General features: G+C 40.4%; 2 protein-coding genes and 1 pseudogene across 2 annotated transcripts; all 3 read right to left on the bottom strand.

Annotated features, from left to right (window-relative positions):
* Positions 1 to 28,752: 28,752 nt before the first annotated feature.
* MARCHF11 (membrane associated ring-CH-type finger 11) lies at positions 28,753 to 133,885 on the bottom strand. The gene is made up of 4 exons (XM_057710207.1): positions 133,361 to 133,885; positions 132,046 to 132,201; positions 51,103 to 51,295; positions 28,753 to 29,102 (listed from the first exon to the last, which is right to left on the bottom strand). The coding sequence occupies exons 1-4, from the start codon at positions 133,883 to 133,885 to the stop codon at positions 28,780 to 28,782; spliced, it is 1,197 nt and encodes a 398-aa protein (XP_057566190.1). The 3' UTR covers positions 28,753 to 28,779.
* On the bottom strand, positions 86,875 to 88,688 carry LOC130837349 (heterogeneous nuclear ribonucleoprotein F-like). Its single transcript, XM_057710209.1, has one exon. It carries the CDS (start codon positions 88,472 to 88,474, stop codon positions 87,506 to 87,508), a length of 969 nt encoding a protein of 322 aa, XP_057566192.1. The 5' UTR covers positions 88,475 to 88,688; the 3' UTR covers positions 86,875 to 87,505.
* Positions 98,509 to 99,302, bottom strand: LOC130837350 (40S ribosomal protein S6-like; annotated as a pseudogene).
* Positions 133,886 to 144,179: the final 10,294 nt, after the last annotated feature.

The raw sequence follows: 144,179 nt of genomic DNA, 5'->3' as shown, positions 1-144,179 counted from the left end.
AGTCACAAAATACCTTTGAAAATTATATTTCCAGAGAATGTGGCCACGGTTTGGGTAAATGCAAAGTCCCCAAGGCACAAGCCATCTGTTCATTAACCCAACCTGTTATGCATCCTGCAGCTAGAGAATGACATTTGGTCACATAGGAAGGAGTCCTTTTCACATACGGAGAATATTCAAAAAGTTGGGGGCAGGGGAGTTTGATATTGATAGGATGTTTTATTTTTTTAGGATCTTTTAAATGAAGCTCTGTAGTTAGTAGGAAAGTACTACTAAGGTCCACTTTCTTCCAATCACTTTGTGGGTGAAAATAATCAATGGTCAATCTAAGAAAGAAATAGAAGATTTTATTCAAGCCAAAGTGAAGATTATAACCGAGGACACAGTCCTTGTGAGGGCTCTGAGAACCACTCCAAAGAGGTAGGGGCAAGGGGGGGGGGTGGTCAGTATATATACGATTTGGCAAAGAGGGTACATGTCGTCAAGCACACATCTTGATAGAAGGTTGCTGCTAGTCACGAAGAACAGACAGTTAATGGTTTTAGTGCTTTTCTAAGTCCGGGCAGATGCGAGAATTCGGATTCATAAAAAACTTCTCCTGAAAGTATCTAACTAACTGAAGAGTCTGTTCTGCCAGTTTTCTCAGAGCACAGAGTATCTCATCCTGATCTTTGCCCTCAGTTCTTTTCAGGGTGTCTTGTAGGTCAACAACTGCAGTGGCTAATGACTTGATTCTTGTGAACTTGATGGTGGGCAACATTCTTCACTTTCAATCCCTTCCCTTTTGGTCTTAATTTCAACCAAGGTTTGGGAAGTATTTCATGACCAACTTGTCCCATGACGCTAGGAATGCCCATAGCCACTCAATGTGCTATTACTGGACTAGGTTCTGTTAACAGTAGCCCAAAGCTTCTGGACTGGTTGTCCTTCTAGCCTGTTATGGCCCAGGAAATGGTTTGCTCTTATTGCTTCTTCCATATCTAGAGTTACTCTATTACTTATTGATCTTATAGAACTATTAATATATATTTCATCAATCATTTCAAGTTGCATAATCATTAACTTTATCTGAGGCTCAGTCATACATTTGGTAATGCAAGAAACAATAACCTTGTAAAATAGGCAGAATATAAGTCATATAGCTAGTAATATCAATAAGATCATAAGTAAGTATTTTAGCTAAGAACTCCCAGTAGGTGCAGCCCAGTATATCCCCAGGTTGTCTGACCCAGTCTGTTTCATGCCAATCTCTATCATTAAGGGAAATGAACTACCATATGATCCAGTAATCCCACTCCTGGGCATATACCCAGAGAAAACCATAATCCCAAAAGAAACATGTACCGTAATATTTATTGCAGCACTATTTACAATAGCCAGGACATGGAAGCAACCTAAATGCCTATCAACAAATGAATGCATAAAGAAGTTGTGGCATATATATATAATGGAATATTATTCAGCTATAAAAAGGAATGAGATGGAGCTATATGTAATGAGGTGGATAGACCTAGAGTCTGTCATACAGAGTGAAGTAAGCCAGAAAGAGAAAAACAAATGCTGTATGCTAACTCATATATACGGAACCTAAAAAAAAAAAAAAGGTACTGATGAACCCAGTGACAAGACAAGAATAAGGATGCAGATGCAGAAAATGGACTGGAGAATACGAGGTTGGGGGGGCGGGGGGCAAAGGGGAAGCTGGGACGAAGTGAAAGAGTAGCATAGACATATATATACTACCAACTGTAAAATAGATAGCCAATGGGAAGTTGCTGTATAACAAAGGGAGATCAACTCGATGATGGATGATGCCTTAGAGGGCCAGGACGGGGAGGGTGGGGGGGAGTTGCGAGAGGTAAGGAATATGGGGATATGTGTATAAATACAGCTGATTGACTTTGGTGTACCTCAAAAACTGGTACAAGAGTGTAAAGCAATTACATTCCAAGAAAGAGCTTTAAAAAAATTAAAAAAAAAAAAAGGGAAATGATATATTCCATTGTCCATAAAGTTCATCGAAGATGTCTGCAAGTACAAGGTGAATGGTGGGTCATTGTAACCTCTTATAGGATGGAGAAAGGGATGTTATCTTCTAAGCAGTCACATAAATGGTGCCAGGAGGAAAAGAATTGATCTTTACGGTTGAGCAGATACTTCTGCCTGTGGGGAGGTCTGGTTAGTGTGTGATGCAGATGCACAATGCATGCTAGAGGGGAGGGAGGAGGCCCAAATGGGAAGAGAAAAAAATTTATGTTTAGATTTTTCTTGTTTCGCTTTAAAATATGAATTTTTACTTCATCAGCATTAACCTCCAGAAACAATAACTGAGGCAGTATTTACTCTTGGCGGAAAGTTGGCATGAGGAACCATGAGTTCTAATGAGCACCTGTCATCCAGCACTATGATTGGTGATATAAACTGATTACCATATTAATTGTCACAGCCCTCCAAAGGGGTAGATTAAGTGGATTGAGGTAGTTCAGTGCCCTGGAAGAATGGATAGAACTGCCCCTTGACTCCTTTCCATTAGGCCAAACTGAAGGCTGTTCTGTACCTTATTTGGTAACCAAGCCATATCCCTCAGCATCCTAATTCCTTTGAAAATTTCTTTCAAAGGAGCCAAACCTCTACTATGGCAGCCATCTGGTCTACCTCCCCCATCACATGCCCAGCCCCTAGATGGAAATATCTAACTCTCCCATACATAGGAAGGGCTAGTCCTACATACTTTCTTGGAGTGGTGTTTTAAGCTCCTAAAAAAATTCACAGAGAGTAAGACATGACTGGGGAGGGATTATTGTACCTCATTTACTATATTTATTTAGTTCACCTTGGCCTTCACTAGACTTTGTTACTTATGTGACTAAGGGCAAGAGCTGTATCATGCAGCCTGAATCCCCCATGACACCGAGCCCCATGCCTTGCACATAGTAGGTGCTCAATAGTTGTGAGTGGAGTGACCAACTGACTAAATGAATTCATGGGCAGATAATAGCTCACTGATGGGGTGTCCTCAGCTGCCAAACCTTTCCTCCCTTTTCACTCGTCTTCTAGCACCTGACCCACTTCCCTTCCCTCTCCTACTGCTCACCTGACGTGCCCTCCACTGTGTCACCCTCCATTGATTGACTTGCCACGTGTAATGAGGGCCCACGGAGGATGACTCAGCTCAGTATTACATCTGCATCTCCCTTGACCTTGCTCCATTACTTGCTCATTGCCAGACTGAGTGACTCAGCACCTGGCTTAATGGAAGTGGTGTTTATAGTGTATATAATACTATGTATGTGTTTGTATATATGTATAGATATATATACAGATATATAAAATACATTTTTAAAAACTCTCCTATAGCCACTATCTCATTTTATTGGCACAGCACCTCCTGGAGCCAGCAAGATGCACCTCATGAGTCTTATAGGAAATAAAGGTGACTTAATAAAGGTCATATAGCTAGTTAAGCTGGTTAGTGGCAGGTGCATGTAGCAGTATTCCTTTTAATGGACCACCAATTTCTTCTTCAATTGCTAACTAACCTTGTTTCTGTCCTTAGGGCAAAGGCTCACCACCAATGATGCAGTTCTAATATAGTACAATGGATGCTGATAAACTTGACCATAGCTTCTAAAGGTGCACTCTGGTAGTTTTTTTAGCTTACTGACTTTGAAGTACTTGTGGAAGCATATTTCTCTTACAAACAAAAAATTACCTGAAATATTTAATATTTTTAAAAATCCCACCTCACTGAAATTTCATCAAAAATTAACACTCCCCATTCATTCATTCGTGAGCATTTGGGGGGACAGAGGTAGCATAAAAAACGAGTATTGTGAACTACAAATAGAACTACCATACGATCCAGTAATCCCACTACTGGGTATATACCCAAAGAAAACCATAATCCCAAAAGAAACTTGTACCATCATGTTTATTGCAGCACTATTTACAATAGCCAGGACATGGAAGCAACCGAAATGCCCATCAACAAATGAATGGATACAGAAGATGTGGCATATATATACAATGGAATATTACTCAGCTATAAAAAGGGATGAGATGGAGCTATATGTAATGAGGTGGATAGAACTACAATCTGCTATACAGAGTGAAGTAAGTCAGAAAGAGAAGGACAAATATTGTATGCTAACTCACATATACGGAATCTAAAAATGGTACTGATGAACTCAGTGACAAGAACAAGGATGCAGATACAGAGAATGGACTGGAGAACTCGAGGTATGGGAGGGGGCGGGGGGTGAAGGGGAAACTGAGAAGAAGCGAGAGAGTAGCACAGACATATATATACTACCAACTGTAAAATAGTCAGTGGGAAGTTGTTGTATAATAAAGGGAGTCCAACTCGAGGATGGAAGATGCCTTAGAGGACTGGGGTGGGGAGGGTGGGGGGGACACGAGGGGGCGGAGTCAAGGAAGGGAGGGAATACGGGGATATGTGTATAAAAACAGATGATTGAACCTGGTGTACCCCCTCAAAAAAAAATTAAAAAAAAAATGAGTATTGTAGGATCTTGGAGGGGTCTTTCTGCCCCAGGGAAGGGGCCATTGCTAAAAACAGCCTGAGAACAATTGCACAGTCAGCATGGCTGGGACCCCCAAGACCAGGTAAGTGGCTGATGGCCAAGGTGATTTGTTTTGAGAGATGAGAAACTTTGTCCAGGAAGAAGTGGTGGGTAAAAGGATGTTTAGCAGGAGAAAGAGGACAGGTAAAGTAGAGACATTGGCTAAGGGATGTCAAATTGTTGGGTCCAGTAGGGTACCAATATGCTGTGTGTATCTGTAAGAACCACTTGGATCCCCAAAGCATGCATTTAGGCATTGTTTTTTATTTAATTTATTTTTATTGTTTTAAAATTATTTTTTTCTGAATCCATTTTCCTGTGTGTCAGGAGGTTAGACTGACAAATTTACTAGTTGTTAGCTATGTGACATAGGAAAAAGTTTTTAATTTCTCTGAGCCTCTTATTTCTACTTTTGTGAAATAGACTTGGACATGCCACAGAGCATTGCTGTGAGGATGAAATGAGATGATCTGTATAAGGCATTGGGACAGTGCTTGGCACAGAGTAGTTGCTTAGTAACATTGTCTGGGTGGGTTTTCAGGTGTTTCCATCACATACCAAACATACACATGTCCAACAACTGTCTTGATCCCCAAAGTTCAGGTCTCTTGGAAACACTCTTATAATCATTTCTTCAGTCTGTGGACACTATTAGAGAGATGATAGATAGATTTAGAAATGATAGCTAAATGGATAGATGAGTAGAGAGACATGGAGAGAGAAATATACATACACACGTACATACATACATACATACACTGATGGAGAGATGGAGAGAGAGAGAGATGGGAAGATAAAGAGATAGAGAATTGAAGTATTTACTGTTCTTGACTCACCCACATCCCCATGAAATGTCCCTATTTAATGGCTCTGAATCCAAAGCCTGAGCAATTGCAAATGATGTTTGGACTTAGGAGGTTTCACTGCAGGTCCTGTATTTATACCTCTTTCTTGTTACTGAGTAATGAGACATCACAGGAAAATGGAGGTCATGGATACAGAAACAACACATTTAAACCTACTCAGATACTAAAAATGGGCTCAAATAAAAATTGGAGAGCAAAGAGAATATATTTTCCCCACTCGATTTATACATTTTCAACCTCCCTAACTCCATCATGACTTCAGCAAATGCCTCCCCCCTCAGCCCCATACCTCCTCTCCCCTGTGAAATGCACCCATGACCCCAGCTTTTACTTTGTAGCTGGGAGGGAACTAAAATGATTGTTTATGTGGAACCCAGGAAAGCTAAGGGGTACTTCGCACCTAGCGAGTAGGGTTAGAGTCTGTAAGGGGTAGGTTCTTGGAAGACAGAGCATGGGAGGGCAGAATCCATGGAGATGAGATGTCCCCAACAATCCCACACTTCTCATACACCTTGACAGGGAAGAGACTCGGGCAAAGGCGCCATCACCGGCCGTTACCAATGTACAGAGAACACGTATTGTAATTCACGCGCCCATCAAGTCTTGCCCGTAAAAGATGCTCAATAAATATTTTTGGACTGAATGAATGTGTAGTTCTGCATCTAGCTCTTCCCTGAGAGTATTAGCAAGTACAGAGAGTTTGGAAACGACTAGCTTAGACTGTGTAATCGATGGTAGCCCCCGTGATTTGAGAGGGGAAATTTGAGAGGGGAAATTTCAGAGAAGAAGGACTGTGAAAGTGCTCCCCCTAGAGGCACCAGTATAAAAAGCATGGCACAAGGTGTGTTCCCGGAACCCTTCTCCAGGACCTCTGATAAAGCAGCTTTGGGGGATGGTAACAGCCATCACAGTCAGTGATGGACGAGCAGTCAGTGTTAGCTGACACCGTCAGAGGAGATGGCAGGGTCTTTGGCCAGCCCTGGTCGGAGGCTGCTGCAGGCCACGACTTTTATGTGGGACCACGGCCATGAGGACCACGCTGGCTGCCAGAAGGATGAACCAGATGGACCTGGGGTGTGGTCAAGTTGCCTGGGCTGCGGACTTTCTGTGCAGCAGAGGTTTGTACCTTCGGGTCGAATTCTAGCCAAGCAACAGGGAAACTTTCCCTCTCAGGCTCCTTTGGAGGGTAAGACCCTAGGTGGGATCCGCTCATTGCTAATTAGAATAAATAAAAAGAGACCCTGGAAAATCTGAAGTTTGGCATTATGGGTATACTACTGGCTAACGGGAGCCTGGGGGTGGCACTCTGAGACGCTGGCACTCCGGAGCTTTCTGTGCACAGCTCTTTCTTCTATCCCATGGGGGATGTTGGGGCTTTTTAAGCAGTCCCTTCTCACTCTAGAAACCAGCTAAGAAATAGCAGAGAGCCCAATCTGAGCCCAGAATGGGACAAATAAGAGTTCCCCAAAGGGAACAAGATCTGTATTATATCATTAAAAATGATCCATGAGAATTGGATGGCATATCACTGACGGTGAGAGGGTTTTTTGGTCTTGACTAGGATGATACTTGCAGAGATCATTATTTCCTCTTCATAAAAGCATTGGTGTCCTAAATGCAAAGTACCAATCACTAAGATGAGTTGGAGGTGGGGACAAAAGGGACGCAGAGGACATTCCCAAGTAACGCCCCATTAAGGTGGGCTCATATCAAAGAGGACTGCGCTCAAATTCGTGCTCGGAAAGCGCATTCTGAGTCAATAACCTCCATGTCCTTCTCTGTTACCTGACATTCCACTTGCCTTTGTACAATTACTTGAGACCTTGGATGGCTTTTCCTTACAGAGTGAATCCTGATGCCCATCTGGTACATCCAGCAAAGCAGCATGGTCAAAATTTAAACTTCTCAACAATGAAGAATATATAAAAAGAGCATGGAAGAGCAGAGGGTCGGGTAGGCACACAGAATCAACCTTTTGACTGCTGGGTAGAAATAAATCAAAAGCAGACAATTCCCTTGACCTTAGATGAGGCAGTGCCTGGAGTGGATAACGGTAGGTCGCTGAGTCTGAAGTGCACGTAAAATCCAATTGTAAGTTGGCTGGCCACAGCCCACGACTGGATTCACTTACAGCTAATTATGAAGAATAGGAAGAGACACTGGGAGATGTGAAGCTTGGAATTCTGGGCAGTGAAAACCACTTGATGGGGAGGAAACCAATTTTTCCTAGTGTTTCGGAAAACCGTTTCATATAACGTCTGGTCCATTATTTATGCCCTGATATTTGCACGTAGTAAGAACCACGGATATTTCTGATAAAAGTACACTCCAGGAAACCCAATTTGAAGGGGCTTTAAGGGCCCAAGCTGGGAAGAGTGAGTGGGTTTGGCTCCATGTTAAAGCAGGGACCTTCTGTTCCTGACTTGTTTGGAATGATATTTTTCCTTCTGCCTCAAGTGATAAAATGCACACCATTGAGCAAAGCTCTGGATACGGTACTGTCAGCTGAGGTTGGTGTGATGGCCAGATAGGCCTCTTGATTATTGATCAATTTATTTGTACCTCCTGGTGCTAACTTCTCTTTCTTAGGGTGAGCTCACTCTTTCTCAGCTCTATTTAGAAAAGAAATGAACTGCTAGGCTCATGCAAACTAGGGGTAACTGTAGGGAGGTGTAGGGCCCAAAGAAACCAGCTATACATAGTGCTGGTTAAAAATACAAAGGGAAAAAAAAATACAAAGGGATCTTTTGTGGGAATTCTTACTCAGTAATGTTGGAACATCCCTTTCCCCTCACTTTCTGGCCAGAAGTGAGACGGGAGACTTATTTTAATCTTAATTCTATTTCGGGGCTTGGAATGTTCCACAAAGAAAGAGAGTTTCGCTGAGTATTTTAAACAATTGATACCAGATGGATTTTTGTATCATTTTTCAAATGGGTTTCTCTAAATGAGTTCTAAAGATAGAATGTACATAATCACTAAAGATTGAAGGATGCTGAAATATTAAGCAACTAGGATGGCAAACCTTGCTGTATTCAGGTGTCACTGGGTAAAAGGCTGCAATTCTTTATTTCTTGGCACTTCTATGATGTATCTGAGACAGCAGCCCTGGCAAAGTAGAGACCACAGGATGAATTTGCAGGATGAATTTGCCCCCATCTCTGCTCAGGTACATACTTTGAGAATATTTTGCAAGAATAATGTGACTTTTATTTCAAATTAGTTTTATGGGTAATTGTAAAGACAGGTGTTTTTGTGTGTATGTGTGTTTGAGAGAGAGAGAAAGAGAGGAAACAAAGACAGAGAGACACACATAGAAAAAGACAGGGAGAGAGAGCGAGGGGGAAATTCCAGTGCAGAAGCCAAGATTAAAAACTGGGGTTGGATTCCCACCCATGATCTACTGCACAATCCTCCTTTCTCAAATAATCACCACGCAAATGTGAGAGTCAAGACAACTAGCACAGCCCCAGCTCCACTCAAATAGAATTAACATCAGTTGTAAACTTCCTGTATGGCTCTAACTATGCATTGAGTGAATACTGCCATGAACTGATATTCCAAGCACTCCCCATCCTTGCTACACCTACGGCCAGCGTGAAAGTACATGGGTTTTCGTGCTCTGTGTCGCTAGACACAGATATCTTGGCCATGATGTCTTGAGCCAGAGATTGGCTGCCCAGTTAAAAGCCACATAACATATGTGGTATCCCAGCAGCTCATAAGGTGGCCAAGTGCTGGATATGTGTGCTTGTTTTCGGATAAAGACCAACTCACCCAGGGAGAGCCTTTCTCTGGAGGAGTTGAAAGAGTGATGCAAGCAGTGGAAGGAAGAAATGCAGGCAGAGCAGCAATAGAGAGAAACCAACAGTAAAGAGAGAAGCAGCTAGAAAAGTTGCTCAGCATTGAGAAGGGCAAAGTCACTAGAATAGGTGCCATTGACACAGAGGACAAGAGGGGACCAGAGCCCCTGAGCATCCAGAATGATGCTTCAACTCCTGTGACACCTACTGTGGGAGAGTGGGTGTGCCTTCCTGCTCCCCCCACCTTCCCCAAGTGTTCCTTGCTAGACCCCCATCCTCTGAGGTTATCTCAAGCCTCTCTCTCCCCCTTGTGACCCAAAGTAATTATATTAATAACTCTAATAATCAAATGCTTACTATATGGTAAATGTTTAAGAAGATTGTTTTAGTTAATTATTTCAAAAACACTCTGAAATAGGTATCATAGTTACAATATCCATATTACAGATGAGTGAATTGAGGCAAAAGGGGGTCAAGTACTGTGGAAGTCTTCATATTTATTGCAATAAGTATCAGTAATTGGTCAGTTAATTGAAAATGCCAACTGGATTCAAGCATACCTTCGACATTCTTTAAAACATGAGTGTACATCAGTTGGACAAGGCCTTCTCCTTAGGTAGAAACCAATAATTGGAATTCAGCCCTGTTTTTCTGGCAGAAACCACATATAAGGCATATGCTCAACATTTTCTAGTTTCAGTTCCTTTGATGTAAAATAAACCTGGAGGCATGTGTGAGGCGATCTGATGAATCCTTCTAGACAATTTTTAAATTTTTTCTAACCTTTTATAGTTATTTTCTCAAGACCCAACTTGTATGGTTTTCTTATCCAGTCCTTCCAAAGCATTTGCTTAGTTTTCACAGGGTAGGGGGCAGCGGGGGGTGTTTTTCACACTCAGATTGTATTACTAGTTATCACGTTTAATTAAATTATATAATGACAACTGGTATTAAAACATTTAGGAACTAACTTTTAGACAACTCACCTGGTAAGAGCAGAAATGTATGGGACTCTGAGAGAATTCCATATTCTAAAATGATTGTAACTATGTATACCATCTCATAAGTTCAGCTAGAATCTCTGTCCTCTTCCCTTCAAGCTGGAGGGGCCTGGGTGGACCACCTTGACAGAGTACAGTGAAAATGATGTTCTGTGACTTCCAAGCTTAAGTCATAAAAAGCCTCACATTTTCACCTTATTCTTTTGCAGCACTGCCTTTCAGAACCCTGTCATGTGCTGCAAGAAAGGCCAGGCAAACCATAGAGATGCCACATGGAGAGCAACCAAGAGCCTTATCCTCCGGCTCTGATCGAACTCTCAGCTGACACCAGCACCAGTTGCCAGCCATATGAATGAACAATCTGGAAGCAGATCCTCTAGGCCCAGCCAGGCCTTTCTGCCTTCTCCCGTGTGGAGTAGAGATGAGCCATCCCTGCTGAGCACTTCCCAATTACAGATCAGTCAGCAAACTAAAATATAGTCACTTTAAGCCAGAGTTTGGATGGTTTGTTATGCAGCAGGGGATAACTGGAATGAGTGCTTTGGGTTTCCCTTGTATGTTTCACAAAGGGGATGGAGAACGTAAATCAACCCACGGGACTCTTAAGTAAACATCCCGTATAACCTCTCCAAGATTACACTAGGATTAAAAGATAAAGCCTAGTTTTGAACCCAGAAGTCTGACATCAGAATTATATTACTATATCCCTGAAAACATTTTTAGAAACCCCTGCTAAACCATACGTGATAGTTGATGATTCACAGTAGTTCGGTTTGATTTCTTAACTCCATGCTTACAGACAAGCTCTTAGTATTCACAGTGTCCAAGGCAGGAGTACAAATTAACCCCAGATGTCTAATATTTAAAAGTTTAAAATGAAGTTTAAGACAGGTAAGTATGTTTTATTCTCTTAACCTTAGAAATACCTTCATGAAGTCTAAATGACCAGGTTTGAATTCTTGGACTCCACAGCTATGCCCCTTCTTTCCACCCCTGGATCCCTTCCTCACTGCAATGGTTTTGGTCACATGTGTGTAATCTCCAGCCTATACATCCAAGCTTCACTTATGCACCCTCTTGCCCCCAAAGCTGCCTCATCGTCAGTCCTAAACCTAGGGATGGTCATGGTGGTCGATGGTCAGTTCCAGGAGAATAACCCAGGAAAGTGGCCCATGAAGGCTTAGGAAGTAGACTTGAGCCATTTGGGTAAAAATTTCTGGACTCCTAATGCCTAGAGCGTGGTCCAAATAAAGAAGTAGAAGTGGGCTCTGGATGGACTCCGGCGGGGAGGTACCCTTGGCCTACCTTCTCCTTGTGCCGTGTGGAGGAGTGCCGCTAGAGGAGACTAGAGCAGCACGTGTACATTTAAGGACACATGACAGGGACCCCTATTCTCAGGTCCCAGGACAGTAATGACCCACCTCCTACTTGGTGTTTGTCTCCAAACCCTCTCCCCCACCCTCGTTCCCAGTGTCTGGAGCTTGATGAGGTTGGATAAATATTTACCCACTAGAGTAACCTTATTCCCAAAGGCAGGTTTTACATGTCCAGTCTTGGGTGCTGCTGGGGTTTAAGACTGTCAGCCCTGGGTGAGGTCATAAGGCTGGAATAGGAGCCAGACGTCCCCCCACCTCTGAGCACAGCTAGAATTGATGCTAAGTGAATCTGAAGATCTAGCATGGTAAGAGGGAATTAGATTTGGCTCAATGAGTGGGAGCACGAAGCAGGCACCAGACGTTTGAGAATGAAACCTTGAGCACTGGCTGTCCCAATGTTTTGTCCCGACAATGACGTTATCCACTGACACTGACAAACTGCTAGAATCTCTCCCCTACACCTGTGCCCAGCTGAGAACACCACCTCCCCACCCAAGTACACATATTCTTCTAGTAATGATAACCAGGTAAAGTGCAATTGTTTGGAGCTAATGGTTGTTTTATTGCTCTGTAGAATATTGCAACTGCACCTTTAGGAGATTTATTTAAAAAGAACTACTCATTCTGATTGTATTTTCAAAGCAGCCTTTGCGGAACCACAGAATCTTCCAAGTCCAACACCAGGAATGATCACAGCATACTATTATTCACCAGACCTATAAGTCACAGACCTTCCAAACTTGTGTACATCCTGGACAAAAACCCACTTCCTTAGTTTTAGTGTTGTGTTTCAAAGCACATTTTCTGCTACGTTGAGAAAAATCATTACCCATGGAAGTAGCTGTTTTGGTTAATCGGAGCTAGGTATCCCAATACAATTTTAGTACAAACATAAAAGGACTTGAGTCATAAAATCCTATAAAAAATTTCCCTGTCATTTTGATTAAACTTAGTCCTACTAGACTCAGAAAAAGACAAATGTAAGTTAGACCTCTGTGTATATTTTAAGTAAAAGTGAAAAGTAAAGGAATATTTTCATCCTGCAATTCTGTCACTAAATTTAGTTTACTTTTATTTCAAAGCGGGTTAATGCAAATTCTTCATAAACATGGAGAACAGACTGTTGAAGCATAATTCTCCTAGGGCCTAATACGCAAGTGTGCTCGAAATTTTGTTTCCTGTAAAGCTATCAGATCCAAAACAAGCAACAAGGACTCAAACCATGAGAAATGAATGCTGCCCTCGCTCCTTGAATGTTCTCTGACATTTAAAACACCTTTCAGCTTCAAGAAATCCATCTCTACCTAAACTCATGATTGGTGCTGTGGGCATAGATATGGAGAGGTAATTTGTTAATTATTACCTATTAATTTTTTTCTCCCCTCCATGTCCATGGGAAACTAAAATATAAGAGAATAATACTCCTCCCCCCCATCTCCAAGGCTGTGTTGTCACCTTTTTCTTGTTGTGGACAGTTTTTTGTTTTTGTTTTTGTGTATTATTATTATTAATAATATTATTATCATCACTTTTCCTAAGGAGAATTTCACTGGTTCCTGGAAGGGATGGGAGGTGAAAGATGCAGGGATGATGTGTCCTAGATGAAAGGACGGCCTCCCAAATATTCCCAAATTCTAATCCCAGAAATTGATGACTATGTTATTTTACATGGCAAAGGGGAGTTAAAAGGCAAAAATTTTGAGTGAATAAAAAAGCGGGACCCAACTATAGCCTGTTTATAACAGGTGAACTTTGTATAGGAACACAAAAAATTTAAAAGTAAAAGGATGAAAAAATGTGTACCATTGCAAATAATAACTATAAGAAAGCAGATAAGGCACAAGTAAAATTTTAAAACTTGACCAAGTAAAATTTCCATATCAGAGATGAAGAAGATTTCATAATGAAAAAAATGTCAATTTATCAAGGTGATAAATGATATCTATGAAAGCAAAGCTTTAAAATACGTGAAATAAAAAGTTACAAGAGAGATAAAAATCTACAATCATAGTGGAGTCATTTATAACAACATGTAAGTTTTAAAAATCTGTAAGGATATAGATTTGATAATATTGACCAATTGGTCACAACAGAAATATATAGAACATCACACCCCAAAATTGTAAGACCATACTTTTTTCAAGAATCCATGAAAACTTCATGATGTGTAGTAAATTAAACATGGCCACCTATTAATTGTCCCTCCTCCTGTCAAGTGTTAGAATCTATTTTCTCACGTCCTTAATCTGAGCTGGTCCCGTGACCTGTTTTGACCAATAGCGTGTGGCAGAATGAATGTTAGATGATTTATGAGTCAAGGCCTCAGAGGCCTTGCCACTTTCTCCCCACCCTTTTGCAATGTTGCTTCCATGATGCAAGGAAGCAGAGGCTAATCTCCGAGAGACTGAAATAACACAGCCAAACCAGTGTCCCAGCTGGGCCCAGCCCCCAGCCAACCATCCAGCTGAATGCAGTCTCCTGAGTGAGATCGAGGGAAATTAGCATAAGAATCATGTAGACAACCAACAGATTCATGAAAGATAATAAATTATTGTTTTTAAGCAACTAAGTGTTAGGGGTAGCTCTTTATGAAGCAAGAGATCGCTGATACACTAAGAAAGACTGTATAGTTGGCCATAAACTCATCCCAACAAATTTCAGTGCATTTAAATCATATGAAGCATCTTTTTGACCACAGGGAGTTAAATTATAAATATTATAAACTGATAAAAATGAGATATCTGTAAGCCCACAAATGTTTCAAAATTAAGCACGTAGTTCTAAATACTTTATGGATCAAGAAAGCTAAACAAAGAAGAGAAAAATTAAACCCAAATTTAGTATGATGAAAGAAATCATACAATCATTATTTATAGATACAGACCTGACTGTGTATGTGTAGAAAACATCAGGTCAATAACAACAACAAAAACCTTGAGATGATGAGGGAATTTAGCTACACCTCAGGATTCAAGGGCTACATAGAAAAATAAATGTCTGCATACTAGCAATAAATAACTAAAAAGATAAAATATAACACCATCTACAAAAAACATAAAAATACAAAATACTTAGAATTACTTCAACAAACTATGTAAAGGAACTCTATACTTAAAACTATAAAATGTGGTTGAGAAAAATTAATAAAATCCTAAATAAATGTTTATGTGTTGAAAGACTCAATATTCTTACAATGTCTCTTTGCTCCGAGGTTGATCTATAACTTCGATGCAATGCCAAACAAAAGCCCAGCAAGCCTTTTTTTTTTTTTTTTGTAAAATTGGCAAACTGATTCTAAAGTGTATATGGAAATGTAATGATTCTAGAATAACCAAATCGATTTTGAAAACACTGAGATGTAGTTGAAGGGTTTACTTACGCTAAAAGTTCTCATAACAAAACTACAACCAGAAATCTACTCTTAGGTATGTTTATCCAAGAGAAATACTTTAAAATATATATTCGTACAAGTCTTGTGAAAGAAAAGTCTTAGCGATTTTCTTTGTAATAACCCCAAGCTGAAAATAACCTAAATGTCCATCAAAGGAGAATGGATAAACAATTTATCTATTCATGTAGTAGAATACTATTCAAAAATACAAAAAAAAAAAAAAGAACAAATAACTGATACACACATATTGCGATAAATCTCAAAAACATTTTGAAGAGCAAAAGTTGTCAGGCACAAAGTACACATACTGTAGTATAGAGTATATATGTATTTCATTTACATAAAGTTCAAAAACAGCCAATGCCACTCTATCTCAGTAGAAAACTACAACAGCAGTTGCTTCTGGGGGGCACCGAAACTGACTGAAAAGGGACATAAAGGAACTCTCTGGGGTGATGAATGTGTTCTACATTTTGATTGGGATTTCTATTGCACAGGTGTATACACTTGTCAGTATTACCAACTGTATGCTTAATATGTGTGCATTTTTCTGGATGTACATTAAAACAATAGAATTAATTTATAGGAAAAATTAATTAGCATGTGTGCAAGGAGTTTTCAACTCCTGGGACAAGCAAATCCCATAGAACAGACAGCCCAAGGCTAGGAACTGACCAAAGGATGTGGGTGAGACCCAGGTTGTCAGCAGCCTGGTGAAAGCCCAGGTTGGGGTGACTCTCAGCCAGGAGTGTTAACCAAACTTCCTCGGAGCAATCACCACGTAAGCCCAAGTGACAGAGGAGGCATGCGGGCTACTGGGGCAGCAGAGGCAGTGGGTACCAAAACCTGGGGCAACCAGCTCCACTGCAGACTGAGGTCAGAGGAGCCTGAAAAATAAGATACACGCAGACCAGAGAACCTCCTCCCACCACTGGTATATAATACAAATCTTTCCCCTTTTCCCTTCTGCCTCCTGAATAAAAGAGAAGAAAAAGAAAAGCATTAAAAATTATATTTTAAAGAAGACATTTGTTCACAAGATACAGCTTTAATGTATTGGGTTGGCCAAAAAGTTTGTTCAGTTTTTTCCATGTGATCTTAAGGAAACTTGTGTTCTAAAGCAGAAGAGACTGGGTTATCTTAACCAGCAAATTCAAATACCTAACCCCCACTCCAGCTACACCCTTAATGAGAGTAGGGACTCCAAAACTCCAGATCCACAGCTATAAAAACTAAAATTCCTTCTTTTGCTTTGTTTTTGAACATTCAAGCTACAGTATATACATTTCAATCTTGATTCATTTCGGTTTTCAGTCTTCATTCTGGCTGGAGCAGGTGGGATCAGGGCAGGTAAAGAGGCTGGCGAGAGAGAAAGGAGTCAAGCCCGAGGGTACCATTTCAGGAGTTTGGATCTTATCCTGAAGGCAGAAAGGAGGAGGTTTTGAGATTTTTTGAATTCGAGAGTGACACAATTAGATTTGTGACTTGGAAAAATCACTCTGACAGAAGTATGGGGTTTGATGTGAGCAAAATTAGAAACTGGGAGAATAGATAAGAGGCTATTACAGAGAGCTAAGCAAGAAATCGTGAGGGTAATTTTTAAGATCATGGCAGTGGGTGTGGATAAAATGGGGCCGAATGAGATCAAGGAAGTAAATCCAGAGGAAGGCAGAATATAAGAATGACGCCTATGTCTTGGCTTGGGCAACTGGATGGGTTGTGTTGCTGTTTAATGAGGAAGGAATATGGAGCAGGGTGTGAATTTGAGGGACAGACGGAGGAAGACGACAAACTTAGCTTTCAACATGTTACCATGGGATGCCTGTGGAGGATTCAGGAGGACACCTCCAAGGTCCTGTTGCATTTTAGGTCTTAAAACTCAGCAAAGAGTTTTGGCCTGAAGTTAAAGAAAATAAAGAGATTAAGAAGGACTAAAGTAAATTGTTGGCTGAAAATTCTACTGTGGTGTGGTAAGGAGAATTGGAAGATTGGGTGTTCAGTTTGCAAAAGGATTGCTTTTTTTTCGTAAAAAAACCAAATCAGAAAATCCAACTACTTGACAGAGTTTTATTCATTGCACATAACAAAAAGCTGAGGTAAGTGGTTGCTGGCATTGGTCCAAATGCTCAATGATGTTATAACACCAACATATCTGAAGTTCTGTTATCCTCACAATTTCAAGATGGCTGTTTCAGCTCTGGCCACCATATCCATTCAAAGCAGGGAGGAGAGAGTATCACTGGTCTGACTCTTTGTATCAGGAAATCAGAAACTTCTCCAGAGCTACCCTACCTGGCTTATGCTTGTGTCTCTTTTCCCAGAGTGGTGGCACACAGCCAATCCTGGCCAAAAAGCTGGAAAAGTGAGTAGGCTCATGAAGTTACATATATAGTTGCAAGAGACAAGGTATAAGGTGGTAGGAAATGGGTGTTGGGTTGATACAGCAGCAGTGTTTGCACAGTCCAAAGCAACACATAGGTATTAGTGTTGAGGAAAGTTGGGGAAGTCTATAAATGGAAACATGTAGGGTCTTAATACCTTAATTTCATAGACTTTTAAAAACCCCTTACTTGGATATTTAGGGAAATCTTTAAAACCTGATTTGGAGAGCTTTATCTTTATACAATACTAAAACAACCAAGTAGCAAGTGGGATATCTTTAAGTTGAAGAGAAAGAAACTTAAGTCAGTCTGCTTAAGTCTGCACCCAGCTCTGCCTCTCACCAACTCATAGCCTTCCGCATTTCATTTACCTCCCATGCCAGAGCTTCTTCACCCATAAAATAGAAATAATAAACATTCCAAACACTGCCTAGCATGGAGCAAAGACTCTTTAATGTCAGCTACTTTTATTAAATCATGCACCCTGAAGGTCTTCAAACAAGTTAGTGTATTTAATCATTATAATGGAGAATTGCATTTAAAGAAGTGGGACTTCCCTGGAGGCACAGTGGTTAAGAATCCACCTGCTAATGCAGGGGACACAGGTTTGATCTCTGGTCTGGGAAGAGCCCACATGCGTCAGAGCAACTAAGCCTGTGTGCCACAACTACTGAGCCTGCGTGCTGCAATTACTGAAGCCCTCGTGCAGCAATGAAGACCCAATGCAACAACAACAAAAAAAGGTAATCAATTGATTTTTATTCTAAGGCTCTGCTTTCTAAAAACCATCCTCATCCATATTTTGCCAAATAAAATTGTATGTTTAAGAAAATTCTGAAATTAAATAACAGTAACAAGTAAATAAAAACAAAAGCAAGGGAAATTTAGAGAGTGACATGATTCTGCTTGCAGGTCTACCTGACTTCATTTTATTGCCAGTGAATTCCACTGGGCTTCTTGATTCAAGAGGCAGTCCCTGGCTAAAGGGGATCTAGGCCATAAAGGGATTTTAAAGAAACTAAAGCAGATTGCTCTGTAATGGGGTCTTCATGGAGCCTGGGCACATAGGCAATTTGCAACTTCAGCAGGACGGCTGAAACCAGGGCTCTCAAGACGTTGCCTCCTTAATAGAGCAGCAGCTCTGGGTCCTGGAGATAAGAATAGAACAGTGTTTTCCCTCTTCCCATCCCTCCCTTGTTGGGCTAGCTGGTGACCTAGACTCTACTTGCTTTTAAGATATAACTGCAAATAATTTGATGACTTGAGTATGATGAAGGCATCTCTGGAAACATATCTGGTTCCTGCAGAGAACTAGGTTCAGCAGTACCTATGCCAAACTGGGACCCAAACTTGGAAGAGGCAGCCTTACTTAGCAAAAGTTTAGACACTGAGAATGATGGGCTTGCACATGAGCACAAACTGAAGATCACATCTGCAGTAGGCAGAATAATGGCCTGGCAAAGATGTCCTAAAAGGACTTGGCAGATGTGATTAAATTAAGGATCTTGAGATGGGAAGATTATTCTGGATTATCTGCGAAGACCAAGTGTAATTACAAGGGTCCTTTTAAGAAGGAGACAGGACAGTTAAAGTAAGAGAGGGGATGTCACAGGGAAGTGGATATTGAGTGATGCACTTTGAAGATGGAGGAAGGGACCACAGGTCAAGGAACGTGGGCAGCCCCTGGAAGCTAGAAAAAATGAAGAAAGAAATTCTTCCCTACAGCCTCCAGAAGGAACCAGACCTGTTGATTTTAGCTCCTTAAGATCCATTTTGGACTTGTGACCTCCAGAAATGTATGATAAAAAAGATGTGTTGCTTTAAGCCATGTGTGGTATGTGGTAATTTGTTATAGCAGCAACAGGAAACTAATACAAGAGCTTATCATTTATTTGTTTCATGGTCATTTGTCTCAACACACTTCTTCTCATGAATTATTCAATCTCTTAGAGAGGAGCCCAGGCTGAAAGGTGCCTGAAAAGTAACACTGAGACAGGAACTGCCATAGCTTCTGGTCCTTCCTCCAGGCCACATCCCTCAGCTCACCCCCCCCCCCCCCCCACACACACACACATGCATGCATGCACACACACACGAGTCTCTTCTCTAGGCACTGGGTCTAGATGGTTGAGCATCTCCAGATGCCTCTGGGACACCGGAAGTAGGGTTATAGAGTCTTTTTCTCCCCCTCACGGTTCTATTAAACCCCAGGAAGTGGGGGCTGTTCAAACTCGGTCCAGAGCTGCCTGAAGGTGAGACTGTGGCAATCCAACTTGAGTTAATGAGATTTAGTTGAAGCTTGGTCTCAGTAAGCCACAACAGCCAATTCCAAACTTGTGATTCGTGTGCATTATGAGTTTGAAGGAATATTTAGGGAAAAAGTGTTTAAACACTGTCTCCTACATGCATACAGTGTCCATTCAGCTGACAATATGAGAAGTTCCTTCCCGTTGAAGATCTTTCTGACAAACTCCTTCTGTATCAAGTGCTTCTTCCTAAGCTGACATTGGACCACTCAACTTGGCTCTTTCCAGAGCCTCGCTCTTTCTGCAGGTGAGAAGAGCTCTATGTAACTAAAGAACTAATTTTATTCAACTCTACTTGTCACCAACCTGCTACAGAGGGCATTTAGATATTAATTGCATAGGCAATTTTTGCAGCCCATAGAGGAGTATCTAGGTAGCTGATATAATGAAAAATTGATCATTCAATAGCTGTTAGACCAGTTCTAGGCGTGCAGTGATAAGATTAATCGTAGCCCAATACATCAGATCAGAAGCCTGTAAACAACCTGACTTATGGTGTTTGTAAAACACTAATGCCTTCTTCCTTTCAGAAGATTTAACTCCAAGAACAAATGCCCTTAAGATATTTGTGGGACTTTTCCAAAGATCCCAGCTGGCATAATAACTGTTGGAAAGATGATCTATTCAGGAAAGAGAAAATATTTTTTTTCTAGGCTTAACATAAATTATACTCCCTTTTTTTTTCTGAAATGATGACAGTCAGGAAGAGGTCTGTTGTTTCAAAAAAAGAAGTAAATTCTGGATTTTGATCATGGTGGTGTTGGTGAAGAATAAGAGGAAGAAGGAAGAGGAGGAGAAGGTAGAATAGGAGGAAAAGGAAAGAAAGGAGGAGGAGGAGGAAAAGAAGGGAAATTGGCAAGTCTTAGAGTTAACAAGATCTTACAGCTTATCTGTAAGATATCTGTAATCTGACCAGGAGATTCACTGCAGTTCCCTAGAAGGTCAATGATAGTGCTTTATTTTGTTTTAAAAATTGTCACATGATTTTTTAATTCAAAGGCTGTCCAGGCAGTGATATACACAGTGCCTCTTCTGCACAATTTAACCCATTTTGTGCTAAAACCCAGCTGTGGCCCTCACCCAGATGACCCTGTAAATTCAGAGTGTCTGATGTCAACTGTCCCCTCAATATTCTAGGCAGTCCTTCTCTTTCTCAGTCCTCTCTCTTTCCCATTCTTCGCCATTTTTTTATACTTGCAACAATCTCCCAACATCTCCCTTCTTATTAGCAGATTCATTAATTGATGTAAAAAAAAAATTTGTTGAGTACCGACACTGTTAACAGCCAGGCATCAGGGAAGCAGCAGTGAACAGACATGGCCCGAGGTCTTATGGAGCTTACACTGCGTGGAGGGAAAGAGTACTGAACAAATAAGCATATACTGTGTCGAGTGAGTGAAGGTTTTACCAGGAAAATAAAGCAGAGTAAGGGAACAGGGAATGGGAGGAGGATGCCCTTCTAGCCTGGTCTAGAAGGACCTCATGACAAGAAGAAACTGAGGTGGTTCCACAAGGACATGAGGGCAGGAAGAAAGAAAAGCAAGTGTTCAAGCTCTGAAGCAGGAATGTGCTTTATACGCTTGAAAACCAGCACGAGCCAGACTGAACCGTGAGAAGAGTAAGAGGAGCTGATGTCAGAGGAGCAGCTAGAGGCAGATCATGTGGGACCTGTGAAAAGAGGACGCTGACAGCCAACCTCCGAAGGCTCAAGGGATGCATCCTTCCTCGCCCTCTTCCTGGCTTCTGGTAGCTGTCGAAAACCTCTAGTTTGCCACTACACCATTCCATCTCCACCTCCATCATCACGTGACATTCTTCCTTGTGTGTCTGTGTCTCTGTATATCTTCACGTGGCCTTTGTACAGGGACGCAATTGTTAGATTTAGAAATCCGGTATCACCTCATTTTAACTAGTTATATATGTAACAACCCTATTTCCAAATAAGGTCACATTCTTGGGTTCCATGTGGTCATGAATTTGGTGGGGAAAAGAATTCAACCCAATACAACTGGCTAAGGGAGCTACTACAAGTCCCCATGGGCGACGTTGGTGCTTTAGGCCGACAAGGAAGTAATGACCAGTAATTAGGCTCGGGGAAAATGTTAAAGGGTGAACCGACAGAATTCACTACTGGATTTAATGCGGGAGTCAAGGGAAGAAGAGGATTTAGGGATGACATCAAGATTTTTGTCCTGAACTGCAAGACTACAATTTCCATTTGCGGTGATGTCAGGGAAACAGGTTTTTGAGGCAAGATCAACAGTTCTGGTTTGAGATGCCTTAACGCCTATTGCAAAGAGAAAACAGGCTCTTCAAGGCAGAGGCACCTTAATTTCCTTCCCCCAAAGCCAGAGGCTCACCTGCACCTCTCGCCTCTCTTTCCCCCTTCCCCTCTGGTTGAAGTTGAAGTTTGAACACTGTTCATGAGCTCAAGATCCTATCCCCCCTGCCCTCCTCAGGGAGCTTGTAAGGATCATCTTCCCTCATTTATTTGCAATCTCAGCTTCTCAGTTGTACCCCATTCCCATCCCAGCTTCTTTCCAACACCATGTACACTTGTTCATTGGAATGAAGGAAAGGAAGAAAAACAAATTTTTTTAGAGGGAGGAAGAAGAGAAAACTCTGCTCCGAGAACACAGCTGTCTTGTACTTTTCACTGTCATTCATAATTAGGTCACAATTTCTTCCCCACCAACTTCACTGAAACCGCTTCTGTCAAGAGCAGCAAGGGCCCCTTGCTAAATGTCGTTGATGCTTCATAGCCGACATTTTAGTTACAATTGATACTCCTGACCTCTTCTTCCCTTTTGAAGCAATCTTTCCCCTTGGCTTCTAAATATTTAACTCCTTTGGTTTTTCTTCCCACTCTGGCTGCTCCTCTCACCTGTCCCCCAGGCTGGTCCATCTATACGCTAATCATTCCCACAATATATTCATCCAGCAGAGACCTTGCTCTTGAGCTCTGGATTCACACATCCAAATGCCTTTTGGACATCTCCGCGCTGCTGTCTTACAGCCATGCAAACTCAGTGAGTCCACAACAGAACTTAGAATCATTCAGCTTCCTCCTCCTGCCCTGTACTCACTGTTGGCTTCTCTGCTCTCCAGTCCCTGGACAGCTCTCAGCTTCTCTCTCCCTCCATCACTTTTTCATAAATCTCCAAGTCCTTCTCCTCCTCTTTGGATGTGCTGGCTTCCCGTGAACTCTCTCTGTGTTCTCCTTCTTCAGGTTCTCAGTTTGGAGTTTACCTGCTTTAGGAAACTTTCCCTGAATCTTCCTTCTGAGTCTTTTTGTCCTTCTTATGCATTCCTTTCTTAAATTTCTGGCATCCCAGCATTTAAACCACCTAATTGAATCGCCACTTTACTTGACTTCATCTTCCCCAAGACCATGAACTTGAAATCAGCCTGTCTTCTTATCCCCATTCCCAGGTGGCCTTCCCTTGGGCTTGTTGCCGTGCTGTGCCCCACTTTTTCCTGTCCCTTACTGTTGCCTCTCCTGACCTCTTCCTGACCTCTTTAAGGGAGGCAGTCTGTCCAGCCCATCTGGGAAGCTGGTCCTTAGGACCAGCCTGCTGTGTGCCTGGGTCAGAATACTTTTAACAATGGCCCAATGGGGATGAAGCCGCCTTGTTTGTCTAAGGCAGGATTATTGAATAAGGAAGGGAAGGTACAGAAGGAAGAAGCATCCTGAGAGCTGCAGCTAACAAAGCCGCTCACACTGTGAAGAGCATAGTTAAATGTCACTGCTTTTTCTTCTCCTGCTCTCTGAATCAATGTTTTGGCTCTTTCTTCTTCTTAAGTCTTGACATTCCCAAGACTATTATTGGAAGAGTGTCCCACAGAGCATCTCCAGCCTCCATCCACATGGTCCTTGTTGCCATAGCAGCCTCTGGGTAGATCCCCTGTGTTCCCAAAGTCCCTGTACCGCTGCAACGAGGAGCTAAAGGTGGCACTGTGAGAGGACCTTTCTCCCTTGGTTACTCTCATCCTCAGGTGATGTCCTCCTGTGGTCCAGTAGCCAGGATGAATGTTCCTGCTTGATGGCTCCATGAGGCAGGATTTAAAATTTCTGGGTCACTGTTGCCTGTCTACATACATTAGGCTTCATTGCCTGTGCACCTGAGAGCAAACCTCTTTTTTTTCTCCTTGTAGCACTAGAAAAAGACAATTTCCCCTTAAAGTCCTGGAAAACTTCTCAAACTATTCTCAAAAATATGAAAAAAGTTTCAGGAAAATTAAGGGACTGCTAACTTGTCTTGGAAAATCGATGTGAAATGCTTTGGAGTAAGGTATTTTTTAAAAAATAAACCTTCAAAATTTTACAGGAAACCATGCATTGTTTTCATTCTCCCACCCAGGCTCCCAGGGAAAATCCCTTAAAATAACCTTATTTATTAGTCTTTGACTAATTTGCTAGATAAATTCACTGTTTATAAAGTTGCATCTTTATGAAGATGGTGAATTATTCTGTAGATTCCACTGAGGCCTGGAACTTTGAGCTTTGCTATAAATTATGGTACCCGCTGCAATTCTGTATCACACACATACATGACGGGAACATTTTTTTCTGAACTGGTAAACTGGAACTAAACTGGTTGCATAAAGTATCTTTTTGAGATCTATAACCAATTTTTTCTAAATATAATGAACATGAATTTATTTTATATGAGTTATGTCATTTACATGAATGTATATGTAGAAAGTAAAAAACAAATTTCACCACTGAAGTCTGATAAAGAATAATCTTGGGAAGAAAATTTTAGAATATCTGATATTTATAATCTACTGTCATTAAAATTTGTAAGTCAAAAAAAATAAGTTTTAAAGGAAAATATGGACAAAGCATGACCTTTGCTTAAAATGAACATCAATTACTAGATAACAGGCAGTCAGATTCTGGATTAGCAAATTCAAATTAATTGTGCAATTTAATTCAGTATGGATAAAGAAGGACCGAGAATCAAAACTAATAGGTTGTGTTAATATTGCTAATCTATGGGAAAAAAAGAAAAATGAAAACAATAGCAGTCTCAGCCTGAAACAGAACCAACAGCCAGAGTTTGCTTTATTTTGGCACATTTTTAGTTAAACATATAGAATTAAAACATTTTTAAATGTTGTTTAAGTCGGATGATAAAATTTATTTACTCTGGGAAATGTTTGGAGGCACTTTCAATAATGGAGAAACTATTTTCTACTTCACAAGAGCTGTGATATACTTTCCTCTTCTGAATGAAGGGCTTTGCTGTCATCTGGGAGAGGGAGGAAAGCCCATTTGATGCTCCAATATGTCTACCGTTTTAGCTAATTTATAGCAATAGCACCTGCATGTAACTGCTGCTTACTCTTTCATTTCGTAGGATGTCTCCAAACTCTTTTGAGGATAGGGTCACAATTCATTACATTTTACCCCTGACCTTGAGAACTGCCCCTAGTTATAGGGTCAAGGGAGGACATTCATCCCCCCAAGATGACCTTGCCAACTCTTACCACCTGCTGCTTGAGCACCATCTTCTCATGGGTCCCTGTGGGATTCAGTCCCAGCTACTGAGCCAACCCCATAGGGCTGTATCATGTCTTCAGATGTACACTGAAATCTGCCACCATTAAAGGGACATGGCTCTCTTTTACCCACAAGCTGTTCCCAGAATGTTCTTCTCCACTTGCCTGATTGGCAAACTTCTACTCATGCTTCAATGCCCAGGTCCTGCCAGCTCCTCAGTGATGCCTTCTCCAGTTGCAGTCAGGGAAACCTGACTGCACCTGTGGACTGTCACTGCCCTCCACTCACCCGTGACCTGACACCACGCAGTGCGGTACTTCCCCCACTCTGAGTCTCCCTGCGAACCTGGGTCATTCTTTGGCCACAGCTCATGCTGTCTGGCACACACAAGGTGCCCCATCAATGTGTGTACTGCAGATTAGTGGTTGAAAAGAGATGAGACTGGATGTAGGTCTAAGTTTTCACGTATTGGAAACTATCTCTTAAATAAAGTATTTCCAACTTATTTTTTTTCTTACCATGAATGGTTTTGAAATTTAAGGCTGCCTGACTTTGAATTATAGCATTCACAATTGAAAGTTAATTCTTTATATCATAACTCATACAGCATATTAGAATTTATATGTATATATATATATATATATATATATATATATATATAGGCCACCCCACACGGCATGTGGAATCTTAGTTCCCCAACCAGGGATCCAACCCACCCCCCTCGCAGTGGAAGTGCAGAGTTTTAATCACTGGACCACCAAGGAAGTCCCTAGAATTTGTATGTTTAAGCAGTGAATTCAGTTCTCTAGATGCGCCCACTGCACCCTCCACACAGAGTGTTTGAGTTTCTGTGTCATCAGATCATGGACTGTACATTTTGTTGAGTGGAAATTCTGCGAGATCCTTATTCCAATATTGATTCGGGTCATGTGTGGGTGTGTGAGGGTGTGTGTGGGTGTGTTAGGAGTTGGGGGTGTGAAGATGGTGGTGGGAGAGAATTCGTGTAGACAAAAGAAGCACCCAAAGGGCAAGGCCCTGGGAAGGAGGAGAGGCTCGGGGCACATCTTTGAGTGAGTTGATGAGTACAAAGGTGTACACTAGTTAGAATACAAACGTGTACACTAATTAGAAGGGCAAGCTTGCTAAATACCGGGGCAGTGATAGTCTAATCTGTGTCTAAAGTCTCTTTATCTGGTATTTTTAACACAGTGCTCTCAACAACAGCACCCACAATTATCCTCCCTTAAATGTGGTGCCACTGATGACTTCCCTTCGTGATTGACGGGTCCAGGACAAGTATCACACCTGTAGGGCACAAATATGGATTGTTGCTTACACAGCAGATTTGCATTCCTGGTTTCTCTGTGACATAGGCTGCATTCCTGTCCCAGGTGGCAAGACTGACTTCAGAGACCAGGTTGATGGGACTGGGCTCTACCTCTGGGTGCCTCACCCAGGACTGTGCTCACGTGACATCAAATTCAAACACTCAACAACACTTTCTCTTCCTAGATCTGCCCTGAAAGAGTGGTTGAATTTTCCTTCTCTCTTTATTTCCTGATTCTTCACATGTCTGCAGACGGCCATATTTTTAACTCATTTGTGACACAGCTTTTTTTTTTTTTAACATACAATAAACTGCCTACATCTAGATTGTACAATCTGGTATCCCAATCTCCCAATTCATTCCCCCCCAACCCTCCTTGCTTTCCCCACTTGGTGTCCGTATGTTTTGTGACACAGCTTTTTAACTGGGAAAATATTATTTCAAGTTTTGGTAGAATTTGCTAAGTAGGAATTGCAACACTAACTGTAAATGTTCACTATTCTATTATGAATCTTTCCAAGGTTATTTTTTAGAAAATATTAATAGAATGTAAAGCATTTTCTTTCATATGCTTTAAAATCTAATCATCAATTACTTCAAATGACGTACATGTTCAACTCCTGTTTCTAAGGAAAGCAAGACCGCCTGCCTCCTCATCTGTTCTGTCGTTACCCACTAAAATGTGCCATTTACCTCCATTAGGAGGAGAAAAAGGTGGAAAATCCCCAGGTATCACTACTTAGCAACCTGTTCCTGGGGAGTCAATAGCCTCATTTTTCTTTTCCTCTTTTCATTTGAAAAATACTTATCTAGTAAAAGAGAAACACTTCTCACTGCTGGAGAATATATTTCCCAGGACTTCATTAAACCAAGTAATAGAATCAGTGTTTAAATGATTAAGTAGGTATATAAGCTTTCACACACAAAAAAGAAAATCTAATTAAGATGGTACTCATAGAAATCAAGACACTAATAATTAACAAAAATAATTGCAGCTGGTCTACTGGAGGGCTATGCAAATGTGAGGCAGTGTTATTATTACACATGCAGTAGTGCAATATTTTGGTGAGCTTTTAGGATTATAAGTACGCAGGGTGCCCTGCCTGTGTAATATGTACTGCAGGACAGGCATACCTCGTTTCATTGTGCTTCATTTTTTTTAAATTGTGCTTTGCAGATATTGAGTCTTTTACAAATTGACATTGGTTTACAAACCCTGTGTCAAGCAAGTCTATTGGCACATTTTTCCAACAACATTTGCTATCTTCATGTGTCAGTGTCACATTTTGGTAATTCTTGCAATATTTCAAATTTTCCCATTATTATACTTGTTATGGTGATCTGGGATCAGTGATCTTTGAGGTTATTATTACAACTTGAGGGCTCAGATGATGGCTAGCCTTTTTTAGATTTTTTAATTAAGGTATGCACATTGATTTTTTTTTTTTTTAGAATTAATGCTTAATAGACTGCAGTATAGTGTAAACATAACATTTATGCACTCTGGGAAACCAAAAAATTCGAGCGGCTTGCTTTACAGCGATACTCCCTTTATTGCGGGTCTGGAACCGAACCCTCAATATCTTTGAAGTGTGCCTGTAGACTATTTTATCCCATTTGTCTTTATCTTTTTACTCGTGCTCTCTACTGTTTCAGAAGTTAGGAAACAAGCCATAATTCCTAGAACTTGCATTCCTGGTGGCAGGTTAATTCATCCCACACACAAAAAGTCATGTTCAAGTTTGCCAACCAGCAGGAGGCATGAGGAGGACCCGTGCAGAGCATCACAGAAGCCCCTCTGCGCTTCGTCCTTGGTGAGCGCTTTGGAATTTGCCCACAGCATTCTAAACGCTTCCCCGTTTGTAGCGTGCCTGAAGAATTACACTTGGAGCAAAACGTTTGATAAAAATGTATTTAAAACAAGCAAGAAAAAATAGTTTTGACCTTAAGGATAACTTTCATCATTCTTTTAACCAAGTAGAGTTAAATAATACGTATAATGATTTCGAGTACCAACTTATAAAAGATGTGATAAATCAGAAAGCAAAGAACAGGAGGACTCTTTTTTTTTTTTTTTTTTTTTCAGAAAAATGTATTTGCAATTCAAATGTTCATATAAAAAGCATAAATTTTAAAAAGTTCATAGATGTGTGTTTTTAGAAGTGCTATGGGTTTGCCATTCATTGCAATTACATTCCAAAATGTGCAGGGTGGTCCACACTGCACCTTCTTAGCTTTGTCACACTGAAGTCACTCTCATCACAACCTCCCCCGAGCTGTTATCTTCTGACAAATCTTCATGGGGCCTCATCCGATTGAACAGATGTAATAACACGTAGCCGCACTGAAACCTTGGGGAGGTCAGCTGTGTTGGGTGGACCAAGTTCCTATTTCGTAGAGCCGTCAGTGGCAACCATAAAGTCCTGCTTGTGGAAGACTCTCCCCGGCTACTTTCTTCGATGTCTGTGGCTTTGTCATAATTTAATACATCCCAGTGTAAGTTGACAGCTCGCCAGCGTTTAAACACTCTATAAACTGCAGCTCCTTCATGGACAATGAGACCTAAAATTCGAAGTCAAAAAAAAAAAAAAAGACTGGTCATCATCAAAAGTTGAGAATGTTATTTTGTAAACAAGTAAGAGATTAAAGAAATAGTCAGTTCTCTGTTACTCATCATCATAAAAATTATGGTATTCTGACTACTCAAATATTATGTCTAATGGCAAGCTACTACCTGTTTTACACAGGAGGAGTCAATATTCAAAAACAAGAATCCGCTGGCATGCAGACAGTGAAGTCATCACAGGTATAAATTACTTGCTCCATTAAAGCTCAGAACATGCTTAGGCATTTATGTTGCTTAGGAGAACCATTAGGGTCATTTACTCATTCAGCACATATCTCCCGAGTGCCCACTGTGAGCCAAGCAAATGTGTTAGGGGCTTGGCCCAAGTTGCCAACTTGATTTGTGAAAGAGACAGATGTCAAGGTCACTGCCATCTCCCCAGCTTCTAAAACAATGCCTGAAACACAGGAGGTACGATCTAACCTTTTGTCATTTTTACTCTCCTCAGCAATTCAACAAATATTTATCAAGTGCATACTTGTGAGTTTTACATATATTACCTCATTTAGTTCTCACCATCACCTTATGAAGTAAGTACCAGCATGAGCCCATTTGACACACCTGTCTCAAGGGCAGACAGGTGGCAGCAGTGAAGCAAGGATGCATACCCAAGCAGGCGGGCTCCAGAGTCCTTGCTCTTTGCTGCTATGCAGTGAACTGATGATTACACATTTCTGAGACAGACTTTCAGGAAAGTAAACAAGATAATAGGGGAACCTCGGGGACCACAAACCGGCCATTGGTAAGTCAGATGTGGTGCCCTGATACAGGGCTGCATCTCCAGCATCCATCCCAGACCACACCCACACCTACATTTTTCACACATTTATATTTCAAAGTGCAGTCCAAAAGCCTTTGAATCTGTGACCCATCACAAAAAGGAGTCCCTCCCTGGTGGAGAGGTCCTTCCAGATAGAAAAGTGAGGAGGAGCTTTCTTTTAGAGGAATTTGAAATTTCATTGCAAGTTGGAGAAGAGACCAATGAAGTCTTTCTTAAGATGGAATACAGCATGTAAGAAGGATGTGTCAGTTTACACAAACACTTTTATCCAAAATTTGAAAATGAGGAGATCCTACCCCTCCCAGCATTTAGAATCTTGGGTGTATGTCCTAGAGAAACTTTCATAACTATGAAAAAGGAAGCATGCTCCAAAATGTTTATTATATATTTGTATTTGAGAAAACAAATTGCAAACAATCTCAATGTCCATTCTGAAAAAAATGGATAAATTGTAGTGTGTGGGTCCAAAGGACTACAACAATGAAACAGAAGGGAACAAAGACCCATGCTGGTGGAAATCTCAAAGCCATACAACAAGTGAAAATTTCAGAACTATAAATGGAGTGAAGAAATACTATACATTTTAATGGATACAGATATATACGGTTAAAATGTTAAAACATGTATGGGAACAATAACCAGTAAATTCATGATAGTGGGGGGGGGGGGTGAACCTGGAGATAGCCTTCAAAGAGGGCCTTCTATTGTATCTTTAATAGTGTGGTTTTTTTAAGCTGAGTGGTGGGGATATGAATGTTCCACATGTTATTCTACACTTTTCATGTACCCTAATAATTCATAATTTCAAAAATTATGGAAATTTTATAAGGAAAATTGACCTAAGATGGGTTGAAGAATAGAAAACAGAAATAGGGGAGACAAATAAGGAAGTTACCCCATTACACGTGAGGAGCAGAGTGTTAGCAGTGAGGAGAACACAGAGAAACTAAGCAACAAACTTGTCAGAGGAAAAACTGACAGAAACGAAAGTGCAAGATGGGGAAAAAATCAGAGTCGCACACATTTTTAAGGCTGGAAGAATGGGTGGTTGAAAGGATGATAGTAACCTTCCCACAGGTACAATAAGTCAGGGTTTTGAACACGTTTTTATTGGGGAGGTTATTTTTTTGTGTGTGTGCGCTAAAATGATGCCAGGTAGGTGATGGAGATACCCAGTCTTTGAAAAATTACACCTACCTAATATCAGAATTTAACTTTTACATCTATCCCTTACCAGGAGATAGACCTCTGACACATGTGACTTAACGGCATTCCAAAGATACTAACATAGGCCACTAAAAAATGCATGTGGTCTAATAAATAAAAATGTCTTAAGCCCAATTATTGTACACCACTGAAATAATGAGAAGAAATGTAAACTTCTATTAGTTATAGCCATTCGATTGTTTGATTCCTTTTTCCTAAGGAATAATCAGAGTCGACCCAACTGACCGGATGTTTTGGAGAAACAGCATTATAAGTCAAGACTACCAGATTTTAGTTGGTAATTCTAATATTAGCTTTCTGATATCTCCATGGCTAATAATTTCACTTTTCTGGTTCTGTTTTTCTTCCTTAAAATGAAATTGGAATACCTAATCTATACGTTCAGTGGGATGGTATGACGATAAATTGGAATTCATCAACTATAAAGCACTCAGATTTCCTTGGAGATGGTAACTATCTAAATGCAAGACATTATTATTAATTAAAAAATCAATAGCGAATCTATGTGGTGAGGAACATTCATTCACACTAATCACAAGACCGTTACTGTCTGCGACAGGTTCATTCTGGACAAATGCAGCGATGAGGGGCCGGCTTCACCAGGGGAAACCACTCATTTCACAGGATCCTATTCTTTTTTATTAATTTCCTTTGAAAGGCCAGAAATCAGATAATTTACTCGAGCTTAAAGTCACTTTCTGGGAATATATTCCTGGTAGCCCTTTTCTAAATACATAAATCTACCCAACGTGCAGAAATAAATCCCACAGGTCTTTATAGTACATTTTGAACTGAATTTAAAGAAAGAGAACTAGTTGGAGTTCTCATGAAGACATAGTCCTCTTGAATTTCCAACTTCCTGTGCTGCTTCTTCATTGCATTTAAGTTATGAGAGATGTTTAAACTTTGCTTTATTCCCCATGTATGTTTGGAATTACTCCTTGTCCTCTAGAGGCTTAAATTTTACTGAAATATGAGGAACTCCATCCCACCCCCAACGTTGTCCTTTGTAATGTACACCTTTCCCTTTTCTCTTGTAGTTTTTCTGGAGCAGTGGCAAACGCCACTTGTACTAGTGGTTATGAGAAGACTCGACTGCTGTGATCAGTGAAATAGAGAGATATGGATTCATTTAACTCTAGTTCATGTGCTGAAAATCCAGCTATTACAAATCATACTGCTCTCCTATCTTACTGATGATTGGTCCCCTCTTGTTTTATAACTGACCGGCTCACATCTTCCAGTAGCCTTCACTCTCTGAGGAATACCTCAAGTTAAGTCTTAAAATGAATTTGTCACCTTGACATTTCAGGTCATAGGAAAACAGGCTTGGACTTGCTTCACCTGAGTCAGTAACTCTGATGGAAAAAGCAATGATAATTTCTACAAAACGTTAATATTAAATATTTTATGTTACTTGCTACAGTATTAATGGCAAAGATGTCGACAAGCTGTGATTCATGGGAACTTGGAGTTTTGAGACTTCAGGAGAGTGTGTGTAGGTGTCCCTGTGCGTGGAGTTGGTTGTTTCTTACCATTTTCTTGCCAGTAACATTTAATTGGAGAATTCCCTCATTGGTGTGCAAAGGAACAATTTTGCTAGGGAATAATCTTTAATGACAGAGCAGGTTTAAATAGTTTCTGGTTTCATTGAAATAAAAGCACAGTGTTTATGTAAGTTAAATATGTCCCAAATTTGGAAGTGGTGTGTTAGTTGAAATTTTTACACGGTAGTAGAAAATGAGCTAACTACCCAAGAAATAGTGGTTAGACTCTCAAGGTACACAGGCTCATACACGTGCATGTGTGTGCACACATACACACACACCATTTGTCTGTGTTTCTTCAATACAGACAAATGGTGTGTTACAATTAACAGAGACTTGCAAAATGTATGGTCAGATACAAACAAATGTTGATATTAACTACCAAAACACTAGTCTAATCATTTCATTTCTTGTGTTGCTTGTCTCAGCTTTTGTTTGAATAAATGTGGTCATTTTTCATAATTGTGCTTTACATGCACAATTTTCATTTAATCTTGACTGCAACTCTACAAATAGATATATTATTGAATAGTTTCATAGCTAGGAAATTGAGACCTAGAGAGATTTAGCCAATGGTCCAACATTATAAAGATATCAGCTCTGAGAACAAAGACCAAAACTTGTCTCTATGTAAACCTTGAGTGCTACAGTCTTATGCATGCTAAATATCCAATGGATGGCTATCTCTCCTAGTCATAGAATGACCAACTGAAAGGGATATTGCTATGGACTGAATGTTCATAACTCCCCAAAATTCATATGTTGAAGCCCTCATCTTCAACATGATGGTATTTGGAGGTGGGATCTTTGGGAGGTAATTAGAGTTATATTAATTCATGTAGGTGATTAATGCCTTTATAAAAAGAGGAAGAGACGTGAGTTTTCTGTGTGTGAGTGTGCGTGCGTGCGCATGCACTGAGGAAAGGCCACGTAAGGATATAACGAGAAGATAGATGTCTACAAACCAGGGATGGAGCCCTCACCAGAATGAATATGCCAGCACCCTGACCTTGGACTTCCCACAGCCTTCAGAACTGTAAGAAATAAATGTTTATTATCTAAGCCACCCAGGCTGTGATATTTCGTTATAGCAGCTCAAACAGACTAATACAGACCTGGTATATAAATTACATCACCCTCATTTAAAATATGAGTAAATTAAATCCTGGAGACCATGATTTGGGCAAAGTTATACAATTCATTGCCATTTTTGTGTCACCAGCACTGTTTCATTTCTAGAAGTGCCAATAAAACAGCCCCTTCCAACCGTCCGCCTCCTAGGAGAGAAAAGGCTTGAGGAACCTTATATGAAGACAACACTGTAAGCAGTGAACACTCCGTCTGGTAAGCTGCACCCATTCTGAGCTTTCCCAAGGAATGCAAGACCCTGATAACACAACCTAAAGGCCTGTGTGCTGTTCAATCACAGAGATCCTTGGGAAAGCTAAAGAACTCAGCTCGCAGCAGATATTTGGCCAGAAAAGGTTCTCTTCATTGAGAAAATGTCCAAGATTTCTCAGTTACATTTAACCATTCTCCCTGGTCAAGATTCTCTCTCTCTCTCTCTCTCTCTCTCTCTCTCTCTCAGTGGGTTTCCACATAACCAAAATCTATAAATACAACCTGTGTCATTCTGAACAGTCAGTGTGCACCAGGAGCAAAATGGTGACTTCGAGTTCCATTTAATTCCATTTCAGAACAACAGATTAGAGAAGATTAGAGTCAACCTCGTAAAGTGGCTCCATTTTTTACTCCTTAATTCCCATCGGAACTTGGAGAAGACCAGAATGTTGTTGCACCAAAGAGGGTTAACTCAGTGAGACTGTGTTCCAAGATACCCTTCGTTGGGATCATCTTTGCTAGAATGTAATAAAGTGCATTACTCCTCCTGGCACGTTTTCCTAAGATACCCTACATTTAAATGCCCAACAGTTACAGAAACTTAGATGTAAGCGTAGAGGTAATCACTTTAAAAGTCACTCTTTTGGCATATGTATACAATGGAATATTACTCAGCTATAAAAAGAAATGAAATGGAACTATATGTAATGAGGTGGATAGACCTAGAGTCTGTCATACAGAGTGAAGTAAACCAGAAAGAGAAAAACAAATACTGTATGCTAACTCATAGATTTGGAATCTAAAAAAAAAAAAAAAAATGGTACTGATGAATCCAGTGACAGGACAAGAATAAGGATGCAGATGCAGAGAATGGACTAGAGGACACGGGGTTGGGGGGGGGGGCGGGGGGCAAAGGGTAAGCTGGGACGAAGTGAGAGAGTAGCATAGACATGTATATACTACCAATTGTAAAATAGATAGCTAGTGGGAAGTGGCTGTATAACAAGGGGAGATTAACTGGATAATGGGTGATGCCTTGGAGGGCCGGGATGGGAAGGGTGGGGGGGAGTCGCGGGAGGGAGGGGATATGGGGATATGTGTATAAATACAGCTGATTCACTTTGGTGTACCTCATAAGCTGGTACAAAAGTGTAAAGCAATTATATTCCAATAAAGAGCTTAAAGGGAAAAAAAAATAAAAGTCACACTTTCATTGTGGAATCTTGTTAATATGAATCTTGAAGGAATAACCACAAGTCATTTCTATGTATACTGAATGGTTTTTGTTGGACTCAACTATATATGAAGCTTAAAGTAAAACAAAAACCAGAAAAACAAAAGATGCAAAAATATAAAACTTAAAGAGAGATGTCACGATTGAAAGATAATGCATATTCCATTACAGAAATCACTAAGTTCACAAAAGAAAGCTATCATCAGCTGATATCCTAAAATCTAGGCCTCTGGGAACTACAATGTCCTGATTACATATGGGGATTTTTGTGGAACAAATTTCCAATACTGCACATCAGAACAAATAATGAAAAGAAATAGCCTACATAAAATGCACTTATATCTATAAAAGATGAGTTGATATTTTTATTGTTGAATAATACATATACAAGTATATATATATCTCAACTTGTGGTTTTTCCTTCAAGATATATCTCTATAGCTCTATCTATCTATATCTATCTATCTATCATCATCATCTATCTATGTCTATCTATATCTATCTATCTATCTATCTATCTATCTATCTATATCTATCTCTATCTATCATCTAACTATCTATCATCTATCTAGCTTCTTATCCCCAGAACCAAGTTGAGAATGGCAGGCTGGTCATGAGAGTTTAAAGTTCAGGGGTTCAAACACAGATTCATCACTAGCATTGGTAATAAAGTCTTCTGTGCAAGAAACGTGATCAGGACAACAAACTATTCAGAAACTTCCCACAACATGAAGCCCTGGACACTAGAGGCCAGCTAGTTTCCAAATGTGCTTGATCTAACCCTTCCCACCCCCAAAGCAGAGAAGAGCACACACGAAGAAATGATTATGACAACAGCAAAGACCCTAAACGACTGTTTCTCTGAGAGCACACAAAAGGAAATTCATGGTGTTTGTTTTATGACACTGCCACCCTCTCTGTCTTCCTCTCTGCTCAATGAAATCTGCAGTCATCAGCCTGGCTGCAAAAAGCACATTCGTGCTCACCTTCAATGCTGATGACAGCACTGCCTGGGCACAGAACAAGATTCAAAGGCAAATTTTAACATGGAGTATCACCTCTCACTAGCTGGTAGTGAGGGAAGCACTGTCTTTTCCAGAAGCTCCTGACATAGGCTGGATCTGGTTCTTAACCTACCATCCCTACTTCAGTTAATGGTCATCCCCCAAGTCACTTAAGCTGAAACTCAAGAATCACCTAGACTAGTCTATCCTCTCTTGCACTAAATTGTGCTAATTCTGTCTTCTTAGCAAATCTGATATAAAACCATAAAATAGAGAATCATCTGTCTGTGACCCCAATCAGCCATGTGCCCTGGGAGGACAGGAACCCTATTCCTACTTCAATTACTGGCACGCAGTAGGAACTCAATAAGTCTGTTAAATGAGAGGGAGTGAGGAAGAGAAGAGTAACCATCTTTGGAATCTAAAAGATGACAAGACAGCACTGTGACAGTGCTGATAAAACACAAAACCTCTCAAACATCATTCTTTCGAACGTCAGAGTAATACCTGGAGATACCACAGACAAATGGAAACACATACTCCAAGACTAGAAATGAAAAGGGTTTAGGGATCTGAGCCTATATTTCATAACAGTGGGTTGCCCCACCCCCTCCAAAATATACACACACGCGCGCGCGCGTGTACATACACACACACACACTGCCTGCCAGGAGTAGAAGAGCCAAACTTCTTTGCAAGTATTTGTTTTCAGCCTCAGTAAATTGTAGCAGCCTCCCCCACTGTCTCGTTGGCCTGGTCATCAAATGCTTGCCTGAGTCAAACCATCATGAACCCGATAGTTACAAAATGACTGTGCCCAGGCCAAAAGCCCAAGAGGCAGACAGGGATTCCTCTCTTCTATTTCCTGGCAAAACAGGAGAATGAAAAAGGCTGTCCATTGATCTGACCACTTGCTCTTCTAAGAAGCCAATCCTGGAACTTCCTAGGTGGTGCAGTGGTTGGGAATCTGTCTGCCAATGCAGGGGACATGGGTTCAATCCCTGCCCCAGGAAGATCCCACATGCTGCGGAGCAACTAAGCCTGTGCGCCACAACTATTGAGCCTGTACTCTAGAGCCCCTGAGCCACAACTGTTGAGCCCTCGTGCCACAACTACTGAAGCCCACGTGCCTAGAGCCTGTGCTCTGCAACAAGAGAGGCCACCACAATGAGGAGCCCAAGTACCACAATGAAGAGTAGACCCCACCCTGCCGCAACGAGAGAAAGCCCATGTGCAGCAACCAACACAGCCAATAAATAAATAAATAAATTAATTAATTAATTAATTAATTTAAAAAAGTGCAAAGCATTGTACACATAAGCTATTATTATCAATTAAAAGTCATTTAAAAAAAAAAGAAACCAATACCGCAATCAATTATTTTAATGATTTCTTTTCTCTCTTCCCCAGTGGAGAGATTGCCTTGATCTTTCAGTTGCTAGCCCTGGAGCACAAATCTACCACAGGCGTATTCCCAGCATACTCCTCAAAAGCTGCAAACTTGTTATACATTATAAAATACACGATAGGTTAATTTTGAAAAAAGGATTAAAAGAATTTGCTGGAGAGAGGAATTATTGTCTAAATTTCCACCCAAAAGTGCTTGAGGAAAAAGAGGTCTATGGATATGATGATTTCAATAAAAGAAATAAAGGAATGAGTCCAATACTTTGAAGATAATAAAGGCATCCTAGATATAACTGGGAGCATGGATTTAGAATCGGTTTAATTTCAGTTGAACGAAACTCTAATTCTGTTCTTTAATTCATGGGTGGATAGAACACCTGGTAACAGAGAGTAATATCATATCGCAGAGATAAGAAGCAGACACAGTCACTGAATTTCAAAATTAGGAAATCTTGGGTATGATTTAACCCAAGCTGTTCATATGGGGGGATGAAGTCTCTGAAGCCCAGAGAAGTGACGTGGTGTGACCAAGGGGCCACAGTTATGTGCCCAAGCCCAGAATCAGAGCCAAACCCTTGACGCCTGATCCGGTGCACTCACTCTGCAAGAACTCAGATCTCAGGAGCTGTCCCTGGCTGAAGCTGATCCTCACTAGTGTCTCTTTGGCCCAAGGGATGGTACACTGACTATGAAGTAGAGAGAATCAAAATCTCTTTTCAGTAACACTAGAGGCTTGGGATGGCAAGTTCTCCTCTGGCCTTTCTCCAAAAGTGTGCATTGCAGCATCCAGATAGGAGATGGGAGCATGTAGTGACCTGCACAATTTATAAAATAAATAACTGCAAACTTCGATGTTACAATATTTGGTTAAAAAGCCTATCAGTGTCTATCTTCTGTGTTACTGCTTTAAGGATTGGGAATCTGCTTTGGTAGATCTCCATTTGTTTCCTACACTGTAGACCAAAGCCATTTCTTAGATGGATGCTATTAGTGGACTTTTCCTAGTGGCAAGTCAAAATATGTACAACTAATTTTCCCTTCCATCTCCAGTGGATAAAACTGCCTACTCCAAACTTGCAGATTTTATAAATCTTTGGGGTAAACAATACATATGTTGATTGTTCCATTTCAAGGGTGAGAACAATATTTTAAAAGTTTTAATTGAAATATCTAATTAAAATCTGTTTATCTTTGGACCTGACATAGGCTAGTTCACACTTGTTGGCTTTGCTTTTCATTTTTCTTAAATCTTATGGACTGTGGGTAAAAATTCCAAAGGAAAGTTGCATCTCAACACAAGTACAATTTCTAACTCTTTGACTTCATCCACATAACATTAGGAAGATTTTTTTAATTGAAAATATCAATAAAATTTTTACCTGAATATAAAAATGCTCAGACCTTAGGTTTTCTTAATATTCTATTCTGTCTCTAGCAAGAAAATTCAAGGTTGATATGTGAGTCTTTATATAAATAATTCTTATCAAGAAACTGTTTCACTCAGAACAATGGAAACAGCTTTTGGTATGGTATATTAAATACTTTTTGTTTTCTTTACTAATGTTTCTATATGTTTTTGGTTCTATTAATTTACAATAGCTAAAGTCTTCACAAAATAACTACATTACTTTGGGCTTTTAGGGAAAATTTTTTCTCCATTTCTGATCTAAAATCAGTAGTTAAAGAAAGTATTTATTCCCGATTCCATGCCTTAGGTGTTGGAGACAGCAACTAAAGAAGTAGTTTCATTGAATAGAGAATATTCTGTAAATTGGCCATTCAAGCCGGCATATAAGGAGGTAAATAGAATTAATCACAGACATTTTTACACAGGCTCTGAAGCCACAGTCTTGGGTCCCTCTTCCAATTTGCGTGACCTCGGGAAACTAGTGAATGGTGCCTTCGTCTCCTCATCTCTGAGATGAGGAGAACAGTACCTCCTCATCTGTTGTGAGGGCTGAGTGTGAAAACTGAGTTAAGTGCTAGAATATTGCCTGGATCAGAGTGAACACGATCTTAGCCATCCCTAGGGATTTGGTTCCTAAAACCTTTCAACATATTGGGAAGCAGCTGAAAACACATAAAGGTTCCATTTCTACACTCATCTCTGTGGTTCCTCCTGACCCCAGAGGAGCCCTGTCAGCACATCCGCAGTCCCACGTCTTCTAAGTAGGAGCATCATGTAGAAAAACCATCATGTCCCACTCTCCTTGGTGAGAAAGTTCTTCGCTGCAAAATAGTCTGAAGCCAGGAGGAGGCCCCCAAAGAGGTGAGTGCCAGTTCTGCAGAACCACCTCCAGGCCCTTCAGTGAAGTGAGCAGCCTTCGTGGTTCCCGTTACCCCGGGCTACTCTGCTTTCTCTTCCAAGGAGAACTTCCCATGTCCAAGCTGAGTTGGCCTCTTTAATAACCTCATTTTAGAGTAGCCTAGGGATGTACTCAGATCTCTCTAAAATTGTTGCAATAGTTCCAAGCCCCATGCTTTTAGAGATCACACCACCATTCTCGTGGAAAACAGTCAAGTCAAGGAGAGAGTGAAGTCGTGCGTGCACACGCACACACACACGTGCATGCACCCTCGAGAGCGCGCACACAGAGTGAAGCCACAAGGGGTGCCCCTGCTGACCCTTCAGCTGTTCCCCCCCATCTCTGTTGATTTGTCCCCTGGTTCCCGGATTGCCTCAGCCCCATGGACCCACATCCTTCAGGTCCATGCACGTGACGTGACCTGCAGAGCCCTTCCCCTCCGCTGTCCCTCCTCCACTCCAGCCCAGGCCTTTCCCTTCCAGAACTGGTCCAACTGCAAGCCCTGATGCGCTAGCAGCACTGCTGACAACCACCGCCTTTGGGGCTTCTCACTCACCCGCTCCCTTCATTTCAGTGAATGCACCCGTTCTGCCTCCTGAAGACCTCGAGCCCCTCTGTTGGGCAATCTTTCCCCAAACTGCCAGCTTCTTTCTGGCTCTGGTTCCTTCCCCAGCTGAGGAAGTACACCCCATCCTGTAATCACTCTCCACCACTCAAGGTGAAGGGCAAGGTCGATCTCACTGCTGATCTAACAGCAACTCTGTGTATAAAACCTCATCCTAAACCAGCCTCACCATTTCAGTACTCCACATCCACTCCTCAGTCCTAGTGGGTAAGAATACACAGCCTCACAACCCTGATATTGGGGCCACCCCGGCCCAGCCTCGGGAGGGCACTCCCGTCACGTCCGGTGGTTCTTCACATCTCCTGGCTCAGCCTCCTCTCCCCAAAGCCCCCTCGCAGCTGATCATCATTTTTAATTCTCTCCTCAGACTCCTGTCCCCTCACTGTGCCTTCCCTGTCTGATGACCGTACTGCCTACCTGCCTGAGAAACAGGAGAGCTTTTGCAAGGATCCCTTCTGTTTACTCTCCCGGAGCAGCACGTGCAGCACCTCCAGCTGCGCCCACCCTCTCCTCCCCCGCCTGCCCATCTCAGGGGGGAGGGGGCCCTTCCTGTGCAAGACGGACCCCTCCCCTGCGCGCTGGGTTCCATCTCTGCACCTCAGGGGCATCAAGCTGTCCCTTGCCACCTGGACCTTCAATCTCCCTTCTGATTTATCGAACAAATGCTGAGAAGACAGACCCGGAAGACATCAGAAGAGAGATTGAAGGTCCAGGTGGGAAGGGACAGCATTTGCTCAAAGCTCACTCTATCATTAAGACAAATAAATAGGAACTTTTCTCAATTCTACATGGCCCCCTCTAGGTTCTACCTCATCGAACTGTGCCCGTTTTCAGCCAAGATCTACAAACTTACATTTCGAGCCTCTTCTGCCTGTCCCAGCCATTCTCAGCAACCTTGTGTCTATCCATCCAACCCCCCATACTGCCAAATCCAGTGATACCTTTTGGCTTGATTTCACCTGCTCCTGATAAGGCATCTGACACTGTCGGCCACTTGCTCCTCTGCTCCCAAGTCCCCTCCTCACCTTGTCTGAGGCCACTGTCTCCTCTGGCCACGCTCCTCTCTCGGCCTGCTCTCTGTGTCACTGTGTTCCTCAAACTGCTGCTCATGTCACCCAAATCACTTTCCCTCACAGACGCTGGTTTCAACCACCAGGTATAAATCCCCAGCTCAAATTTCCGACCCTAAGTATGATTAACTTTCCGCCACCTGTGCTCACATATATTTCTCTCCTGGCACTTTCCATGTTGTATATTAATTGGTTATTTCCCTGACTGTCTCTTGCCAGCAGCTGGAGGGCAGGGAGGATGTTATATCCCAAAAGCTTTTCTGCAAAGGCCCAGACAGTAAATATTGTAGGTCATGCAGACATCACGGTCCCTTTTTAATGAGGCTGCAACCAGTCACTGACAACACATCAGTGAATGGATATGGCTGGGTTCCAACAAAACTTTTTTTATGGCCACTGAAATTTATATTTGATATAACTGTTTTCATATGCCATGGAATACCATTCTTCTTTTAATGTTTATTCAAGCATTTCAAAATCACTCTTAGATCATGGGTTGTACAAAAACAGGCAGCAGACTCTGAACTATTTGTATCTCTGTCCTGCACTCCTGACTTGGGACACAATAAATACCTATCTAGTTATCCTTAGATGGAGTTTATGACCCGTAGATGACCAATACTTATTTGGCTAAACTGCCCCAATTGAGAGAGGCTGAAAGAGTCACACAGTTTCCTATGGAGGAAGCAAAAGTCAACAATAACAGTATATTTGGTCTGCGGCTTGGCTAAGAACTTGAACTGTACCAGGTCACAGGAGGGGAAGGTTTGGGGTTGGGTTTTCTCCCCCAGAAGGAGGCCTGAAGAGTTAACGCACTTTGAGAGTCCATTTTAGACGCAGCCCTGAGGGCAAGTAGCAAAAGCAAGTCCCCTTCTACTTTCTGTCCTGGAGTTTTAAAGGCAGTAATACCACTAGTAACCAACTATGATAATAATCTTTGGAAAAGCTGGTAAACATCAGGATGATTAAGGCATAGCACAGCCTATATTGTACCTCCAGAGTAACGAGATAATAACGGCCTACTTGTGAAAGCACATAAAGGGTAAAGATCTGTTCTTCCTCTAACTATGTTGAATTACAAGGGGTCACTCTGCCACTCCCTCCGAGGGGCCTGGCTAGATTCTAAGTGAAGCCGGGGCATCTCCTGGGGAAGGAACACACTAAGATGTTCTGAAATCAGGAAATACTGACCCTTGCTTGTACAAGAATTCTGCTCTAAGAAATGATTCCAAACAAGCCAGGAGAGCACTCGGGTTTGGTAATAGCATGGCTGCGAAGATAACAGACCAGCCAGCGTGCCCAACCTCACAGCCCAGTCCTCGCCTGGGAGGAAGTCTCAAGGGAAACCCAGAGGGGCTCTGGGCCACAGTAGAAGGTCTCCGTCCGCCCCACATCAGCGGCTGGGTGAAGGTTTCCCAAGCAGCCGAACTGAGGCGCTGGAGGGACGTTGGTCCCCGATCAAATTATAGATCAGGAAATAGAAGCAGGAAATGGAGCAGAGGTGGCTGACAGTCCTCTCAGGTCTGGAGGGAAAACTGTGATAGGACGATTCAAAAAGGAAACACTGGGCTAATTGACTTTCCTAGTTATTTTGCCAGACACTGTTTAAGTTGAGCTTCTTTTTTCTCAGGCCCTATGATTCACGCAGACTTACCCACTTCCGTGCTTCCTATGAAACTCAGAGTGAGAAAACGGTGACAACACCTCCCACCATCTGCTGCAACCCAAAGCACCAACCAGGGCACTCAAGCAGCTTTCTGCATCCCCTCCACACCACCCCACCCCACCCCACCGTGGCTGAATGAAGACCTACTGACAGTCCAAGCAAGCTCTGTTTTCCTGAGTGATCCCAGTGGCTCAGATCGCAGACTTGGTGGGGGTGGTGGCAAATGGGGTGGCAGGGGGTGGAGTGTGAGGAAAGGTGGGCTCCCCCCACTAAAAAATGTACTTATGATGAAACTCGCTGACAATTTGGAATGAGTTGGGGCTCCACCATTTGTGTGGCCCTGAGAAGAGGTGTCCCCGCTTCCCATAGAGAAAGTCTCTTCGATGTGGAGATGCCCCATGTCAGGTCACATTGGACTCTGTGGTCCAGGCTGTCTGTTGGGAGGGCTGGGAAAGAGCTGACTCTGTCCGACATCCACAACCTGCTCCGTGCAGGACCTCAGAGGCCCTAAAGAGTGTGGTGAACTTGCCTGTTCTCTTGGTAAGTCTACATTTTTCACCTGGAACAATTTGATAAATTTTATATTTATCCACAAATATTCTGCAGCTCAAGAAAATGCTGTCTCTCACATATACACACTACTACATATGAAATAGATAACTAATAAGGACCTCCTGTAGGGCACAGGGAACTCTACTCAATACTCTGTAATGGCCTATATGGGAAAAGAATCTAAAATGAGTGGATATACGTATGTGTATAGCTGATTCACTTTGCTGTACACCTGAAACTAACACAACATTGTAAATCAACTATACTCCAATAAAAATTAAAAAAAAAAAAAAGAAGAAGAAAATGCTATCTCTGTACCACGACCCAGGAGCCAACAGCCGTCCTTTCAAGCACACATCTCTATGCTGATGACCCTGTGTGACAAGGTAAGAACCAGAAGCCCTCCAGGGGGGTGCTCTTCGGCAAACCCACTGTTTTTTCTGCTCTAAATTACGGCATGTTCTAATTCCAATGCTAATTTCTTTCATTAACTGTGTTTTTCACCTAAAATACTTTAAGAAATACTGTCAACTTCTGAATCATGCTGGGAAGCGCCAGAAAGCATGGAAAGTTTTAAACGGGATGGTTTCAACGTCATTTATATTTTGCTTGGAATGCATTAGAATGTTCTTCCTTTAGTTGATTCACTTTCTTAATTATGCTTTGCTTATGTTAATTGGTTATATGTGTTGAAAACGAGCCACAGGAAGGAAGATGACCTAAAAGCACCATTTTCGGTGGAAACAACCCTGGTATTAAATAGAAAACTGGTCTTCCTCCATGGCAAGGACTCATCTGTGGTAACTAAGACTCTGATTATCCTGAAATTCTTTGTCAAATGTCTTCACCTTTCCTCATGTAATATCAAAAAATAGAAAATGTGCATTTTACTTTTTACATCAACAAAATGTTAAATCATGTGTCACTTTTAGCTGCTCTGCCTGGAGAAAAGAATAGCAAAGTGAAGCAATATCAAAAGCAAATGAGAATTACTGTGCCTTTTAAACAGTAAATATAGGTCTAATGTCATCAATCTGAGACCATAGGAATATGTTGTATTTATTTATTTATCGTTCCAAAGTTCTATAATGAAATGTGAATAAAAGTTACCAACGGGTAACTCTACATAGTTTTCTTGCCTGTGCCCAAGTAGCTTTAGTATGTTACCAACTATGAAAAACAGATTTTCCAAAGGGCCATAAAAGATATAAGAATTTATCTGAATTTTAAAAAAGTTATTTAGATTTGAAGCTTAGGAAAAGAAAACTTCATGTTGAAGAGTAGGAAATTTCTGCAGACATTTCTGCAGAAGAAGCATTCTTCAGTATTATTAACTATAATTGATACAGAAAGAAGAGGATACTTTGATCCGATCCTCATCCTAGTAAATCTCAGGGCTCTTTTTTGTTGTTGTTGTTACTCTTTTTTTAAAATTAATTAATTAATTAATTTATTGGCTGTGTTGGGTGTTCATTGCTGTGCACGGACTTTCTCTCGTCACGGTGAGCAGGGGCTACTCTTCATTGTGGTACGCAGGCTTCTTGTTGCAGTGGCTTCTCTTGTTGCGAAGCACAGGCTCTAGGCATGCAGGCTTCAGTAGTTGCAGCATGAGGGCGCATTAGTTGTGGCTCACGGGCTCTAGAGCACAGGCTCAGTAGTTGTGGCACATGGGCTTTGTTGCTCCGTGGCATGTGGGATCTTCCCGGACCAGGGTTTGAACCCGTGTCCCCTGCGCTGGCAGGCGGATTCTTAACCATTGCACCACCTGGGAAGCCCTCAGAGTTTTTTTTAATACAATACTGAAATACTGGATCTGCACTATAAACACTGCACTGATTCTTTTGGAAAATGAAATCCAGCAGGGGTTATCCACATCACTGCTTCTCAAAACCCCTGCCTTCTCCAGCACGTTCAGGAGCTCTGGGATCAGTTTCTTCTACCTATTACCCTGTTAACACTGAGGAGATTTCACTTCTTAACCTCTTTTCTTCGTGTAATAAATGCTTCCTGAAATTGCTTTAAGAAAAATTGCTCCCCTCTGTCGCGTGGCTCTGTGGCTATAGTTCTGATTCTGTTATTGCTGGCCTTCCTGATTATTCTATTTCTCAAATTCAAGTGCAAGCATGCAGAACAGAGGAGATACACACACACACACACACACACACACACACACACACACACACACACACACAGACGTAATGAGCAGGAATCAGAACTATCTCTCCGGGTGCTTTTGAAATAATGAGATAAAGTATACGATGATTGTTCAGGCCGTCCTGCTTTTGAAAGCTGCACATGGCATCCCTGGTGTCCCCCAAAGACTCCAGGCAGGACGAGCTGCATAGGAGCAAGGCCCAGTGTGGCCACTCTTTCTTACATAAAATTGCCCCACAAGCCTAAATTGTCATAGATCAGATTTTAAGAAAACCACGAGAATGGGTTTAATATAGTCCAAACTACCAATGGCAATGTCAAAAAGCAAATTGTGAAAAAAGATCTGGGGATACACATCAGAAAGTGGAGAGGAGACATTTCTGCAAAGGAAGTGACAGAACAAAAGGGCGTGTGAGGGAAATAGTCTTTTTTAAACTTTACACATTTCACAACTGTAAACACAAAATGTGTTTTTTTGATTTGAATATGTATATATTTATATTCTGTAGACGACTAAGAAAATCTTTTAAGAGAACAAAAGTAATTCAAGTTTTTAAATTTTGTAGCCATAACCAGTTCGTTCCCTTATCATCACAGGGAAGATACAAACATTTTCCAGACGTGGTTTTGGCACTAACCTGCAGTGTTACTGAGATAAGGTGTAAGCACTGCTACCTCTGTTTTCAGAATCCCACGAACTTTATAGGGTTTTCGTTTTAGTTTGTTGCTCCTACGAGAGACTGAACTCACCTCATGAGGTTCTACCGGATACTGACAGGACTTGGTAACTGCCCTCACTTTCCAGATGCGAGTTAACCAAATGACTCCCCGTCCGTGTGGCCACGTCTTAGTCCCTCATTCCTATGAGTCATTTATCAATGCATTCCTCTTGTGGCCCCAGCTTCCCTTGAATTCCACTGTCGATGGAAGTGGGAGTCTTCTGTTTTCTCTATGTGCGAAGTAGGAGCTGAGAAGCAGGTCCTGTGCCCAGAGCCTTCCACCAGGCATTTGCTTTTCATTTCTGAGTTTGCTAATCTTTCTTTGTCCACTGTGCAAACCTTCTTAGGCGGGAGCCAATGCAGGCCTGCTGTGGTTATTACTTCTCCCCAAATTGCTGCCTCTGGGCTACAGCATCTCAGTGATTTAAATCCTTTATATTAGTTTCCCTGGTGCACAATCATAGTCTGAATGGCATCTATTTAAATATTTAAAAGAGCTCCCCAAATATAATATAAAGTTATATCCCTTTGTGCTTCCGTTTCCTTAAGACATCGCCCTCTTAGGGCTCTCTGTCTCTTGACCACCACCTCTCACCTTTAATACCCTTTTCCTCATCCTCTTGAACTCATTTCCTCTTTATTCATCTCTCATGGAATGAGTTACTTTCATTCAGGAAATACAGCCTGTTGATACAGACAAGTTGAAACTTGTTCATCAGGCCCTTAAACATTTACCATTCCATCATCTAGAAATCTGCCCAATACGGTAGCCGCTAGCCACAGGTGGCTATTTGAGTTAAATTTAAATTAATTTAAATAAAATTAAATTTAAGATTCAGTTTCTCATTCTCACTAATTACATTTCAAGTGCTCAACCATCAAACGTAGCTAGTGTCCATGGTATTGAACAGCACAAATATATATTTTCGTCATTGCAGAAAGTTCTGTTGGACTGCTCTGATCTAAACGTTCGAACTATACGAATACCTGGACCCTCGGGAAAATTCAAAACTTTAATAGCAAGAAGAAACTGGCTCTTGGGAAAACAGAAAATGTATTAGTTAATAATAAATGAAAGCCACAAACAAATTTCCTTTGTCTGGAAATAAGTAAATTTCCCCAAGTAAATAAATTTTCTACAAATCTTTTCTATTTAACAATCCAATAATAATAATCTCTTCCTAAACATTACACATACTGGCTAGATTGTAACTTTCTTTTTCGATTCTTGAATAATCTTCCATGGGTTTGCAGAATTATTTTTTAAGAAGAATATTTATGAAGCTGTCAATCTACTCCTTCTCTTTCAGGTACAAACAAGCTTGAAAAGCTTGGACGAACAGCAATACGGGAAGCTTTCCAACCGCTTTAAAGCCCTCTGAATGGGGAACCAAACTTACATCCTCCAATGGTGACAAGGGGGCCATCTCCCCACTTGCCAAGCATCTCTTCATCCGTCAGCCTGCTTGGCTATCACTTCTCCCAGCAAATCTGCCTGAGACTGTTTCCTCCCTGCATAAAACAGCCAGCATCAATCTCCCCCTTCTTTGTCCAACTACCATCTCCTGTGCAAACGTCCATCACTCTGCACATCCTGCTGATTTCTAGTTACTTACACGTCTGTCCTGCCCTTGTGGCTGGGAGCTCCTTGGTGGCAGGAAAGTGACCAACTCTCATTTGCATTCCCAGCATTTAGCCCTGTGTCTGACACATAGAAAGTTGGTATTGAACTGAGCTGAACAAACTGGACTCAAAGTTGAAAAGCCTGCTTTTCACTCTAACTCTGACTCTGGTCTTCCAGCCAGGGGTATTTGAGGTATAATCAATGTAATCAACTGTCTACATTTAATTAGTAGACATTTTAATTAATTTGAAATGTTAGCAGGAGCTATTACGTGCTATGATCCAGTTGGCCTACATGTATTTGCTTTCTGACTACAGTAGTTTCTCAATTTCTTGGGAAAAAAAATAAGATTTTTCTCTGGGTCCAAACAGACTAATTAATGAGATGGCTAAATGAAAGAAACACTATTGTTCAATCTGAATTCTTCTATTTTTCAAAACTGTTGTATGATGGGATTTTGTTTATTTATTTTTTGGCTGCTTTGAGTTTTGATGGGATTTTGAATCAATGAACAAAAAGACAATGAAAATTGTTTGCCAATATTTAAAACCTAGGTAAAAACCCACTCTCCAACGTTTATTTAGGAAAATGTCAATTGGTTTTTGTTCCTAAAAAACTTGAGTGTATAAAAAGGGCAACACCAAAATTTCAAAAGGGAGGCCCAAATATGTCATACATAGTCAAAAAGATGACTAGTTCATATGTATGTGCTCTTAACACCAGAATCCTAATAGTCTTGATGAAAACTGGCATTAGCAATCAAAATTTAAGACATAATAACTTAGCATTAAATGCAAGTTGTGAAATTCAAGAAAATGATCTCCTAACCAAGAAATACATGGCCCTCTTCAGTGCTGTATTAAAGTCAACGGGAATTTTTTTCCCCTTAGGGTTGGATTGGGAGCCTAATGGTGCTTTTGTTTTTCATCTCCCCTTTTAATATCAATGGAATACCACATTTTATAACATTTATGTTGAAAGATAGAATAATCACTATTTCTGAATTTATTGAGGGATGTGTAGAACAATTTTCTAATCCTCCTTAATTTAGAGCAATACCCCCAGAGATTATATTTGTATAGAGATTTAGAATTTCCAAATGCTTACATACGCATTATCACATTTAATGCAAATTGTTCACATACATGATTAACCTAATTACTTAGGCAACATCTGCTCACTTTACATATTATTCATGACATTTCCCTCCCTTCTTTTTTCCTTTCTGGCCTGAAATTTTTATACTTTTCTTTCTTATGAGTCTTATATTACTAACAAGAAAGGAAAGAAGAAAAGGAGGTGAAATTCAAGCTGATCATATTTTTTAAATGTATAGCGTTCTTTTAGAAAAAATGAGAGTATTAAAACTGCTAGTTAAATTAAGGATCTAGCGAGTAGAGGCATTAATTTAGGTGATTTAAAGTATTTCAATGTTTGTGACTTATTTAAATACTCAATCTACAACTTCCAGTTAATAGCATAATTATTTTATACTAGTTATTTCCTTTATTTAAGTCTATGTTCTAAGGATGCTTATTTCCGGTTTTATAGGTGAGAAAAGAGGAATATGGAGAGACGAAGTTGATCTGTCAGAGCAGAGGCCAGGGTTCGAAACCAAGGCACTTGATCACTTTATCCCAGGTTAAGAATCCTTTCTCTGAGATCAGTGGCTCTCAGTCTCCATCATTAGCATCTTGGTGAACTTGTGATCACAGACGGCTGGGGAGGGGGGAGCCCTGAAGTTTCTGACTGGGCAGGTCTGGGGTGGGTCCTGAGAATGTGCATTTCTCAAAAAAACACAGCAGGTGCTGCTGCTGCCATGGGTGGTCCTTTGAACCTTCCTTTGCAAACCACTGCTGCTTCCTTCAGCTTTTTTTACAGCCCTTACGCTGTAAACCACATCAGAGCAGGGAATCTGGATACAGTGTTGCCTCTCTCCAACCCCACCTCCCGTTGCCAACTGGTCACCGTCACAGTGCCTGTGGCACCTCACACACCAGGTAGATGCTGCAGGAATCGCATCAGCTCCCGTTTTCTCGTGGTATAAGGGAAACAAGAGATGGGTTAAGTGAAACACGTAAGGAATCTTTTTTGTAGGGTCTATTTAAGCTAAAATGTTCTATCCTTTATTTCTCTTCTAAGCCACTGAATTTAATGTTAAACAAAAGAGGCACAGGACAGCAAGGAAAACTGTCCCCAAGGCCTTACCCTTCCAAGGAGCCCTTTATGCCCTCGGGGAATCTGAGTCGCCACGCCACACCACGACGTAAGACCTCCAGGTATCAGTGCCCTCCCCAGATGCACAATAGCACCATTGGCACCAGTCAGTGCTTTCCCAGCTTTGTGAAGGGGATTTATTTGCTCTTATTCCTTATAAATAAATGACTATCCTTCCACCGCCCACCCCAAATAATTTCTTCAACTCCTCCTTCTTTGTGTTGCAAAACAGATCACGTTAAATGGGCATTATCCTGGTCACTTTTTCAGACTACTTGAGAATAGAGATGCTATGCTTTTTGAGAAAAATGGCAAGACTGTGACGCCCCGGATAGTCAATGAGCTGGAGAACCAAGATCACGTGAACCACAACATTCTATATTAGATCCGACCGATGAAAACGTAGGAGCTGCAAGAAATGAATTACTGACAGTTTGTGAACATTGAAGGTCATGATCTTACCTATGCACACTAGATCCATAAAACCATACATTCCATAGCAGATTTGAAAAAGGATGTCCTTCCTCTGCCACACTGCATAGGGGCTGAAGGCTGACCAGAGGAGCCAGGTCACACTCGCTATTAAGAACAGGGATCCTAGGATTACAGCAATCATCTGAACTTTCTCAACCAGTGTTATAGAAATGCTTTGCCACTAAAAGAAAAACAGAGGCATGTAAGAAAAAGTGCTGTGTATAATTTAAAATGGAAAAAAAAAAACAAAAACATTTTCAGCCCCATGTTTCTCTTCATGTTAGACCCTTTTCAATCTGATCGGCCCCCAAATGAATTTTTTCATTTCATCCAGGCTATAAAAAAATAGACAAGCAGATAAAGATTAACGAATTGCCTCTACTTCATTATTTTCAGTAATTCACCATTCTGCAAGTTTAATCTAGTTTTATCCCAGATAACCGTACTGAGTGTGAATGGCTGAGGAATATTTAGTACCTAGGAATCACATTATCATCTTTCACACATGCATGAAATTAAATACACTCTGAAGAAACATGGTGAGGACTCCTTTATTTGGAAATTTATTTTGCTCTTAACACATTTGGCTACTGCAAAAAAAGGGAATTATCTTTTTTTGTGAAAAAATGTAAAAAGCAAATAAATAGCTATATGAGAACATTCTTGAAAAAGTCATTTAACACACTGACATAATTATAAGGGGACTATAAAATTGTATGTTCTCTGTTATTGGTACACTTCATATGCTCAGATATTACGGGCTATTCATTATCTAATGAGTAATCCATGAAGCCATTTTTGTCAAGATTTAGAATTTGTACCTGAAGGAGTATCTTTGAAACTCACAAACTGTACAAGCACACAGCATTCAATGGAGAGAGTAATTTGGTGTCCAAAACATCAATATTTGAGATGATTTATAGTACAAATGATGAAAAAAATCTTTGAAGGGTGTTATCAACTTGAGAGAATTAATTAGTCATGTTCTCACTTTTGCATCATTGAGACAAAAACAAAACTAGAATTGCTGCTATAGTTTCCCAGTAAACAATGAAACTCAAAACAACCCGCACAATCTCCTTGCGTGTGTGAGTTGTGGCTGCTGCAACACACGGCTTGTCAGAAGAATAGCTAAACAGTTTAAATAACTTTTAAAAACAAATGAGCTTGAACAGTCAGCGTCCATTGAGTGAGTCTGACATTTCCTTAAACTCTTCACTTACCTGAATATGTGAATCCCCAGACAGAGGTCTATCACTGCTCATAACTCCCCTCTCTGCCTCACTGCTTCTGTCTCTCGTCATAAAGAATTAACACATAATGACTTTAAATATGCTTTGAACCTTGCATATTCTTAGATACTATAAATTCTACATTTGCTAGATATTAAATATCAAAATGCATTTGAAATATTTCATTCTCTCAAGTCATTTACTTTATGTTTCTCTTAAGAAAACAGAACCAAATGACAAAGTTTGCGGAGTCTACAAGAAAGGTATTTCTAACCGTTTTGATACAAAGATTTATTTATTGAAAAGTGGTTCTTTGCTTTTACAATTTCGTGTGAATAATAACTGAACTAGTCAACATTATTTTATCATTACAAATGAATCAGTGTTGTATTTCAAGCATGTATTTGAAGCACTGACATAATTTTAGCATCCTACATAATTTTAAACACATTAATTTCAAACGATTAGGCATTTGGATTTTAAACCATTTTAAATTTGGTGTCACAAGACAAGTGTGAAGTGTCAATATCTGTGGTCTTGTTTAGTTTTGATGCTCATTAAAATCTGTATTAAATACAACAACATGGTAAGTGACAGAGAAAACTACTTCCAACTAATATCCATCGTAGATGGATGCTATCAGGTCTGTATGCACTATGCTAGCCTTTATCAACTTATTAATTACACCAAATAGATGAAAACAAAGCCTCCTTTTAAAGTGTGTGTGTGTGTGTGTGTTTGATTTTCACATGTGCTGCATGTTTCAAAATACATACGCCTGAAACACAGGAGTTGGGTAATCAAAAGTGAGTGAAGAGGATTCACCAATATGTGTTTTACACACAGAAATCTACTTTCCTCTTGCCAGGAATCCTTTATGTTCCAGACTCATTATGTAATTGTAGTGGAGTTAAATTTGGACAGATCAATATTGTGTCATTAATTATATTTAGTTTCAGTTAGGCTTAGTAATTAATTAGTTGATTCAGGCTGCCTGCATGCCAATTCAGTAACAGCATGGTGGCCATAGACACAACGTGGTGGACCCGAGTAGGCACTCGGGAGTTGGGTGAACTGGTGGGGACTGTTTTATGCTGCTGCACTGTGTCCTGGGACAAGGAAACTGGTGGCTCTGGTCTCAGGGTCAGCATGACTGCCAGGACCAGGAGGCCATGCCCAGGGCAGGCTGCCCACATAGGAGGCTCAGCTGTTCCTTGACAAGGAAGGTGAATGAACAAAGGGACGGACTTACTGGGAATAAGAAACATGACAGTGCTTATATGTGGAATCTAAAAATACCCAACACAAATGAACTTATTTACAAAACAGAAAGAGACCCACAGACATAGAAAACAAAATTATGGTTACCAATGGTGAGGGTAGGGGGGAAGCGGGGGGAGGGAGAAACTAGGATGTTGGGATTAAAACATACACACTGCTATATATAAAATAGATAACCAATGAGGACCTACTGTATAGCACAGAACATTATACTCAGTATTTTGTACTAACCTAAAAGGGAAAAGAGTCTGAAAAATCATATATATATATATATATATATATATAAACTGAATGCCTTTTCTGTACACCTGAAACTAACACAACATTATAAATCAACAATACTTCAATAAAAAAAGAAATATCGATGCTTCATACTTGTTTGCTGTTCCCCAATTTTAAATGGTTTAAAATTCAAATGCCTGGCCATTTGAAATTAATGTGTTTAAAATTATGTCAGGAAGGTAGGAAGAAAAACAACTCTTGATTACGATGCACTGGGAGGCTCAATTATTTACTGTTATCATAGAAGTTATTTTTTGTTGTGGATATAAGAAGTAATTTGAAATTTTTGAAGCTTATTTTTAAAGGACGATAAACTATTTAAAATCTATAATGAGCTCCCTAAAATTCTGGTTTTATGTCACTTCACTAATAACGCAAGTGTGCAAGTGTGTCTGAAAGTACGTGGATATTCTTCACATACAGATGAGCCTTAAAATTAGTACCATTGCACTGAGTAGCTAATGAGGACACATCATTATTGAAACAAAATTTATTAAACCAATTATGAACCGAGGGATTTCCCTTTGAACACTGATAGCATTTTGGTAGTTTCTTTCCCCACTATATACTGCTCTCTTATTTTTACCATTATGTGCAAAAAGGGGGATTGTTCACATTCCTCCCCTAGGAAAAATAATGCTGCTTCCTATCACTAGGAAACACCCGCCTAGCGTCCTTGCCCTGGAAGACACACATTTATCCACCAGGCTCAGCCTAAAGAAGCTGTGTTAATGGACCGTTAGCCTGGGCAATAAAAACAGAAGATGAGTGTCTTGGGGCTTCTCTCTCTACCCCAATGGTATCCAAGGCCTGGATTTCAGTTCTGAATCTTGAACAAAATTTGTCAACTGCTGAGCATACTTATTTTCTCCTCTAAAACTTGATATATCAGTATGTATATATATTATTTTCACTTAAATTTCTTCCCAAGTTTGGAAAGGAAAGTAATATAACAATAACCAGATTGGCTCAGAGCCAATAATTGCTATTATTTTCTTTCTTTCCATAATATGTGAATATGTGTGACTCTTTCATATCCCTGAAAAGCTGTTCACTTCTGCACAACTGTTGAACTTATTGGTTCCAGCAAAAATGGGCCCAACTGATTCCTCTTTGGGAAGTTCATTCTAATGTAGTATACTAGAAGAAGTAATTTAATATTCATGGCCTGTATTTATCTAGGGCTAATATGTGCCAGGCACTTTTCTAAGAAGTCATGCGTGCTAACTCATCAATTCCCACAACAGCCTTAGGACGGAGGTACAGAAACAGGCAGAGAGAGGTTAAACAATTTGCCCAAGGTTAAACACCTGGTAAGGACTGGAGTTGAGATATAAACCCAGATAGGGTGCTCCCAGGTTCATGCTCTGAACCCTTATACTATTCTGTGTAATAATTGCACTGAGCTCTGACCACAATTAATTGCATGCACCCTATCATTTCAGTGCCATGGCAGTTTTCCTGATAAAAACTTCAAGTCTGTCTTCTCTGGTCTACAGCAATAACTTTCTAGCTGGATGTCCAGCTGTGAGTCATTTGCTGATCCTCTATGTAACTCCCAAGTTTACATTCCTCATGAAAGAAAAGCTCCCCCCTCTGGGCTGGACCGTAAGCTCCATCACAGAGGCTAAATATTTGGTTCAGCACATATTCCCTATGCCTGGCACATAACTGGGGCAGGAAGGATGAAAAAGGGGGTGTAGGAATATTACGAGGAAGAAGAGGGAAGAAAGACATTGGAAGGAAGGAAAGAATGGAGGCAGCAAGGAAGGAAGGAAGGGAAGACGGGAAAGAAAGAAGGGAGGGAGGGAGGGAGAAAGGAGAGAGAGAGAGGTATATACCTCAATTCAGCTTCATGTGATTCTTTGTATTCTCCCAAATGCCATGTACTTTGGTCCCTCTCTGCCTTTGAGCATGTTTTCACCTGATAAAATCTCTCATCCATCCATAACTGGCTGTGTTGCCAGCTCTTCTAAAAAGCTTTGCTCTCCCCCCACCCGCCTCTCCTCTTCTAAGCAGAATTCTTCCTTAGGGACCCCATAGTCCACTATGTACACTTCTGTTTAGTGTGGATTTCTTTCTTTGGAATCTCAGTTTTTTATCCCCCTGTTGTCCATGGACTCCATGTCATGATAGCAGAAACTGAATCTCACCTCCTCTTATGTTCACCAAACAGCTGAACACACCTAGCCAATGCTTTAAAGGCATCATATCCTGACTTTAGTTTCCATCACCTACCTGATTGCCAGATTAACATTCTCTCCACGTCCATTCTATCATTGCCTACAGGATAAAGTTCAGCTCTGGCCAAACCACTATTGAGTAGAGAAGTGAGAATTTAAACTCAGATCTGTTTTCCAAAGCGTAAGTGCTTTCTAAAGTGTCCTCTTTGCATACCATCTGTTCTTCACACCTTCTCTCTGCCTACTTAAACTGACACATCCTACATCTAAGAGCAAAACCAAAAAGGACATAATCACACCTATCTAAAAGGTAGCTGTAGGGATAAAAAAAAAAAAGCCAACAAATGCAAAAATCAGCTCAGCAAAGTAACGACTAAATCTGACTTATAACTTTCCAAATGGCATTCTCACATACTTCTTGATCCTGAAAGCTGTGGTTTGTTAAATGAGTATTAACCTAAAGATGACACTCTCAGGAAGTTTTACTTCTTTAATTTTAATAAAGGAATTAAATAAACTCATATTGGAAATTATTAATATTCTCTTGATGTACGACTGTTCAGAGACACACCAAATAAGGTCCATCAGTCCTGGAAAGATACAGGCAATGTGTGTGGCCTCAAACTGGGTATCACTGTGTGTGAGGGTCCACGTTGATGTGGCACCCTTCATGGGAAATTGGATAAGTACCCCAATAATTACCACAGACTGCTCTGAAGCCATGGCACTAATTGTTGCCCTTACCAATGAAATCGTACCACAGGTTTATTACTGCCTTCAGACAGAAAAGGATAGAAGAAAAAGCTAGGAAATTTCTTTAAAGAAATGATGGAAGCTCAATCCAAAACAAGACCGAGCCCCCCTCCCCCCACCCTGTATAAATGACTTCTAGTCAGTTAGATAAGAACCAGAGAAAGTCATGCACTACATCAGGCCTCTAGGAAGCTATTTAGAAAGATGTCCTTGTCATTCCGTTGTCTGAAAGAGTTAATGCAGCTTCTCAATTTAGAACCAATTTCCTCCCTGAAAATAACACGTGCTCAGAGGGAATGAGGCTGAACTCAGAGAAAGTAGATTCTTTCAGTATGCATTAAATCATTCAGTCTGAAGCACTGTTTCATCTTTGTTTTTATAAGGCAGGCCAGATATGAATCATAGCTAATAAATTTGTAGTACAGTGATTTATAGCATGCAGTGTGACAGGTGGGATTACTTACTAGTGTCACAGGAGAGAACACCTGCTCTTAAGAAGTGTCCTCTTCAGAAAAATGAATTTAGCTAAAACCTATTTTCAATCATCTTTAGATGGTGTTTAAATTGAACCACTAAAAGTTGGGATTTGAAATGCTGGCAGAAAACATCTCAATGTGTAATCAATTTGACATGCAGATAAAACATTCGGTTAATCACATGCCCATTCTTTGTAGACTTGCATTTATAGGCTGCATATTAAGAATGATTTCATGGTTTAATATGAGTCTTTGTGAGAAAAGCATTTTCATAAACTTATCAGACCTGAGATAAAATTCAGATAAAGGAAATTTGCTTTATCTGAAAAAGGTGGAATCTAAACAACCTGGAGAAAATAATTAGGGAAACATGAAACTGATTCTTTTTAATGTTAATAAAATTGATAAAACCTTAGCGAGACTAGGCAAGAAATGAAAGAGAGGATATAATGACAGAGCCTACGGATGAAAAGAGTAGTAAGAGAATATTATACACAACTTTATGCCAATGAATTCAATTACACAGACGAAATAGACAAGTTCTCTGAAAAACGTAACATCAAAACTGACTCAAGAAGAAATACAATGTATAGAAATAGAGTAATGCTATATAAAATAAACTGAATTTTTAATCAAAAGCCTTCCACAAACAACTGAACAAACACCTCCAGGACCAGATGGTTTCACAAGAGAATCTTATCAAGCATCTAGAAAACACAATGTCAATTTAACATATACTCTTTCAGGAAATAAAGGAGGACAGAATATTTTCCAACTCATTTTATGAGGTCAGCATAAACTAGATACCAAAACCTGACAAAAACATTATAAGAAAAAAATAATTTCGGGCCATATTCCTTATGAGCATAGATGAAAAAAAATTCTCTACAAAATATTAGCAAATCAAACCTGTCAATATATAAAAATAATAATGCAGCACAAGTGACTGGAGTTTATCCTAGGAATGTAAGGTTGATATAACATTCAGATATCAATCAGTGTAACTGATCATATCGACAAACCAAAAAAGAAAAAGAAAAAGATCCTCTCAGTGGATGTGGTAAAACTGTATGAAAAATACCCACTCATGAAAAAAAAAACTTTTTCACTTGAAAAGGGCATCTACAAAACAAAGTTAGGATCATAGTTAATGGTGGGAAAAAACATGCATTCCTGCTACAAAGATCAGAAACGAGGCAAAGATATCTACCCCTATTATTTCAGTATTGAACTGGATGTCTCAGCCAATGGAATAAGTAAAAGAAAATGTATAAACATTGTAAAAGAAGAAGTATAAAATTGGCTCTCTTTGTATATGAAATGATTATCTACATAGAAAATCCTAGGGAACTGACAAGAAAACCTAACAGAATTAGGAAGTTAATTTAGCAAAGCCTCGAAATACAAGGTTAACAAACAAAGATCAATTGGATTTAAACAGCAGCAGCAGCAAGAAGTTGGAAAATAAAATTACAAAAATAATACTACATAAAAACACCATAAATCAGAAGTTACTTAAGACTAAATTTTTTAAAGGATAATCTACAAATCTTTGCTAAAAGAAATTAAAGAAGACCTAGATAAAGGACTTGTGAATTAGAAGATTCACTATTTTTCAGATAACCATTCTCCCCAAATTTAACTTTTAAATTTAAAACAGAAGGAAAACAGTATCAGAAAAACAAATGTTTCTTGTTGTTTACATTTTCAAAAAAAGAAATCATTCATTTAGAATGACCATCAGTTGATATTATCACTCTAAATTTAAGTCACGATGATTAAAAAAGAAAAACATCTCTCCAATTGTTAATTACAATTTCCATAAGAATTAGGGCAGGAGAACACCCCCTGAACCCCTTTCTTGTGGGGAAAGACTGATCTTTACCACCACTCCCTTGGCTGTTGCCAATGCAAATCCTTGGAGGGACGGAAGGTGTCTTGGTCACAGACCATTGCTTTGTTTAACGAAAATGACAGCAACTAGATCATGTGACTAAGAGAAAAGCAGAAAGGTGGGTGGGTAGCTTCCCATGTGTACTAGGGAATGTTGTGAGGGTTCCTGTTACTGTCTAGAACCCAGAACATCAATGAAATATTTTTTCCAAGAAACATGGAAATCCCAGAAAGTCTGACAAGCCGTGTCCCAGGACTACGGAGCTGTGCTCAGTATGGTTTGCAGCTCAGGGAGAAGAAACTGAGCGCCTGGAGGTGAGGGTCACCTTGGGGGTTCCTGGGATGAGTGTCCAGAACTGTGTGCCTGGGTCCTAGGATTAAGTAGGAGAGAAACTGCCTTCCTCCCAAGAAGGAAACCTCTCTTGAAGCCAGCCTCTAAGAAGACTTCACTCCAGTACTGAGCCTTCCCAGCTCTCCTCACAACAACTGGGTGGATACATGAATAGGCGAGGCTGCCCTTTGACTTTAAGGCCAGGAAAATAAAGTTGTGGGTGAGTCAGGACGGAGGTTAAACTGGCCTGAGGCCACATGGAACAGCAAAGGGACCCAGGATTCAGGGCTAGGTCAGAGGGATGAGATAAGCCTCAAGAGTTTGAAAATTCAGTTCCAGGATGGGAGGAAATTCCAAAGTGAAAATTTGGTCCCTAAGTGGGAATCACGACTAGCAGTTTAAATGTAAAACAGAAGGAAAACAGTTTCAGAAAAACAAATGGACGTGAGGTAGGGAGGGATGCTAAGCAGGTGACATGTGTGTGGACGGCCGGGGGCCTGGACACTAATTACACGTGTGACGTGAGCCTCCCCAAAAACGTCTGTTTGGAGAAACCCTTCTGACAAAAGTTGTCCTTTACCCAGATCCCAAGCCTCTGGAAACAGGAGGCTGAGTCCTAAAGACTCTCCTCTCTGGCTGTCTCCAGATTCACAGGAAGGTGGCTGATAAAGGAGTACAAGGTGCGAAGTTTTCTCATAAGGGATGAGTACCCTTAGTTGGAAGGTTTCGCCTCACTGAGAAAAAAGTTCTCAAGTGACTGCGTATTAACAGGAGCAACAATTTTTCAACTAATACGCAAGCATTATTTTAGCAACTGTAGGGTGTGGAGTCTACACGAGGATACCAAAGATGCTGGATCGCGCTTAAGAAAAGCATACTTATTCCTCCATTTTTTTCTCCTAATTCTTTCAAAACCATCCATATCTCATCTCTCAATGTAATGTCTTGTTCAATTGTTTTCATTGTTACAGACCTCCATACTTGTCAAGGGCATGTTGATCCAGATTAAATAGCCCGCATGCTGAAATAAAAATACTCTTTAGCTCTTCAGTGCTCAAGAGCTTATACTGCCTTTCAGTGTTTATTCTTTCCTGTAACAAAAGCAAGTGCTAGCCATTATTTCAAATCAGGGAAATTTGCCCCAAGTGTCAACTGTCTAATACAGTTAATCTCAGTAACTAGATTTTGTCCCATATTAATTAAAAATGTATGTCTGCATATAACGCATTTTTGTTTCAATACTCTTCTCAATATTGGTATTAATGATGTGTGAACACAAGCTCCCCAGGGGATCTCTAAGTAATTAGTAGGTGGTCATAATCGTATTTACTTGTTCTTTCCACAAGAAGTTGAAAGCTACCTTTGCTAAATAAGCTTATTAGAGCCCTCAATGGGCTGTTACTGTTTTCAGCCTTGTTTTTTGGAAGAGAATTGTCATGGAAAGCAACTACTTCCCCATTTGAAATACTTCATGCAGACTGATAAAAGAAATTTTAACATAGTGAGGTATGGGAAAGTCATTCTGGCTTATACATGAGTTAACATGAATTTTATGCTAACTAGAACATCCTGTTTGTGGCCCATCAAACATATATTGTACACCTGCTTTAATTATTAAAGAAAAGAATGCGTTGACCAGAAGCAAAGAATGTCCATGTTAAAAATAAAGATTAAATGCCTCCCCTCCTGGACGCCAATGCTGGCACTTCTTTGATAAGACTGTCTTCCCAGGTGCCAAGGCTGTACTGACTGGCTGTGTACGTGCTCATCTGTTTTTCTTGAAACCTTGAAGAAATGCATCCTTGACTTGTTTCATGTTCTTTGTTCTGACAAGATATAAAACCGTGCTGAAAACCATGCTTCTCTGCAGCAGTTCCTTGGAGTTACATGAGAGGGTGTCTCCTGGGATATAGTCCTCAGTTTGGCTCAAATAAAACTCTTTTCTCTTCTTGTTATAGATTGTTCATTGATTGTTTTCACCAACAGGACCAAACACTGTATATTCTCCTGGTGCTCAGAACAGCACCCTTGGTAATTAACAGCTTGAGTCAGCATCACCTCTTCCGTGTAATTTATGCAGTCTTTACACAGCGGTTTTCCTTGGCTATAGGGAGGCATGTAGTGTGCTGGTTCAAACAGAGCGCTGGGAATCAGCTCTTCTACCAGGTGAGTTATTCTTCTCATAAGGACCTCAGTGTTCTTCACTATAAAATGATATTCTACAGAGTCGTCTCAGAGTAATTGTGTACTGACACCTCCATACCTAGCTCTCCTTCCTTAATTGGTGTCTAGAGACCGAACCAGAGGCTATAAGATAATGAAGCTGGTGAATGAGTAACAGGGAGGACACAGCCCATCATCCTGAGCATTGAGCGTGCAGTGTCTACTATGTGAGGCTTTGCCTCAGCTCTTGGTTAGAGAAGTCTCACTGTGGGATGACACCACCAACAAAAAGGTGCACAGAATTCTGCCGCCTTTAAATTTCTGACATGTATGTATTTTTCATTCAGCATATACTTCTTGACTGCCTGGCATGTGCCAGGCCCTACAGAAGGCACTAGACTGAGGAGAACATCTTATTCTCATGGGATCCCTCACAAATAGAAAAAGAAACACAAAAGGTTCCAGGACAGGTGACCACAGGGGATCTCCCAGCAACCACATCTGTGTACACGGCGCTTTCAAAGTGCGGAGCAGAGAACACTTCACAATCAGGAGCCACAAGAGCACAAAGAAGGAGGCAACATGCTATGGGGTTTTGAGGCATCCATAGGGGTTCCTTAGGCAGAAAAGAACGTGCCAGGCAGAAGACTGAGCAGCTCTCACTTCCTGGAGGAGACTGGCCTGCCTGTGAGTGGCAGGGAGAATTCGAGGATGTAAAAGTCTGAGATAAGACTTCCAGGCAGGAGCAATCTGAACAAGGCTCCAAGGTGGGGGAATGAACAAGGGATGCTTCTGTGGTACCCGACTTAAAGTAAAATTATGTCTGCAGGACCCCCGAGGAACCATTTGAGAAGTGATAAGTGTGGTCAACAATCTGATAGATACAGAACATCCAGCAATATGACTAACTTTCTCCCTGTTAAGTCCCGTTGATACATGAGTATTTGTTTACACACCTGCTCCCCAACCTCACTGTGAGCTCTGTGCAGGCAGGGATGCAACCTTACGGATGCCTGGCTGTGTCCTCGTCACCTGGCACAGTGCCTAGCACTTCATCAGAACTCACATTGAGTCAGCAAAGGAGACTTCCTTTTGCTTTATTTCTTTTGTGAGTGATCGTTTTGACAGCATGAAAGGATCCCAAAGCCACTGTAACTTTCTAGTCTAGTTCTAGTCTAGTTTTCAACCAAGGATGACTTTGCCTCACCCACTCCCCTAGGGACATTTGACAGGATTTGGAGATATTTTTGATTATGATTCCTGGGGAAGGTGCTCCTGGCATTTAGAAAGTAGAAGCCAGGGATGCTCTAAACATCCTACAATGTACAAGTCAGCCCCACAACATAAATTATCTGGCCCAAAGAGTCGATAGTGCCAAGGTTGAGAAACCCTAGTCTATCGCACTTAAGACTAAAATAGATGCTGTGTTTGGATTGTGGGTGCTTTAATTGTACTCTCTTCCGAACCTAAAGCATGCTTATCTTTAAAAGAAAAAAAATGAGGGGGAAAGAGCCTGATTCTTTTCAAGATAATTGCACTTAGTTTCTTGGGAAACCTAACAGCAGTGATGTCCAGAGTGTGTCACGGGTCATCTCAGTAGCAAGCAAACTGCATTACATGGTGACTCAGCCAGAAAATGCATGAGAAACTGTAGGGATGACAATGTCAGATGGTGACTAATGTGCTGATATCTTCAAGGTGCCTAATTAAAAACAAATTCAAATTCCTTGTGATTTTGCATGAAATAAGCTGTAGGTACATATTAACACAGTATGCTAATTACCGAAATGAATGACAGACTATTCAATGAAACATTGATAAAGGAAGGAAAAGCATGTTGCTTAAGGAAAGATTTCTTTATAACATGGGATAGATACATAGGGATGGATGGAAAGAAGGGAGGGAGGAAGGAAGGAAGGAAGGGGACAAGGAAGGGAGGGACGGAGGGAGGAACAGAGGGCGGGAGGGATGGAAAGAAGAGAGAAGGAAAGAAGGACAGGAGTGAGGGAGGGAGGATAGATGGATGGATGGGTGATAGGTAGATAAATGGATGGACGGATGGATGGATAAATGGATAGATGGACAGACAGACTGAGTTACCCTCATCCAAGGCTACAGCCAAGGTCACTATAACATCCATAACTGTATGGTCATCCTGCACTGGGTCTCCACTCACTGAAATAACCCAGACTAGAAAAAAACAGTTGGTCTTTTCTATTTTTGGTTAATAATTGGAAGAAAGCTATTCAAAAAGTTAGGAAAGTTCTAACATTCTGATACCAAACAACTTCTGGATTAGGCAAATCAGAGAGAAAAACTGCTCTACAAACTACATGATTGTGTTGTTCTGGAGAAGGGATAGCTCTTCAGATAAGAGAGAAAAGCAAAAGCAGTCTGGCTCTGAGAAAAATGATGGGCACGGATGAAAAAAATGTGTCTACTGAGGACAGAAATCAGCCTACTCCAGATCTGAATATGCACAATTGAGAACCTGTCCTCATAAAATCACATCTGAAAGGAGGCAGAAAGCTCTTCAGAGGCCCTTCATTTTATGGAAGAGAAAAGAGTGGTCAAAGCAGAGAAGTAAACTGCTGGGCAAAGCAACAAGCTGGCTGGGGGGACATCAACGTGACCACTGGCATTGATCCAGCCATCCAGCTACTCTGCCATGATGCCTCTGAACTCCCCCTGCAGCCTCTTCCCCATCTCAGCTTGGGGCATCTTCTCACTCCTATGGGCTAACGTACTATTCACTCTTAGTTCTTTCTTGCCAGTCCCACAGAGCCAGCCCATTACTCATGATAGTGGCAGAAACCACCTGCTCCATGACCCACAATATCAGAGGCAACTCGAGGAGGACCCTCAACCTTGGCTCAACCCTGTATTTCTTATGAAATCCCTGTCTATCCTGAAAAGCATTCCAAAAACTGCACGTTACAGAAGGAATGAATATTAAATTATTCACCTGATAGCTGAACTAGCTTTTAAGCCACTTTACTTATAAACAGAATTTATCTGATAGGAGAGGGGAGGCAACTTTTCTGGACCTTTCCCTCTCCCAAGAGATGCTTAGAGTGAAAAAAATAAACTAAGTGGTTTGGAGAAAAGAGAAGGGCTTGAGGGAAGCACTGTTGATTTTGAGGGAAATTAGATTACCATATTATTATTGCTTTTTAGGAGGTTATATCCCTATTAAACAATAATTTACTCTTTAACAAATTTCTTTGACAAAAGTTTTGTAATAGGAAGCAGGAATGAACGACTGAAAGTAAGCAAACAGTGAAATAAGGCAAGCTGTAACCCCCCAAAACTAATAAATTATTAAATAGCTATGATGATATTAAAGGTGCCCTCCCCCCAACTAAAAGAAATAAAGCCTAAATCTGGGCAAGTTAGAGCTAAGAGATAGGAGAGGGAGGGCAGGCATAGGGTTGCAGTGGTGGATACAGAATTTGGAAGGTCCTGTCTTAACATCTGTCAGGGAGAAAAAAGGGGAGTTGCTGGTGGCAGAACTGTCCCCAGGCAGGACAAGCTTTGGGTGGAGAAAAGGAGGGGCACAGAGGGTCAGATCTGCTCACTTCAGAAGCCCCAGTGGCCTGGGGCAGGGGAGGGAGGGTGAAGAAGGGGCTGCAGAGTGAGAGATTCGGAGTTGAAGTGGCCCAAGAGAGCAGGCAACAGAAAACAAGGCCAGTGTATTTCCAGGTAGCTGAGGCTCCTGAGAAAAGTGTGCTCTGGTCTGTGTTTCTCCTGCAGCTGCAGAAGCAGAACTCTACATAAAGAGCTCTATGGAGAAAGCATTTGTGTAGTGTGTATAGAGTGTGTGTGTGCGCGCGCGTGCACATGTGTGCCTATGTAAAGGGAACATTGCCAGCCATTCCAGTAAACTGCAAATCTTGCCCACCATCAAGCCATCAGCCCCTGCAGTGGCACCTGATGTTGTGCCCTGAGGGGAATTCAGAATGAAGAAAAAGGAAATTTTCTATATTCTGGATACTGGCCCTAGATAGTTAAGATGCATATCTAAGAAATAATTTCAATGAGTCCAGACTCCTGCATCTTCCCATACGTAGAAAAGCACCATAATCTTTTTTGTGTGTGATTAGCAGTAATCTTTTGATGTGTGACAGCATTTTTTTTTCAGCAAAAACTCCTATATGTCCTGCTTCCTCCCTTACCTCTTTAGAACTGTTCCTCAGAGCTACCTGAAAGGCTATCTCCCTGACTGTAGTCCTCAGTAAGATCCCCAGATAACACTTAACTCACAACTTACATGCTGTGCATTTTTCTTCAGTCAACACACACGTGTATACTTGTGTGTGAGTGTGTGTGTTTATGACCACGTACCTGTGTCCTCTGCCTGGTGGTGATGATGGTTAACCTCACAAGCCTCAGTGTGGTCCAGCCTCAATGAAAGTCCTAATTCTGCTATTTCCTACCTTGGAAATTTGTTTGATCTTTCAGAGCCTCAGTTTCCTCATTTGCAAAACAGGATAATAATACCTACCTCATAGGACTGTTATGAGCATCACAGGAAATAATTTTCATAAAACGCTGAGCGGCATCCCTGGAACAGAAGTGCTCAATGAACTGCATCTAACTATTAACTGTAAAAAAGGACAGAGTTCCCAGAAATTCACCAGCTGAGCCCTGAGAAAAGGTAGGCCCAGGAATGTTTAATCCAACAGGCAAAAACAGCAACTGCCACTTTTTTATTACAGGACCACTGGTGTAATATATCAGTGGCGTTTCATTTAGGGAACGTATTTTCTTCCCAGATCTCTAAAAAACTAGGAAAATTATATTCATACATTTTTATTAATTTAGGAAATTTATAATATATGCAATTTTAAAGGCTTCTTTAAGAAGACAAAAATGATAAGATGAATATTGTTTAGGACACTGAGACCAAGATCACATAATTTAGTTTCTGTACTTGTAAGACTGCCTTGCATGAATGAATCATTACATTGTGTCACTGAACTCAAGGGGACCAGAAGTAATTTAAGAAAGGCATACAGCCCAGCCCACCTATTGCACTTTTCCACTGCTTATATGTGGGCTACTAGTTGCGGGTGAAGACCAGCATTTTCACTTATGAATGCACAATTATCATACACTACAATAAATATAACTATATAATACTATTTGACATTTATTTGAACTAGAGAACATTAGAGATTATAAAAAGCACTTAGAAGGCCTACCTCAAGAAGAAAGAAAAATCTCAAATAAACAACCTAACCTGCCATCTAAGGCAATCAGAAAAAGAAGAACAAACAAAGTTCAATGTCTGCTGAAGGAAAAAAATAATAAATATCAGAGAGGAAATAAATAAATAGAGGCCCCCAAAACAATAGAGAAGATCAGTGAAACCAAGAGCTATTTTTTTTTTCTGAAAAGATAAACAAAAGTGATAAGCCTTGAGTCAGGCTCATCCAGAAGAAGGGAGAGAAGACCCAAATAAATAAAAAAAGAAATGAAAGAGCAGAAATAACAACTAACACCATATAAATACCAAAAAAATCTTAAAAGAATACTATGAACAGTTAATTGCCAACAAATTGGACAATCTAGAAGAAATGTTCAAGTTTCTAGAAACAAAACCCTGCCAAGACCGAATCAGAAGGAAACAGACAATCTGAACAAACTGATCACTAGTAGTGAAATTGATTTTGTAATAAAAATAACTCCCAGTAAACAAAAGCCCAGGACCAGACAGCTTCACAGGGCAATTATACAAAACATTTAAAGAAAAGTTAATACCTATCCTTATCAAACTATTCCAAAAAGTTGAAGCAGATGAAACACTCCCAAATTCATCCTATGAGGCCACCATTACCTTGATATCACAACCAAAGACACAGACACTACATAAAAAGAAAATTACAGGTCAATATTGCTGATGAATATAGATGCAAAAATCCTCAGCAAAATATTATAACAAACCAAATCCAACAACATCTAAAAAGGATAATACACCATGATCAAGTGGGATTTATTCCAGACATTCAAGGACAGCTTGATATTTGCAAATCAATTAATGTGATATACCACATTAACAAAAAGAAGAATAAAAATCACATGATCATCTCAATAGAAGCAGAAAAAAGCATTTGGCAAAGTTCAACATCCATTCATGATAAAATTCTCATCAAAGTTGGTATAGAAGGACCATATCTCAACATAACAAAGGTCATTTATAACAAACCCAAAATTAACATCATACTCAACAGTGAAAAACTGAAGGCCTTTCCTCTAAAATCAAGAATAAGACAAGAATGTCAACTCTCAGCATTTCTATGTAATATAGTATCGAAAGTCCTAGGCACAGTGATCAGACAAGATAAAGAATAAAAGCCATCCAAACTGGAAGGGAAGAATAAAACTGCCACTATTTGCAGATGACATAATATTTAATATAGAAAACCCTAAAGTCTTTACCCAAAAACTATTAGAATAAATGAATTCATTAAACTTGCAGGACACAAAATTAATACACAGAAATTGGTTGCTTTTCTATATACTAATGACGAACTAGCGGAAAGAGAAAGCAAGAAAAAATCATGTTTAAAATCTCAACGAAAAGGATAAAATACCTAAAATAAACTTAACCACGGAGGTGAAAGACCTGTACTATGAAAACTGTAAAACATTGATAAAGAAATTTGAATATGATACAAAGAAATGGAAAGATATACTGTGTTCTTGGATTGAAAATTAATATTGTTAAAATGTCCATACTACCCAAAGCAATCTACAGATTTAACACAATCCCTATCAAAATACCCATGACATTTTTCACAAAAATAGAACAAATAACCCTATAGTTTATATTGAACCCCAGAAGACCCTGAATTCCCAAAGCAATCTTGAGAAAAAAAGAACAAAGCTGTAGGTATCACTGTCCTTGACTTCAAACTATACTACAAAGCTACATTAATCAAAACAGCATGGTATTACCCCAGAAACAGACACACAGATCAATGGAGTGAATAGAGAGCCCAGAAATACACCCACATACTTATGGTCAATTAATCTACAACAAATGAGGCAAGAATATACAATGGAGAAAAGACAGTCCCTTCAATAAGTGGTGCTGCGGAAACTGGACAGCTATATGAAAAAGAATGACATTAGAACATTTCCTCACACTGTATAAAGAGATAAACTCAAAATGGATTAAAGACCTAAGTGTAAGACCAGAAACCATAAAACTCTTAGAGGAAAACATAGGCAGAACGCTCTTTGACATAAACCTCAGCAATATTTTTTTGGACTCCACTTCTAAAACAAAGGAAATAAAAGCAAAAATAAACAAAAGATACCTAATTAAACTTAAAAGCTTTAGCATGGCAAAGAAAACCATCAAGAACTCACAAAAAAACCTACTGAATGGGAGAAAAATCTGAAAATGATACAACTGATAAGAGATTCATATACAATATATATAAATAGCTTACACAAATCAGCATGAACAAAAACTGATTAAAAAATGAGCAAAAGACCTAAGTAGACATTTTTCCAAAGAGGACATGCAGAAAACCAATAGGCACGTGAAAAGATGCTCAACATCACTAATCATCAGAGAAATGCAAATTAAAACCACAATGAGATATCACCTCAAGCCTATCAGAGCAGCTATCATCAAAAAGAACACAAAAAACAAATATCGGTGAGGATGTGGAGGAAAGGGAATTCTCATACACCGTTGCTGGTAATGTAAATTGGTGCAGCCACTATGGAAAACAGTATGGCGGTTCCTCAAAAAACTAACAATAGAATGACCATATGACCATGAAAACACTATTTCAAAAAGATACATGCCCCACAATGGTTATAGCAGCATTATTTACAATTGCCAAGATATAGGTGCAACCTAAGTGTCCATCCACAGATGAATGGATAAAGAAGAATACACACATACATATACACACACAGACATACACACACGCACACACACAGATGCACACACACAGACGTGCGCACACACACACAGATGTGCGCACACACACGCACACACACACAGACGCACACACAATGGAATATTACTCAGCCATAAAAAGAGCATGAAATTGTGCTGTTTGCAACAACATGGATGGATTTGGAGGGTATTATGCTAAGTGAAATAATTCAGATAGAAAAAGATAAATACCAGAAAAATGATATCAGTTATATGTGGACTACAAAACATACAATAAACTAGTGAATATAACAGAAACAGACTCACAGATATAGAGAACAAACTAGCAGTGACCAGTGGGGAAAGGGAAGAGGGGAAGGGGAGTGTAGGTGTAGGGAATTAAGAGGTGCAAACTATTATGTGTACAAGACACAAGGATGTAATGTACAGCACAAGGACTATATCCAATATTTTATAATAACTATAAATGGAGTGTAACCTTTAAAAATTGTTAACCACTTTATTGTACACCAGTAACTTATATAATATTGTATATCAACTATACTTCAATTTTAAAAATCTCAACACCATGATGTCTTTGAAAAAATTTTAACAATTCAATCCTCCCTCCTAATACCAATACTTTATATAAAGAGCATATTTTTATTTTCAAAGGAAGGCTATGATCTTAGGTTTTTACAGAGATGGTTTATAGTGCAAGAACTAAAAGTTGGAGTTCCCTGGTGGCGCAGTGGTTAAGAATCCACCTGCCAATACAGGGGACATGGGTTCGATCCCTGGTCCGGGAAGATCCCACATTCCACAGAGCAACTAAGCCGGTGAGCCACAACTACTGAGCCTGTGTCCTAGAGCCTGCAAGCCACAACTACTGAGCCCACATGCCACAATTACTGAGGCCCATAAGCCTAGAGCCCATGGTCCACAATAAGAGGAGCCATTGCAATGAGAAGCCTGCACACTGCAAAGAAGAGTAGCCCCCGCTCTCTACAACTAGAGAAAGCCCATGCACAGCAATGAAGACCCAATGCAGCCAATAAACAATTAAATAAATTTATTTAAAATAAGAATTAAAAGTTAACAGAAACCTTGGTTTTAATACGTAAACTGAAATTTATACAACTCAAGAAAAAAATACAGAAAGAGGCTAAAATCTGGAAAAGATTTTTTGTGTTTCATTTGTGCAGTGATTATGTTTGCAGGTCAATTGCCAACATGCTGTTTTTTCTTACTTCCAGGCTTGTTTGTCTCCCAGAAAGCATAATTACTCTTGAGTAGCAATCTCCCCTTTTGGTCCAGAAGTGTCATACTGCCCAATCAGTAAATTTGAGGACCTTCTGGCATGTGCACAAGGGCTGACATTCTTGGAAGTCTTTTATTATTAAGAAGACATCATGTCTATAATCATTAATATGAAAATGAAATACAATGTGGTTTCTCATATTTTCCCTTGATTAAATCTACTTTGATTACTTGGATAGTTCTTTTAAGAATAGAAAAAACCTGTGTGTGGAATCAAAAGCCATTAGTATAAGCTCTTCTAGTTGATGGTATCTATAGCATTTACCTGCACACCATGGCTCACACCGTCGCGATTATTTCATCCATTTGCAGTGAATAAATTCCCGTCATCAGTGAAGGTCATGAATAGTATTAGGAGTCTTGAGTCTGCAGTAACATTTTTAATGGAAGCTGAGGTGGGACTTTGTAAAGGGCATTTTGCAATGAGCATAACTTGAAATGAAATATTTAGTCAATCTGCTTATTAAGATAAAATCTGAGTCTAATTTAAACCATTATTTTGTAATGAGTGCTCTCTCGTTCCTTAATTCGTACATTTCCGTCATAACACTGGCATTCGATATGCACTTAGGCCCTCTTCCTGTGCTTCCCTGATTTGCATATTTTGTGCTGCTGGCTTTCTCCCCAGCTGAGGAGCACTGTCAAGTGCAGCTTGATGTCACAGCCTCATGAGTTTTAGGAGAGAAGAATGAACTCCTCAGTAAATCTGAATCAAGAGCCCAGGAAGGTAGAAGAGAGGGCAGAAACAATGACATGCAAAGAAAATATTGTTTCTTAAAGAAGCATTTGCAGGAAGCATGCAAATTAGGAGTCATCTGGAATGTTTAACAAATTGGGTAAGAGGGATAGACTAAAAAGCGTGATATACAAATTTTGTTAGCAGTTAAACTGAAACTTGGAGCTTGTTTACATTTTTAAAACATCTTTTTTTCAGGGAAAATTTCAGTATAAACAATTGTGTTGAGATTGCTTTTGCGGGTTCCTCTGTGGGAACTGGATACTCTTGTAACCACAGGTTGACACGCATTTTGTGAGGCTGAGCATCATGGAGAGAGCGATGGCAAAATTTAGTGACATGATCCTCGCCTTTGGAACAGGTGTGTACTTATTAATGACTGTCAAAAGACACTGCAGACAACAAAAAAGAATCATCCTCATTAAGTATTTCAAGTCAATGAATAGTACACTTGACGTTAGCGTCCTCAATATTATCTATCTGTCTGTTAGCAACCACAAAGTTGAATCTAATTCTAAGAAATCAAACTGACCGCACTTCAGTGCCCGGAGCCTGGGATTCCCTCTCATCAGGAAATATACTGCACCTACTACACTATCTTCTGAAATGTGGCCCGTCTAACAGGGAGCTGGGAAAGCCCAGTTTTCCATGCCTATGATTCCATCAAACAACTCTGAGTACCTCAAACGGCTTAGTTCCCTGTAACCCCCACCAGAGAACTGCTATTACAGGTGATTTAGAAAATCGTTTCTCTACCATACGAACTTCTCAAAGAAAGCAGAGCTGAGCTATTGATTGTACTCTGTCTGCTTTGACAGAGTAAAAAGATCCTATGAGGACTTTAGAAAAATTAATCTTAGGCTACTGGAATGACAAGTAAAAGCTGCTGTCCTACCATGCATGATGATATCACATTTTGGAATATTTGAAAATTATTCAAAAGTATAACCTCATGAAATTATCAACAGGACTTCAGCATCCCAAAACAAATCGCATTCACGAATAGCATTCTAATTTAACACTTTAAAATCTCAAGGCTTGCAATTTTCATGGTTCTGGGAATTTAAACAGAACTATCTAAACCTAGGGACAAATGTTTGAGAAATCAAATTTGGGTAAAATTTCCAAAAGCACCCTTATAAGAGAAGTTGCCTTCTCAGAGTCCTATCACCTCATGAAGGGTCAGATAGTAGGAAGCGCTAAGACTTTTTTCAGGCACAGGGATAAAAGCTCAAGGAGAAGAGCTGACATCGTCCAGCTAGGACATTTAAGGAGGACACAGATAATGGAGGAGAATAAATGAAAATGTAAATGTCATTCTGGCGATTAGAACCTCAAAGCGAGTATTTAAATTACAAGTCAGAAACACACTGAGAAGGACAAATACGCAAACACTGCAGCGGTACCTGCAGTGGGAATTCTACCAGAGAGGTAATAGGAGCAAGAGAAAGGATGAGCTTTGCAGCTGTTGCATCTGAAAAGAGCCACCTAACTTAACACACAGAGGAGGGGGAAGAAGGTCAGCACCACGATACCAGGATTGCTCTGGCGACCTCCTCAAATTGATTTTCTTCAATCCAGAGATAAATAAAATATGACTGAATCAGCCGTGCTGTAATACGGCTCATTTGGGATGCTGTGAATTATTTATTCCTCACTGTGTACCCATTCAGCATGTTGACTCACTAACCTTTTAAAGCCATTTGATAAAATGGTGCAAACTTTTCTTAAATTGATTCATTTGGGTAGACATGCTTCAGGACCAGCTTCCTTCTTTGCAGTCCTGAACTAACTTCCATTTCTACAACTGAAAAAAAACAACATACATGTAGGAAGTGCTCTACGCAAAGCAATAGAGCGCAGTCACACCTACACGTGGACTTGGTCCCTCAGGAAGGCACAAGGAAATTGATGACTGCTTTCTTCCAAAATAAACTAGGAAATAAAACTCACTCATTCATCCTATAACTTAGTGCTTATTGTGTGCCTGATGTGGGACGTGCGTTGGTGAAAAGACAGGCAAGCTCCTGCTCCTGTGATGCTTACAGGCTAGCGGAAGATGCAGACATTAGACCAAAAACGGCACAAAGGAAGTTGGCATGTAACTATACATTGTGAGAAAGCACACGCTGCTCCAAAGGAGGAAAGCAGGAAGTACTCATCTGGGTTTAGGAGTTCGGGGAAGCCTCTCCAATCAAAAGGCTCTTTATCCTGAGACCTAAGGGATGGATCTCAGATCTCAGGATGAAGAATTCATCGTAAGAGCCAGGGGACAGGTGTGCATGGCAAAGGGAAGAGCACTGAGTACCTGGGAGGATTTTAAGGAACATGTAGAGCCGTAGATGGAACGTGGAAGGTGAACATGCAAGTAACGTGAAAGGAGCTCAAAGATGCAGGGATGGCCTGGGTCCTTTTAAGGACTGAGGTTTTCGTCCAAGCTCACAGGGGAACCAACCACTAAAGGGTTTTAAGGCAGGGGATGATGTTTCCTTCACTGCCATACAGATAGAGAATGGGTCTGAGCAGGAGAGAAACAGAAATCCATTTAAAAGATCGTTCAACTTGTCCAAATAAGAGGTGGCCATGACTCAGGCCAGATGGTGGCTTGAGAAAGCAAGTGAATGGGGGCACAGCACACGGAGATGGGGAGACTGGAGGAGGACATGGTTTGCGGGGAAAGACCAAGAGTTCTGTTACAGATGTTTAGCTTGAAATTCCCTTTAAACATTCAAGTGGAGATATCAGGTCGGTAATTGGATTTATGAGCATGAGAGAATTACCATATCTGATAGAGAAGGAAGAACCAGAATAAAAACTAAAACAAAACAGCAGTCAGAGATAAGAACCTAGACCAGAGGAATCAAGAGCGATAGAAGAAAGGAAGAAGGCACTGCCCTATGTGCCACGTGCTGGGATGTCTGAAGACCCCTCTTCTAGGTCATGACTGGCTTCATGAAGAACAGTCTCAGGAGAGTAACAGAAGAAGAATCTTGCTTAGAGCGGGTTGAAGAATGACAAGGAAGTGAAGAGGTAGAAACCGTTAATCACGGACAATATTTTTAAGGAGTGTGTTGGGAAAGAAAAAGATCAGTAGCTGAGTGAGTCAAAGGAAGGTTTATATTTTAGTTTTTTGCTTTTTCTGTTCTGTTTCTTAGAATGGGGGGAGGAGACTATAGAACTCTATACACGTGCTCTTGGAAATAATCCAATTGAAGAGGAGACACTGAAGAGTCAGGAAAGAGAAGAAACAACTGGGGAACAAAAGCCTTGAGATGTTGGGGGCTGAGGTCTGGAGCAAGAGAAGAAGTAATGATCCTGAAGAGGCTACTATGTCCTCTCTGGTACAAGGTGGGGAGAGACCTTGAGATTTTAAAGTGTTAAAGGATGCCTACCCCTAAAGACAATATGTTTTGGAATGCTGAGGTCCTATCAGCCAACCAAACAATTATGTTTACTGACTTGCTGACAATACCTTTTAAGAACCCTCCAATTCTGAGTTTGTTCCACCAATTATTCCTCTAAGGCTGAAACCCCAAGGCTCTGTGTTTTATTACTTCTATTTGTAGTAATAAAAACTCAACCCACAGATTCAAATAAACATGCAGAATGAAATGAAGTAAAATGAACTAGCTTAAAATGCACTGTGTACTAAATAACCCTTCACAAATGGATTCCCCTAGGCTTTATGTCCATACTTCTGCTGCTAAGTGCTTAACTCAAGGACACTCCCCTCCCAGCAGATGGTCCAAGGACAACAAGCAGGGCCTGCACCTGCGCAACATCCATGAGCATCCTAGAGCCAGTGAGGTCCCTAGAGGAGTTTCTGAGAGCAGGGCTCTATTTCTTTCTGTAAGTTCACCTTGGAAATCTAAAGTCCAATAGATTCATTTGCTCATTCACTTGTTCAACAAATATGTATTGAACGATGTGGCAGCCATGGTCCTAGGTGCTGAGAAAACCGTGGAAAATAAAACATGCCTTGCCTACAAGAAGCTTCCATGCAAGATGACAGAGAGAGAGAATAAGTGGGGGATGGCTTCCAACATATATTTAGAATGTGGTCAATTCTCACCATTTTCACTGCTTCCATCCCAATTCAAGTCGCCATCAAGTCTCACTTAAGATTACTGCAGTAGCCTCCTAACTGAACATTTAACTTCCACTCTGCTCCTTTATGATCTCTTCTCCACAGAGCAGCCAGAGAAACACTTTTCAATTATTAATTCAGGTCATGTCAAAGTTCTGCTCCAAACCCTCAGATGTCTTTCCAGCTTACATTTACAACTTACATTATGAATAAAATACAAACTTACACTTACAACTTGCAAGGCTGCACTCCTCTCTGACCTCATGTCCTGACACTCTCCTTAGGGCAGATTACAAAAAAATGGCCACAGTGCTTGGCAGTTTGTCCCATCAAGAGGTAGAGTCAATTCCCCACCCCTTGAATCTGGGATTGGCCATGGGACTTTGACCAATAGAATGTGGCAGAAGTGACCTGCCACTTGAACAAACCTGTTGGAGGATGATCAGTGTGGACCAGAGACCAGCCATCCTGCTTGTGGTCCCCAAGGCCAATCACCACTCAGCTTCCCTACAGCTGCCAGAGACACACGAGTGAGCCCCGTCAAGACCAACAGAAAAACTGCCCAGCTGAGCCCAGCTAAATGCCCAAAATCGGTAACTAAGCTAAATGAATGGTCATCAGTTTAAAACAATAAGCTTTGAGGTGGCTTATTATGTAGCAAAAGCTAACTGATACATCTCCCCTTATCTGGTTGATCCCTGCCACACCCACTTCCTTACTGTTACATGAATACAAGTAAACTTTGTACCTCCAATGCTTTGCACTTGCTACTCCAGATGTTTAGAGCACTCCTCACCCAGATATCCACATGTATCCCTCTCCAGATCTCTGCCCAACAGTGAGCCGTCAGGGAGGCCCTCTTTGCACACACCTATACCAGCCCAGTGCTTCTTTGTTTCTCTGCATAGCGTTTCTCATCATCTGACATATGACATTTACTATATATTTAATTAACTTATTTATTTTTAAGCCAATGAGTGAATGAAACAAAGCAGGAAATATAAGATTGTAATAACTACTATAGGGTGATGAGGTAGTAGGTGAACGGGTGCCCACTTTAGATTCAGTGGTGACAGAAGGCATCACTGAGGTGGTAATATTTGAGTAGACACCTGAATAAATTCAAGTTCTAACTATACAAGGTTCAGTTTACATGTAAGTATCACACCAATAATGTCAGTTTACATGTAAGTATCACACCAATAATGTCACTGTCCCCAACTGCGACTGACTCTGCTACAACAGCTGAGGGAGAGTGTCCACTGACAGATCCAAAAAGCAAGGCTAAAGCTTCATACCCATTCTGAAGTAGGTAGTCTCTCCCGCCCTCTTCATCAATTACATCATCAATATCATTATAGCTACACTATCACAGCTGCCAATAATCACAGCATGAACCTTTTCAAGTGATTGTACTGTGCAAGGTACTGTCAAAGGTACATTACAGGTTTTAACTCACTGGTACTATTATTACCCTCATTGTACAGACAGAAATTAAGAGACCGAGAACTTAGGTACTTTGTCCAAAGGCACAGGGCTAAAAAGCAGTAGGACTGGATTTAAATACAGGCAATTTGAGCAATCTTACTCCTGGGCATGTAGCCAGAGAAAAACATGGTTTGAAAGAATACATGCACCCCAGTGTTCACTGCAGCACTGTTTACAATAGCCAAGACCTGGAAGCAACCTAAATGTCCATCAACAGATGAATAGATAAAGAGGATATTATACATATATGCAATGGAATATTACTCAGCCATTAAAAAGAATGAAGTAATGCCATTTGCAGCAACATGGATGGACCTAGAGATTATCATACTAAGTGAAGTAACTCAGACAGAGAAAGACAAATATCATATGATATCACTTATATGCAGAATCTAAAAAAATTATACAAATGAACTTACAAAACAGAAACCAACTCACAGACTTAGGGAATGAACTTATGGTTACCAGGGCGGGGGGGAATGGTGGGGAGTAGAGATAGATTGGGACTTTGGGATTGACATGTACACACTGCTATATTTAAAATGGAAAATCAACAAGGACCTACTGTACAGCACAGGGAACTCTACTCAGTATTCTGTAATAACTTAAATGGGAGAAGAATTAGAAAAAGAATAGATACATGTACATGTATAACCGAATCACTGTGTGGTACACCTGAAACATTGTTAATCAACTATGCTCCAATATAAAATAAAGATTTTAAAGAAGTACACTGCAGCAACATGGATGGACCTAGAGATCATTACATTAAGTGAAGTGAGTCAGGGAAAGACAAACATCATAGGATATCACTTATACATGGCATCTAAAAAATGATACAAATGAACTTATTTACAAATTTATGGTGACCAAAGGGGAACGTGGGGGAGGGATAAATTGGGAGTTTGAGATTAACATATATACATTACTATATTTAAAATAGATAAACAACAAGGACCTACTATATGGACCTACTATATTCCCTTGACTGTACTCAATATCTTATAATAACCTATAACGAAAATGAATCTGAAAAAGAACAGATATATATGGAAATAAAACAATCACTTTTCTGTACACCTGAAACTAATACAACAGGGTAAATCAACTACACTTCAATAAAAAGTTGTTTTGAAAAAAATAAAAAATAAAGTACCAATTTATCTAGAAAAAAAAAATAAGCACAGGCAATTTGGCTCTGACGCCCCTGCCGTTTCTCATCCACTACACGTTGCCTACCAGGGATCCCAATGCCTTGTTCAGAACTCTGACAGAAAGAAACTCTGGGCCCTGGGACCTAAGCGTCGTGCTCTCTCTGGGAAGCCTTGACGCAGGCACGGGGCACGGGTCTGCAGAGAGGGAGCAGAGCTTCCCAGGAGAGAACTGCAGACCTTTCTCCACTCTCACCGTGGAAGCCTGCCTTGTGCCACCTACTGACTGTCCAGGTTCCAGAACTCGCTCTGGGTCAGCAATCGGAAATACCAGTGCTCACCCCGTCTGTGATATTCATGTTTTTTCTCTCTTAAAAGCACAGCAGAAATAAGTAATATGTAAGGGGAAAAACATGTGTGTATTTTTCTTCCAATTTTATTGAGATATAACTGAGCTACAGCACTGTATGGGTTTAAGGTGCCCAGCATAATGCTTTGACTTACATACGTCATGAGCTGATGACCACAATACATGTAGTTCATATCCACCATCTCCTATAGATCCAAAATTTTAAAAAGAGAAAAATATTTTTTTCCTCGTGATAAGAACATTTAGGATTTACTCTCTTAACAACTTTCATATGTAACATACGGCAGGGTTACCTGTATTTACCGTGTGTACATTACATCCCTAGTACTTACTTATCTTATGACTGAACGTTTGTACCTTTGACTGCCTTCATCTAATTCCCCCTTCCCTACCCTCTGCCCTGGGTAACCACAAATTCGGTCCCTTTTTCTACGAATTTGTTGATTGGTTGGTTCTTGAAGTATAACTGACCTATAACACTATGTTAGTTCCTGGTACACAACACAGCGATTTGATGTTTCCATACATCTCAAAACGACCACCATGATAAGCCTAGTTACAACTCGTCACCATACAAAGATACGACACAGTTATTGACTATATTTCCCATATGGTACATTTCATACCCGTGACTCATTTAGGAAAATATTTTTAAAATAAGGAGAATTAGGCAAAATGCTAAAAGCTCAAAAAATGGCTTTCTCCTCACTGTACCCAACAGCTGCCTTGCTTTTCTCTCTCACAAGGGTGGCCATGGCGATTTGCTCCATCGAGTCTGGATGCCCCGTGCAGCCCTGTGGCTTTCTCCTCCTCCTCTGTAGATCTCTCTCATGACACGCCCCAGCGGCCCTGGCTTCTCTCTGCCTTGGTTACCCCGCCTGTTCCTTCCTAATTGCAGAGTGAACCACCTGGCCAGTCAGGCAAGGAGCCTGGTACCATGGAGGTTGGTTTGCCCCATTTCAGAATGGAGGGCACATCACCAAAGCTGAGGGCCACAGAGATGTTTGAGGAAAATCAGACCACACATGTCCACGTTCCCAGAAGAAAACACTACCAGGAAGACATGCTTTGTTAAGCAGAAAGACAAGTTTACACCATCTCAGTTTTGCAGGCGTTACCTACAATGAGTCAGTCTTTCAGCTTTGATGACGTGAGCCTGTATATTCAGAGGCACTTCCTCATGAATTCTCCTTGTCCATTGCTGTTGAAAAGCCACCACTCTTCAGACTCAACTCAGAAGCCACCTCCTCCGACGCAAACCTTTCCCTCTTCCAAACTCAGCACTTTTTGATTGTTCCATTTATTTCCCACATGTTACGGGCTGAATTGTGTCCTCCTGAAAAAATTCCTGTGTGTAAGTCCTAACCCTCAGTACCGCACTTGGAGATAGGATCCTTACAGGTATTACCAGGTATCTGAGTCCATTCGGACTGTTACGTCAAAATACCATAGATTGGGTGGCTTTTAACAACAGAAATTTTTTTTCTTACAGTTCTGAAGGCTAGAAGTCTGAGACTAGGGTGCCACCATAATTGGTTCTGGTGAGGACCCTCCCTGGGGTGGCAGACTGCCTTCTTATCCTATCTTCACATGGCAGAAAGAGAGCTAGGAATCTCTCTGGCCTCCCTCTTCTTATAAGGGCAATAATCCCATCATGGGGCTCGTGACCTAATCACCTCCCAAAGGCCCCACCTCCCAATACCATCCCATTGGAGACGAGATGTCAACACATGAATTTGAGAGGTATACATACATTGAGTCCATAACACCAGGTAATTGAGATAAAATAAGGTCATTAGGGTGGGCCCTGATCCAATATAACAGGTGTTCTTATAAGAAGTGGGAATTTGAAGGCAAAGACACATATAGAAGGAAGACCTGTGTGGGGGAAGACATCCACCTACAAGCCAAGGACAAGGGCTGGGAGCAGACCTTTCCCTCATGGCTCCCAGAAGGAGCCAATCCTGCTGACACCTTGATCTTGGACTTCCAGCCTCCAGAACTGTAAGACTAAGTTTCTGTTGTTCAAACCAGCCAGTGTGTGGCACTCTGTTACAGCAGCCTGAGCAAACTCATGTACCATAAGTGACCTTAGGATACGTCCTGTGCTGCCTTGTCACTGAACGCCTTGGATTTTATTTTATGACTTGATTTGGTTGCCTGATATTGTTAGAATGTGGCGAGGATGGCAAGGAGTTTAATTCAACCTGAATTCAAAGATGAGGCTCAGTAATCTGGACAAAAATGACCCCTCTTCTTCATTAATCAAAAAGAGGACAGAACCATGAATTATAGGCAAAGAGTTCTGCACAGGGTGGAGAGTTGGATCTGGAGGCCAAATGGACTGAAAATAGACATGCAGGGAATACAAAATATGTTTTCTAGAAGTGGAGTCAAAACTGGAGGCATGACCTCTTTTAATAAACATTGCTACTTCCCATAGGGCAGGCTGAAACATGCTACCCTACTAAGGAACCTCACATCCATTCACTTCAGTGACAGCTACAGGGAATTTGGTGTTTGGAGACTGTTCTCAGCCTCCATCATCTCAGCGGCATAATGAACTTAAAACCCAAAGTAAGCCATCATTCTTGGAAATTCAGTCACCAATTCTGGATAAATGATGTCTCAAGAACTGAGGTTAGCCTGATGCAAATTTGTAGACATGGTGAGAGCTATTCGATTTCATAGGACCTTCAAAAGGTTTGAGGTACATGAATGAAAATGATCTGCTTTGTTCAAATGTGATTTGAAAATATCTTTACAGAAACGATGTAATAGATTCTCTCTCTGTTTTGCATTTTAATTTTTGAAAAGATCTTGGTAATAATGGATTTACAGGCGAGGTTCCCAAATTTTCTCTGTTCATGGAGCCTCTAACATCATAGTAAATTTTCTCACATTGCTTCCAAGCCAAAAGCAATACCTTACAGTTCTGTTTATGAAGTAGTCAGATACAGAAAATTTAATAAGTACTTATTTCTTAACAACTTAGTAGCCATTTGAAAAAATAACAATAATTTATTTTTAAACCATTAATAATTATTTATATAAATAATTATGTTAATAGTTATTAAATAACCACAATTGCTTGTAACAGAACACGTGACCCTGTTGGACACGGCTCAGCTTCTCAAATTTTGAACTGAGAGGAAGACACTGCCACCTGTATTCCCTGTTCCACCTCTCTCTTCACGGGGCACTTTCACTGTATCATAGCAATCCTGAAAATCTGAGTTTATAAATGTATGATAGCATCAAAAAGAAGCTTGAAACCTGAAACCATGAACTACCTTGAGCTAGTAATACACCCACTTCCCGACAGATGGCGCTGTATTTTCTTTGACAATTTATAAGATATCCAGTCGTGCCCCCAAAAGTCTCAGGGCATAAATTTCCAAGCCAGAGATTTACACAATCATTAGTTTACAACTCAAACACAACGATACACTTAGGAGCAAGATTCATAAGTAACAGTAGAAGGTGCAAATCCACATCTTTGGATTTCTAATAACCTGTTAATCATTTCTAAGTTTCGGGCTGACTTTTCGTCAGTCTGCGAGATTTGCGCTGTTACAAGGAATGCCATCTGACCATGTTCTTATTGTTTGAGTAGGTGTGCATTATTATAATTGCCTTCAACCTAAGTTTTCTTTGCCAGAATATTTTTCTGCCTCTTGTCAGTTATGTAATGGTAAAGTAGAATTTAAACCAAGTATTGTAATCTGCAACATCGACCCCATGGGGTCCTGATAACATGATATATCACATTAAGCTGAAATGCAACTCCAGTGAGGGTGACACTGTCAACTGCTCCTTCTTTGGAACACTGCTGATAGCATATTCATGACCATCTGACGTTTGAGCTAAGCACGGGCACAAAAGCCAACTCATATATTAGACCTCAGCAAACCTGCTGTTGTGTGGATTGAGGATAATACATGTAACTGTCCTAGAACTTGGACGGCACGTGCTTCAAGTTCAGTAAATCCTATTATTATCATTCCCCTAGAGCCCTCAGGGCTGTAAAGTCTCTAAAACGGCCTCCTGCCATGTGGCTTTTAAAGTATGGAATAACTCTCCAGCAGTGCTTGGGCTGCCATGAAGAATCTAGCCCCAAGGCTGGCATCGAAGGATGGATTTGGAGCTTGTAAAAGCAGCCAAGACCTTAGGACTGTTTCATCCACGGACACCTCTCAGCTGGGGAGCCCTGGCTGTCTATAAGTTCATACTGACCTCTGCTTCATTATATTATCAAATGCATGTAAAGAAATCCAGAATATGTGACCTGATTACGAGGAAGTCTAACTACATTTACTCTGTGACAGATAGAAGACTTCCATAATTAAGTCATAAGAAATTTAATACAAATCGCTTTCAGGTTCAGTTGACAAACACCAGGAGGCCTGTGAGGTAATCTACATTTTTCACTTTTCTTCATGAGAAGAAAGACACAGAAAAGACACGTTGCCCCTGCAACCTGTATATTCTAAGCCAATGTGATGAGAATTTCCTTATTCTGATCTGTGAACACAACTTCTTGCTTGCAAATCTTTAGAAAGTAATCAGAATATGTGTTCGCTGTAAAGAATTCAGGTGAATCCCTTAACTATTTTAGTTGCGCTTGGATTTCTTAAATAACATCACTCCAGCTAACAGTTATTGTGCAAATTAAGCATTGCAACCTGGTGCAGTCAAGGAGAAACTGTTAAGGAAGGAATAAAGAAGCCATCATTTTACCATAAACCATGGATGCTTTTAAGTTGGGGTGGTGGGTGGAAGGGGCACCTAGGGATCACTTGACATCTAAAGAAAGGTGAATCAAGAACTAAGATAAATCATTTTCTCATCTGCACAGCGCTCACCAATTCCATGAAGCCACATGCCAAGAACGTGGCATATACATGCCGCTAATTAACAAGAAAATCTTTTACAAGAAAACGTTGGCAGACAGACCAGTTTTTAACACATGAATTATTTTGTACTTTATTTCAAATTATAATACTTTGCAGCAGGAATTAAACTTAAGTCCTTAGTTGCAAAGCTTCTTTATATTGTTCTCATTGTTATAATAGCTACTTTTTTTAATGCCCTGCACAGACATTTTATAAGTAAGAACGAAATGCTTATAAGAATGAAAAATATTAGTGTTATATAGTGGTCCTATATTACTTAGGGCGAGAAAAGCGAAATGATATATTCTTCTTCTGGATCTCTCTTTGGTCCTAAATATTTGATTTCAAGATTCTCATGTAATGGGACATGTAGAGTTAAGATTCCAACTGCAGAGCTAAGACTCTAATAAGTACTGACATTAAATCAATTCACCATATTAACTGCTCACCATAATACTGTTAGTTCTAACCTTAAGATAAGACATCTTCAAAAGTCCTGCTTTAATAAGCATCTACTTTTAATGGGTATGGATGATTTATAAGAAGTCACATTAATAACTTGATTAAAGCACTAAAAGTTGGGGGAATATTATTGAAGGGCTGTAAATCTTTAATAACAACATAAATCTACCTACTTATATCATCTCAACTCAATCAAAAAAATAATAATAAAAGGCATCTCCCATGGTTCTTCCAAAAATGAATGGTGGAGATAATTAAAGTCACATATAATTAAATATTTAGATAATTAAAACAGCATATCTAGAGTGACTAGTTAAACATTCAAGTTTCACAGGGTACGGTGGAAATCCCTAGGATAACAAGAATTAGTGGATATGCAATCACGGGTCAACTGAGTGGTCAACTAACATGTGCTAAGGAGTTCCACTCTAAGTTATATTCATTGCTGAGATCCAAGCACAAAACAGAGACTGTCAAGACGCTTCAAAATCCTGCCTTTCTTTGCATTCAGGGTGGAGCCATGTAACTAAGTGGTCAAGAAGATGTGAGTGGTGAAATGTCAGCCCCACCAGGCCTGGCCATAAAATCATCGTATACAATCCCCTCTCTCTCTCTCCCTTCTTCCCTGGATCCTGGAGGGCCCATGTTGCAAATGGGTTACCTCCAAGACAGAAGAAGGCACTCAGCCCTTCTCGGACTGGAACATGAGCAAGCAGTTCTCTTTGAGTTAAGTGGGTGAAGTCACCGAGATTTGGGGGTTTGATCCACATCACAACCTAACCTCCTTTCTCTAACACGAGGCGTGTCTGGGCAGGTCTGGTGAAGCACTTGGGTCAACATAGCAGAAGTTTGTTTGCCTGAGTAGCTAGCCTTCTGGATGAGGACTCAAGCACCACGACTGCAATCTGTGATTGCTTTGCAGAGAAGAGGGACTCTTCTGAGTGCGGCAAGGCAATTCCTTTGCAGATTGCTACTCCGAACCCATTCCTAGGACCCATGTCCAGTGCAGTGTGAGAGAGGGGCGAGGAGAAGGAAAAACTGTGCACCAAACACCCTTAGTTTGGGCCTCCACATCTCAGTTCTGTCTTTTCCTGCCCCCTTCTTTATGAAACCATCACGTTAGCTGCCCTCTGGCTTCAGGTCAGATGGGGCTATGGGCGGAGCCTGCAGGAGGTGGGAGGGAGGGAGCAGAGTGAAGTCAGTATATCTGCTCCCCCTGCTTCCTCCTTACCTGACCATGAACATGGCAGTGGCTTCATTCTTCTAACCTCAGCTCACCTTCTCTTCCACAGCCACAGCTCTGAACAGTCTCCAGGAATCCTGCACCTGTCCCTTGACACCTTAGGGGTCCACCATCTCTTGCTGGTTCTCTTAACCCTGCTCACGCCATCCACAAGACACATCCAGTGAGCCACCTGTTCCCTACCAGGGCTGATGCAGGCCACGTGTAATTTAAAAGGCTAAACCTATGTCGAAATTACTGTAAGACGCCAAGACACAAGGCAGCATTATCGGGTGAAATGTGGCTGCACAGAGGAAGTGAGGTACTCCCGCCTGTTCTGACTCCAGGCGCAGCGCAGCTGAGCTATCTGCAGGCTCCCAGAAACCCACGGGCATATCAGGGCCCTAGTGAGTGTGTCGGCAGCCTCCCACCTCTAGGGTGTTGGGACCGAGCCAGTCAGCAGGCAGCTCAGATGTGAGCCCAAAAGGCTGTGCCTGGGTACTTCCAGGCAGCTCTGCAAATTGCTGAACAACTACTAGGCACACTCAAGCCCACTGAAATGACCCCTGGGGACACCCAGAAATATCAGGAAAGCGTCTGCAGCTGTTCAGGGTTCCTCTACAGGAAGGAATGGCAAGAACCAGAGAGACAGAATTTAATGCTCTTGATGTCCCCACCTATGTAATTCTACACAGATGTGGCCTGGAGAGATAATATTTCCTGGAGACGGTGGTGTGAGAAAAGTCTCTGAGTACAGAATACGCCCTAACAAAAGAAATAACCTCCTTCGAATGAATTTTAGGGTTTACCAGTCATATACTAAACTCTGTGTGTATGCATAAAAACGCCACTTCAAATGTGTCTCTCAAAGTCCATAAGAAAATTGATCCAATACTCCAAAATTGAGGGGAAAAAATGTGAGTGAGCTTGGCCATCTGTTCATGCAAGTAACTTATAAAACACCAATTCCAGATGGATATTTAAACCTTAGACTTTCACTTACTCTGCCTTTTGTGCCTAGCTGTGTTCGCTTCCAAAGTGTCTCCTCTATTTTGTACATAAGACTACTCCCCTTTCAACATTTATGTTTATACAAAGAAGTCCCATTAACCCTTGATCAGTAAGGGCTGATAAAAAGACAAGCTTACAGATAAATGTCTCTGTTTTTAATATCATCGTTCAGTCCTTTAGGTGGCAACCCAGACCTTATCAACTGTTCATCATAGTTCATGCAATTGATGCAATTTACATGCAATTGACGTGAGCTGCTACACTGCTGCTTACCCTGGTGCAATCCTTTTCTCATTTCTGAAAAGCCAGATGTCCTACAAATAAAACAGTATATGTCAGACCATCCAAAGGCATTTACAGGTCCTTAGAGTTGTGGAATGGCTGGGAATGTTTTCTATCATCTTCACATTATTCATCAGTGTTTTCTTGGTTATATTTTCTTGGCATTGCTCAGGAAACATTTTTCTAGTATGTAGTTGGTGCCCTTCATTTTTTTCTATGAAGCAATGCACTCTAACAAACAATTTTTTTTTCATTGTGAAAAAGTCTTTTTATTTTAAGAAAAAAATTTAGTTAACAAAAAATTTAACAAGTTTCACTTAGCAAAATACACCCGAAAGGAAATCACAGTACAAAGAAAGTTTTAAGTCAAGGCCTCACCAATTCCTACAGTATTAGTAATGTGTCTCAATTTTCAAAACTAACTTTTAAAAAGCTTAAACTTAACCTAAAAGGTTTTAAATGAAAACAAACTAGAATGAACAAACATGAGAAATGTTCCTCTTTGAATTAGGGATCTAGCACCTTGAGTTTTCGAAAAAAGCAAGCCTCCCCAATGTGTTCACGATGATGTGGTGTAAAAGATCCACATTTAACGTACTTAAAACTAGTTTAACTCAGATAACATCACTCCAGAAGTACACTACCAAAATGTTAATTGAGAAAAGCTGAAAATAGTTTTAGTTTACTCAGTACCACATGCTAGAAGAAAGTTTGCATGAGAGAACACTGAAGAGGTAATTTTTTAAATCCAGATTTCACAAACTCATGGTGCAAAATGGGTCCCACAGCTTCCTCTAGAGTAATAACTGCTTTTCACTGCTTGTTGGCTGCCTGTGAAAATTTGATTGAAATGACTCAAAAGCTACTACAAAACTAGTCATATCCACCCATGCTGTTCTGGCCACCATAGCCAGCCCCATAACAGCCACTCACGGACTGGCTCTCAAGGCCACTGTAAGTGGACTGGGTTGACACCCCCATGCTTTGCATCATCTGGCTGCTATATGCCCCGTTGCTGGACCCTGTTGTGGAATTCAAGAAAAGTTCTATGTATCTGTGCTGCATGTTGGCCCTGTCTTTGGACATGGCTGCCACGGCTTCTTCGTGAGTGGCAAACTCAACATCAGCCTCGCCGGTCCCTCTTCCATCAGGGCCAATCTCAATATGGACTCTCACCGGGTTGAGTGGAGAGAAGAAGTTGTAAATGTCGTTCTCCGTGGCTTTGTACGGCAGCCCCCTCATGTGGACGCAGTGTCCAGTGGTACTCTGGACAGTGAATTCGCCATCTCCATACCTGTGGTCATACATCCCAGAGAGACAGTAACTGAGGTCTCTTCCAAATAGGTCGGTGGTGAAGCCATAGCCATCACTGAGGCCACTGTACTCCTCATAGCCCCCATAGCCTGCACTGTAGGCACCAGACCTCATCATCTCCAGGCCCGCTTGCTTGACAATGCCGATATACCTCCTGGCTGTGCCAGGGCGGTCATAAGGCCCCGGCCGCTGCACTGACATGAACTTCAGAGGGGGATCCGAGTATGACCTAACTTCTTCCTGACTGCTCTTGAACACCTCAATATACCTGTGCCCTATTCTCTCCTTGTGCTTCCCTAGAGCCTTCTCAGCTAACTCCTGTGAGGCAAACTGCACAAAGGCTTCCCCTGTAATCTTGCCCTCGGGGTCCACGGGCAATGTGATCCCGTTTGGCACGATTTCCAACCCTGAGAAGAACTGAACGATTTCTTCCTTGGTGCATCCAAACGGGAGTCCTCGACGTCGCACGAAACCATCATTGGCAGTGTCAGCACTGTTTGGACCACTGTGCTTCAACACCCAATCCATCTCGGTTCTGTGGGACTTGAACACCTCAATCTACCGATGTCCCATGCTTTCCCTGTCTTTTTTAAGGGCCATTTTTACATCATCTTCTGATTCAAGTTCAACAAAAGCCTCACCACTCTGCCTGCCTTCTCTAGTGTAGATAAAATGAACGCCTGCAACCCCATCATGAATTGTGCAGTCGGAGAGGAAATTCTGCACATCCTCAACAGAGCAGGACCAGGGCAGGCCACGGAGCTTGACTACAAAGCCTTTACCTCCCTCGGGGCCCAACATCATGGACACTTGACAGGGCAGACGTCAAACAAGCTTGGGTGCAGCTTTTTGTGGCTTAAAGAACAGCGGGGGATGCCCACAGTCGAAGACACTCCAGGTAGGCAACGAACTGTCCACTGAAGGGAGCAGGAACGACTTCTATTTTCATCAAGCAAGTTTACAGCCAAAGGACCCCCAACTCTACCCGACGCTTAAGAACGCAGAGGATTCCGGGGAAAGGCCAGGTGCATCTCCTTTTGTTATTAACCACGGCGGGTCCGGGGCCTGTTGTCCCTAACAAACAATGTTTAAAGTCACAGTTTAAAATGGAAAATTTTCCTTATTTTTAAGGTGTTTTATATGAAAGAGCTATGCCAAATTTAACTTTCTTTCACACAAAGATGTCTAAATAGGGATACTTAAAATATTTATTTTAGGGTTATTTTACATTCCCATTACACCTTAAGTAAATTATTCTTCAAACAACTTGCTGGCTGAGCAATACTTTATTTCTACACTGAGTTTCAGCGATTCCAAAAAAGACTTTATAAAAGTTAGCTGCAGAATTGAGTGAGATGTCATTAATACGGTACCACTCTTGAGTTTGTTTCCAGGTGTTTCAGTAGAGAAATAGTAATTTCCAATTGACATTCATCCCAATAAGTTACATAATTCTTTTGTCTGAGGTCATTTTATGCCACTTGTCCCAACTTAATTTTGTCCTTACATGGCAATGGGACTAAAGTTCCGGACTGAGGAATGCCTATCAGTGAGACAAGGACCAAAAAAAAAAAAATCAAAATGAAGAAAAGGAGAATGCAGTCAAATTTGTGTTATGAAATGCAAAGAGGATGAAATTGCCATGTCTTCCCTTTCTTAGCATTTCAAGATGTACTTCCAAGGAAATTAATAAAGATAAAATATTTCATCAGTTACAGAGAAAATTAGATAATCTTATTGCCCTTAAGATTTTGTCTAACTGAATTATGTAAATACAAGTAAAATTTCACTTTACTAATTCAATATTTATATCCATATTCAATTTTGGGAATTTGGTCCACCTCTCAGCTAATAATTCATATTAACCACTGTGCTGATGGAAGTACCATAAATTCTAGGTGATAAACACACGCATATAATAATAGATGTGTTCACATTTTTACTAACCATTTGTTAAACGTTGGTCAGTGTTTCTAACCAATAAAGATCAGGAATTCTTCAAAAAGATTGAGTGTGTATAGACTTTGAACTATGCTAAATAAACTCAAAAATTAGGATATTATGACAAAAAAATGCTGTGTCATAATATCCTAATGATATTTGGGCATTATAAGTATAGCTTTACTGTTTTGCAGACTTCTGTAGAGCTGTGGGATGTTACAGGACAAAATCAGTGCAGGGTGCTACTCAGTGGAGGTCTAATCACTCTTTGGAAAATAAAACATCCTTGGTTCTGGTACAAAGAAAAATCTGATGACGATATACATTAAAGGGATAGACATCAGAGGGCAAAAGGCAATAACAATTTCATGGATGAAAACGATTGAGAAAGCATTATTAAACAAAGTCAGGGTGCTCAAAATATACTTCTAATTTGTCATGATTGAGGTAGAAGAAAATCGTTATCACCCGCAAATCAACCCAGTATCGCTGCCAGAGATCCAACCATCAGCGGACAGTCCAACTCCAGATACGTTTATACAATAGGCACTACATTTTCCATTCCTACTGAAATTAATTCACTTCCTAAATCTTTTTCCACCTGACAAAATTTATTGTGATCTATATGTCTGAAGGCTCATGTTAATTTACCAGGCAAATGTTATCTGATGGGATCCTTCATTTTAAATAGATGAAATAATGGTGAATATTTATACATGCCTTTAAATACACATTTTAAAGCCAGCAGTAGCTTGACTGTTCCATTTAACAGAGGACCACCTGCAGAACTAGGATAGGACCGGGTCTACTAACACAGACACACATGCAATATAAAGGCAAGGGCTACAACAGTTAAATATAATTCTTTTCTAAAAAGTTCAACATTCTAATCCTAATGGCAATAACTCCTCATTAATTTGTAAGAAAGAAACCAAACAATAATTATAAAAGAAATAGCAGGCAGTAATGTAGTTTAGTTCACAAGGAATAACCTAATCCCATCAGAATTACCTTTTATGGAGAAATGGAAGCAGAAAATAGTAAATTACAATTTGTTACTTATGGTTTTCCAGACAACTATAAATAGATTCTGGAAATATTTTCAATTTTGAAATATAACAAATATACAAAACTGTAATTATACTAGGACAAAGGTGAAAAAGATTTGGACCCTGGTAGTAGAAAGAAAAGAAAAAAAAATACAATCTAAAATAAAATATGTTACCAGCAAAGAAGTGTGGAGAACTGGGCAGGGGGGCGGGGAATAAAGAGGCAATGGATTGATGGGACCTGGAACTGAATTTCTGTTCTGGAGTCATGAATGAATCATTCCTACTGCTGTAGGGCTCCGTTTTTTCCAGTTAAACTTAATGATCTCTTAGATCCCTTTCAGCTCAAATATTCTGGGAACATTGCCATTTCACAAAGAACAGCTTAAATAGAAAGATCATTTTACTTTGTCTTTAGGAATTGGAATACATGTCCTTTTTTTATCTAAATACCTACTGAGTTCTCTCTTCTGCCAACTTCTGATGCGAGATATTAAATAGTGGTGATGTGGCAGCATTTAAAAGGGAGACAGAATAATCAAGTCACAGATGCTCTGAGGTAGGGTAAGGTTCACCCACATAGAAAGAACAGAAAAGAAAAGCAGAGAGGAAGCCAGTGACTTCGGTCCAAGAGTGTAGTCCAGAGTCAGGTACAGAGGATTCTTTTCATCCCTGATCCATGGCCCCAGGGCAAGAGCTCAAAGCATCCTCAACTGTGGCCAGGGAGGCAGCCCAGGCGATGCAAGACAACGTGGCAGGGGCAGTGCTTCTTCTTATCTATAAAGCAGAGCAGCTGCCATGTTCCGAACCAAATATAGCATGAGTTATTCTCAAGGCGCTTAAATGGCTTAAAAGCAAAGAGGAAATTATTCTATGGCTGAGAAGGAGAAGGTATAAAGTATAATGAGCTCCGTTCTGAATAGGTTCCTTTTGGTCTGATCTTATCAACCTCAGGCCAATCAGTGTGTCCTACCAGTCCAACTTAATGCCTATTTCAGGGCTCCATTCCTAGCTGGTCTAGGAGCTTCCATTTTGCATCCACCATTGGCTTCTTCCTCCTTGACACGGTCCTCATAACCCCCATACAGTGTCTGGATTGCCAGGACCAATGATGTTTAACGATGGAAAGTTTGTACAGGCCTCCCTGCTATCTGCAGTGGATTGGTTCCACGACCCAAATCTGCAGATGGCCAAGTCCCATAGGCAGCCCTCTGTATCTGAGGTTCTGCATCTGTTCATTCAACCAACCTCAGATGTGCAGTACTGTAATATTTATGAAAAAAATCCATGTATAAATGGATGTAGGCAGTTCAAATCCATGATGTTCAAGGGTCAACAGTACATGGAAATTTAATTGTATATGGAGAGCGTTTTACAAGCAAGGTACTAAGATATGGAAAAAGTTTCAGTAACAGGCAAATAAAAGGTTGCATTTGGATACGGATGATTTATATTTAAAGCATTTGAGAACAAGATAGTGTGGAGTGTTAGCCTGGACACCAAAAATAAGAGAGCTGATGTTTTATTAAAGGAACACAAAGAACATTTTAGAAGACTTCTTGGAAGCCCCAGAAGTATAAAAGAAGCAATGTCCTATAAGAACCAGAGGCAGAAAGTAACAAGGAAAGAAAATCCTCAGGTGAAAAGTCAGCAGGAATAGATAGAAACACAACTTACCACAACAGAGATAAAGATAAACAATTGTAAGTAAATAAAAAAAAACATAATAGGGAAATCAAAATTCACATTGGAGGAAGCAACTGACATTAACACAGGTAATAGGAATACATACAATAATCAAAGATATACTGAAGAAAAATCTTCTTGCACTTAAAAAAGGGAGTAAAATTAAGTTTTAAAATGTCTCTTAGATATATCCTAGAAAAATCTTTGAAACAAAGGATGAGGAAATATCCTAAAAGGATCCATTGAAAACAAACAAGCAAACAAACAAAAAACAAACTAGTTACCTACTGTGGAAAATTAATGTTCACAATTATCCCCTCCTCCCTTTATCCATGCCTTTTGCAATGCATGTTACAGTTCCTCCCATTGAGAGGTGGAGTCTTTTTCTCCATGCCTTGAACATGATCTGGTTCTGTGACTTGTTTTTGCCAATAAATGTATCAGAAATAGCTGTGTACCAGTTCCAAGCCTTTTTGGAACCCTACCATTGGAACGAGCCAAACTAGTCTACTAAAGGAGAGAGAACCCAGTTACCCTAGCCCAGGCCATCAGGAGTCAGCCAGCCTGCCACTGCCCAAAATGCAAGAGACCGTGGCTAATATCAGCAGAAACATCTCGCTACCCCATAGCTGACCGCAGAGGCAGGATAAACTCCAGCCAAGACCAAAAACCACACAGACTGATCAAAAACTAATAAACAATGACAAAGGATTATTATTGTAAGACCCTGAGTTTTGGATTTTTTTGTTGTTGTTGTTACACAGCACTAGCTAACTAATTTTCTAAATAGGAACCAAAAATTGTAACATGCACACATATGCACACCCATATATTTGTTAAAAATACGAAAAATCTTGAAAATTTTGAAATTCCTGTAAAGGAAATAAGCAAAACTCTATACATCAACAGACAACTGGGCAAAGAACCTCTTTAGACAATTCACTGAAAAAATACAAATGGCTAGTAAATATCACAGTCTATACAACTCCGTAGACGAAAGAAACACAAATTAAAGCAAAGAAATGGCACTTTTCCTATATTAAATTGACAACAATATTTAAAATTCATAAGGCTACATGCTGAGGTTGACATGGGAAGGGAACCACTCAAACACATTCCTGGTGAGAATGTAAAATGGCACAGCTATTCTCATGACCAATCTCACATTATATTTTGAGCCTGAAAAATGCTCATGCTTTTCTTATATTTCTGCATATGTAGTATTTCCTAATAAAACACTTGAAAAACAAATTAGCACCAAAAAAATTCCCATGCTCTTTCACTTATTAATTTTATATCTCAGACACTATCTTAATAAAATAGTTGTAAATATGAACAAAATTTGATAATACAAGAACTTCAACAGTAAGGAGGGACTAACTAAATTCTGGTATAGCCTTATCATTTAAAACTATGTAGCCATAAAAAAAATTATGTAGCCATTACAAAAACCATAAATGAAGAATATTTACCAAAATGAGACAAAATAAGCAATACAAAGAGAAAAACTTAACACTAAATTTTAGGTATTGGAAGCATGACTAAAGCTTAATAAAATTATGTGTGTATATATATTTAAGGCCAGAAGGAAAGACAAAATCATGCTAACTTTGTACCTGCAGGAGTACGACTGGGGGACATTACACATACACCAATACACACACACACACACACACACACACACACACACACACAGAGTTTTCAAACACCCTACAATAAACATACATTACTTTTATAAATACAACCAATAAAGTCACTTTTTAAACAAATTAGTTACGTAGCAACCTTAATGCCCATCAATAAATGAATGGATAAACAGGTTGGGGTGAGAGGAGGGAGAATTATATGAAGGTGACCAAAAGGTACAAACTTCCAGTCATAAGATACATAAGTACAAGGGACATAATGTACAATACGATAAATATAATTAACACTGCTCTGTGTTATATAGGAAAGTTGTTAAGAGAGTAAATTCTGAGTTCTCATCATAAGGGGAAAATATTTTTTCTATTTTTCAAATTTTGTATCTATAAGAGATGATGGATGTTCGCCAAACTTATTGTGGTCAACAGTTCATGATGTATTTAAGTCAAAGCATTATGCTCTACACCTTAAACTCATACGATGCTGTATGTCAACTATATTTCAATAAAACTGGAAGAAAAAAACAGTTACAGCTTTGGATGAAATTTTGAAGTCAATTCCTGGCCCAGTACCTTTTATAATTTCTTCATTGGTCACTACACATTGGCACAGTATATAAACTTAATAGCTTTGGATCTTTTACCAAACCAGAAGACTTCATGAATTCAGAATGACATTGTTAAATGCTGAAGTGAACAGAAATGAACAGGATGAGATCCAAAAGGGACGCCTGCTGGGTCATTTACAGAGGATGCACGAATTACACAACGCAATACAGAGAGTGAGGGCAGGTGTGTCTAGAATAGATCCAGGAGTTAGTGGACCAGAAACTGAACGAATATGAATTAGAAGGCTGTGTATAAAATCAAGTACATTATCAAAACCTACACTGACTAATAAAACATGAGATTAATTCCCTCCCACCCTACTGGCCTTGTGTAGTCTTTTATGAATATCATCTATAGTTTCTGGATACAGAGTTTAAAAAGAAAGGTTCAAAGAAAAACATTATATGTAATAGTATCTCTTCAGAAATGAGATCAGGTAGCCCAAAGAGAACACTGTTGAAAAGTTCAAAAGTCTTAGGTTAGATGAAAAGGAATTATTACACAGCTGCCAGGGACCAGGTGGTCTCCATGTCTACTGAGAAAATGCCTCCAAAAACATATGAGCAAATCATGTGATAATCATACCAGCTCCCTCTCTTCCACCTTTGCTTCCAACGACATGCGTAATTATAGCCACATTTTTATTTGGAACATGTTCCTCAGTGAAAAGATGTGGGAAAAGATATCAAAGACAATAAGAAAGAATGAAGGAGAGGAGGCAAGGAGAGAGAGAAAGCAGTGTGTGGTTGGGGTGGGAAAGGAGAAAAGGAGGGAAAGAGGAGGAACAAACTTGCATCAAAATGAAATATGATCTTTAAAAATTCAGGGAGAAAGTGACAGCAGTTAAACAAGGAGATGCCATGTTTGCACAAATGGTATCCTAGAATAAGGAAACGCAAATAAGGCAGGTAAATACATACATACGTACATAGGTATAGGTAAATAATACAAGAAAATGTTTAGAAATAAAAGAAACAGAATGAAAGTACACATTTGGGAAAAAAAAAAAAGCGATAAGAAACAATAAACATGAAGCTAGTGGGATTCAGTGATAAAGAAAAATCCTTTGGGCACCCAGATAGGATAAAGAGAGAGATTTATCTTGAAGGAAAAGACACAAGCTAACCTTGGCTTCTCCCCAGAAACATTCAATATTGAGACATGATATAAGGAGTCCAAAGTCCCTGGGCAAAGAAAGCCGAGAGACAAATAAAAAACACAACAACATGCCTAGTAGTGACCACTGACTGCATGTAAACAAGGAATGAGAACTAAAGCCACCGTGAGAACTGGGGCTATAGAACAGAATGAAACTGGAGTAGAAAATGTAGAAATGAGGTAGCCAACAAAACTTGGGGAGTGCACAGGAAGAGAAGCTGAGAGGTGCGGGAGAGCACTGGCTGACTCATCTTTTATAGCCAGGGTAAAAACATAACAGTTAAATCCGGTAAAGGAAAAGAAAAAGAAATTTAAGCATATTAAAAATATAAAGGGAAATAGCAGCATAACTAAAAATATATAGTATAATCAACTAAAATTAGGTGGTAGAAGGAAGGAATGGAATGTAGAAATAAGTAGAATTATACACATTTCTTCAAGAGTCTTAGGAGGCATAAATAGATACTGGTTAAAAGATTATAATTAACTAAATATAACTATGAAACTGTAGTTATGAAGGTTATCACTAAAAGAGTTATGACATAACAGACAAGAACTTTCCAAATAACAGGAAGAAACATACAATTAAACTGAGACCGTATAATGAAAAGTTAAGAAATAAAGTGAAGAATAGCATAAAGTATAATTACAGAATTAAGACTAAACACGTCTATTATAGTAAGAAACGTGCTTGCACTATGTTCAAAAATCAAAACAAAAAGACCCCAGACTAGTTCCTAAAGGAAAAAATCTAAAGTGTATGCTCTATGTCAGAAGCACCTAAAATAAAGTGACTCAGAAAAGTTGAAAAATAAAAGTTTGGGCAAAGACATGCCAGGCAAGTACCAACAAAAAAATCAGAAATCTTGATCTTAGTGTCGAGCACATTGAATTCAAAGCAAATAGCATCCACTAAGAAAAGGTGACCTTAAAATTGCAGAGTACAAACCACAATAAGCAGGTATAAATGTGGCATCAACATTTATATAGCAAAACCTACATGAAACACAAAAGTATAAGAGATACAAACGTATTGAAATTTATTTCTGCTGAAGAATGATCACATGAACAAGAAAAAAGAATAAAATCACAAAGCTACTCTAATTGATATATAAATTGAATTCCGTATCTTAAAACAGAAAATACAACTTCTTTACAGATCTCCATGGAATATTTTGACCATTTATTAGGTCAAAAATGAAGCCTCAATCAATTACAAAAGTTAAAATGAAATAAAAATAATTTCTATTCACAGTAAAATAAAAACCTATAACAAAACCAGAAAATCAAGAGATCCCACCATCTGAAAACTTTTTTAATTCTCCAAGATAAACTTTGTGTCAAAAATGAAATCAAAACCAAGAACACAGAATATGCAGAAAATAATAAAATGGAATGCTCTCTATTTTTAAACTAATTAATTATAATTAATTTATTTATTTATTGGCTGCATTGGGTCTTCTTTGCTGCACACGGGCTTTCTCTAGGCATGCAGACTTCAGCAGCTGAGGCACGCGGGCCCAATAGCTGTGGCTCACGGGCTCTAGAACACAGGTTCAGTAATTGCGGCCCACGGGCTTAGTTGCTCTGTGGCTTACAGGATCTTCCTGGTCCAGGGATGGAACCCATGTCCCCTGCATTGGCAAGTGGATTCTTAACCACTGTGCCACCGGAGAAGCCCTGGAATGCTCTCTATTGGAATCTCTGGGATATACCTGTGATGTGCTCAAAGGAAAATTTACCACCTAAACTACTTATATCAATACAAAACAAAGAATCTTCTTTTCAAATTAAGAACTCTAAGGCCAATAAATGAGATAAACCTTTGACTAACAAAAGTAAAGAAAAAAAAATAAAGGTGAGAATATAGAAATCACAAATCATTCACGAACTGTGAATCATTGAAAACCACTTGGCTGAAAAATATTATAATAAATGTAAAAACCCAAATGAATGGATGATTTTTGTACATTAGCAATTACCACAAATGAAACTGCAGTACATTTTTAAAGAATAACCCCTCCCAAAATGCACCAGACAATTTCACACTTGTGAATTCTACAAATCCTTAAAGGAACAGATAATTTCAATGCTATTTACAATGCACACATAAAAGGAAGAGAAGCTTTTGACTCAACAAAACCAGCAAAACATGAACACCAACATCTGACAAAGGCAGCACACCCACACAAAAAAGAAACTACAGACAAATTTCACTTACGTTCTCAATGCAAAAATCTTAAATATGCGTAAGCCAAATTGAGCAGCTCATTGCGGCTCACAGCAGGTGTTCAGGACTGTTTAACATTAGAGACTATGTCAACATAATTCTTTGTACTAGTAAGTAAAAGAGAAATTTTAAGTTTTCCATTAATTAATTAATTGGACAAAACGATAAAATTTAAAATTTATCCACTTTTGGTCTTTTTATTATTTTATTTATTTATTTATTTATTTATTTATTTATTTATTTATTTATTTTTGATGTCTGATCTTATTTATTTGTTACTCTTAGAACATCTCATTTTTGACTGGACTCAGATTTGGAAGTGGATGCTCTCAGAGAGGACAGCCTCCATCTCTTGGCAATCTGTTCCTAGTGTTTTTCTTTGGCCTCCTTCATTCTCTTGGCCAAAAGTTTAGCATATTCTGCAGCCCCCTCCTTATTTTTCTTAGTACGCTGTTTCTTCAGAGCAATAAGCCTACGTTTGTGTTGCAGAACACGGGGAGTAACAAGACGCTGAATCTTGGGTGCTTTGGTCCTAGGTTTCTTACCTTCTCTGTTTAGGGGTTTTCTCACAACATACTGGTGGACATCATCTTCTTTAGAGAGAATGAAAAGTCTGCGGATTCTGCTGGCCCTTTTGGGCCCCAGGCGACGAGTCATAGTAGTATCAGTGAGTCCAGGATTATCCTTCTCCCCTTTTTTTACGATCACCAAATTGAGAACACTCAGATTGGCATTCACAGTGCAACCCCGTACAGATTTGCGCTGTCTTTCTCCAGTCCTCCTTGGTCTGGAACAGGAATGCCCCTTACTCAGTAGCAGCTGGACCCGCCGCGGGTCAAGACACCCTGCTTCATGGGGAAACCTTGTTTGTCGTTCCCACCACTGATTCGGACCACGTAACCCTTCCATTCTTCACCCAGAGCATCAGCAGCAACTTCTGTGGCCGTATGCTTCTCAGAAAAGGTACGAAGTTTTCTTTCATTGTCCACTTCAATGAGTTTCTGGCAGCCAGTGGCCAGGAAAGAGATGTTCAGCTTCATTCTGAAGCAGCCAACCGCCTCCGAGGCACCACGGAAAAGAGCCACTTTGGGTCTTTTTAAACTCAATAAAATAGAAATCCATGGCGATGTCGCAACATCACAATAATGACTAACATTTATAAAGTGCTTCTTATGTGCCCGGTGCTGTTGTAAGTGAATGTGTACCTATTCCAAATTGTTCTTTTTTCCTTTCCGAAAGTGGTGGTGAAGTAAGGCAACGGCAGTGGCAGCAAAGTAAGAAGGGAGGCAGAGCCCACACTGTAGGACTCCTGATTTATTCTGAAAGTTGCAGGAATCATCTAGTTGCCAAACTAGAAGAAGAAACATCTAAAGCCTACCTCGCGGAGTTCTTTCAACCCTCTAGACAGGACACTTTGGGGACTGTGTACAAAGGGCTCTGCTTTATTCAATAGCTGATGCATAACCCATCATGGCAAACACACTCATGTAACATGCAAATATTTACTGAGTGCCTGCTGGGTGCCAGACGCTGTTCTAGGTACTCGAGATTTCCCAGTAGAATAAACTGTCCCCGTCTATCTCACATTCCGGTCCTAAATCTAAAAGCAGGAAGAATTGAGTAGTGCAAATCCTCTTTATTAGTAGTAAATCCTCCCAAAATCTCGGCACTGAGTAAAATGAAAACAAAACTGGTCCTTCCCAAGGCGCTCACAGCGCCCGCAGGACGTGCAGGCCAACTGGAAACAGGAACTGTGACTACCCTAGTCATTTCCCATTGGCAAAATAAAAGAAGTGTGTCTTTGAAAAGTCATAAACAGAAATGGGAGAGAAACACACCCACTAGAGGCCAAACAGTGACTTGGGACACCCTTGTCTGCACAGCAGCATTACCTTAATATTTTGAAGGAAAATGACATTTTTCAAAACCATTAACATTTTCTTTCCGTTCACTTTGAAAATGTGAACTGAAGCTCAAGAGCCAAGAACCACATGAGAACAATATATTCTGATCTGGAGCAAAACGAGTGGCATTGTCTCCAAAACTTCTACACCGTGAAACGCACTTTCCAGTATCCAAGCACTTCACGTTCATTACCTCACAGCCCAGGAGCCCCCTCAAGGCCTTCGGCAACCAGGATGTTGCTTGATTTTTAAGAGATTTCTTTCCCTTTTTCCTGGCAAATCACTTTAATACAGAGATTTTAAAAGGCAAGTCAGAGCCTCCCCATGGTTTCCACATGAGCCGCTGCCAAAAATTTAGAAGCCAGCCTTGTGATCATTTTTAAGAGGAAAAATAGCAGATTCTGTCTTATTCACAGAGTATCAACTCAGGCCAACATGACTAAAAACCTCATTGGAAGACCTGGCATCACTATTTCCAAAACCAAAATAGTGATCAACAAGTAGTTAAAATCGAGGGGAAACTATTAAACTGTGCTCTACTTGACAAAGACAAGTCATCTCTGAGGTGAGATGTTTAAGAGGCGAAAGCATCCAAGAACTTGACAACCATAACGTGGTTTTCTGGGCGACCTGGTACCTGCATCATCTCCTCCACTCACACTCACTCTCCTTGTTAAAATAACAACATGAAGAATAATTCCGCTCCAGGATCACTGGGACAGATTTCAAAAATCCCTCTTCCGAGTCCAACAGTGTCTTACGCCAAGTAGATGGCTCATAACTCAAGCAGATGAAAAATAATATCGTAGAGTAAGTACCACAACGCAGCCTGGTTTTGCCCTGAGGATTCAAACTGCTGGCAGTGTGCTGTGCCCTCTGCTGGGCCAGGGCAAGTTCACCACCATCACTGCTTCTCTTACCCCTGCCTTCCTCTCCTTAGTTAGTCCACTCAAAGGGAAAGCCCTGTGTATACTTTCTGCGTTTTACCTTCTAACGTATAAAAGCGAAGGGTATCAGACCTTAAAAGGGGCAAAACACCCTATGCCCATATCGCCTCCCTTCTCCTTTCTCTGTTCCTTAGTCCCCTTCCCTGTCCTTGGCTCTCCACTCTATCTGAGACTCTTCTAGCGGATTGCTCTGTTCCATCCCTCTTTCTGAGACAGCACAGGGCAATGGCGAGTAAGGGAGCACGGTGAACATCCTGGAGTCGGGGAGGTAGGCTGGGGATGGGCAAGGACAACGGATGGGGAGACACATCTTGACCAGCCCTCTGCTCCTGTTTCCCAGTCATTCCCTGTCCCTCTAACAACTCAGTGCCTGGCTGGCCTCCTGGGCCAAAGCAATTCAGCTGCCCTGGTCCTCCCTGGCTGGCCTGCTCCTCCTCACCGTCTCCCAGGTGCTGGCTCTCCGCGCCACTGAATGCCGACATTTGCCCTTCTGAAATGAACTTGTCTTTAGAGTTCCTTTGAACTCTCAGGCAGCTAACCTGAATGCCATTCAACAAGAACATGTCCATGAAAGAGAGCTGTGCTATGCAAGGGCCAAGCCCTAAGTAGTGTTCCAGGAACAGGGGAATTTTTCCTTAACTCCAATGCACTCTTTTTACCTCAACCAGAGAGGCAAGAGTGAGGTCAATGAGAGGGAGAGAATTCCATCTAAGTCTAGTAGAGAGTGGGCATGGAGTGGCAGGTGCGGTCGTAATCCTCAGGCCTGAGTTTGGGGGACTACTCCCAAAAAAAGAAACCTGGCCTAGACAGCCTGATAGTAAATCTCCTCAAAATAGAAAAGGGAAGGACTTCAGAAGTCGTTTGCGTTAAATGGATTGCAGTGGATCCCAGTGTAAGAGCTGCTGTCTGGAGACCCACATGAGGACTCTGTCCTGTTCAGCCGTCCCTAGCAGTGAAGGTTACTCACTTGTGTTAACTGAAGCCAATTGACTTGAATTGACTAACAGAAATCCCTGCTTCTTTATCTCTGAACAAGTGATCTGGAATGAATTCCTTAACCTCCCCAAGCCTCAATGGACCCATCTGAAAAATGGAACTCGTGATAAAAATAACATCATATATTTTCATATGGGATTTTTGAGCTAACGCATGTGAAAGCACTTTATACATGGAAAAACACAAAGAAAATGTTAATTATTGTTTCTCAGAGAAACACACAATTAGCACTGTAGAATGAGTTTAGTAAGAAGTCAAGAATATGTTCTTGGATGCTCCTTAAATATTCATTGAGATGACTTAATGCCCTTTAAAATAAGATTTATCAAATCACTCCAAGATGCCCAGACCATCCATCCTCTCCCAGTGTGTTACCATCTCAGTCACCCGCCATCATCAGCAGGTCCTCGTTGCCCTCTCCATAACGGAACACTTTCTCACAGCATCACTTACAGTCTTATCCTCCCTTTTCTTCATTCTCTAGCACTAACTATTAAACGTGTGCTCGCTGACCTTCTCTCCTCGTTATCCCATAATCCTACCTCTTGTTTTTCCATCAGCCCGTTTGATGGATTTGGGGGTTTTCGCTTTTAGTGAAAGCGTGCAGCACTCTGATTCTTAATCAAAGCACCGTATTGCCATCTGTTTATCAGGCCCACAGAGGAATGCTCAGATATGAGTCACATGGCCCCACATCCCTTGAAATTACATATAATTTAATAGCAAAGTGAGAAATGCATGATGCCAAAGTATCTCACTCCTCAGTGCCAAACTCTGTGATTAAAAAATAATTTTCAGTTCATTATCTGAATTTTTAGGCTATTAGGCAAACATTTAAATTAAGTGGAAACATGAGGATAGCTGACTAATTTTTCAGCCTTAATCTGGATTTTAAATGCTGTGTGCACACAACAGAAAAAAGGCAAAATTAAGAGTGACAGCTGACAGAAATGAGAAAAGGAGATAGTACACGGAGCCTGTGGGAAAATCACTAGATAGAATCTTCCCATCAGAGTTATGATAAGGATAAGAACTGGGATTCGCTTAGATGTTGCAGGTTAATAGAAGTGAGTTCAATACATTCACTTAATAAGGTAAAAAAATCTTGCACCCTTTGAATGTGGGATGCACATGTCAACTTACTTTCAAAGAATAAATTATGGAAGGAGGTGGGAGGAGGAAGGAACTGTATAGTAGAGCAACCTGACAAACACTGCCTCACACCGGGTGATCAAGGTCAACATCAATGGTTATAAGTCCTGTTGGTAGCATGTACACTTAATACAGTGTGTTAAGAACGGCAGTTCACCTCTATGGTCTTCCTCCTCGAAAGTCATAATCATAATCCCAGTCTATGTAAGAGAGAAAAACATCAGCTTACCCAAACTGAGGAACAATCTAGAAAATATCTGACCAATACTCCTCAAATCTGTCAAGGTCATCAAAAACAAGGAATGTCTTGAAAATGTCACAGCCAAGAGGAGGCTAAGGAGACATGACAAGGAAACATAAAGTGGTGCCCTGGAGAGGATTCTGAAAGAGAAAAAAATTATTAGGGGGAGAAATACTGAAATCTCAGTAAAGCGAAATCAATAATAAAGTGCCAATGTTTCTTTCTCAGTTGCAAAAAGTGCACCATGGTAATATAAGATGTTAATAATATGGAAAACTGGGTGTGGGGTATACAAGAACGTCCTATACTAGGTGGCAGAGATAAAGATGGTCAAGGAGGAAGATGCTGAGCTCATCTCCTCCCATGAACACTTCAAAAATACAACTACCTGTGGAGCATCTCTCCCTGAAAACAACCAGGAGGCTGGCAGAAAGGCTTTTCTACAGGCAAGGCTCTAAAGAAAGGTCCACACAGGGTCTGGTAGGAAAGGAGAAGACGCAATCTTGTAGAGACCTGCACCCCTATCAGGGGACACAGAAGAGGAGGAGGATATCACGGGCTCAGTGATCTTCCATGAGGAGCGAGTGGTTCGAGCCACATATCAGTACCCTGGGGTCAGACACCAGGAAGATGAGTCCACTTAGCTGGTTTGAACACCAGTGGGACTTAGCAGAGGGCTGAAAGAAAGCTAGACTCCACTCCTGAAGAGCACACGCACACTTGCTTACTCCTGGTCACAGAACCGAGGCAGCACATGCAAACTTCCTGAGGCTCTGGCTGGCTTGTCTGACATCCCAGTGGGCAGCCCAGCCTGAACCAGGCACCTGCTCTGCACCCTCTTGTTCTGGTCCTACTCTCCACTAGGGCAAAGGCTACCATTGCCAAGGAGAGTAAGCATACTCAGAGGGAGCAGAACCAACTCAGACTCAACCCTGCTTCTGACAAGGACAGAGGCAGCATTTACAAATGTGCAAGTCCCTGCCCACACCTGGGAGGAGCAAAACTAGCTCCAGGGCAGAGAACAACATTCCCTGCAGGAGCAAAACCAGCTCAGTAGTGAGGCACCCACCCTTCTGGCCTCAACCCTGCCTCTAAACAAGGGACCCACAATGAGGAAAACGTGAAACCAGAACAGAAGTGCAGCCCCAAGCCACTTGCCACTACCCCAACCAAGGTGGAGACTACCCTCACACACTCAGGAGAAACCCAGCCCCTTGGAGCTTCTACTCTAGCCCACTGGGCCCCAACCTTACCCACAGCAGGATGGTGACCACCACTGAGAGGCCCTGGCTCACGCCTGGCTCTGGCTCTAGCCCCTCCACCTCCAGCCCTATCTCGTACCAAGGAGATGGCTGCAGCACACCTGGGGGAAGATGTGACCTATGCTTACTCAGATCCAGGTCTCCCACCAAAGACTCTAGGCATGCACAGATTGCATAGGGATGCTCCCACACAACAGCACCCCTTCAAGACTGGGACAGGTAGCTGTTTCACCTAATTTCATAGAGACAGAGAAAATTAAACAAAATGAGAAGACAGAGAACATGTTTCAAATGAAAGAACAAGGAAAAGTAACCCGAAAAAACACCCTAATGAAATAAGTAATTTTTCAGATAAATAGTTTAAAGCAATAGTAATAATAAGAGAATTTTAACAAGGAACTGGAAAATATGTAAAAGAACTAGTCAAAGCTGAAGAATACAGTAACTGAAATGAAAAACACAATAGAAGGAACACTGTTAAGCAGACTAGGTGATACAAAAGTATGCATAAGCGATCTGGAAGAGAGAATAATGGAAAACACCTGATCAAAGAAAAAAAGAATTTTTTAAAATGAGAATAGTTTAAGGGACTGGTAGGATAACATCAAGCATACTGACATTTTCATTATAGAAGTCCCAGAAGAAGAGAGAGCAAAAGTGGTAGAAAATGTATCTGATGAAATTAGGGCTGAAAACTTCCTGAACCTGAAGAAGGAAACATACATCCAGGTACAAGAGCACAGAGAGTCCCAAACAAGATGAACCCCAAAAGATTCACACCAAGACATATACAGCATTATTAAAATGGCAAAAGTTAAGGAGAGAATTTTAAATGCAGCAAAGGAAAAACAAAGAGTCATACAAGGGAACCCCCATAAGGCTATCTGCTGCTTTTTCTGCAGGAACTTTGCAGGCCAGAGGAAGTGACATGACCTATCAATTTAAAACAAGTAGATATAGTTATATTCAAGGTAACCACAAATCAAAAACCTACAATAGATCCACAAAAACTATAGAGAAGGGAACACAAGCATAACACCAAAGAAAATAATCAAACTCTAGGAAAGAGACTAAAAGAAGAAGAAAAGAACAGAGACGAGTATATGATGTCTAAAGTACCTGCAACTCAAACAACTAAGAACCTAAAACTAATTCAAGGTTTGGACTTGAGGGGCTGAGAGAAGAAGGAGAAACTGTTTGGGATGTGTTGTTTCCAAGTATTTAAGCTTGTGGCACAATAGCTAAACTGGCAGATAATGATCATTTCAATTTAGCTTTCTGCTGTAACACAATTTGAAAGCAGTCCAGCTCATGCAGAAGCAGAAATACAGGCCCTAGCAGCCACATGGCTTAAGCAGTAGGACGCCTGCCTTCTATTATAGTGCTTTGTAGGAGACTAGATATCAAGGGTAAAACCGGAAATTCTAGCTAGCTATTCTGTGCTAAAAATCTTTAAAAGATGGAAACAGAGACTGACAGAGACAGAAACAGAGATAGAGAAGATGCTAAGCTAACAGCTTTCAAGTCAACCAGAGTGGAAACACTGGAAGTAGCTCAAGAGTTCTCAGATCAGTTTTCTCAAAAGAAGAAATGTGTCAAAGAACTCCATTTGCTATCATGGTAGATGTCATGTTTGAGGTGACTGTGTTTAGAGTAGCTCACAGCCATGATAGAACTGGTTTTGACTAGTTAATCTATAGGTACTTCTATGAACACCTTGAGTCAGTATTTAGTATCTCTGTGCCTTCAGCTGTAAAGCCCTTCCTTTAGAAAAGCCTTGCTAATGCCAGCTGACATTACTGAGTGCTTCCTTCATGCATCACTCTGCTAAATGCACTGCATACATCATCTCATTTAATCCTTCCCCAAACCTCATGACACAGTTACTATTATTATTTTCTGCTCTTGACAAGAGAACAAACTGGGACACTGAGAGGTTATAAAACTGGCTCAAGGTTACAAAGCAAGTAAATGCAGAGAGACTCAAAACCTGATCTGTGAGATTATTAAACCATGCCCTCACCTGCAAAGCCACTCGGGAGAAACAGCAGACCCTAGTTCTCGACACAGCTCAGCCATTAATTACCTGGGCAGGGCTTGGCTACCTCATCCCTCCTTGAGCAAAGAAGGTTGGTCTAGATGATCTCTAATGTGTCCAGGGAAATCTAAAATTGGGATCTCCCAGACATGTTGAAAGACCATGTCTCTGTCCTAGTTATCTCAGAGAAGGGTGTCCTGGGCAGTGGAGGCTACTGGATCTATTTGTGCAAACTTAATATTGTACGGCACACACAGTGATTCCTAACACTCTGCATGTTGGTTTGTAGTTATCTGGGTCCATGTCTATGTCCCACTAGAAGTCCCTGAAGGCAGGAAATGTAATTCATCACTGCATTCCTCCACACTGTGTACCTGGTGTCTTGAGTATGATTCACAGTCAAGCACATTCATCCAGCACACCCGGATGGACTCAATGAGCTCCGGAACCCAGGGAGGAACAGCTAGTTTACCCAGGAAACGTCTATGCCACCTGCCAGGCCACTGGGTTGCAACCTCAGTGGCACTAACATGTCATGAGGAAATTTCTATAAAGTGTGTTTCTCTTAATCTTCTGGCTCTAAAATTTTGCACACTTTAGGAAACTTTAAGGGGAAATGGGGGGGGGGAGTGGCAGTTGCATTCAACAGTATATCTATTTAATGAATGATCAGAGTATGAAGTTAGCAAACTATTAGGAAGCAGAGGACATGAATTTAGTTTTTGTTAAAAGAAAAACAACTTGTAACATTAAATTTATGAAAAAATTATATATATATACATGATTCAAAATACATATACATCATAAATGTAACACTACTTCATGGTCCCAAGTTAAGATGATTTCTATACCCCTTACAAAACAATGGCTACCCAGAAATTGACCAAATTCAAGTGGTTACATGGGATTTTCCCTTCCTCTTTCCTTCTTTCCTTCTTTCCTCACTGGTCTACACAGACCCCCCTAACATCTGGCCATCTTCAACTACCCTTGGCACCAAAGTGCAACTATAATAAATACTGACGCTTGTCCACAAGCATGTGCACAATGGGGGGTTTGGTGATGGAGAGAGGGAAAGAGAACCAGCATCCCGTCTTTTCATGGTGAGTCCCCCACTGCACCTATTGATTCTCCCCCAGCCATCAACTAGGCAACTTGTGAGCCCCTACCCATCTCCTTATCTGGTGTCCTACTTACCCTGTCCAGCACTGCTCCTGCTCTGGAGCCCTGCTCTTCCCCCAAGCCTTCGCCCCAACCTCCAAGGCCTTCTTTTGAAATGTAAGTGAGGTCTTCCCAGAAAGTCATGAATGCAGCTTGTTTTAAAGACCTAGTGTCTAAATGAAACGAAGAGTAAGGGCAATGGAAAGTTGAGATGAGAAAATAGCCCTTTTACAGTATGGATACTTTCTGATTGTGGTTAGAATTAAAAGTCATAAGTACCAAAGAATTGGCAAGGATGTGGAACAACTAGAATTCTCTTATACTGCTGGTGGAGTATAAATTGGTACAAGCTCTTAGGAAAGTCTTTGGTGGAACCTACTAAAGTTACATATACATATGTCCTATAACTCAGTCTCATTGACTATATATTGCCCATGTTCTTCACCTTGCCCTATATCCATGTCCTTAGCAGTGTAACTCTGCAGTTTTTCCCACCTCTATTGATACATTCCTGCTCCTTGACTTTGGGCCCAGTCATGTGACTTGTTTAGGCCAATGGAATGTTACGAGATGTTGCTTACATGCTTTGTCATGTCCTCCTGTGCCTAAACCACCTCCTTAAAAACAACATGGCCAGTGGTCCAAGGGGAAAGAGAGCAGCATAGCTGACCAAGGGATGTGCATCTCTGGGGTGTCCCTATGACCGAATACTACACAGCAACAAAAAAGAGTTCACTACTGCTACATGCAATGATGGATCTCACAGATGTAATGATAAGCTAAAGAAGCCCAAGACAAACAGTAAATACCCTAAGATTTCATTTCTATGAAGTCTGCAAACAGCTAAAACCAATCTAGTTTAATAGACATTAGAATCATGCTTACCTTTGAGAGACCATCTACTGGGAGGGAGCCCAGGGCAGCATGCTGGGGATTGATCTGGGTGGTGGGTATGCAGGTGTGTATACACATGTGAAAATTCATCAAGCTAGATTTGTGCACCTGATTCTCTATGAATCATTCTTCCATGAAAGGGTACATTATTACAAACAAATTACATAAGTCTCAGGCTTTAGAGGGGTCGTGTGTCTGCTTCAGGGATAGCAGGAAGCTAGGAGAACCAATTCTGGCTGCACCCAGAGAAGAAGGTTGCACAGCTCAGAACCAGGATAAAGTGGGGGGAGGGGATATGATTCTCCAGGCCCTGGATGCCCGTCATGCAGTTAGAGAGAGTAGAGAAGAGGAGAAACGTGTTTCCTGCCTCCTCAAATCCAGAAATCAATTCACCTGAGAAGCACAAGATGTGCTGCTACTGGATGTACAGACTGACTGGCCTCCAGGGCAAGCCTGCAAAGTGACACTGTCCCTGTGAGTGAAAAAGTACTGCTGTTTCCAGGCAAGTTAAATTCATTACCTGCTGGTAGGTTGGAGGCAGCCTTTTCTATCCAGGTAAAAGTTCTTGTTCATTTCTAGAATTATTTTCTTCCCACCTTGCTCACTCATCCTCTTGAGAATCAGCTCACACTCACCACTCCTGGAAACTATCCCCATGCAGCCCCTCACCCTCTCTCCCTATTCACCACACTCTAGGCTTAGGTAGGTACCCGTTTTCAGTACTCTCACAGTGCCCTGGGCACAGCTTCATAGATGCGTTTTCCACAATGAATTGTAGTTTAGGTGTTTTTATTCTTCACTAGGCTATAAGCTCCTTGAGTCTGGAGGCCACAACTTATATGTGATTCTTTGTGCCTGCCTCACTGCTTCACACAAACCTTATGGACAAATGAAAGCTTTACCCCAACCTATGGTGCTGTTGCTGCCTCTCCACCCATTCGAACCCTAACTTGGATAAATGAATCAATTCAAGTGCCTCCTACTGTGTGAGACTCTCTTTGACGTCTCTTGCTGCACTGAGCTTCCTCTTCTCTAAAACCCTGAGACCTTAAGAGTTCATTGTAAGTATCTCTCATTACTCCCCATCAGCTCCAAGTTTGCATGTATCTTCCCAGTTAGATTTTAATTATCAATGTCAATATTTTAGCAATTTTTTTAGCTATCTCTTTACATTCATAAATATGTTTAGATATATTGATATGAATCTACCTATCTATTCAACTACCAACTAGAATTAGAGAATACATGTGTTCTGGAATCTCCTTTTTGTCCTCAAGATACATTGTAGAAATTCTCCCAAGTCAATACATTTCATTGGCTTCATAGTACGCCATTGTACGGCATGCTACGCCCTTATGGATGAGCATTTAAGTCTTTTCCAATATTTCTCTATCACAAACAAGGCAGAAATCAATATCCTCGTACATACATCATCTCAGACTTGTATAATTATACCCTTGGAGTAAACCTCTCAAGGTGTGATTGCCAAGTCAAAGAGTCAAAGAGCTTATATTTGTATAAACACTCCTAGATTACTTTCCAAAAACACAGTATCAGTTTATAGGCTCCAAATCCTTTTCCCAGAACCACTCCCCCACCACATCCCACTCTTTGAGACTGATTAATTACTTTGTCTCCTAGAAGGACAAAAACCTGGCAGCTTAATCGTTCATGTTGCCTGAAGAGCATGGGGTGGGGGGGTGTTGGGGGGGGTAAGCTATTGAAAGGCCATGTCAATCAGAATTCTCCCTTCATGTCTCTAGTTATTGCCACAAGTAAACATTTCAACTCTCACTCTTAAAATTGGCAAAAAACACATGAAAAGATACCCAATCTCCCCACTAATCAAAGGAATGCAAACAAAATAATGACAACTCTTCTGGTTTTGTTTTCTTGTTGTTCTTGTCATTTGGGGGTGAAGGCAAAGAGTAATATTCGCTGTTGATGCAAGTGTGGGGAAAAGACACGTGTCCATTTTTTAGTTCTCTTTCCTAATTGTGTTGGCTAGCACTTCCGGAAAAATTTCAAACAACTGTGGTGACAGCAGCACTCATGTTCTGATCCTGACATCAGTAGTTGTATTTCCAGCATCTCAGTCATCAAGCACAAACAAGTTGTTAGTTGAGCCTTATATTTTTATTTATATTTCACTCACAGTTCCATTATAATTAAATGACTTTTAGCAAATGAAGTTTTTGTGTATATATCAAGATGAATACACACTGATTGACATACTTCTGATGGATGTGCTATAAACCAGACAGTTTCTACTTGCCTACCTATCTCTCTAACAAAGAACTTTTTCAGTTTCTATCCAAACACAAGATTTGTTCCATGTTTCTGGACCAACATGCAAAAATATAGTTAAAACACATGTCCCGAGTATATGTACAGCATAAGATTAACAACAGTGTTAGCAAGATTCATGTCACTAACCATATCAAGCCCTGTTTATTAATTCCTCTTAGGGAAACTAAGCCAAATTTTGGCAAGATCCAGTCCGATGTGAAGAAATCCTGTTTGAGACAAGATAGATATAAAACTACAGGATACGATTACCTACAGACAGCTTTCATAGCAAAATCAGACATCCATTTCTTACCCTCAATCAGAGACACAAATGGAGCCCAAGATGTTTCAACACTCCTTCCCAAAGTTTATGAAATAAAGTGCCCCCTGATGAATCCAATTTCAAGAACTGGCATTGTTTCTAAATTATGCTTCCTCTGTTTGGCTAAGAATAAATCTGTTAAAATATTAAGATATGCCAGTAAGTGGTATCATGTTTTCTCTCACCACCTGCACCTAGTTATGCTATCTTTGACTAAAAGCATCTCTGCTTATTACTATGATCAAACACTGACCATGTCATTTGGACCACACAGAGAATAAGTTATATTAATGTAATCTAATATTATAGATTTGTATAAAATAAATATTATGGCACTAAATGCACACATTTTACAAGCAATCAATCATTCAGTTTATTTAACTTCCTTTATTGATGTATTATTGTCCAATGTTATGCACACAGCTAGGATGGAGAAGTAATTTAGGCACCAGTTCTGCCCTCAAGTGCCTCCCAGTGTAGTGGAGAGATAAAATGTGGACACAATTACAGAAGCACAGAAAAGATCATGTCGTGGTGGTTCAACAGGAAGATTAAGCACATTTTGGAGTGATCAGAGATGTCTCAATGGACAAGTGGCTTTTGAATTAGACTCAGGAAGCAAGAGGAGATTTCTCCATGTAGAAAATAGAGAAATCACATTCCTGGATGACAAAGGAGTGTCATTGGCACAGGAACTAAGACAGGGTTCATGGTTTGTGCTGGGAAAATAAGAATAACTCTTTGGCAGGATCACAAGAAGCAGCACAGGAAGCATGCTTATGTTTGGTAACTTCAGATATGGCAAGCTCAATGAAGACCTTGACTGCCATGCTAGGAGCATGAATGTGACTCTGTAGGCAACTGGTAGCTGCTGAAGAGGCTCTTAAGAAGGGGTACAGCATGCTCAGAGTTGTGTTCAGGATGTAGAAAAGGTGGAATTCTAAGTATTTTAACAAAGATTGCACACAAAGTTAAGTGTAGTATTCTTTACACTTCAGGACACTTGTATTCAATTGAGTATTAATTGATAAATGTACATATTGATAGAACTGGTTATAGCAGAGACTGCTAGTCATTGCTCAGTACCTGTTCATGCCTTTTGTTAAAGAACTCCCCACATTAGGTGGGTCACGGAGTACCAGAATAAAGACCAAACACTTCCTAGCTTGCCTTGAAGCTAGATGTGATCATTACACTAAGTTGTAGCCCATGGGACATAGTCTAGAGTGCTATGAACTTCTGGGAAGTGACCTCTAGACATTTCCACACACCTCTAGAGGAGTGTTCTTTCCCTTCTTTTTTCCTTTATCCTGGAATGTAGATGTAATGTCTGGAGCTGAAGCAGCCATTATTGGCAATGAGATGAACTTGAGATGGAGGTCATATATATCAGGACAATAAAAGGAAGAGCTTAGACTCTGACACCTGGAGCACCTGCACAGCTCTGGAGCACCTTACCTGATATTTTTCTGAAAGAAAGAAAGAAATTCTTATCTTTTCTGAGCTTCAGATATTTTGGGTATTCACCACTGGCATCTAAAGCAAATCTTATCTGACATGGTTGGGAAAGGGGCTTTCTGTAGCTATATGTCCAACAAATCTGTTCGTTTCACCTTAGGAACTCAAGAATTCTGTAAGAGGTGTGGCAAGTCATACTGGGGAATCCAATTAAAGTTGAGAAACTGCATCTAATAACTAAAGAAAACACATTCTTTTCAAGCACACATTACACATTTACAGCAATTAACCATAGAGTTGGCCAATAGTCGTCTCAACAAATACTGAGAGACTGAATTCATATCAAGTATGTTTTCTAATCACAAGGCTATTGTGCTAGAAATCAGTAACACGAAGATAATCCTCAAACATTTAAAAGTTAACTGCATGATGTCTTGTTAATGTCTATATCCCATTAGATTCTAAGTTACATAAGAGAAACTGACAGATCAAGCTGGCCAAGGAAAAGGGGAAAATTTGTAATGATGTGAACATAAATTTTTAAAACTAATACATTTGATCTGAATCAAAAACAGGCAAAGGATAAGAACATATACTTTGCACACACACACAGAAATGCCATGGTCAGTAAACATATAAAGCAGAATTTCACCTCACTAGTAATTAAGGAAATGCAACTTAAAACAAGGTATTACTTTTATAAAACTAATAATTTAGTTTATTAATAATTAATAATTGGTGATTTCTGGAGTTGGTGAAGATGGAGGAAATGGCCACTGTCCTACACTGCTGATGGTGGTCAGTTCAGAAGTGTCTATCAGAAGTTTAATGGCACATACGCCCTAACCCAACATTTCCTCCTCTGGCGCAACCCTACTGTAATGTACCCAACATACATGTAGAGTTACCTGCAGCATTATTACAACAGTGAAAAATGATAAATTACCTAAGTGTCCCTCAATAGGAAAACTGTTAAATAAATTGTTAGATTCAGGAGACTTCCCTGGTGGTGCAGTGGTTAAGAATCCACCTGCCAATGCAGAGGACATGGGTTCAATCCCTGGTCCAGGAAGATCCCACATGCCATGGAGCAACAAAGCCCATTCGCCACAACTACTGAAGCCCGTGCGCCACAACTACTGAAGCCTGCACACCTACAGCCTGTGCTCCACAAGAGAAGCCACTGCACAGAGAAGCCCACACACCACAGTGAAGAGTAGCCCTTGCTCGCCACAACTAGAGAAAAGCCCACGTGCAGCAACGAAGACCCAAACGCCGCCAAAAATAATGATATAAATATATACATAAATACATAAATAAATTTAAAAAATAAATTGTTAGATTCATTATGAAGAATATAATTAATGTATTAGTTAAAATAATAATAGTCATATGTAATGATATGCTGTCAAGTAAAAGAAACTGAAGAATAAGGCATGAAGCAAGGGGAAAATACTATAAAAACACAAACATATATGTATATACATGTAAAGGCATTCTCCCAAAAGTACTAGAAGGCTACAGACTAATGTCTTAGCAGTGATTACCTGGACTGGGGTGGGGCCTCGGGGGTAAACAAAGAGGCGGATAACCCATTTTTATTGGTCTCTATATTATCTGAATTATTTAGATTTTAACAGACTTTTTAACAATATTGTTTTCCTGAGTTACTTGTGTAAAGACAGTTCAGTACGTTATTAAATTTACCCCAAATCCCACAGTGATGTATGGTGACTCATAAACTCCATTCAGGCTCCTTAATTGATTGGAAAGTGTTTTTCCATTTTCCCATACTAATACAAACTTTTCTGAACTCCAGAGTTTGATTGATCCTGTAAATGTGGACACAACTTAAATTGAAACACCTCCAAGTAAGATACATTTTTCTAGATGCTCATTCTTTAGCATTTTAAGAATCAATCAGGCAATGCCTCTTAAGCACATAAGAGCTCAGTAAATATCAGCTATTATTACTATTATTATCAATAAGTATCTCTACGAGTAGTCCTTGTAGTGAGACACAAACTTTACATTAAATGTGCTTATTTTCCGAGCTCGTCAAAGGCTCAGCCACAGTCAGCCTGAGAAAGCGTGTACAAGGGAAGATCCCCAAACATATTCTAATCCTCCTACACCAGATCGCTCTCAACCACACTTAAGAAATATTTTCAGTCCTGGAAATGACATATTGGGATTTGCTTAAAGTAAACGCTTGTCTCATCTATATCACTTTGCACTGCTTCTTGTTATACAATCAAGCTAGTTTTAATCCACAAATATCTCTAAGGATATAAAGCAATGTAATTTTTGTACTGAGTTCTGAATGGATTTACTAGATCCTTAAAAGATAATAATTGTATAATTTAATCATTGTAAAGTCACTTTGCTGGCACTGTTTGGTTTTGATCAGACATGTAGAAGAAATTCCATTATCAGACTCTGATACCATATGAGAAATGAGCTCTCTTTACTCCCAAAGTGCTGGCCAAATTCTGACTCACAATTGATAAGGAGTTCTGTGTTACTTTTCATATCATAGAACTGTCATCCATATATAATTAGCACCTTCTTTGAAGTAAGGGCCTTGCCTTCAAACTATAAACTAAAACTGCCTTCAACGATGGCCAGTATTTTCTTAGTTCTTTATGGAAATAGTAGTCATATGTCAATGTGGAGCTGCTGGGAAATGGTTAAATGAATATGTTTTAATACAGAACGTGTAATGGAGATACATAATTGATGTAAGAATTTCTCTCCTTATTCTCAATGAAACTTTATGCTACTTCATTGAAAACTGTCCCAATTTTCTGTCAACCCTTTGCACCAATAGCACCATGAAAACAAATATGCCCTGCATTTTGCTGAAGATTTAACTGCTGAAAATACGCTATTGTCCTTGCAAAATAATTTTAATTTACTCTGTGTTTATTTCATTTAGCACCTATGCTTTGCTACTCAGAGGAAAATGTGTTTACTAAGTAACATAAGCCATTTTTTTCACTGTATGAAAACCTGATGAGGAATATTTCTCTAGCTGTCCAAACTAAGACATGCACTACCAAGACAGTCAACTATAAACTAACCACGCTAATTTATTCAATTATTACCCTCTTTAGCTTTTTGGGTCTTCTCTGAAATCCACACTGGCCTCAAAATACTTTCCAATTTTTAATAAGGCCAAAGTACTACACGTGCAGCTTTATGTGAAAGGCACTGTACTTCTTTTACATAGTTATCTGTTCACTTAAAATCCCTCCCCCCATTTAAAATATATTTAATGAATGTCATGCCCACGTAGACATCTATCAGAAGCCTCCTACACCTACAGGCCCCTGCCCCACCTATGATACTGGAAACCACAGAGTTGATATGGTTTTCCTCAACAAAGCATAACATCCCCTCCACCTTTTATCATGCTTTCCTGTTCTTAATAAATGAGTTACTCAACCAAGTTCTTTGAGCTAGTTACATATTGTTCATTTCCAGTAACTAATAGGTCATCTTTTCCCAACATCGAAGTAACCGTGGCCTCGTTGATCTGGAGGGGATAGTCACATGCTTCCAGACAAATAATCTGTCTAATACCCACTATTAACATTCTTGAAATGCTTTGTACCTCTAAAATAAAATTATATTACCCAGTTAGAAAAAGAAAATTCTATTTATCTTTTCTTTTTCCTTCCTCTATCTCTGTTTATTTATTCCAGTTATTTCCAGGGTACAGAGCCTTTCCTGGGGACTCACAACCAGAAAGAAACACTCACTCTCCACGGTCCCTCCCCACAGCAATGAACCTCAGGAGATGGCCAGGACCTCAACAGTAACTGCTTAATTAAGGTTCCTCTGCTTGATAACCAGCTAACTTAAACCTCTTGGAAAAATTTTCTCCCTCAAGCAAGATGGCCTGCCATTGGTACAACAATCAGCCGTAATTAAAAATCTCATTTTCACATGTAGTTCATAAGTTTTACATCATGAAAATTGCTTCTCATCTAATTCTCTTCAAAAATGTTGCCCTGAGCAAAAAAGGCCCTCTTTGAAAAAAAAAAAAATAAAGCTGAACGAAAGAAGCCGAAATGTAATCAGTTTCTCTTTCAAATAATGAAACTGCCCCAATATTTGGTCAACAGTTTCTCTTAAATACGTGAATCCAAATAAGGGACATTCTTTTTGTCTTATTCCAAAAATATCTAAAATACTTGATCATCAATATATAACAAATATTTTGGCAGAGAAGCTAGATGTCATAATTATCTTCTATTTAAACTTGTTGTACCCAGCTATTCAATGGGCAATCAAAATGTGAGTGTACTCCCTAAAAGAACTTTAAATGGATTTAACATTCTGCTTGAGTTCACATGATTTATACTCAAACTATTTAAGAAGTAGTTATTCCAAAATCTCTGAACAGACTAAAATTTAACCCTCCAAATTTGCAAAGTGGAATAAAGAAAACAGAAAACACATTATTTAATCAAAATCTAATCAAATCGGGGGGGTGCCTTTTCTGAAACAAATCAGGTAAATAATAACAGATGTCAAAGCCTTTTAAGTAAATGGAATTTGGGCCAAATGTGTTTCCAAATGAGATGGAAAATATATATATATAAATATCTGTAACCTAACGGAGTTCTGGGCACATGGGTCAAATTTCGAAAACATGACTTTAGTTGTCAGGAAACACTAGAGGGCAGAGTTGCATAGTGAAGCTCTTCTGACATCTAACTGGGGAAAGGGATACCAGTAATCAGATGCTTGCTCTTTATATAAACCATCAACATACTGACTTACCTCGAAAGGTTTTAGACTTTTAACAGACGATCTAAACTAGTCCACTACAATCATACAAACACAGGAAACCCACACTAGGGCTGCATGGAGAATATTTGTCTTAAGAATGATCTATCTTCCTGCTCATGTTCATAACTGTAACATCCCACTCCCCCATGAAATGACCATCACTTTTCTCCTGAATAGAAGATTCTTACTAACCCACTTATGCTCATGCCTTCGAAATCTAGGGGTTTTAAGTTACAGATGACATTTTCCATCAAATTTGGGGAACTGATTATTCCATTTTGGTTGACTGAGGACCATAAGCTCAAACAAAATGCCTCCATATTATTAAAAGTTTTCTGAAGAGAAGGGAGAAGCGTTCAACCTTCAAAACTCCTTTGTGTTCATTCTCTGTCAATGACAGAGATTCCAAAAAGATGGGCTGCCCGGCGTTCCATTGCACTGATTAATGGAAGCCATTTATGTCAAGCGGATTTTGGAAGCCCAAATATCAATTTCTGTAGCTTCAGGAGCAACATAAAAAGTCATTTTCCCTCTTTCAGCCCTTGCACGACTTTCATACTGGTCCAGTCATGTACAAGCCACATCAATAGCTCCTAATTATAGTTCCTTGAAAATTACAGCCTCACACATTCATTCTCCAAATAGCCAAGGTGCCTAGATGGCATTCCATGAGATGGTGGAGCGTCTCTTCAAAACAATCCATCTCAGAAAATGTGTACTTTTTAACAGAAAAAAAAGTATTTGTTCTAGAAGAGTGCTTTATTATTACTATATTTATAAAATACACTTATAAAAATCAGTATTAAAAATACTTATGATCCAAATAGGCTGAATTTCTCATATGCTTCTCATATATGATGGCTTTTATTTAAGACCCTAACCCCTTGATAATTCTGTAGATGGAACAGCAAATGTGGCAACATAAATATTTTAAGTAACTCAGGAAGAGCAAATTGAGCATTTGCGATTCTTAGAATCTAGAATACATTTTTCACTATTCTTTTTCTCTCAATACCTGTCTAATGGTACTCTTTTTTCCTGGCTTTTAAAACTAATGTCTTGAATATCCACCATAATATCCAATATATACAATGGATCAAGGAAATTGGGCCCTTATGGAGGGATTTATTATATTGATGCAAATTTTCAAACTATAGTCTGTCAAATATTGACTTCTCCAGTCCACTCATGCAAAGCTAAAACCCAGAATGAAATTTACTTCAATAGGAAAACTAGTCACGGAAAACATTCACTAGTATATCCTATTTCTAGAAAGCCACAGATGAAAAATTTTTGTCAATCAATGTCAAAGATCATGCGTTCGTAGCCTCCCCTAATGACTTCATCTAAAATTTTAACCACCGCTCTCTACATTTCATATCCCCCTTCTTTGCCCAATGTTTTTCCCTTAGCACTTACCATAAATTAATGTACTAATTCTTTTATTTGGAATTTTTACTTGTATATTATCAATCTCCCTCTCTGGAATGTATGCCCTCTAAGGCAGGGATTTTATCTCTTTTGTTTTCTCTTTTGTTCATTTCCAATCACTGTAACAGTGCCTGGCACCTAGCAAGTAGTTAATAAATATTTGTTGGATTATTAAATGGATGAATAAATAAATGAATAAACAACAAATCCAAAACCTGGCAGCACTGTATGTGTTCCCACTCTTGTTCTAACAAAAGTTAATAAAACACCATCACAGGCTAAGAACTTTGAAAATGTTACCTGATTTAACATTCCCAACAACATTAAGGAAAGAATACATATGGTATCACTGTCAGTTACACAGCTTAGTACATAGCTGAGCTAAAATTTAGATCCTGGTCTTCATATTACTAAAATCTATGCTTTTTCCATTATATCACACTGACCTACATATAAGCTCAGCCCCTCTAGAAGATGTGTAACAAGTGTATAAAAGGATGGTCTTAAATTACAAAAGCTAATTGTGTCAAAATACTCATACTCAGTGGGCTTTGGAGACTTGGAAGAAGCAGTTGAGCACTTATGAATGGCAATAAGAATATCCTATTTATTAGAAAAGCCTAGGGTGCTACAACTCCTCAATTACTCACACCAAGTTTCAGGTGATGAGGGGAGGAGAGGATCAAGAAAAATCACACAGTTCCTTCACAAATTATGGGAGAGGACAATTGCATCAAAACTCAGGTTAACAGAATACTCAATTGGGAATTCAAAACACAATTCGTATAGCACATAACCACCATGGCTGCAGAATAATAGCTCCTCCTAAATTGATAACTTCACAAAGAAAGCAATCTCAACAGCACTTGCTGATTTTCATAAGGCAGTACTTCAGGAATAACTGAATAACATACAGACCCAAACTCCCTTACCTAATAATCCAACGATACGCTGTCTGGAAGAGACACACTTTAGATTCAAAAAACAAATAGGTTGAAAGTAAAAGAATGAAAAAAGACACATCATACAAACAGTAACCGAAAGACAGCTGGAGCAGCTATACAAATATCTTAAAGATAAAAATTGTTACCAGAGACTAAGGACATTTTATCGTGAAAAAGAAGTCAACCCATCAGAAAGATGTACCACTTATGAATGTATCTGCACTTAATAACAGAGTCCCAAAATGTATAAGGCAAAAACTGACGGAACTGAAGAGAGAACTAGACAATTCAACAATGACATTGAGAGACTTCACTACCCCACTTTCAACTAGACAGAAGTTCAACAAGGAAATAAAAGACATGAACAACACTGTAAACTAACTACACCAAACAGACCTTTACAGAATACACCACTCCACAACAGCAGAATACACACTCTTCTCAAGAGCACATGGAACATTCTCCAAGATAGACCGTACGTTAGACCAAAATCCCTTACCCAAAGCACTTTGGGCCATATGTGTTTCAGAATTCCAAATTGTCCAGATTTTTAAAATATGATATGGTGCATTTTTATTGTATTATATAATATCCCACATGCTCAGCAGGATCTAGGTCAAATCCTATAACTGATCACAGTATGTCTACGGCGAAATATATGAAAATTGACACTACCTGAGATAAAGATTATAAATAGCTTCAACGCAGTTCAGGTATTTTGTCATGAAATAGATTACTAAAAAAAATATTTTAATTCTTGCTTCTACTTTTAAAGCATTTTTCAAATGGATCCACTTTTCTTCATCTCTGCTGCAATCATCCTAACATGAGCCCCTTTTACGTCCTTCCCACCCATCAGGGAGCATTCTAACAGCATCCCTGTTCTTAGCCCCGGCTCCTTCCAATCCAGTCTTTACAAAGCAACCAAAGGCATCTGTTACTTTTATTATATCACTCCTCTGCCTGAGACTCTACAATGATGTCCCATCGCTCTTAGAATGAAACACAAATTCCTCACAATGGCCTACGTGTTAAGGTGCATCCTTACTTCCCTACCATCTTCTACTCTTCCTCACTCATGGACCTTTTTTATTCCCTCCAACACAACAAGCTCTTTCCTACTTAGAGTCTTTAGTCTAGCTCCTCCCCCTTCCAGAATGCCCTTCCAAGAGTTTTTCAAAGGGGGGAATCATCATAATCTTCAGATCTAAGCTTGGATGTCATCTCTTCAGAAAATCCTTCGGTGCCCCTTCTATCTAGATACACTGAGCCTTCCCCATACCCTTAAAAAAAGCAAACAAAAAAACAAACAAACAAACAAAAAACAACACTGAGGACCTCCCCGGTGGTCCAGTGGTTAAGACCTCTATGCTTCCACTGCAGGGGGCACTGGTTTGATCCCTGGTTGGGGAACTAAGATCTCACGAACTGTGCAGTGTGGCTTTAGATGCAGGTAAAAGTTGCAAAGATAGTACAAAGAGTTCCCATATATGCTGCACACAGTTTCCCCTACTGTTATCTTGCATTACTGTGGTACATTTGTTCACAACTTAGTAAACCAACACTGGTACGTTACTATTGACTAAGCTCTACACTTTACTAAGATTTCACTAGTTCTTCCCTAATAGCCTTTTTCTGCTCCAGGATTCCATTCAGGACACCACATTGCATTTAGTCATCATGAGTCCTTAGCTTTCTCTGGTCTATGACAGTTTCTCAGACTGTCTTTTATTCACAGTGTTGAAGAGTACTGGTCAGGTACTCTTCAACTCTTCTTTTTGTAGATTATCCCCCAGTTTGGTTTGGTCTGCTGTTTTTCTCCTGGTTAAACTAGGGTTATTGGTTTCTAGAACAAAGACCACAGAGGTAAAGTAGTATCACCACATCATATCGAGGGCATACGGTATCAACACGACTTGTCACTGATAATGCTAAACTTGGCCCCCGGGCTTAGATAGCATTTGCCAGGCTTCTTCACTGTAAAGTCACTCCCTCTCCCCCTTTCCACCCTGTAACCAATCTACTCTTTGGAAACAAACCATTAACTACAGCCCACACTCAAGGGCCAGGGCGAGTTGAGCTCGATCTCTTGGAGGGGATGGTATATAAATAAATAATTTGGAATTCTTCTGTTAGGGAGATTTGTCTCTTTCCCCCCATTTACTTTCATTCAGTCATTTATTTATAACAATGTACACTCATGGACGTTCACACTACAGTCTAGGTTATAATCCAGTACTACATTATTTATTTCGTTGCTTAGATAGTTCCAGATTTAGCCATTGGGAGCTCTTTCAGGTTAGTTCTTATGTTCCTTTGCTACGCCTCATCCTTTTGTTTTTTTGAGCACTTTATTTTCTGGAACAAGATACTCCAGCCTCATCTTGTGTAACAATAGCATCTTGTATGAGACTGGTTCCTTTTATTGGAGAATGGTATTGGAAACTGAGAATGGTGCTAGGTAAACATTGTTACTGGGGTGTAACTATTAGGCCTTCTCAACAGACAGAGCTAGGACATGGATGTGTGTATACTAATCTGTGCACAAGCACATATCTATAAATATTTCCATATGTAACCATTTGTATCTGTATTAAGCAAAACATGAGTTTATACTGATGTTTCCAACTCTAATCCAGCATCATACAGTTCATTGTCGTATACCATTTTTTTTAACCCCCCAGATTTTTTTCCACTGGAATTATTAACATACTGTAAAATTACCTAGTTTGTTTACTTATTGTTTGTCCCTCATCATCAAGAATTTAATTTAGAAGCAGAGGTCTTGCCTGTTTCCACAAATTCTGGAGCTCTAAAACCTAGAACAATGCCTACAATGTGGTAGTGGTTAATTTATTGATCAGTGAAAAAATAATCAATAAAAAAGTATTGACTATTTAATTCATAGTAGAAAAAAATATAGATGAAATATTTTGAGGCTATCCCTTGACATGAGTAAAATCATCTTCTAAATGAAAAATAAACACATATTAATCCAATGCTATGCCCTGTTATATTAATAATCTCCATGCATTCACCATCACTTGGCATTGAAATTTTCCCCACAAGCAATTCAAGGAATGCTTGACAATTTTCCCCTAAAATTTACTGTAGTAGAGCTTAATCATGTCCAAAATGTAAGCAACGTATTTCTACCTCAGATTTCCTTCTATGTAACATATACTACCTTCAGTCTTAGTAGGGTGTAGGTCAGAGAGAAGAGGCAGACAAGAGGTAGGGAGATTCCTCACATATCCTTGTGTGTTTCACCAGACTACCCAAGGAAGTTTCAGTGTCTTTTCCCCCATAGTCTAAGGAGCATGTGACACTCAAAACTACCCAACAAATTTTGGTACAATGAGTTGTGATTTTGTTGGCGTAGCATTTTTCTACTTCTTTCTACCACTTCTCACATTGCTGAAAAGTCTTGTCTAGATCTGAAAATGCCTTTCATAGAAGCTATTGCGGTATGAAAGGTAAAGGAAGACAGTTTGGGAGAGGATGGAAAGGGATTTTGCATTCAAAGTTTTGTTTAAGCTTTCAGGTTTGTGCTTGGGTGTGCTTGTTGGTCCTGGAGAACTTGATGTGGCAAGGGCTGTCACCTCTATTCACTGAGCCTTTCTCTCCAAAGAACCGGAGGTTTGCCTGGAAACCTCCCATCTACTTGCCCCCATTAAAAAGATAAGGGTAAGGAGTTGTCAAGAAAAGCACGAAAGAGATGGAAGGAGGATAAGAGAAATACTTACTGAATGCTCAGTGTGGGCTTGGCAAATCCAGTGCTCTTTACTACTCTACTCTCAAGATTACAACTAATTTTACCAAAATTTGGTAAAGTATTTTATTTTCTTTATTTTTTTCCTTTAAATTAATAGAGGGGACACTCACATACATACTTGTCTTAAAATATGTAAATGTAACATAGAAAAAAGGTAATACTGGGGTGGGGGGGGAAAGCAAAAGTATCTCCTGTGGCTTCTGGAATAGTCTTTCACGATAATATAAGTAAAATCCCCTAATATTTGTGACAGATGTTATCCTTCTTCAAATCTTTTTCAAAATAACAGGCTGAACAAACCAAGGCAAGCCCGTATAAATTTCTGGAAATAGTTCCTTGTTTATTTGAACTATTTTGTACCTCGGAGTCATGACACGTAAGTGTCAAGGCACAACTGCAGGTCCATATATAACAAAGGAGTGCCCAGAGGGTTCCCGAAATAAAAGTTCAATGCTCGATTTATATGGGGAGGGCCCCCTGTGCCCAAATTAAGCCTTGGCCACTTGCACATAATTAGCATACCATCTTGAGAAATGAAACCAAAAGGCACATCAGGGCAATGGAACTCTGTTACCATGTCAAGGATACATTGCCCAGGTGTCATCGGTCAAAATGAATTATGTCAAAGAGGTGAAAACTGGAGAGAAAAGCAGGTTTTCAGACAGTAGCTTTCAGACCATATATACACAAAGGAAGGACTGAATAAGAAATATCTCCCCAATAAGTTCTCTTACTGACTTTACCTACACAGAAACTTTTCCAGGTTTTTGTCACCCTTCCCACGGGACTGCTTCCAGCCCACCTCTACTTATGTGGGACTTCATTTGGCTGAATCATAAGAACAGCTGTTGAATTATGAATTATGGGCACAGGCAAGATGCTGTCAAATATCCAAGGATACAGAAAGCACAAGCCACAGTGCAGTTTTCCTTGGCCAAATCCTCCGTGTCTGCCATCCATTTACTTGTAATTGTAGGTGATTATCTCGTCCACTCCCTGCCTCTCTGAAGGGTCGGAAGCACTTTAGCTTTGCCCTCAGAGTCATCCCATTCTACTCTTAGAAGGTCCGAAAATAGAAGGAAGCTGAGTTTCCTTTGTTCCAATCCCTTCAGCAAACATCAGTCACATCACAGCAAAGCCACAGCCAAGACAAAGCAGGAAATGAGTAAGGGAGAAATAGTCTGTTCTTTCGCTGCATCTCCCTGTGTTGCAGTATTGCACTCACCAGTGGAAAATCATTTTTGAAGTTATGTTACGACTGTACAAACCGCTCATCAAAAAAAAAAAAAAAAATCCGTCACCTTGTTTTCAGCCGGGTGGCAGATTTCACACCAAAAAAATTATACCCAGTAGACATTCTTAGCAGTTCATCTATATCTGTGATCACACAGTAAAATTTCCAACAAATTATGCAAATTCTCTGAACAAATGCTAGATGAAATCCTTCAATCAGTGACAACCTCAAGAAACCAACTGTGTCACATATGGATAATTTCACATTCACAGAGTCTTTTTTCATGACATTTTATTTTCTGAAAAGAGCAGATAGGTCTCACTGGAAGCATTTTTTTTTTATTGTAGGTTTTTAAAAATAGATCCTACTCTTAAGCCTTTTTCCTGCGGTCTGAAGAACTGAACATATTTTCCCAGGCAGATTCAGAAGAGAATTATCAGATCAATTTAGGACCATGCTGAAAATTGACAGTAGATGGCTAGTGGGTGAGCGGTAAATGCAACTTGATTTCCTTAAGTCATATTCTCACTGCAGAAATATGAACATGACCCCCATGATTCTCTCTACCTTTCTAAACACTCATGTATCCATCCACTCATTCATACCACAAATATTCACTAAATGCCCACAAAGTGACCAAGAAAATGACTGTCAAGCTACATTGAGCTGCGTCACATAATTTTTTCCAAAGTCTGTGCCACAAAGAATGTTCTTTCTTCTACAGGCAGCTAAGTGGAGAGGCCAAGAGAGCAAAGAAGAGAAAGGTGTCAAAAGGAAAATACATTTAAAAGGAGCTAAAAAGAATGCAAAAAAGCAAACACATGTGGAGTAGAAAGTTCTGGAGAGTATCACCCTCAGGACCACATCATCCCCAATCCTCTCTCCATTAAGGATAAAAGCAAACCCCAGTCCACAACGCCCTAAATGGTCTCCATCTTTTTTTTTCTTTAACTAGCGTCTCAGAACCATCTGGCTTTGAAACAAATTGTAAAATCACTGTAGACATGGCCAATACAGCAAATAAGATGGCTGTATAGTAGACAAAGTATAATTTACATATTTTATTCACTAGGGGACCATTAATCTGGTCTAGTGAGTAAAACGCAGATTCAAGTGTTTTGAGAATTAGTAAACAAATAAAACAAAAAATCACTTCGAAGGCTGGAGAGTTGCCTCATTATGTGTTCTTTGTTTATTTTGACATTTTTAATTACCTATAAAATAGCCCAGTACATATATTTAAATATTACATTTTAATATTGTTTCTTAGTTATTCGGGCATGGTAATAAAAAGCTTCCCCTCTGCTTGTCATTTGCTAGCAAACCTACAGAGAATGTTAATAAGAGCAAGTTAGAGAAAAAATAAAAGAAAAATGGTACTTTACCACTTCAACCAGCTTGTGTATGCATTATTAATCCATAAGATGCAAATGCCTTGAAGTATTTCGACTGACAGCACACAATGCTGATAAAGTTCATGCATGCTCTAATGTTTTCTTAACACATTTTCAAAATCATCGTCAATTTTCAATGATAATTTGTCAGCTTCTCCTCGTGCATCAGCTACATCATGAGAACAAATTGATCACTTCTGAAGGAAGAAAATAACCCTTTCCTGACAGAGCCCTATTTAGGAAAATAATAATCACAGGGCCCTCAAGAAGTTCATTGAAGTTCTATAAACGCTTTACAAAGAGATCCAGAAGCTGTGCCTTAGAACAGTAGCCAAGATGAACCTACCCAGTGCCAACTTCCTCTCTAATTCAAAACTATCAAGATGAACTCCATCATGATAAGGATATGGATAAAAATGAAAAATGCTCTCCTTCCTAGGAGTCTCTCCAGTCATCCTCACTGCTGTAAGAAGACTTGTTGCCAACAGCCCATTTTAAGAGTTTAAAGGAAAAGCAGAAAGGGGAAGACTAATACAAAAGTTAAAGGCTGGTAAAGATGGCCAGGGCTCTATTATCCACAAAGGCAGGTGGCCCATGTGCAAGTCTCAATCCCTGCTCCACAAGTCCTTTGCCAGTCCTTTTCCCTGGCGCTCTGAGTAACAGAGGAGGAAGCAAAGCTGATGGACACCACGATTTGCTGTGACTGATGCAGGACCACCTGCCTGTGCCCTTTGTGGCTGCCCCCTACCTGGGATCTCTGGGGCTTCTTTGTCCTCCTGCTTACTCACACACACCCCAACCAACTGGGGCCTTTCCGAAGCATAAACACACACTGGTACCCAGAGATGCTGAAGAGCCCTGCCCTGTGCTTGGCTCTTCATGTAAAAGCATCTCATAACTCTGCTTAGAAGCTGACTCCCAATAAAGACCAATGGGAGGGACAACTAGAGAGTAAATACGCTCCCATGTGCTGAGATCATTATATCTCACTACATCTGATTTTTTAAATGCTGATTCCTTCTTTATTTACAATAACAATTTTGGTCAGAAACAGAAGTGGGCTCGCCTAGAAAAAGCAGGGAGTAAACATCCAGAGATAAAGAATGATATGGAAAGAAGTCATTAACTTCATTTTGGTGACAAGAAATTGAAGGAAAGACCAGGGAGCTGTGAGCACTGTTGCTGTGAGCAAATGAAGGAACCCATCTGTTAGCTGACTGAACAAGTAAAACTCATCAGAGCCAACAGTAAAACGGCACCCACTACCTGTTAGCACTATTCTAAGCACTTTATAGATATATATGTATTTAATCCTCAAAATATGTGTAAAACAGGTGCCATTATTATCTCCTAAAGATGAGTTAACTGAGGCACAAGTAGTTAAGTAACTCATCCACGGTGACAGCTGTTGCCTTCCACTAACATTCTGTTTCTCAGTGTTCAGGCATTGCAGTCCATCTCTTACAGCAAGTTCAAAGTTTCCCATACAACACGTCATTTTGTAAATGTTATCTCTTCAAATATTTCTATTTCTTGAAAAAGTACTGAAAGCATTCATAAACCTAAAAATACTCACTTAGTTAGTTTAAAATATCAGCAACATCTCAAAATAAATTTGATCTTATATGTTCTTAGATTGCACTAATTTTAAACCACACTGTGAGATTCAGAACAGAATTAGCTTTTCCTCTTAAAATATCATTAATGCATCATCTTGAATATGGTAATCATTAAAAGAGATTCTGCAAGGAGGTAGCAACGTAAATGCATGTTAATTACTTCTAATGTCTTAACTCCTACTGTTAATGATACGGTAATTAAGGTTTAAATATATTGTAGAGGATACATCAGTTTTCTATTGGGTCATGCTGCTGAGCATCACTAAAAATCTCACGAAATGGAGAGGTTCAGACCCAAATTCTCAAAGAATTCTTATCTCAATGAGAAAAAAAAGTAAAACTAAGGTGTTAGACTCAGGGCAGCATGTTTTCCTCACAGACATCTGCTTCCTGGTTAGCTACTCCTTTTCTTCTCCGTCCCCATGTCCCTCTGAACACCAAGAGGTACATCATGGCAATAATCACTCCCAAAATTGGTTTAGTAGATGCATCAAGCACCATTGATGGCGTCAAATTCCCATATATTTTTTAACCTTCTTTATTTCTGAGCCCTGGGAGGGAAGTTATGGTGGTGCCTATTGACTAATCTGAATGTGATGAGGACCAAATGGAAAGACCAGAGTAGGTAGATAGTGCCATTTTAGAACCTATCTCCTATGGTGGATTAAAGATGTCCACTCTCTTTAAAGGAGGGCAGACTCCAGAGATGAAGTCTAATTTTCCTTGTCTTGAATCTGGTTGGTCCTGTGACTTGCTTCAATCGAGGGAGTGAAGTAAGACATAAAACCATGTCACTTCCAGGGCTGGGCCTTAAGAGATCTGCAACTTCTTCTTTTACTGGCACCCAGTCATCACGTTGTGAGACATCCAAATCACAAGGAAAGAAAAGTGAGGCGCCAGTTGATAGGCCCAACTGAGCTTCCAACCAACAACCAGCACAAACAGCAAGTCAGATGAGTGAGTCATCTTGGATGTTCCAATCCAGTTAAAACTCTAGTGATAACAGCTCCAGAATGATGCCACATGTGGAGAAGAACCTCCCAATTGATCTCAATCAATCTGCACTCTTAAGAGATAATAAATGATGGTTGTTTCTTAAGCCACTAAGTATATGAGGTTTATACAGCAATAGATAGTCAAAGCCTTTCCAGACCATCATAGAGACTCAGGCTGAAACCTGTTCCAACCTATGCTTGGTTCAGCATAATACAGGATAAGTTGTGATGGACCCAGAAACAACAGGATGGCCACGATGAAGTTGAGAGGAACACTTTCCAACTGGGGCACAGTGGCTAAGACTATGGACCTTGGAGCCAGACTGTTTACATTCTGGCTTAATTTTTTACTAGATATGTACCTAGTAGAAGTTATTTAACTATTCTGTGCCTCAGTTTCCCTTTGTGTAAAATAGAGATAATAATATTCTCTACCTCATAGATTTGTTTTGAAGATTAAATATCTGTATCACTATGTGTAAAGCACTTAGAACAGTGCCTGGCACAAAGTAACTGTTTGGAAAATGTTTTCTCTTAATATTATTATTTAATCTTTATTCTCTTGTACATCCAAGGAACCACCCACTCACAGCTACAGGAGGGCTCTATACTCTAGGGCAAAGGAATATGGAAAGTGAAGGGGAAGGTCATAAGCATGGTTCCTGTTTGATCCTATACCACGAGGAAACGGATCTCAGCCATGCCGCAAGGCATGGATATGATAAATGCTAAATCTGAGTAGCCTCACACCAGCAAGGGAGAACACCAAAAATCAGAGTAAATGCTCAGTTTGTGGGTCATCAACAACAGAAATGTCAATTTGTCAAATATCATCTGAGAATAAACTCCTCCTAGGTATAATCATCCACACTTTGGGAGCCTTAGAACTGATTTCTGTTCATTAAGGGGACTGAGCTTTATAAGCATATAATGCAGTCCTGGAAAATTATGTTCTCAGGCTCTGACCTATCATCATCATACTCCTATCAATTTTGTTTCTGAATATTATTTTGTAGTCCACTGGAACAAACAGATCAGGCTACAGATTATGGCAGTATTTGCTTATATCATAATAAAAATAATCCTAAATGTATTAGTGATGCCAGGTTAGTTTTTGGGTTTTGGTTGTTTTTTGTTTTCCTTTGATTTTATGGTCATATCATCTACACACTTTGGGGAATTGCTTTTGTTAAAATAATTATTGATTTATTTAAATGAAGCAAAATACAGTAATAATGAATTCATTTTGCTATAGGATTAGGATTAGTAAATAGTACTTCTTGCCCCAACACTTTGTCTCTTCTCTATTTTAAAATTACATCAACGACCTGTTTATTTTTACATCAGAATTAACCATCCCCAAGGAATTAATATATTGTGGCCACAAATTAAAGTTTTCGAAATACTTAGCAATCTATTTCAGCTCTTGAACCTCTGGCCATAGCACTTCTCATGGAACTTTTCACTGGAGCCTCAAAACTCTCCATTTCTCATCTCCACATCTTCTATTCATAAAATTATTGCAGATTCAATTATACTATTCATATTCTGGTATTTGGACATGGTTCCCTCTGTTTTTCAAGACAACTATGATGAATCTGTAAATTGATACCCAAGTAGTTCGATCAATTAGCCATCCTGAGAAAATATGTCAGATTTGTGCCTATCTTCACCATGATAACATCATTCATCCACATTAGTTATTCATCTTCTTTCCAAATTATTTATAAGCCTTAGGTCAGCTTAAGAAAATTCATACTTTCATTTCATACCTGCTAGTCATGCCTTAAATGGTGACTATCAGAGATGCAAATTAACTGCAACTATATGAAGGATGTACAAATTAAAAACTATGAAATTTAAATTATTAATTCAGCTTCCAGATTCCTTCTGCAATTGCTAACAATTTCACCTATTTTATATTGCTTAATGCAAACTAAATTAGGTAATTTAAATAGAAACAGGGAACACTATACTTTATTAACTTCCTTCCCCCCTAACTTTAAGTTCCTCTTTCTTTTCCTTCCATTACTGCCTTCATCTCTGTGTTTTGAACCTACTCTTTTATGTCTACTAAACTTCAAACCCATGTCACTGTCAGATCTCGTCAATTATACACTATTCTGCTTTAATCTAAGATGTCGTTCTTAATATTATTTTACATCCCACCAGTCTGTTCCAAGAACTTAAATCCATTCCACCATACCAAAAAAAAAAAAAAAAAAAAAAAAAAACCAAAAGCCTATTTTTCCTTGGGCTTTTGTAGGGTTATGGGCATTATGTTATTATGTGATTATGCACTAAAAGTTTTAAGAATATATGCAATTTCAGTAGTAGTATTGAGAGTAACTGTTGGGAATACTTCCACATCCATTATGTAGTTGAACAGAGCAATGAATGAAAAGCAGCCAAAACTGGACTGTGAAAAAAAAACTCATATGAAAAAGAAAGCCTGGTTAGGTGAAAAGACTGTTCAGATTAGAACTAATAGGTTCAACCAAAGTTTCCAGACTAGTACAGCTCTGCTTTACTTGCATCTATTTTCTGCAGATGGAGCCCATTTAGTGCTCCGATGCTTAAATTAACAAAATAGTACTAAAATAATTTGTGTAACATTTCTAATTAATAAAATGGAGTTAATTGAGTTAATTGAGCATAAGACATTTTTACCAATTTGCCCTTTTAGAAACAAGGATGAGTATAATTTCATCAATAAACAACAAATTAATAAAGGAAGCCATTTGAATTAAAATGGCTTTTGAGTTTCTCAGATAAAAATGTCACAGATTTCTCAAAGCACATCTCTACAAATTCTAAATCTTGGTTTTAGTGTGATTTGCATAAAATGTCTTAAGTAGCATATGCAAATATCCTAAACATGTTGAGCAAAATCATTTCAGGGGGAAAAAAATGTCACAAATGTTTACCTGGCAAGGTTGCTTCATTTTAATGGCTATGACATGGTATCTGTAACAGCAGAGTTCACAGGTCCAGGACCCCCTCTCACTGATCCATTTTAGCAAGCACAGCTGATGTGTGTACCGAACTGACCCGTCACATCGGCAGGGGTTTAACAGCTCCCCCTGAAAAGAAAACGACTCAGTATGAATATTTATGCTTGTGTCTCTGTTTTAAAACTCCAACACTTGGTTTCTTTTCTTTCAAAGCCATTTACCCAGGATACCAGCATCAAACTCTATCCTAGAAAATGAAATTAAATTTTTATACCTCTGATGGGAATGAAACTAAAGTCTTAAAAACTATTTCAAAGATATTACTTAGAGTTATGACATAAATGTTCTACCAACATACAAAATGTCTGCAAGATATAGCTCCCAATACCCTAGGGGAAAAGCTGTACTATTAAATCTCTTTAATAACTTTTAAGTGGATGGTCAGATGCATTTCCTCTGCAGTTATTCTTAATCATTGCTAAAGAAGAAATGCATGCCACCCCAGAAAGTAGCTTGCAATAGCATTATGCTTTTATTTTTTTCTAAATGTAGCATCATAAATATTGACTTAGGGCACTATATTCCTGAAAGCCTGCATATTCTTATGCAATTTCCTTACTTTTAAAAATATTAAACCTAATGTGTGTCTCTGCGATTACTCGCATGTAAGTTTGCATGCGCCTCTAATGGAGTTTATAATTTTAGAATTGTGTTTCCAATAAAATATAAAGTACACTGTTGGCCAAATAGGCTTTCTTTCACAAGCTCAAAGTACGTTTTTATTTCTCTTATAAAAACTCTAACTCGGTTTTCACATCAGTCAGATCGAGTCACCAAAATCTGCAATAAGGAAAGACCCTGCTCTTTTTGGTTTGGACATGACTCACCGCCTGTTTGTACTCCAAGGCTATCTGCCTCACGATACATTTGTAGATAAAGGAATACAGGTTTGTTTCTGTCTATAAATCAGCTGACTTTAGTAATTCACAAAAGAGATACTTATGGCATTATCACTAAAACACCTGAGGAATGTGTAACTGCAAAACCAGGTAGGAAAATAAAGTGTAGACCAAATTACACACTATTCGCCACCGGGACAATTTTATTTGCCTTCACAGGAGGGGAGAAGGGAACGCACGGTAGCCGCTGCGCAACCTCTCAGCCAAGAAACCGAGAGGCGGGCGCTGTCCGTGGTGCTGAAAGGTCGGCCTTCGGACGCCGGAGGCCAGCGCAGCCCAGCCCCAGCGGAGCCCACCGCCGGCCGCCCCACGGCCCCGCCGGGCCTTACCTGCTCGGCGCCCTGGAAGCAGATCTTGCAGATGGGCTGGTGGTGCTGGTGCTGGTGCCCGGAGCGCTGGTCGCCGCCGCCGCTGCTGCTGCTGCGGCTGCTGCACACGGAGCGCGTCTCGGGCTGGTCGCCGGCTCCCCGCCGCTCGCCCTCACCACCCGCGCCGGCCTCGGGCTCCCCGGGGCCGCCCTTCCCCGCCGCCGCCTCCGGGACCGTCGCCTCCGGAAGGCGCCTCGGACCTTCCCCGGAGTCGCCGGCCGCCGACACCTCCTGCCCAGCCGGCGGCGGCGGCAGCTCCTCCGCGCCCCTGCGCCGCGGGGCCACCTCTGCACGCGGCTCGGCCGGCCCTGCGGGGCGCTCGGGGGACGCGGGCAGCGGCGGCAGGGAGCGCGGGGGCGCGGGGACCGAGGCGGGCTCCCCCGGCGGCTGCGGCGGCGGCGGCGGGGGAGGCGACGGGGGCGGCTCGGCGTCCCCGCTCTCCGCCCCGCGGCGCCGACTGCCGCCCGGGCCGCCCTCAACGCTCATGCTGGTGCCGCCGCCGCCCTCCTGCCAGCCCGGCTCGGGCTGCGGGCGAAGGGAGACCGGAGGCGGCGGGAGGGCGGAGGGAGGGGAGGGGGAGGATGGGGGGAGGGACGAGGGTGGGGACGGGGGACTGGGGCGCCCGGGGCCGAGGGGCGGGACGTGGAGGGGACGCGGAGGGCCCGGCGGCGGCAGCGGCAGAAGCTGCTGCTCCGCGGAGCCGCGGGCTCGGCTCTGATGGAGGCGGTGCCGAATCCGGTGGCGCGTGAGAGCCGCGCCGCTGGGGGGGGCCGAGGGTGGGGGACCGGGAGGCCGGGGAAGGAAGGAGGAGCAGCGCAGCCAAGGGGATGGGCCGGGGGAGGTGGTGTTTGGAGGGAGCTGGAGCGGGGCGGTCGGTGGGGAGGAGCGGAGGGTCGTCCAGGAGGAGAGGAGGTGGTCCCCCTCTCCAGGGAGACGTGGCACCGGGGGATGTGGAGGGGGCGGGTGCAAACCCCGGGCGAGGTGCGGAGACGACGGGCCGGAATTGGGGGGTGGGGGGAATCCCTCAGCCGCCTTCACCAACCCCGCCCCGGGACCGCTCACGTCTGTTCCGGGGCGGATTACCCTTCGCCGAACCGCGCGGCACTGGGGCTCTCGTGAGCAGGGAGGGTCGGGGGGAGGGGGGGCGGCCACGAGCCCAGAAACCGTTACTGGATGGGCGAGGGGGATGCCGCGGCGCTGGGAGAGATGAGGCCGGAGGATCGAACCCCAGACCCGCGAGGGAGTAGGGGCTCGCGAGACGGATGCCCTGCGCGCGCCCGAGCCGGCGAAGCAGGGGACGAGGGAAAGGGCGCGTGGGGCCCTGAGGACTAACCGACGCTCCCAGTAGATGGCTTACAGCCGTCTGAGCCCGCTCCCTCAAGGGCACTCTCACTGATCCTCCAGAGCCCTAAAAACAGAAGTCTCTGGAACCGGCATCCTCCCTCTGCCCTCCTCGCCCTCTCCCCCCTGCAGTGAGTATCCGGGTTTGTTTGAAAATATTCTGGTGACTCTGTAAATAGCATTTCCTGGAGTGGCTCCTCCTAGGGAACCTTGGTGCCACGTTCTGAGGCGGGTGGTCTTTTTCACCCTTGCCTTATAAAGGACTCAAAGGACCCCTCTCCTGCAGAAGTTGCTGCAACCGTGGATTTCGGTTTTATGCACCCCGAAGCCAGCCAGTTTCTCTACAGTAACTCCACTCCGCAAAGCCTCTCTGGGACTTATCTTCCGTCAGGGCAACAGTCCCCTCAGTTCTTTTCTGAAACTAAACTACCTTACCCTGCAAGGAACTAGACGGAAAACAGTGCACATGCAGTAATTTCCGAATTCGAACAGTGTAAAATCATAAAGCAATAAATGTATATACCGCAATGTGTCTATTCAAAGCATTGGTGATTTTCACTAGTGTAACACTTTCATGTCTTTGACACAACCGACTTGCTCTTCCGGCAGTCATTTTTGGCTGCATTTCATAGCCGAAGAGCCAGGATCAGATAGGCTAAGTAACTTGTTCAAGGTCACAGAACTATTAACAAAGAACTTTTGAGCTCCCTGACTCCAGATTTTCCGGCCCAAACACTGAATGATTTTTTCCCCCAATTCTTTCTCCTGCCTCCTAAAACAATATGTAATACATGGTGTGTTTGGTGGCACTGACTTTCATTAATAGTCATGACTTACACGACTGTTCTTAAATGGTTAAGATAAACTACCAGCTTAAATAAATTCTTCCACTATACATTTTAGCGGTAAGAAGTATATTTGGTTTCAAAATAAAAAAGTCCAGCTCTTTTGACAGAAAATGGTTTGGTTGGAAAGCAGAGAAGGCAGTAGTAAAAAGGAAGTCAAAAATAATTTGTCAGAAATGGTCCCAGATGAAACAGTTCCCAGAAATGTCCTCTAACACTTAGCCCCCTTAAACTAGCTTATTTTGAGTAGCAGAGTGGCAAACAGCAAACACATTTAAAAAAAAAATAATCCCTGAGTGCCCTAGGAATTTATCACACTGAAGAAATGTGGTTGTAGATAATGCTTTCACTTTCAGTCTTCACCTGTCAAAATGACATTGCACAAGATTGTACATTACCACAGTCATAAGATAATCATAAGCCTTGATTCTAAATTCTTGAATTAAAAGGTGTCTAAATTGGTTTCTTTTTTTGGTTTTTTTTAATCCCCTAAATAATTCAATTTATGACTAATACATTTCTACCAAGTACGATAAAGTACATTATTATCTGAAGGGCAGCATAAAAGCTGTGGGTTCTGAATAAACAATGCACTGTGACTCAGGCAGCAAAGTAACGGGGATGGAAGAGGAAATGGCCACAATGCTAGATGTATCCTCTCAGTTGATTGTTGAAAAATAACTCCTGGAAGAGAAAATTAACTTTCCTTGATATGGTGAGTAGCCACATAAAAGCATTACTTCCTAGCATCTATGACCTCCAAAACTGACCTCTCCCTGAAAAAGGGAAACTTGTTCATGATCTTCACTTAATTCAGCTCGTCTTCAGTGGATCAAGGAAAAATACCTTTGTAACTTTGACTACATCCTCTGCCATAAAAATATAGAACAATGGGGAGCACAAAATCAATCGAGGAACCACTCTCAGTTGCTGGCACCCAAGTAGAAGAGCTCACAGAGAGACATAAACATCACATAAAGAACAACAGGGCAGCCACAGCCATCCAATAGCTGACAAGCATCCACCAACTTAAAAATAGAGAGGCAATTCTATCAATTTGAGCAAATAATGCAAGGCATAGCCAACTTGCTTCTCCCTATATAAATGAAGAGAAAGATATAAATAATACAACAAATGCTTGAAAACTCTCGATTCTCATGTTTTTCCCCACCCCACCCACCCGTATATGCACAGATTTAAGTATACCCTTTACCAAAAGAGGTCTTTCATTATGAATATGCAAAGTCTTTAGACAACAGGAGTCTCTGGAGTTGAATCCAAGGATGGAGAGGTGGTGGGAGGGTCCCCGGCGAGTATTTCCCCAAAATTTATTTGATAATATTATATCTGTAGGGTATTCTTCTTCAACTTCCCTAGTGATCACATTCTGAAGGTGTCCCCTGAAGTCACCTCAGGGATATTAGGTAGAAAACAATCCAGGCTACACTAGGTCAGTGTTGTTTCATAATGACTTTGAAGCTACATTAGGCGTGATGACCTTGATGTCTCCTCCAATAGGAGAGTTAGCCTGAAGAGCTCTTTTAAAATTGCCTTTCAGAGGGACCTAGAGATTAGCATACTAAGTGAAGTAAGTCAGACAGAGAGACAAATATTATATGACATCACTCTATGTAGAATCTTAAAAAAAAAAAGAAAGAAAGATACAAATGAACTTATTTCCAAAACAGAAATAGACTCACAGGCATAGAAAACAAACATATGGTTACCAAGGGGGGAAGTTGGTGGGGGGAGGGGTAGGAAGGGATAAATTAGGAGTTTGGGATTAACATACAAAGTACTATATATAAAATAGATAGACAACAAGGACCTACTGTATAACACAGGGAACTATATTCAATATCTTGTAATATCCCTACAGTGGAAAAGAATCTGAAAAAGAATTATACATAAACACAAATGTATAAAAAATATATAGAAATATATATAATATATATATGAAATATATATATATAACTGAATCACTTTGCTGTACACCTGAAACTTTGTAATTCAAGTATAGTCTCAATAAAAAATAAAAATTAAAAAATTGCCTTTCAATTCTTTTCAAGTTTAACTTTTAGAGATGTTCCAAAATTTTTCACTTGGCAGCTTTGGGGTGCATTTATATTGTCTCTGTGGTCATTGAGTACAGTACAGACAATTCTCAATTGTCTTCAAATATCTGAGAGAAAAGAAATTGAGAACGCCAAGTGTGTTATAGAGCATTAAGGTTATGTTGTGTGAGTGGTAGAGTAATTTTTAAAGAGGACCGTGAAGTGTAATCTGTGGATTGCGAGTACTTGGTGCAGAGGCTGGCTTTGCTGTACACCAGAAATGAAGCAATGGCAGCACGATGCTGTGTACAGAGAAGCCCACAATTTATATCTCCTATTCTAACCTCTTCACTGAATTCCAGAATTCTGTGTCAAATAGCCTCCATGATTTCTCTGCTTAGATACTTAAGAGCTATTCCAAACTAACCCAGCTCAAAAGCAAACAGCACCCCAAACCTGCTCATTTCCCAGTCTTCATGAGTTGTGCACTCATCCAGTTACTTAAGCCTTGGAGTCATCCTTTGACTTTAATTGTTCACGTCATGAATTCAGTGTATCACAAAATTATTTCAGATGTACTTCCAAAACATACTTCAAGTTTCACTACTATTTTTCACCTCCACACCTATATCCAAGTTCAAACCAACATCATGCACCAGGATTACCAAAATAGCCTCCTGTCACCCTGCTTCTTACTCTTGAATCTGTCCCCTACAGCCTGGATGACCCTATTCAAATGAAAGTCCAATCATGTCATCTCCCTGCTCAGTACCCACCACTGGCTTTCCATCAGACTTGGTGCAATGCCAAAAATCTTAGCACGTCCTATAAATCCTCAGTCTCGCTTCTGGCTACGTCTCTGAAGACACCTCCTTTATACCCTTTCCACCGCACTCTCCAGGTCCCTATCATTCACTCCTACTGCACTGACCACCTTGATACTCCCCCAGTACATTCCCTCCTTACTCTTCCTCCAGTTTCCATATCTAAGCTGACCAGCCAGTCCTCTCTCTACCCTTACTAGGTGCCTTGATCCTCACCAACTTGCTTTGACCTGGCATTTCTCCAAGAAGTTGATAACATTCTCTGAAAGCTCAGTGATACTTAAACTCTGCATACAAGTGCTATCAAAGCTGTGAGATAATTAGCTTCCTAATTCCTACCAAAAACGCTTCCTTCAATCTCCCCCAAAATGCTTTGAGACCTTCAAAACAATAAAATAACATCTTAAAGGCATATTTGATTCGTAAAGGATGATACTGAATTTTTGTAAGTAACTAAAATAACCAAGCATTATTTTCTCCCTTGGTCTCCCTACCTTGAAACTTGGAAATGCAGAAGGGCTTTTTACCTGACAGGTTGAAGACATGGAAATATGTTGAATCACTGTGTACACTGGAAATCCTAAACCTGACTGACATCTGGAATGCAACTGAATCAGCATGACCTGTCAGGGTCACCCAAGCTTTACAAGGCTCTTGGATAAAGCCAGCCCTGATTCTCCTTAGCTGAAAATCATCTGTTTTTCTACCAAACTCATATATTAAATATGATTTTTATGACCTCTATTATATTATACCCTGCCTTGTGGTTAGTTATGCACTTAGCTGCATTTTTTTTTCCTCTTGTGTTAGATTGTAAGCTACCTGGAGATTGAGCCTATCTATTTAAATGAACCTTTTATCTGCATATATTATAATGGCTGATATTAGTGGGAGCTCAATAAATGTGCACTAAATAAGTAAATATTAACAGAAGTCTTAATTCAAAAGAACTACTATTTACTTGTGAAAAGTTATTGATAGAGTTCTGCACAAATAACAACTCAAAGATAGCCATGCTTCCATGATGTTTGGATGAAGTGCAGTAAACTAGTTTATATACCAGACAGAGAACTTGCCAGACAGAGACAAACTCTTGTATGGGTAGAGGGTTCAGAGTTCCTAAGGATCAATCCGAGATTAATAACTACAGTGAAACACCCCGGTGTCCTTTCTCTTCTCCCTTGCCCTCCTCACTCTTCCTCAGGATACTTATTTCACTCAGCTGATCAGTTTCACCACCATTCTGAGAAGCATGGAAATAAAACAGGAGATGTTCAAGGATGCTACGCCAGAGCTTGGCTTCAGTGGGATCCTGGCCTGAATCCTGGTTTCTCTACCCATAGAATCCTGGGCTCTCTACTTTTTCCATGGGGCCTCTGCCTAGATTCGAATCACTGGTCTGTTTCCCTCTATCTTAAAAAAGTCCTTGTTCAGACAGAAGAGGAGGCAGCTCCATGTCTACACCAGGTCACAAATTTCATACCCCACCTCCAATTCTACTTCTATCTGCCCCTCTTCCAATCTGTAAAGTTTTCAGGAAGGGACCGTGAGTGACTCAGTCTGGTTGATGAGCTGCTGACCAGTCACTGAAGTCACCTTCAACAGAATTACATAGTTATGAGTAAACAGCAACTCCTCAAAAGAAGAGAAATATTGCTTTCAGGGGAATGACTGCTTGACAGATGCAACTAGAGGCTAACTCTCCCTACACTGTGGGATTCGATGTTTAGCCCAAACAATTTACAGTACTTGTCAGCTCCTTCTTCCTGTCCAGCTGAACTCCTGGACTTAGCCCCTCCCAGCTAAGCCAACAACATCAGACTGCACTCCAAAAGATACGGATATGCAAAACCAAGAGTTATAAACTGCAGCTATAAGCAAGGCTTCTTAAATGCAGGAAGTTGTAAATAAGTGGACCTAACTCAACACAGTTAAAGAAGAATAACCTTTGATATCATAAGCTTGAGTTCAACATGCTGGGGTGTGTGTGTGTGTGTGTGTGTGTGTGTGTCTGTGTGTGCAGGTGCACACACACCCACGTGTCTGTGTTGTGGGGGGATGAGTGGATGACTGGGTAGTGGATCTCACAAATGATGGGTATCCTCAAAAATAATTTGTGCAATCAATAATTAGCAAGTGACAATTTTTTGCTAATGCACTTTAGTGATGGACGGACCTTATCTCAAAAAAGCCATAGTCCAACTAAGAAGGTAGGCACAAAGATATAAACATGTTACCTAGATTTAAGAGTTACAGTAGGAAAAAAAAAACGAGTTACAGTAGGAAGATTAAAAGTATTATAGAAGTACAGATATAAACAATTCTGCATCAGAAAGATGATTCATCCTAAGAAGAAGTTTCTCAGAGTGGGTCATTTGAGCTGGGCTTTGAAGGCTAGATAGGAGCATGCCAAGCATGTTCCACCTCAGCTACTAACTCAAGAGGATAGAGAAACTGTTGTGGATATTACACTTAAGTATGAGGACTATAGAGACAAGGAGGGATGAGAGAGGATATGATTCAAGGTCATAAAAAGTGAAGCTATGATAGATAGGATAAAAGTGAACCTACTACATATTGAAATACTAGAAGAGAAGCACACCTCCTGTTGGAAAAATATCACTATAAGTAGAATTTAGACCATTTAATTACCAAGAAGTCACTATCCCACCAAATGCAACCCAAACCACCTAATGACCAGGAAATAAGCAAATCGGCCTCCAAAAACCACTGCAGTCCATCCCACACACAACCACAAACAAATCCATTTACAAATGCTTCCACTTTCCAGGCTGGTGAGACTACTAGATGTGTTATATTTGCTTTTAAATATAATCCTAATAAACATGCTTACCTAATTTCTCTGTCCACAGCAAATTACAAATAACAAACGGAAATGTAAACAGAATAACAGCTTCGGGAAATAACAGCTAATAATCCAGCCCCCTTCTCCGAGAAGCAGACCCAGTAATTTTTAAACCTCCGCAGTAAGAATTCACTCAGAAGCAAAAAGCTCTATAGGCAGTGTAGTAAGCCACCGGAGGTCTGTCTGCCTTTTAGACTTGCACGATCACTGGTAATTTTAATGAAGGGTATGAATATCCAAGAAAAGTTTACAGCCTGGTCCATGTATGCTGATTAATCTGTAAAGCATGATGAGACACGTGTTCATAAGACTCCCTTTCAATATGCTTAATTAGGATTTTTTTTACCATGTGCGATAACCAGATTAAAAAGTTTCCTTATCCTTCTCTGGACAGCCCTCTATGCCTCCCTCCATCCCCAGCCCTGGGCGGTGCCCCCATTTAATCACGATATGCCCTAGTGAGCATGCGCCAGCAGCACCCATCTCTTACTCCACCAGCAGATGGCAAGTTGCTTGAGGCCGTATCATTTATATACGTATAAAATCTATAGTTTGTCCCCAGCGCTTAGTACGAATGCACTGGTATGTAATGGGTACTCAAAAAAGTTTTATGTGATGGATAAGAGAAAAATGAAGTTTTTGTAACACTTATAAAGATGTATGTTAAAAATGAATGAGCCCCCGATTACACAAACAATTCTTTTGCACTTACCAGTGATAACTAAAACTGATTGATCATTTACCGGATCAGGCACTGGTCCAAGCACTTCACATGTGTGAATTTGTTTAATCCTCAGCACAGCCTGTGAAGCAGGTACTATTACCCTCATTACACTGATGAGGAAAGTGAGGCCAGGGAAAGTGAGTAGTGACGATTCAGGCAGCTAGTGAGAGGCAGGCGCTGCCCTCATGCCCGGGTGAGCAGTCAGGCTCCCACACCTGTGCCCTAAACCACTCAGTTATTTGCCTCCTGTGCTATGGAATTTATTGTAGACCCCAAAAGAAACTTGTGCTTCTTGAGGTGGCTAAGATCATCAATGTAGCTTCACCAGTTTAAAAAAGATCAGTTTTTTAATCACTCTTCCACACTGTCTTTGTATGTTCAACTTTCTAGATTCCATATATGAGTGAGATCATACATTATTCGTCTTTCTCTTTCTTTCCTCATTTAACAAATGCTCTCAAGGTTCATTCATGTTGTTACAAATGGCAGGATTTCTTTCTTTCTTAAGGCTAAATAATATTCTACTGTACATATAGATCACGTTTTCTTTATTCTTCATCCATTGATGGGCACTTGGATGGTTTCCATCCTTTGGCTATTGATTCATATGGGACAGCATCCAATCTGGCAGATGGAAAGGAACTTCAGGGATCGGAAAAAATGGAAGTCTTTTATAAGCAGAAGGGAGCAGAATCAAGGAAGTTATATCAGGTAAAAAAAAAGTGGGTTGGTTATTGCAAGATTTCTTTTCTTTAGGGGATGTCAGGAGGCTATCAGGCAGATTACCTAATTAGTACTGATTAGGTGATTCCTGACTGACTGGTTTAAATTTTCATTTCTGAAAGAGCTGAAACTGTAATTAAGTCTTAATTTGGTAACATTGGGCTTAGCATAAATAACTCCATCTTGAGCCTGTTGTTTGTTTTTAACAGAGGTAAACTTGACTTTCATCTACATTGCCACATTTTTGCTCCTGAGTAGCAGGGAAAGTTCAGGGGTTGGGGTGTTGTATGCCTGACCTTCTGATATTGGTAGCATGAAGTGTCATAACCATATTCTTTTTTTTAATTAATTAATTTGTTTATTTATTATTTTATTGGCTGTGTTGGGTCTTTTTTGCTGTGCCTGGGCTTTCTTTTTAGTTGCAGTGAGTGGGGGCTACTCTTCGTTGTGGTGCACAGATTCGTCATTGCCGTGGCTTCTCTTGTTGCAGAGCACGGGCTCTAGGCGCATGGGCTTCAGTAGTTGCAGCACATGGGCTCAATAGTTGTGGCGCACGGGTTTAGTTGCTCCCTGGCATGTGGGATCTTCCTGGAGCAGGAATCGAACCTGTGTCCAGTTGCATTGGCAAGCGGATTCTCAACCTCTGCACCACCTAGAAAGCCCCATAACCATATTCTTTTAAAATTGTTTTTTGATGCTGCTGGCAGAGAGAAAATAACAAGAGGGGAGGGGCACTGAGTTGAGTAACTACAACATTTCCTGGTGTAATATTAACCCAGAACAATAAAACACACAGTTATTTTACCAGCATTTATTCGGGGTCAGCAAAGAATTACAATTCAGGATGTGCAACTATGGTGAACCAGGTGCAAGTCTGGTAAAACAAAGGAGAGGGAACTCTTTTATAGAGGAGAAAGACAAATGGGGAAGGACTGTTATAAACAAAAAGTCCACTGGAGGAAATTGGGAATTTGAAATACAGTGGCTTTTCATTGGTTGAGTTGTGACAGTCTCTGATTGGCTGAACTAGAGAAAATCTTTCTTCCTCCTGCTGGTAATAGTAGTGTCACTTCCTGCCAGAGACACAGGTATGTCTCTTCCTATTGGGATCTATATTGGCATCCAGTGGTACCTGCGTGATAGTTCTCCCTTCAGATCTCCTGACTCCATTTTACTGAGGTTTCTCTTTATTAATTTGCATACCTTCTCTGTGTACTGACAAAAAAAAAAAAATCTTGCTATAAGAGGCCTATTTACTTTAATGCTTCAGAGAGTCATTCATTCATAAATCATAATTGAAAACAGAAACACAAGCCTAAAACTTACCCTAACTCTGTGTTTCTCAACAGGGAGCAACTTTCCCCTCTCCCACCTCCATCTGCAGGGGACACATGTCTGTAACT

Source organism: Hippopotamus amphibius, chromosome 15 (assembly GCF_030028045.1).
Source record: "Hippopotamus amphibius kiboko isolate mHipAmp2 chromosome 15, mHipAmp2.hap2, whole genome shotgun sequence".
Lineage (NCBI taxonomy): Eukaryota > Metazoa > Chordata > Mammalia > Artiodactyla > Hippopotamidae > Hippopotamus > Hippopotamus amphibius.
The sequence above is the reverse complement of the archived record's forward strand: the minus strand, read 5'-3'. Positions and strand labels throughout refer to the sequence as shown.

What these genes read in the sequence shown, in the direction of transcription:
- LOC130837349 (XM_057710209.1), bottom strand. Translation starts at nt 88,474, where the DNA reads ATGGATTGGGTGTTGAAGCACAGTGGTCCAAACAGTGCTGACACTGCC.
- MARCHF11 (XM_057710207.1), bottom strand. Translation starts at nt 133,885, where the DNA reads ATGAGCGTTGAGGGCGGCCCGGGCGGCAGTCGGCGCCGCGGGGCGGAG. An exon ending in GCTTCCAGGGCGCCGAGCAG is followed by an intron (nt 132,202 to 133,360) that starts GTAAGGCCCGGC and finishes TTTTCTTTTCAG; the next exon opens with GGGGAGCTGTTAAACCCCTG. An exon ending in AAATGAAGCAACCTTGCCAG is followed by an intron (nt 51,296 to 132,045) that starts GTAAACATTTGT and finishes TTTTTCTTTTAG; the next exon opens with TGGCAAAGCATTTCTATAAC.